The sequence below is a fragment of the Anastrepha obliqua genome, chromosome 1 (assembly GCF_027943255.1).
Source record: "Anastrepha obliqua isolate idAnaObli1 chromosome 1, idAnaObli1_1.0, whole genome shotgun sequence".
NCBI classification, from domain to species: Eukaryota; Metazoa; Arthropoda; class Insecta; order Diptera; family Tephritidae; genus Anastrepha; species Anastrepha obliqua.
Genome location: NC_072892.1, coordinates 101,878,848 through 102,023,026, shown reverse-complemented (window position 1 = coordinate 102,023,026; position 144,179 = coordinate 101,878,848). Strand labels below are relative to the sequence as shown.

The 144,179-nt window shown below is 38.1% G+C and overlaps 1 protein-coding gene and 2 pseudogenes across 1 annotated transcript; 2 read left to right on the top strand and 1 right to left on the bottom strand.

Annotated features, from left to right (window-relative positions):
* Window positions 1-61,720: 61,720 nt before the first annotated feature.
* Window positions 61,721-61,904, top strand: LOC129236535 (U2 spliceosomal RNA; annotated as a pseudogene).
* Window positions 61,905-62,492: 588 nt separating this feature from the next.
* On the top strand, window positions 62,493-62,667 carry LOC129236588 (U2 spliceosomal RNA; annotated as a pseudogene).
* An 18,345-nt stretch (window positions 62,668-81,012) lies between these two features.
* Window positions 81,013-138,375, bottom strand: LOC129236291 (homeobox protein slou). The gene is made up of 4 exons (XM_054870591.1): window positions 136,807-138,375; window positions 129,220-129,472; window positions 84,678-84,961; window positions 81,013-81,885 (listed from the first exon to the last, which is right to left on the bottom strand). The coding sequence occupies exons 1-4, from the start codon at window positions 138,373-138,375 to the stop codon at window positions 81,667-81,669; spliced, it is 2,325 nt and encodes a 774-aa protein (XP_054726566.1). The 3' UTR covers window positions 81,013-81,666.
* Window positions 138,376-144,179: the final 5,804 nt, after the last annotated feature.

Below are 144,179 nucleotides of genomic sequence, written 5' to 3'. Positions count from 1 at the left end.
AGTAGTTGCGTTGATTGGTGTTTGTTTATACGCAAAATTGTCGGTTGATAAATCACACAGTGCGCAAAAAGGCGGTAGTGGTAGCAAATATACTGTCGATAGGTGGAAATCCGCATGAGTTAAGAAGAAAACGCATTGAGCTAAGAAAATAATGTGGCGCTGTTAAATGATTTCTCAATAATCAATTAGCGCGAAAGGTCGCTATTTTTGAATGCACTTCTTGTGGCTTCCTTATGCGATATGTGAATGGTTTGGTGCTTCTTTACTATTCAGCTGGTCCCGAATTCGATGCGAACATTGGAAATCGAGCAATGAGTACTAGAAAAATATTTTTTTGTATGACAGAGCATATTTGTATATGAGTATGTAGATGGTGATTAATTTAGAGGTATCGGATTTTAAATTGAAATAAAATAACTTCAAATTGATTGGACAATTTTTATTACTTTTGTGCATAACTATTCATGAAATTTACGTTTCTAAGTTAATCCTTTTCAAATGTTGGCCGCAACTGCGCCGTAATTCGACCATCCGTAACCCTCAATTTTGCATGACTCGCGACTCACTGGGGGACTTCGGTCGGTATCTCGTGAATAACTTTAGTTATGTTGGCTTTCAATGCCTCAATTGAAGCTGGTTTATCCACAAAGAATTTAGATTTTACATACCCCCTCAAATAAATGTCCAAAGGTGTTATACCACACGATCTTGGTGGCCACTCCACTGGTCTGAGACGAGAGATAAATCGCTCACCGAAACGACAACGCAGTAAATTCATTGTTTCACGGGCTGTATGGCAAGTAGCGTCGTCTTGTTGGAATCAGTGCCGTGTTGTTGCCGAGATAACGGGCTTCAATTTCGGACATCACGGCATCAAAAAGTCGTTTATCATTGCGCGATAGCGTTCGCCATTCACTATTACATTGGCGCCAGCCTCGTCTTTGAAGAAATATGGGCCGATGATTCCTTCAGTCCATAGGCCGCACCAACCGCTTATTTTCAATGAATGTAATGGCTGTTCGTGAATGGCTGCGGGTTGCTCTTCAACGCAAATTCGGCAATTTGACTTATTAATTCTTCAATAGCTAAAAATGGGTCTCATCGCTGGACACTAAAAGTTGGCCTGAGCGCGGGATGAACAGTTTTCACAGAGCGTCGATTCTTGTAATAAAATTATACGATTTGTAAACGTTGTTGAGGCGTCAGTCTATCCATGATGAAATGTCAATGAATATAAAAAAAATATATATATACATATATAGTTTTACAGTAGTCACGCGTGATTTGTTAATAAATGTATTGTGAAAAATACCTCGAATATGATCACCGTTTACTTATACTACTGTGGGCAAAAAGAATTTGGTTGTAAAATGAAAAATCTTTATTTATTCTTGTAAATCAATTTCATCCCCTTCAAAATAATCCCCTCTCGATGAAATACACTTATGCCAACGATTATTCCAATCCCCGAAACATGCCGAATAGTCCATTTCCGGTATAGCCATCAGCACCTTCTTCGATTCAGCTTTTATCTCCTCAATCGACTCGAAACGCGTTCCCCGGAGTAGTCTCTTGAGTTTTGGGAATAGCCAGAAGTCACACGGAGCCAAATTAGGCGAATACGGTGGTTGCGGAACGATATGCGTGGAATTTTTGGGGAAATGGTCACGAAGAACGAGTGCAGTGTGAGACGGTGCATTATCGTGATGCAAAAACCAATAGTTGTTGGCCCATAATTCTGGTCTTTTCAGACGAATTACTTCACGTAAACGACGCATAACGCTCAAATAATATTCCTTATTAACAGTTTGGCCAGGTGGAAGGAATTCATAGTGCACCACACCACGAAAATCGAAAAAAACTGTCATCATGACCTTTATTTTTGAAGGACTTTGACGTGCTCTTTTCGGTCTGACCTCGCCTTTAGCACGATATTCGCTTGATTGGTCGGTTGTTTTAGGGTCGTAAGCATAAATCCAAGTCTCATCTCCCGTAATGATGCATTTGAGCTTGTCCTGATAGTCTGAAAGCATTGTTTCACACACATCAACGCGACGACTTTTTTCCAAGAAATTGAGAGTTTTCGGTACCAAACGAGATTTGACTTTTCGTAGGCCCAAATGGTCTTTCAAAATGGTTTTCACAGATCCTTCTGATATTCCGATCATATCAGTAAGGTCTTTAACAGTCAACAGACGATTTTTGAGCACTAAATCCTTCACTTTATTGACGTGTTGGTCATCTGTTGACGTCGATGGTCGTCCGGAGCGCTCCAAGTCATCAACACGTTCTCGACCCTCTTTGAAGTCTTTGTACCACTTATAAACATTTTTCTGCGACATGGTTGAATCACCAAATGCCTTCTGCAACATGCTAAACGTTTCCGCAGCCGAAATTTCATTCCGCAAACAAAATTTGATGGCACTTCTCTGCTCAATCAAATCAGACATTGTAAAAATCGAAAAATGCACTCTTAGTCGTTTGGTAAACACAAGCGTAAATATATTACTGATAATGACATTCACATGAAAGTTGGCCCAGATGTTATTAACAGTACTGCCAACTCATGAAAAAAATAACTAGAGCGAAATTTTAATCCCGCGAAGTTTGACAAATAAATTCATCTTACTTTTTGCCCGTAGTAGTATATAATAAGTAAAAAATATATATATATGAAGCGTCTTCCAAAACACGCGCCTAGATGTAGTCTTAAATTATAAAAAAATGTTTTTAAAAAATAAAACCTGTAAAAATATAAATTCTTTTTTTCAGGTTTCACTATTTTTTTTCCAAATAAGGCTTGTAAAAAATTCCATGCCAAAAATTACATGAATTAAATATCCACTGTGAGGATGGATAGGTCGTTTACAGGTAAAATCCGCCAAACAGTCGGTTCATGAGTGTTTAGTTGTGGAAAACGTCGAGATATCGATGTTGAAGGCAGTTCAGCAGCACTTTGCGCACTAGCAGCAATAATCTCAATCGGCAATACTGGAAAAAGCGGTTTCTGTCATTGGGTGTTTTTTCTATTTGCAAGATTTTGTGTGAAACATCTTCTATCTCCAATTTTACAACTTCCCTTTCTCTTTTATGCCTTCCATCGTTTAAAAACTCAAATTTCCGTTCATATTCCCAAGCTCTTAGTTAAATATTCTCATGCATTTCGGCACAGATGAGTGGCTACTCATATTACCAGAATATCGTTCGCGTCACGCTTTGGTTAATTTTATTAAGCATAGCACAAAAATGCAACAGGGAAGAAAAAGCGTTACAAATTAGTTGAAATAATAAGTAAAGGCGGCGGCACCTTTAAGTCCTTTTAAGCGCCACGCCACGCATAGCTTATAAATAACTGGAGTGATAGTGAAATGCTACGAGTAGCATCGATAATCACACTTACCCTCTGGCAAATGTATGACAGGAAATCTGTGTGGCATCATTATGGTTTAATATTTTTCATATGGAAACATGAAATTAATTTGTTGGCTTCTTCAACAACATTTCCCATCTAATGTTCCTGTCACCTGATACACCTCCGGGATGGCAAAAAGATTGGAGATGATGCAATGCAAATGCGGGCAGGATATATTTGCTGAGTAAAAGATTTGTGGCATTGGAGGACAAATTAAGTAAAGAAATAGTGAAAATTAAGATAATTATATTGAAAAATGCCGATAGTCTTAGCTACGAGGGCCGTTCGTAATGAAATGTAATTATCTGTTCAGTCCATAAGTTCGTGCGTCTTTTAAAGGTGGATTTAAAATTAACAAAAAAGATGTTTAAAGTATTTATTAATCAATAATATATTTTCCTTCATTATTTACAATGTCTTCCCAACGTTTAGGCAAATTTTTAATTCCCTGCTCAAAAAGTTGTTTGTCCTTGGAGCCAAAATACGCTTTGATATCCCTTTTTATAGCTTCTTTTGAGGTGTAGTTCTTATTACTCATATGGGATTGAAGTCCATGGATAAGGTGATAATCACAAGGTGCAATATCCGGAGAGTATGGTGGATGCGGCATTAGTTCCCATTCGAGCTCGTTCAGCTTGCCTAATGTTTGCCTTGCCGTATGTTTGTCTATGCGGAACCCATTTTCCCAGCTTTGAAACCTTTCCCAACTGAACCAGGTGCCTGTGAACTGTTCCTTGCGATGAATTTAACCTCTGAGCTATCATATCGACTGTCAAATTTGGTTCAGCTCCCACGAGCTCGAGCAAGGCGTCGGAGTTAAAGACTTCAGGACGACCAGCGCGCGGGGCATCCTCCACGTCGCAGTTACCACTTCGGAATTTTGAAAACCACTTTTGCACAGTCCTTACACTCACTGTATCCTCTCCGTGAACAGTGTTTATTTCTGCAGCCGCAGTTATTGCATCTTTACCACTTTTATAAAAAAATTACAAAATATGCCTCGCGTTCGAAGATTCCAATTTATTTTTTAACAACACGTGCTTTTATCCGCGATTAGAATCACTTGTTGAATGCACAATATATCGAAGAAAAATATAAAGAGTTCCGTTATATTCCGCGTATAATTTTTTCTATGCAAAAATTGTACAAAAGTGAAATTATGGGTAAATCACGCATGAACTTATGGACTGATCTGATATATTAGATATAAAAGTGGTCCTAGTACACTGCCTTGCGGTACTCCAGCTGCCATTAGTATCATATCGGAATATTCGTCTTCATATCTTATCTAAAATTTGCGATCACTTATGTAGCTCTTCGAAAGTTCATCGTAGTTTTGTGGAAAGAATCGTTTGAGCTTATGCAAACGTCCTTTATGTCAAACTTTATCAAAGGCTTTTGCAATGTCCAGGTATACAGCTACACAATATTTTTTGTCATTCATATTGTTAAGTATTTTGTTGACAACCCTGTGGATTTGTTGGACTGTTGAGTGTTGCCGTATTAATCCGAGTTGATGGCTTGGTATCACTTTTTTTGCTGTCAAAATTGGTTCTAGTCAATCGTACAATATATTTTCAAACACTTTTGAAAGTATTGGCAATAAGCTGATGGGCCGATATGAGGCAGTTTTGGTGGTATCTTTTCCTGGTTTGGGTATGGCGGTAATTTGAGTAATTTTACAAAGTCGTGAGAAGTATTTAGTCTCTAGCATGCGATTAAATATATATATATGCATATACATAGATATTCTAGGTTGAAAAGAAAAGAATTTCCATACGCGTATTTTGTTGTATTTTTGAAGTCGGAAACACTTGGAAAAAAATCCTAAATTTAAAACGTCTCAACCAAATTTTATTTGCCTTCATTTATTTGTGTTAAACCTATTAAGAAATAAACTTGGTCTTGAAGGGCCCTGCTCATTTAACTGGCAGCAATTTTCATTAATAAAATTTCAACGCTATTATTGATTAGTTTCTTAATCATGCATACAAAATTGAAGAGTTCCATGCACCGTTTTTTTATTCATTTTTTTTTTCGTTTTGCCTTTACAGTCGTCAATATTCTCTTTCAGATCAGCAAAAAAAAAAAACCCAAAGCAACTCAAAGTTGTCCCTATACTAATGCGCTTTTAATTCTTCAATTATCGTTGGGTCAGCGCGAATAAAAGAATCGTTAAAAAATGCGAAAATAATGCAAAACAACAACTAAAATTAGCAGCGTAAATGCTTCAATTACTCAGGCCACAATGTCCTGGGCAAATGTTCAGCGAGATTCGTAATGAAATATTAGGAAAACTTTCTCAAAAGTTCAACTCTCGCAATGCGCCCACATACTGCTTGTCGCCTATTTCCAGTTGTACTACTCCTGCCCCCTTTAACTAGAATCAATTTGTTGCTACTGTTGGCCTGCAATTGTCCTTTAGCATTTCCAGCACATGAGTACAGTTATACAATTTATACAATATTTATACAGTTATGTGGAAATTAATATGGACAGTAAGAAGTGGGTATTTGCCGAAAGTAAATCTATAAAATTTTACTCCTTAAAAAACTATAATAAATCAATAAATTAAAATTAAAATTATAAAGCAAAAGGCGTCGTTTTCAATAATAATAATTAAAATTGCATGAGTTTTTGGTATCGCGGCAAAAACTAGGCGCTTAACTAGAAGCGCATCTGCAATAGGAGCTGTGGCTATTAAATAACGACGCTGACTCTTTCATTAAACTTTTTTTGTCTTCATATTTGCATATTATCTTCCCTACTATGCTTGTTCTATCCCTATAACTCTTCACGTGAAACATCCATTGTTTGAAACAGAGCTGGATGTCTTCCTCTGGCAGCTTCTGACGCGTGCCACTTTCATTTGAAGGCTTTACTTGTAAACTTAATATTTTTTGCAGATTTCTGCACGAGAAATACATAAAAGCAAGTTCCGACAAATAAGACGGTTGGGATATTAAGTATACTTGGCTATGTCTACTTGACAGACGTAGTGGAATGAACCTGCGCATTTTCTTGTTTTTCACAATTAGGGTCGATTTTTCCTCATCGCAAAAGTGGTAGTGTTGGCTTGTAATTTAAATTTAGAAATACTTAACCGATGATCACATTGAACTGGATGACTGATTTCATCGCTATTGCCTTCCATGTTTGAAGTGGAAAGACCAACTAGGCATGAATTAGGTCTTTAAAGTAGCTAAGAATTTCATATTTCTGTAGCTAACCGAAAATCAAAATCGAACCACAAATATTTTGTTTTTATAAATAGATACTAAATTTCTGCACAAACTCATTCGTTTTTCTTTCCTCACAGTGTGATTCAGTGCCATTGCCGATGTTAGTTGATGGCCAACATTCATTCGACAACAAATGTTAATCATAGTTGAAAGACAACGAAGTTTACTCTTCTCTTGTAAAGCATGCACGGCTATATACTATGTGCCTTTCGAGCACAGAGCCACTAAGTACAGAATGCAGAGGTGTGGCTAGCCAACATCAGACCGTTGACCGACTCTCAGCAATTTTGAAGAAATCAGCTTATTAGCTGGCGTAACCAGAGTCATGATAGCAAAATTGTTTTGGTTATAAACGAAAAAAGACAACACACCCATTACTCATGTGGCTTCGCTGATAGATTGGACGATTGTGTAAGTACGCGTGAAATGAGAGGGCAGCTTTCTGTTGCTGAGTTCCCGGAAACGTTGCAGCCGAAGTTACTCTCATAATTCTGGTTTGGATGGCCAAATCTGATAATCTGTCATCTTTACACAGAGCAAGGTAACAGATACACGCGAGAAAATGCCATAAGCATTAAAACTCATTCGACTGAATCGTTGCTGGTGCTCTGCGTTTGGTTTCTGTTTTTTTCTAGAAAATAAAACGGGGCTACAATGAAAGATGCCAAAAGTTTAATTTATTGATAAAAGTAGTAATTTTAGTCAGTAGTCAGTATGTACATACATATGAATTAAATATATATTATTCTTTATTATTGTTATTTTCAATGGGCGATTGGTCAAAATAGTGAGGAAATAAATTTTGAACTATGAATGATACGGATATGAAATCGAAAATCTTAAGTAAAGAATACGAGATATGCCACAAAAAACGACGTAGGTTTGTTTTGAGTGTATTTGGTAGAGTTGACTTCCGGTAAACACACCATTTTTTTTTACCTAAACGACATACTGGTCTAAGTTTTACCCCAATTCCTAAACTTTTTTCCAAAACCAGAGTTAAAGTTTTTTTTACTCTATTTTTTATAAGTATTTAGATAAAATAAATTTAGAATGAATTATTTAATTTAATTTATTCAAATATATCAGATAATATAATAACAAACTTGGATTTTATTCACATAAAGAAAATTCTTTTTCAAAAATAGGCGTTGCGTTCTAGAGAAAAAATATATCGGAAAACTATCTTGGATTTCAGAAACCTATGTAAACTAAAAATAAAGTAGTAAGAATACGAAAAAATTGCAAATTCGTAAGAATTAGTTAGTGAATTAGCTGCATATAATTTTTGTAGTGGTATCAACTATTTTTTTGTATAAAATTAATTAAAATTAAAAAATTATTAAATATATAGTCAAAACTTATCAATATGCGGTGCATACTTTCCTTTGACGCCAACAGTATGTCCGTACTTATATAATATTTTGCATAGTTTTGTCAAAGGTGAATTTTTATCTCATTTAACTCCATTTCTATAAGGAGTGATTTTCTTTTAGAGCACTAATAGCAATATGGTCTAGAAGTCGGCCTCTAAAAGCAAAGGAGGTTGAAAAATTCTTATCTGATTTGGATGATGAAGTAATTGAATTTCATGACAATGATAGTGTCCTAGACTTGTCAATACATGGTGTACACTTTCTTTTGATGTTGTAATATAAGAAAAAAAAATACCGCATTACACACTGGGTCAGGCCCCAATTTCTTAGCGATACACGTATACAAGATGGGAATTACAAACATTGAGAGCTGCAGATTTTACAATGCACTAGAAGAGGGGGAAACTCTAGCACACCTTCTATGTTCTTGCCTGCATTAGCTAGAACCCGAATGAAATTTTTAGGAGTTCTACAATATGAGAGGATAGAATGTCTTTCGGGGTAGGAGCTTCAGAGCTTACTTAGATTTACAAAAGACGCAGGCTTATTACAAGAATCCTACTACAAGCAACGTAAGGGTCAAGCTGCATCTGGTATCACTAAGAACCAATAGGTAGATGTGATGGCTTTCAGCTAGCGTGGGTAAATTTGGCCTAATCACTTTTTTAGATCTGCATCAATACTTAGGCCTTATTGCATGAATTCGAAAAGTAAAATCAGCGTTGCTAAAATTCGGCTACTTTATATTTGCAGATGTAAAAAAAACTAGAACCCGTCAAATATTTTGTGGGGTGACTCTCACGGCAGTGTGACTACCGGAAGTTAAGATACGATCCATTTCGCCTATAGTTCATTTGAAAGGTCATACTTTGGGTTTTTGACAATAACTTAGTTTCTGTTAAGGGGTTACATGGGTTTCGTTGGTTCAAAAAATCGATTTTTTTTTTTTTTTTTTTTTTTGCGTATTAATTTCTACAACATCTCAGGAATATTATCCTAAATTTTCAAGTCGATCCGAATAATAAATTCGAAGATACAACCTTTGGAATTTGTGCGCTCCAAGCCACTTTTATTGATACTCAAAACTTTAGACGCGTTTTTCTCGGGACCGTGTTTTGAAAATCGGTTGTCAAATGTTCTCGAAAACTACTCAGCTGATCTTGATGAAATTTTACACAGGTCTTCGAAATACAATTTACTCATGCTTGAAAGAAGGATTTTTTTTTTTCAATTACAACTATTTAAAAAAAAACAAAATGTCAAGCAAATTTGACCGAAATTTTCCTTTTTTTGGAAAAATGTCTGCCAAAATTCCAATTTTTACTTTATTTTTCTCTCCTTCGTTCAAGCACGAGTTTATGGTCTTAACTAAAACATTTATTTTTGTTTTTTCATTTTTGATAAGCCTGTCAGGAGTTATGCTGACAACGCGGACGCACCTTTTTTTCGAGGGGTCACCGGAAATGACGTCACAATGGAGGAGTTTTAATTTTTTTTTTAATTTCAGAAATTATTCTTTAAATATGTATCTATAAGACAGGAAAAAGTTTGGATTAAATAAATAATTTTTTACATAGAAAAAAAAATATTGAAAATAGGTAGGCCTTTTTTTCCCGACGAAACCCACGATTTTTTGAAAACTCTCAAATATGCCCTGTATTCGTGTTCATCACAAATATTCCTTTTGGAAATATTTGATCCGATTCATTTGATAGAGATAAAGTTGAAATCTTTCAGGTCGCAGTGCTAAATGCCCTCATAATAATAATATACAGAATAAATAAAAACTCTTGCAATAGCAAACTCTTCTTCTTTTAATTACATAGGTGAGGGTCTTAATTTGTTGGACTCTTCATGTGCATATTTGTTTCTGTATTCGATGCCATTACCTTTCGCTTATGAGTACAATGAACTACAAAAGCAAACATGCCTCTATCTTTAATGCATTGCAGTTAGGTGCGCTCTCGCTGTTTGTTCACAGACACATTCGCTCAGATGCTTTGCACAACACTAGCAGATTATGTAGCGGATTTTTATGAGAGTGCCAATCCAATGAACTGTTGTAGGAGTTCAGTGAAAGCTAACTTACATGACTTCTCCTCTCTGCTGATACAAGCTTTGTGTGTCCAAGTTGTGGTTTAGTATTTCTCGGGAGGCTTATTTTGTTTTTACCTACTTTCACATAGAATTGGGACTTTCTTTATCCCGTCCCTATTAGTATTCACAAAACTGTTGGTATATGCACATATGTATGTATATGTGTATATTTTTCTGTGTCGCCAAGTGGCCATCGTACATGGACGCTCGGTTGAATTTACTTACAGCCAAAGTTTATGCCAAACAGCAAATTGTTTAATTTCCATTAAACTAAAAAAAAAAAGAATACAAAAAACCTAACAAAAACTTTTGTTTTTAATTTCTCGCATACATTATCCTTTTTACAACTTACAACGTACACACACTCAAGTGCAACACTTTTAATTTTCATCCAACTCATTTACAAGGAGTTTATGCCTTTTATATGCGTACACTCAATTAAAAATGAAGTGTACAGATGGATTGTTTTTTTTTTTTTCAATTTTCAACACCCACGTTAGGATTTTTAATTTCTTCTCAAAAACACACACAAATCACTATGTTCGTAAAAGTCTGTGTGAGAATACATGTGTCTATATGCATCTGTGTGGGTGAGTTTAATTTTTTCCTTACATGCGTATAAACTTGTTCTATAACCCGACGCTTGAACGACTGGCCGGTTGTGTAAAGTTAAAAGAGCCTTAAGGGATTAAGTTGTGGGAGAAAATGTGTTGAAAATCACTCGCCGGGATAACAAAAAAAAAAAAAAAATTAACAAAATAAAATAAAAAATAAATTAAGTACATGTTCTCAGACATACTTTCGAGTTTGTAGTATACTATAGAAGTGAAAGCAAGCGCACACAACAACACTTAACGATCACTGAGCCATGATGACCGCTGAACTCACGCACGCAAACTGTTGAATTGAGTTGAAAGCCTATTATCTTCGAATGCGTCTGGATTTTTGCACTTAAAGTTACTTTTTGGTTAATTTTAAAAAGGTAACTTTATTAGTTGCCGTGGCTGCCCTGTCCTTGCCCGTTTCCGTGGCTGAGAAGCTTCGTTCATGAATTTTCAATGTGCCGCTAAAATGCTTACGTATCTTCTTTTTGTACATTTTAAATGCCATACTGTGAGTGGATTACGGATTACTACTACCCCCAATTTGAGGTCAATTTAGTGATTCAAAACTGTGCAATAGAAATACTTCTTAAAATCTCACAAATTTCGAGTTGTTTACGACCGACCGAAAAATCTTTAAATTAGCTTAGACTTAAATGCTTCAAATTTAATTCAAGGACTTTGCCACATAAGTTAAGTGATAAAATACAGCTCGTACAAGATTTGAACCCAAATGCCATTTTTGCTGATTGGATTTATTATTTTGCTTTATTGAAAAAAGTAGTCAAAAATCAGACTGATTGAGTGGACAATTAAACTCCTACCGATTGCCATATTCAAAAAATAAATGCCATGAAATTATCTGCCAGTTTATAATAATATAAATTCATTTTAAAAATATTTCTGTTTTGTATTATCATTTCAAGTTCACGAGCTTTTAAAAAAACATCCGATAATTTTCTCTCTTCTGGACTTTACTACATGGTGTCCTGCTGCTGTTTCTCAACTGTTAAGTAATTACTTAACTTCCTTAGCCAATAGATTTAATAAAGGGGGTACTTCTTAACTAATAGTTTGAAAATTCCGTGCAAAAAAAAAAAAATTATTTGTTTGGGGTAAACATTTCTTATTTTTGGACATAGTCTCGTTTTAGGCTTATACACTTCGACCAACGCTGTTCTAGTTTGTTGATCCCTTCCGAATAAAAATATTTGTCCAAGTCTCAAAAATAGCCATTCGTTTCTGCGATCACCTCCTCGAGTCAATAAAATCTTTGCCCGCCAATCCTTTTTTCCAATTGGGGACCTAATAGTAGTCCGAGCGAGCCAAGTCTGGAGAATAGGGTGGATATGAAACGAGATGGAAGCCTATTTCTATTAATTTTGCGAGCACAACTGCTGAGACGTGAGCTGGTGATGAGGAAGGAAAATCCCTCGACTTCCTCGATTCAAACGAATGCCAAACACAAAGAAATAGACCGATATGGCTGAAACTCAAGAATGATGGAAATAAGATTGCGCCCATCAGAGAGTGCGTGACGTCACATTAGCAGAGGTGTACAGTGTTGCCAACCATTTGCTCTTCGCAATAAATTTAGTGATTTTTTATACCCAAAATGCGAAAATTTTGAAGTTTGGTGTTTCTTTTTTTTTTAATTTAAACCTACCAAATCTGTAAGTTAAAAAAACTGTATTATTGAACAAAATAATGTTAAAAAGGTCACCCCGAGAAGAATTTAGTGCTAATGAAAATTTGTTGATTCTTATAAAATTTGATATTTTGAAAGTGCAAATCTAATATCTTGATTCTTTTAAAGTTATGCAAAAATATTAAATCTTCTTCTCTCAACTTTTCTTAAAATTGAAAACCTTTTTAAACATTTTAAAAAGCGTTTGAACTTACTGAATGTGAATTAACACCGTAGAGGGGTAATTGTTTCTTCCGATCCTCAATCCTTAGTGGGAGGTACAGCATCAAGAGGTGTATGCGTAGTAAAAATAAGCAAAAAAAAAAAAAAACAGAAAATACTGAGGAAACCATAACGACATTTTTTTTACCTTATCTTGTTACATAACCCCAAATATAGCAAAAAAGTCGTTCTCGTAACAAAAGAGTTTCTCTTAAAAAAAAACTCATAATTTAACCATAACACATTTATTTAAAAAAACTCACATTTTAAATACAATTTTTCACACATACAAAGTTTTTAAAGTAATTCAATAAACATTTCGTATTTTATTTTCCTTAAATGGGCACTTTAGTGCGTTTTTATATCCAAAGCTAGGCAACACTGCAGTAGCGAGAGAGAGATTTGACTGCTGGAAGAAGAAGAATATCAACAAAAACCGCAATCGGCGGTAATGTGACCAGATGTTGAAAAAAATAAGGCTAAATAAAACTGCGTGAATTATTTAACTAATTATTAAAAAATGTACATTTTACAAAATTATAAACATTATATTTTAATTACAACAGGCTAGAAAAATGTCATGCAGAAAGAACTAAAAATCCGATACTAAATAACAAAAAAAACATGCTTAATGAAGTTACGAAAATGGTAATCTGACCATACTGGTCACCAATTGTGCTAATATGACGTCCCTAATTTTTAAATTCGCTGAGAGCAAAGTAACGGTACAACGATAGGCGCCATCTCATTATTATTTCCATTATGGCTGAAATTTGGTGTGTGTTCCTCCAAGAAATGCTACTAGCTAAACATAACCTCGATACGCGCCAGTAGTGCCATCTCTCTGACTTTGCACACACTTTGCAAACGACCCTCATAAGCCTGTGGTATCTTTAGCCTCACTGCGTTGCTGCCTACTTATAAGTACACATAATTTTGTGCATCCATACATACATATAAATATTACCATCTTTCAGTGCCCAAGTGTACATACGTATGTATGTACATATGTACATAATCGTATATTCTTATTAGATTATGGCATTTTTTTGTATTACTACCCTACCCAACACGCTCGTGTTGGCACAATTGTTGTTGAAGTTCTTGAAAATGTCAAATTTACTTTTCATAATTTATGTCACTGATCGGCTCCCTCTTTCCACTTAATGCACTCATACAAATGTACTTATGTTTGTTGTTATATTATAGTATCACTGTGTATGCCTCTCTTCAGCTTCTGCAACGGCACCCTATCCACTTTGAGCGTTGACATTTTTCGTTCGTTTGCGCTATTGATGCTGTCATTGATGTTTGCTTTATTTTTTTTCAGTATTTTTTTCTCCGTGTTAATTTCTCTGACTCTCATTGTATTGCACGTTCAGCTTGTTTGTTTGTTCATTGTTCTCGTGTATTATTTTTAAATTAACTAAATCTGTCAACTGAGAGGCAATTTTCGGACCGTGGTCGGGTAGTTGTGCAAGTAAATTGACCCGTGCTGCTTGGCTAGTTTGGCATGTGCTCTGTTGTTTTCAAGTGCTGCGATGCTCAAGGGACTTCAGTATTTGACATTAGGCTGCTAATTTTGAAACGTACATATATATTAATATTTGTCGAAGTAGTTTTTAAGTGTTATGAATACCTTTTGATGACGATCTCGTGAAGTGAACTAAAAAATATAATATAATTTGAAGGCAAGCAACTGGAATGAGTGACCTGGCAGATGTATAGTTGACTTATGATCCAACATCAGGATTAGGGTATGTTAGATGCGTTGCTCTCAAAAATTGTTCACAGAGGACCATTCTAGTGCGCAGGACGAATTTTCTTAGTCTTATCACTTATAATTAACTGAGTAGGTATTTGGTTAAGTTTCTTCCCCAATTTGTGTTGTACAACTTGATGTTTTCGTACAAATGGAGAGTTTTTATGACCAAATTTTTCCAGGTAGAAATGCACTCAGTGGTTTGTCTTTGCCTGCTGATGGCAACCGCTTTTGAAAACCCTTTTCTATAATATATTAGGTGTTCTGTTTTTCTGATGAAAATATTGAAAGTATTGCCCATCGCTGGCTACTACTTTTTTCCATCTTTCTGGTAGATCTCGTATACCGTCGCGGTAAAACTGTTCATCTTTTGGGGCTATCCACGAATCAAGCCATTTTTTGATGTCTTCATATGAATGGAACTGCTGGTCAGCTAGACCATGTGTCATTGATCGAAACAGTTGATAATCGGACGGCGCAATATCTGGAGAATATGGCGGGTGGGGTAGGATTTCTCATTTCAGTGTTTCCAGGTAGTTTTTAACGGGTTTGGCAACATGAGGCCGAGCGTTGTCATACTGTAGAATCACTTTTTCATGCCTCTCCCCGTATTGCGGCCGTTTCACGCGCAGTGCTCGGCTCAATCGCATCAATTGTAGTCGATACCGATCCCCAGTGATGGTTTCGCTTGGTTTTAACAGTTCATAATAAAAAACACCAACTTGGTCCCACCAAATACATAGCATAACCTTCGCAGCGTGAATATTCTGCCGAGGTGACGACGTAGAAGCATTACCATTTTTCATCACCCGTCACGATGCGATGAAAAAAACCTTTCCGCCTTCGAAGGTTTTTGGCGACGAAACCAATCTCGGCACTTTGTTTCACTTAAAGCAGTACGTTATGTTAGAATCGACTAGCACACGCTGCTGGCGGCATCTATTGACAAACAGCGGGTACATAGTTGCGCACCTAATATTATTCCATGGTTGAAGACCCGCGGTTGAAGACTCTCTGGATATCTTTTTTTCTGGAATGACTCTCATGAGTCATGCCAAATCTGTGCAGATATTTTCTAAATACCTCGTGCCCTGAAGGAATTGTGGTAGATGGTAGTTTGTTTCCTCGTGGTTCGTTGAAAGGAAGGGTATTAGTGTCCGTCTGCCCTTGCGTATATATTTATTCATATTCATTGCATCATCCCAGATCAGTGCCGCATACAAAAAGATCTACCGTCAACACAACTACGACGGCGGTTCAATAAGTACTCGTGTTTGATGACAGAGGGTGTCCCTGATGGAAGTTGGTGATATCATCGTGTGCTGCTATCTATCAAATGACTGCAAAACAAATATCAGACTGATTGATAGATTAGTTTGGATTTGACGGCTATTCGAGTGAAACGTTCGCTAAGGTTTCGTGGGACGAGGAGCGATCAGGACGCCCGGCAGACGTGATTACCGAGAAAATCATTTTCGCTGATCGACGAACGAAAGTGCGCGAAACGGCAATTCATATTTTATGTGATAAGTTGGCGATAAAAAATTGTCGGGCCGTTGGGTGCCGCGATTGCTCACAAGCAAAAACAAGCGGAAGCGGCTGTTAATTTTGAAGCAGTGTTGGGAGTAATTTAAGCGAGATCCGAAGAAATTTTTGCGTGGAGTTGTCACCGTTAATAAAACCGGGACTCATCATTACTCACCAGAAACTAAGCAACAATCAAAACAATGGATCTCTCCTGGTGAATCTGAAGTAGGCGAAGAAAGTCCCATCGGCCAGAAAGGTCATGGCAACAATTTTTGAGATGCGAACGGCGTCTTCCTCATAGATTTTTTAGAAAAAGGAAGAACGATACTGCAGTGAGTTATTGGACCGCTTTAACAAAAAATTGAAGAAGACAAGATAACGCACCAGCACATTCATCCGGAGTTGTCGCCGACAAACTGCAATTATGAATTTCTGCCGCACCCTCCGTATTCACCTGATCTGGCTCCCTGCGACTTTTTCTTGGGGGAAAAATTTAGTTCAAACGAGGAAGTTATCGCCGAGACACAGGCGTATTTTATAAAGTTCCACAATTACTTTTTTTTGGAGGGGTTAAAGAAATGGCCGAAACGTTGGAAAGAATTTTTTTTTGGAAAAAATGGTGTCTTAATTTCTAACACGGGTATCTTTTATTATGCTATGACTAAGGCCCGACTCCTTCTTTGCAGCGTATTCTAGGTGCGTTGTAAAGTTAGGACCACTATCAGTCAACACCCCTTGATAGTTACAGGCCCAACTTTTACCTTCGTTTCGATTCTACTGCCTTCTTGCTGCTTATTAGAACCACTTCAGTTTCCATAGACGTCAACCAAATTTGATCCTACTTATTGATTCGTTGACGATCATCTCAATTTCTTGGATGTGTTTTGCCACTATTAACACCGAGATATCATGCACGAATATAATGACTTTCGTTCTAGGAGGCATATCTATGCCGTCGTTCATAAGGTTCCATAGTAGTGGACCTAGAACTGATTCTTTGGGGAACCCCTGCTGTTACATTGTACTTCTCAATGTCATTGTCGGTTCTAAACCTCATTTTACGTTCCAAAAAATAGTTCCCAAATATTCTGATAATATAACTACTTCTATTAGGGCTTCTAGTATATGCTGCCGGTTAGCTGAATTAAAGGTGGTTTTAACGTCCAGAGTTACCACAGCGCAGTATTCTGTTTTCACGCCCAGCTATCTCTTGTCCTCACTGGGGAAATTTGTTGCACATTTTTTACATTGCGGGGCGTGATTCTTGTGATTTATTACATTTTTCATATTCTTCGTTCGTCGAGGGTTGGCCACAGAGAACTCAGTACCTTACAAGTGTCTAGATTAGTCCACCTCCGGTTTGTAACTGCCCTAGACTTTTGCTTATCTTGCGAAAACAGGGCAAAATAACTTGAATGATTCGACTCGATTTCCCAAGCGCTATCTCCTTTCCAATAATAAATAAATATATAATTGGCGTATATACTTCTGTTAGGTGTTTGGCCGAGCTCCTCCTCCTATCCGTGGCGTGCGTCTTGAAGTTGTTCCACAAATGGAGCATTCTACAGTTTTAAGCCAATTCCGAATGGCAGATATTTTTTATGAGGAGCTTTTTACATTCGGAGGTTTTGGCTTTGCCTGCCGAGGGGCGACCGCTGTTAGAAACAAATTTTTCTATCATTTTGCTGTTTTGTGCACAGAGATTCGAGCCTAAACACTCCCGAAGGGTAGTTACGCACTAGGCCATTTGGATACGGTGGCCTTTACTTATTTCCAATAGCCACTACTTATTGACGCTATCCTCTCTAAGTAGTAGTCTGTTAGTCAAAAATGTTGCCACCTTCAATGGCCGTCAAACATCTCGTCCAAAACACGGCTTTGCCATGTTGTGCACCTTTTAATCAGAATTTTTAGGAAAATTACCGGGTATGCAGTTTTATAGCGCTTAAATTTTAGTCTAGCAAAAAGCAAGTTGGAAGTGGCTACAAAATACCACTGAATTTTGACAATTTTTTTGCTGACTGCGATAGCCATTTTCCTCCATATAAAAGAATTGTCGAACGTAATGAACGCATTGCTTTCATAATATATTGAGTAGTTTTGACTTTAGGATAGTTCCACTAAATATTAATACTGCAGATCAGCTGCTAAATTATATTTCGTTCTTTTGTATGTAGCGAACTCTTTCAATTTAATTCAACCTTTTCACCAGAGTTCGGTATTTGCCAATGAGGTTGACAAGTACCAGGAAAACTGTATTATTTATTGGGCTTTCATCAATTTTAAGTACATAACAGGTGCCATGAATTGTGGTGCAACGAACTGGAAAATAACTTAAGCAACTTTTGGAAAACCTTTCGATACTGATTTACTTTTTAACACGCAGACAAACATTTCGCACCGCTACACCTTTGGCCCACATTCATCACTACATACAAGCGGGTGTGCATGTTTATATATTTATCAAAGCGACTATCTCGCCGCATAGTCAATTTAGTCGATGTTACCCCTTCAAAGCGCACTTGACACGCCTTTGATAGTCTCATGGCTTGGTTAAGAGGTGTACATACCACATACACACATACATACATACTTACAAGCAAATATCCACTTGAAAACTAGCCCGAATTTCATTTGGAAAACGCAATTCAATTTTAAACTAACAACTTAATCCTTTATTCAATTTGAAACCCATTAAAAGGACATTGCTTATCCTTTTAAGTGAATGCAAACAGATTTTAATGTAAATAAGAAAACGAGATCGATTTTGGATTGGAATAAATTCAACGCGCACTTTTGTGTAAGCGCCACAGCGGAAGGGAAAAGGAGATATGGAGAGGGTGAAGGCGAAGGCGAAGATGAAGAGGAAGAGAAGCGAGCCGGATGTTTGGCTAGCAAAAGAATTTGAACGTAGAAAACTCGAAGAATCTGAAACCGCACTCAAGTGCATATCTGTGTGAATGTGTGTCAGTATGTGTGAATAAGTGTGTTTGTGTGAGTGTTATGGCGTATGTTGGTAAGGGCACGAATGTGCTAGATAACAGAGCGGTCACATGTGGAAAGACACCTGTGTTCACAATAGTAGCAGCGCAACATTTCCAAATTTTTTGAGTTACATACTTTATATTATTTCATTTAGCTAAACAAAGGGCACGCATGTGTCTAATTGGTCCGGAGCCTTTCTGTGGACTTACAGTAACGAATTCTGCAGAGAAGAAATTCGTTTAACACTAACGAAATTCTATCTGTCAGCGACAAGCGAAATAATTTCTAACGCCCGGCAGAGGAATTTCTGATGAGCTACTTTCGCTCTGCAGAGTAGACTTACGACTTTTAACTGGCTACTTTACCGGCCACTGTAGCCGGAGGCCATCATCAGTCGATTCTGTGAAGTGGACACTGAAAATTCAGAGAGCATTCTTTGTGGCTGTCCTGCATTAACCACCTTGGTGGTTAGGTTAGGTTTTTGTGGCAGTCGGCTTAGAGTAGCCAACTCACTTGGACCATGTGGGTGCATTGTGGTACGACTGTGCAACACGTAAACCTTACTGCTTATATACCATGGAACCATTTAGACTCTCACATACAGCGTATGATAGTTCCGTAAGAGAGTTAAAAAGGTATTTTCCTAACAACCTTGCTCTACTCTAAGGCTCTAAGCTAAGGCTGGACAATTACAAAGAAAGTGTTCTACTATTCCTTCCTCTTCCTCGTCTCTACCGCTTCTGCAGTATTCATAAGAAAATATTCCTAGCATAGAAGAGTGCCTACCTAGAAGCCAATAACCGGTGATACAAGCCACGAAGCCACGACCCTCGAGATGTTCTCTCTGGAGAGGTTGAGCAATTCTCCAAGCTTGTGGCCAAATTAGCCTGGTTGTAACACAAGTATTTTCTTTTCTCCATGACCTACTGGTCTCCTGGTGAATATTATGTTTTATACTTAATTTGCAAGTTGGCATAGGAATTCCAATATTGCCTCTGTTTTCAAGCAGTGGAAGAACCGGAACCCATATAAGGCTGCCTTTGAATACGGTGCAAATATCATTTAGAACTGACGGGTATTCCTGAGCAACCTTCGATCTTAGTATAACTGTCTTGATGGCCTTAAAAAGCCTTAAAATAAAAGCCTTAAAATGAATAGCCCGCTATTTCGGTAGATGCCACTTTTGAAGCTGTCATTTTCTGATATTTGACAAGTAGAAACTACGCCATTAATAAAAAAGGAACGATACACGCTTAAACAACGCATTGAAATTTTTAAAATTCACTATAAAAATGGTGGAAATTTGGCAGAGAAGGTTCGCAAAATTCGAACATTTTTGGACCGCAATACAGAAATTGGACCTTGTCGGACCGTAATACAGAAATTGGTGAAAAAATGCGAGCTGTTGTGACAACTTAGTGATGTGAAGAATAAAAACCGTGCACGTCGCACAAGAACAGTCAAAAGTATTGCTTTAGTAGCCGAAGGTGTTGAAGAAAACCCAGATTTGTCCATTTCTCGTCGTTCTTTTGAATTAGGCATTCGACAAACGTCATTACACCGTATTTTGCATAAAGATTTGGGTCTCAAGGCTTATAAAGTCCAGTTAATACAAGAACTCACGCCGGCCGATCATCAACAACGTCGTGTCTTTGCATGAAAATGATCCGGAATTCCATCGAAAAATCATCTTGAGTGATGAGGCACATTTCCACCTCGGTGGCTTCGTCAACAAGCAAAATTGTCGGACCTGGGGCTCAGAATATCCAAGAGTTATTGTTGAAAAGTCTCTCTATCCTAAACCTGTGAGTGTTTGTTGCGGTTTATGGTCCGGCGGAGTCATTGGATCGTACTTTTTCGAAAATGAAGCTGGAGCAATAGTTACGATGAATGGATCGCACTATCGAGAGATGATTAACGATTTTTTATGGCTGGAATTGGATGGTATTGATGTAGACAACGTAGGTCCCTCCATTTAATCTAACGTTGCAAACTTTATTCTCATCAAAATTTCAAACTTTTCATTTAGAAGTTTTAGAAATATTTGGAACATGTAGGTGTAGGGCCCATTCAATTTTGGTATAGTAGGGAGCAAGTAGGAAGTTTCTCGAAAATCAATCGATTTTTAACAATTTTTATTTGCTGGCTTTTTGCAGCATTTGGGGGCATTTATTATATGGAAGAAAATCCATAGTACCTTAAAAAAAAAACTAAATATTATCTACATTTTTTTTTTTAATTATGGACCTAGTTGGAAATTTTAAATTTCATGATTTTTGTTGTAGTATAAACTACACTTTTACACAAATAAAAAAAAAATTAATTTGCAAAAAATAATAGAAATAATAAAATAATAAATGTTGGGCAAACGAGCCTGGCTTTTTTTCGTCCTGTTTGAAGATCCCTTTTATAAGGTTATATCCAAAAATCGATTGAAAATTTTATTTTAAGAAGTTACCTGGAAGCTCAAGTCGTTTACTATAATAGAAATATGTTACATTCACGTTCAAAAGCGAAAAAGCCAGGGTGTCCAATAGAGGATTAAAATAAAAATTAAGTAAACAGTCAAAGCTTTGCAAACTGCTCTAGCTTTCTGATTGTTTTGTGCAAACATGAAAAATTAACGTTTTCGGGACTAGATCACCTATTTCCTATACCCAGTACTATTTGACGCTATCCTTTCTAAGGTATAGTAGTAATTTATAACATTTTTTGGAATTAGTCCTCATTGACTTAGTTAAAATGATTGCAGCCTGGCTCTCTAGAAGGTTGATGTATTTTGAATGGGCTAGAACCATCACTATTCCCATCATGTCAATTGCATGGATCTTGTCATGAATAGAAAGATAGACGGAATTGATTTGAGGTTTGCATTTCGACCTCGTCGTCGTTTGTGCCCTCCACTCATAACAATAACTCATCCAAACCTAGTTCCCTAATTTAACTTAAGATTGAGCTGGGTTGGGCTGCTCGTATGTGTCTTTCAACTGGCTGCAATTGACCGAGATGTCTCAACCTTCTCCGCGCTATAGCGTCTTATTCTAGAAGAAATTGTATTGGAGTCCCCAAAAAAACAAGAGTCAGTGAACCATATCCCAATCCTGTGCGGATATCTCCGCAATCTGCAATGACCCTTGAGAATTCCGGTTAGTATTCTCAGTTCATTCTTAGGGTTTTCTAATCCACTTTTGACTTTGGTTCCAGTTAACTTTCCTTACCCCATTGCAAGCAGCAGATTATTGAGCACTTTCTCTGTAAATGTCTGGGTTTGGCAGCTAGACGTTTAAGGTCATTTGGTGCTGCTTTTTTCGACAGCCAGAGGCAGTGCGCCAACCTAAATCACACCAACATTCTCCATTACATTAACAGGTCTGGCTGGCTGTTGGTTGTCTCACAATGGTATCAAAACGGCGCTTTAGAGCTACTTAGGGAGTGCCAGAGTGGTACTTCAACCTACCTAGTCTCCCTTAGCCTAAACTCTTCATTGCTAAGCTTCTTCTTGATGGTGTGTTGTCCCATAGCAAGGAAGGGCTCGGGTCTTATTGGTAACGAGGTCGTAGCCTCTCTAGCCACGCAGCGTCCGATACTTCGTTCTTAGTTATACCCCTGCATTCTGGAACCCAAATGAGCCGGATGCGATTATGCGTTCCTAACAAGTTTAGTTTCTCGATACATTCAAGGACCAGTGAAGACTTAACGTCACATGATGATAGTGCCTTGAGTGTCGCCTTGAAGGGCACTTTTTCTAAAGATTCTCCTCTAAATGGATATCTGTGCATAGACATATGGCATACACCTCCGCTTGGAAGATGTTTTTCTTGTAAACCATAATAAGTTAGCTTTTTTTTTAAGTTAAATAAATAAAAAAAAATAAAATAAATAATTGACGCGCACACTTCTGTTAGGTGTTCGGCCGAGCTCCTCTTCTTATTTGTGACGTGCGTCTTGATGTTACTCCACAAATGGAGAGACCTACAATTTTAAGCGGACTCCGAACGGTGAACGGTGTTTTTATAAGGAGCTTTTCATGGCAGAAATAGACTCGGAGGTTTGCCATTACCTGCCAAGCAACGACCGCTATGAGGAAAAACGTTTTCTATTATTTTGCTAAGGTGGCCGCCAATATTTTTAAGAGTTAGAGGTTGCAAAATGTCGCGCTGCTGTTATTCTGAGCACAGGTGTATGTATAGGTACTTGTGTAGGTATTGGATATAAATATATACTTCACGTCTATGTATATATACTGTCTTGCTCTCTCACCTTGAGTCCATGAATATTTGAATTTGCTGCCAATTGACATTTGCAACCGCATTTAGGATGCACGCAAATCAAATATCGAATTGCTAATACCAACATAAACCAACAACAACAACAATAATAAACACAAACCACACACCCATTCCCTTGAAAAAGTATTCGTAAAAAGTATGTATGTGTGTATGTTTGTAAAAGTATGTTCGCATGACTTGAGTGTGTGGCTACTCTTGCATATTTCATTCCTCTGACGCAAATTCGTTCCTATATGAAATTGGTGAGATTTCAAGAATTCCAATTGAACTGTACTCCTAAAAAACCTAAGTCCTTCGCCAAATGAGAAGCGAAAAGTGAGAAGATTTAAAAAAAAAATTAACATAATACCTCAACTTGTGCGAGTTCTCGCACCTCTTACTCCTTCAATGTTGCCTCATAAATACTTTTGCTTAACTTTTAGTTTGGGTTGAATGCCTGCAAGCAAGATGTGATTTTTTATTTATTCCATTTAATTCCTTGTGAGTGAATTTTTTCTACAGTTTATTTTTTAATTTTTGTTCTCTTTGGTGCGATTGCCCACCTCTCCGCTTACTCTTGCTCGCTTTGTGCCGCTTGAGGTCTTAAGTAGAGTTTGGGAAATTTGGCATGTGCACACGTATAATTTACCCTCGGTACGCTCATGCACAGGCATACTTATGTATACCTATGTATTCACATACACACATACAAATATTGTACCATTTAAAAGCGAAATGTGAAAGAAACTTAGCAGCACTTTTTCTTGGTATGCATTGTTTTTGTTAGACTTTTTTTCATTTCTCGCCTAATAAAGTTGTTCTTTTATTACTGCGTGTTATGTTTTACTTTTTGTTTTAATAGAATGTTGTTGTATTGTAGTTTACATGCAACAATATGCAAGCCCAAACCAATTTAAAGAAAACAGAATCAAAAGAATAGAAAGCATCAAGTTTAGCGGCAAATGAGGAGGTAGGTTTTGACATTCGTTTGTGGAGTTACCGTTAAATTTATAAGACAGGTGGTAATCGGAAGTTGATTCATACAGCATCTGGTAGCTCTATGATCCGTCATCTCCTGCTAGCATCAACGTTATCAACCTAGTCAAGTGATTGTAAGTGACGTCTACGACTACATCTACGTCTTGCCGCTCAGTTTATCATAATTTTTATTGATTACTCTACTGCCAAAATCCACAAGAATGGAGAAGTGTTACCAGTTCACTATGCTTATTTTTCACATTTCTAGTAGATGGGTTCTTAAAATCAATAAAAGAGTTAATATGGAAAACGAACGTAAAAGGCCAGTCAAAAATAACGCCTAGATCACGAATTTCGTTGATTGTGGCAAGAGCTAAGTTTAGGAAAGGGGTCTCGTGGACCAGGAAAACGTCATGTGATAACATTTACCGGCATTAAGATATAGCGTGTTTTACAGAGCTGGAGATTGTGTGAAAAAGTTTCAAATCGTTTGCAAAAAGTAGAATACTTGAAACAACAACCATCACCATTAATGAAATGCATATACAAGAAATCATCAAGAATGCAAGTATTCTCAATTTGAATTTTTTTTATAGCTTCCAAAAAATTTTAAACCTGTCTATATGACAATAAGTAATTTGTTTTACAGTTATTTGAAAAGTTAAGTGATTCTGTGAGGCCATTGCTCTTCGGGGTCATTTGGGAATATGCAATTCTTTTTTAAACATTTTACTGTGATAATTCAGATAAGTACATAAATTTATTTTATATTTCATTACAAACGGTCAGTTGGTGATTTTTGCTGAATTTTTCTTCAGCAGGAAGATCCTTCATCGTCGAATTTGTGTGCCTCAGAAGTCTTTGGTATATACAGGGTGGACTTACTAATGTTAAGCTCAAATAACTTCAAATAACTTTATTTTTTGACATATTTATTTTTCTCTTTTTGTAGGTTATAATTGAATTGTTGGAAATTTATTATGGAGCCCTACAGTACAACACAACGCGTTAAAATTATCGAGTTTTTCTATTCTTACACAATTAGCCACACAAATTGATTTTTTAAATAGTGTCCTGATGTTGGATGAAGCGCATTTCCATTGAAATGGTTATGTCAACAAACAAAACTGTAGATAGTGGGGCTTTGAAAATCCAAGGGCAACACACCAACATCAGTTGCACTCATATAAATGTACTGTTTGGTGCTGTGTTATGGCCACTAGAGTTATCGGTCCATATTTCTTCGAAAATGAGGATGAAACGCCGGAATTGGTTTCAGGAGCTTCTTACAGAACATTGATTGAAACTTTTTGCGGCCAATGGCGGAGCAGTATCCTAATTTGTGGTTTCAACAAGATGGACCAACTGCGCATACTGCTAGGCAGTAGTCTTTAGTCATTAGTAGGTCTTATTTGGCCCACCCTGTATCATTACTGTTCTAAGTATCTGTGACTGGACACGTTGCAGTATGTTCAAATTGGATTTAGAAGCTGTGCCCCAAACTTCTACATCATACTTCCAAATTGGTGCGATTGTCGTTTTGTAGATTAAGGTTTTATTTTACAGCGAGAGCTTTGTCTGAGGTCCTAGCAGCCGGTACAGTTGCCGAAAGTAATTTTTAATTTAATTTTGTTTTTTTAATTTCATTATATCTGGAGACAGTGCCGGTAAATCAGCGGTGTAAATGAGATACAGAGTGGGTTCTAATACACTATCTTGGAGAATTCCTGCCTTCATAGGTTCAATGCATGAAAAGGCGTCATTATATTTAACATGAATTTTTTTGTCGTTGATGTAACATTTTAGCATTAGAAAGTAGTCATTTGGCAACCAAGATTGGAGTTTGTGCCGTAATCCTGGGGGCTACACTTTGTCGAGATGTACAGCCACACATACTTGTTTTTCGTTGAAATCACTATTTATTTTGTGAGTGCCTCTGTGCACCTGTTGGATTGTTGAATGTTTTCGTCTAAATTCGAACTGATGTTGATTAATCAGATTCATTCTTGTTATGATAGGCTGTGTGCGGTCAAAGAGTAGCTTCTCAAATATTTTTGATGTTGCCAGCAGCAGAATTATCGGTCAGTGCGACGCACAGTGCGGCCGATTCCCAAAAAGCTGGCCAAAAGTCGAAAAAAAAAGTTTCTAGATAGAGTTTTTTGTCTTTGGGTTGGCTACAGTAATGCCTTGAGTAGTGAAAACCGTTCATAGCAACGTCCTGTACCCTAAGTATCCTCGGTATTTTCAGTCGCAACGTGGCCTTCGTTTGAGCATCGTATTACTGTCGATGAATAGTGAAAGTTGTACACATTTGAAAGATTTTGTAATGGAGTAAATTGAACAAAACCAAATGGAATCATCTTCGGAAGGTTAGTAAAATACGAGAAATCTTTAGTACATATCAATACCTCGACACAAAATTTTTAGCTGCAGCAATACGTAGATACATTTTTTGCAATTTTTTTTTATAAAATTTGAGTTTTCAAACTGTATAGTAATATATTACAACGCCGTCATATGCTGCTTTGAAACCTATTAAAGGTTACTCAAAAAAGTAATGGTTACTGAATAAAACAAGATTCAGCTGCTACCACTTGCTACCTTGCGACCCCGAAAACATATACATTTACATGCATCCTGATTATGTTCTTGAATATACGCTATTTCACGTGAGGGGGTGGCCAATAGGGGTGGAAGGGGGTGGATTTTCAAAATTTTAAGATCAAATTCGTAATCAGCGACCCCGACAACCCCCGAGTAAGAAATTTTGAATCAATTACTTAATTTTTTGAGTTTTGGCCAGGTTTTCGGGAATCGGCCGCACTGTGCGACGATGCTATTTGACAGGTATAACAGGAAAACCGAGTTAAAGCCAAGATTTTCAAGGAAGCTTTTTCTGCAAGACTGTGCCAAATGTTTTCGAAAGACCGGTGTTACGGTATCCACTTGAGATCTGTTCTTAAACTCAAAGACACAAAACTGAGAAAAAAACAGTTACATATCATCCACCAACAAACCCATGCTGACAAGGGCCAATTAATCGATTGGAGTTTCAAAGTCTGGAACAGCTCATTAATTATATATAGTATATATTAGGCCGGGTCGATTTGTGGGGAGGCAAAAAAATCGCCCATTGCTCTGTGAAAATCATATTCTAGGGATCAAAATAAGAAACTTTGCCGAAGGAACCATACCGCTAAAACGAATTCTGATGTCCCCCAATTTGGGTCGAACTTTTTAGTTTCTTTTCTCATGTAAAGGCCAAAAATGGTGATATTTTGAAATGATTGTATGGGGAACCCCCCAAGGGAGTTCCAGGGGGTGTGCCACTGGCATGGGTGGATCGGCCGTCCAAAGTTAGTGGGGGTCGGTCATACATTTGGACTCGATTGGAGCACTCTAAATGGGTCAAAGTGGGATTTTTCGTTCGACCCAAATTGGGGGACATCAGAATTCGTTTTAGAGGTATGGTTCCTTCGGCAAAGTTTCTTATTTTAATCCCTAGAATACGATTTTCACAGTCGTACTTGTAGGCCTGCGCAAGTAGATAGTGAAATATTAAAGATATAGCTCAGTGGTAAACAATGTGAGTGATTACAGTTTTTAAGTAAAAAATAAGGTATCCCATTAATATCTCTTTTCAAAGAAGATTGTAAAGAGAAAATACCATTAATAATATTTTGTTCAGTTAACGACTATTACCCAAAGTCTAAAATTTTTGGTGCATCAACACAAAAATCATAGTTGATGTTTTTTGAGTCAACAACAAAATTGGATTTGAAATAGTCAGCAAAATTATTTACTGATTTATTTTTTTATTTTTCTACTTTCTAACTTTTATCCCACTTCCCTTGGGGTCAGCTCTCCTAGTACGTAATCTCCAGATTCTTCAATCCTAGATCGCTTCGTTCTTATATTACTTTCTGTTTGCTTAATCGCCTGACTTCTTCAGCGCCGCGGCGGTGTTTAACACGATTTTGTCATATCTGATTCAGGATTCGTCTGGACATGCCCATGCCACCGAAGACGAGGTTTTTGTATTTTTTGCTTAATCGGTACGAATTTAAGACTTCCACGAATGAATCGATTAGACACTTTATCCATCATTATAACCGAGGCCGACCATATCAACATTTTCATTTATGCCGTTTGAAGATTTCTTTCGCTGGAATTTTTTATAGGCCAGCATTCGGCTCCATGTTGAATATAATAATATATAATATAGTTTTTGAGGAGCTGTATTTTAATCTCGAAGTCTATGTTTACAAACGGAAGCAGTACGTGTGGAAATCGGAAATTAGTCCCATAATTGTTGGGAAGTCAATGCATGCGTAGAAGGTAACAATTTGGTGTTAACTTTCGAGTCGTGGCATCCTGGCTAAATATCTTCCGCCACTTCGACTGCGAAAACGTTGGTGGGCTGATTGGTTGAGGTGATGATTCACCAAGAATCTAATTAGCGCTTCCGCACCATTTTGTTGCCACATCCTCGCTACCAACAAGTTATCCGATTATCTCTTCACGACTATATTCAGTCTGTGCGATTGAGAAACTTTATAAGGTTGTTTACATCTACACCGGCTAGCTCTTCGAGGTCTTCAAAACGCAGTTTGCCAAGGGTTGACTTCCATAGGGCAGGGCATTCACAGAGGAAGTGGAAAATAGTTTCCGTTTTACACGGTTAAGTACAATTATGGCAGTATATACTACAAGGATATCCAATTTGGCTGCCTGCTCTCCTATAGACGTTGTTTTTTTCAATGTTCCGATGTCTCGGGACCCAGATTAAGGTAACTTTATGGTTTACACTCAAGGTGGTAAGGTTATTTCTGTTCAGTTTAGACGTGTCTGTAACTGAATAAATTACCTGGATTGCAGGTTGGCTATACAAAAGAATAGCGACATTGCATTTAAAAGAATGAAAATATATACCGGTCCCAACATCACAATCCATTTTGTAGTGTCCAAGTCGTTTAGTAAAAGTATTTGGAAAGAGAGTGCCCCAATTCCTATTGAGTGTCACCGTGGAGACGATGTAATCAGTCCTCCCCGAGGTGAACTTAGTTTGTCGCAACAGGAGACTGGTATAACCCTACGTTTTTTCCGTCCAGCGACCCGCTTCATTTAACTACCTAACATATGTCAACGAATTATGGGAATTATCTAATTGCGCCGGCCGTTATTTCACAGGCTGATCTTTGTATTCTGCCATGTGATTTGGTATTATCATTTCTTCCAAGAGCTTTCCACTAAACTACCAATCGGTACGTTAAAATTGGTCGTATAACCGCCTTATACAGCCATAAATTATACTTGAAAACCCCATCTATATCCAAGCATACGTTTGCAGACATACAAAACTATTTCCGGTTTTCTTACCCGTTCTTCTTGTTCAGTTTCAAGCTAAGTGTAGAGTTCAAGATTACTCCTAAGTACTTTGCGCTGGATGAAATTGTGAGAGTTTGTCCATAAATTATTCTCCTTTTTAATTGGCGCGATAACCACTAATGCGATTTTTTAACAAAGCGCGCTAGTCATTTCTTTCTCATGCTAACCAGCCCCAATTGGACACACCAAGCGAAACCAAGTCCTTGTTCACCTGATCTTTCCAACGCAGAGGAGACCTTCCACTTCCTCTGCTTCTCTCAGCTGGTATCCATCGCATACTTACAGAGCTGGAGCGTTTGTATCCATTCGGACGAGATGACCCGGCTCACATAGTAGCTGCGTTATCTTTATTTGCTGCACTATGCTTTTATTTGTCGTAAAGCTCATACAGCTCTTTGTTCCATCGCTTGAGATATTCGCCGTCACGAACGTGCAAAGGTCCAAAAATCTTCCGAAGAATCTTTAGAATCTTTCTCTCAAACACTTCAAGGGACGCTTTATCGGATGTTGTCATCATCCACTCTTCTTCGCCATACGTTAGGACGAGCATGATGAGAGCCTTGTAAAGTGTTAGTTTTGTTCGTCGAGAGAGGACTTTACTACACAATTGCCTACTTAGTCCAAAGTAGCACTTATCGGCAAGAGAGATTCTATGTTGGGTTTCCAAGCTGACATCGTTATTGGTTCCTAAATAAATGAAGTCTTTTACAACATCGAAATCATAACTGTCAACAGTGACGTGGGTGCCGATACGCGAGTGCGCCGGCTATTTGTTTGATTACAGGATGTACTTCGTTTTGTCCTCGTTTACCACCAGACCCATTCGTTTTGGCTCTTTATCCAGTTTGGAAAAGGCAGAACTAACAGCAACTATGTTTTTCTTGTCTTGCCCCGCCTTGAATGGCAGTGATGTCAGCCTTTATTCTCACGAGGCCATCAACCAACTGAGCAGAGGCACCTTCCCCATTAAGAGACCGGACATTCCAGGTGCATGCCATCAAATCGTAGTCCTTAGTTCGTTTGCAGGGACTGCCATCCGTGCAGGAAGTTTTCAACCGAGGCTTTGTTCGTGTTTTCATTGAGGGGAAATTTTTGCGTTCTTGGCCCCAAACCCAGCGCACAACCAGCTATCCTGGGATGCTTTGCCTTCTCACGTTGGCTCACTCCCAAACGGGTGTTGGGAAGCTACTCAGAGGATATTTGGCTAATCAGGGAAGTTGAGAGCTGCTGTAGAATGTGTAGAAGAATCGTCCTGGCCACTCCCAAGTGAATGGAGATCAGTGCTTATTTCTACATATGAATCCATCCTCCATTCATTAGTGGCAGGGTAAACGGAGACGTAATCACCGACTTTATTGTGCCTCAGCCAAAGCAGCCATCCAAATGCATTTGCCTACTTCGTCCAAAACAGCACTTGTTGGCAAGAGAGATTCTCCTGTGGACTTCAATGGTTGGTTTTTGAGGGAAACTAAAATTATTGAAAAATATTGATCTGTGTTTGTAATATTTTTAAAAACACACCAACACAGTCCATACTCACCATTTACAAATTAAACGGTAAAATAAAGTTCGTATGTCATACCCGTTATTCGTAAATAAAAAATCATCTCATACTGAAACTTTATTCTTTGTTCCATATTAAAATCATTTATTCACAAAAAAAAATGTATACCCTCAACCTTGTGTCAATAAATTTGCCAACAGCCTAAAAACTATCTGTTGACTGGTGGAACCAATTCTACTATCCTGTACTTAATATTCCTGTTATTCCCATTCGTTTTGCCTTTTTTATACCAACAAATTTGCAACTGTGCATTTGCTCATTTGCCAATTAAAACTTTATTATATGCCAATATGAACGATTCGAAATGGCAATAAAAGTTTCGCACCCAAATGACGGACCAAATTTTTTACGCTTGATAGCGAAAACAACGTTATCGATGTGTATAAATGGCGAGAAGACAAAAACAAATTTTCATGGTTACAACCTTCATTGCAAAAGTCGGCCCATACCTCACCATTGCGCTGTTGCGCATTATCTAAACAGTATAATTATCGGCGGCGATAATCGATGAAGCAGTAACAGGGATGGGATGCGATAAAACCGGGATGTACTTCTTTATGTGTGCAACCCTCTACCAGCATATAAGCACACATACATACATTTGCGTGTTTGCGATGAATATTTGTTGTTGCGAAATTTTCGATATTTGCTACAATCGCTGCGAATGATCTTTGTTGCTGGCGCTTATAGTCTAGGCCCCCTGATGCGCTGGCTGGTTACTAGGCGCTGCTTTAAACAATAGCATTAACTGCGTACTTCTGAAGTTTGGGTGATGTCGCATTTGAAAGTTGCAACTACAGTGAGCCAGTCAGATGCCATTATTAATAATATTTTTTTTTAATTTTTCGCTGAAAATCTAATAAGATTTATTTGGGAGGTTCTTACGAAAGAAAGAATTCAATGCTTCAACTTGCTACTTGTATGGCTACTGTTCGGAAATAATTACTTACTTATTTGGCCTGATCAAGGATCACAACCCGTTACTGGATTAAGGCTGGCTGTATCAAGTCTTACCAGGTGTCCCTGCTTTGCGCGCGTCTTCTTCGATTTTTTACACCAAGCGATTATAGGGTTCCTTCAACTTGGTCCTTCATCCAACATCAACACACCACACCACAAATAGGAGGTGGAGCTCGCCCAAGCACCTAACAAAAGTGTACACGTCAATTGTTTATTTATTTATTTTATTAGATCGGCGTTGTCGATCAGGTCTTTTCAGTCGAATAGCCTCATTCACGCAATGTAGCTGGGCAATGCAGAGTATCTTGTTGACCGTGGCGTTTTTTCGAATATTTCCCAGTGCACCATATCCTCCCAGTCCTACCAAACACATATAATGATCTTCTTTTGGTAAAGATCCGCTTTGCTCTCGGCTTTGGCGTATTTCCTGGAGCCACCCACTCCTATCTTTGCTTCATGATGTATAGGCACCATTTCTTATGTCCGGTGACGATTCGGCGCAAAAATCGTTGTTTATGACCGCGTGTTGTTCGATAGCCGGGCGAGATGCTGAGAAACAATTTGAAGGCGATTTTCTGAGTTTTTTTCGTTGAGCTCGTGAGGCAGTCAGGCTCCCAATTTTTCGGTAAATCCCATTGAATGAAGGTGACTGAGAATTGTTCATCTTTTCTGTTAGTTCACGACTGGTTTGGCGACCGTTTTCCTTCAAAAGTGATGTCCGACGTTCTTCATCGAATTTAGAAGGCCTTCCACTGCGGGACGTGCACCCGACGTCAAAATCGCCGTTTTTGAACTTTGCAACCATTTCCGTGCTGTAGGTACGCCTATGACACCTTCTCCATACACGTCCATACACGTCGCAAATGTAAAGTAGAGCAAAAGTCGAATATGTGGAATTAAAAAAATTAAATACCTCAAAAATATAATACAATTAACATAGTTTTGTAGAGCAGAAGGAGTTCTATCGAATGAATACTTACCCTTTGACAAACAGCAACCAAATCGTTGTAAAATAAAAGAAAATATAAAAACCCTATGAGCTTATTCCTCAACCCAATATTTGAAAAATTCTGTGTCGAAGCGCATTTGATCCTTGCACTGTAACCTTGTGACCCATTTATTTTATTGCTCGTACTGTAGACGGAATTAAAGCATCATCACGCAATCGATATGTCCTAATCAGCTCTATGGTTGCTTTCTTAATATATTTGGCAACAACAAGTAGCGTCTAGGGCAGTTCACAAAAATAGTTTTTCGATTCCGAGAAGAACAGATTCCTAAAAGAGAAAGCGTATAAAAAGTATTCTTATGTTTCATAACTTCCAGTTGATCAGCCGATCGGTTCTAAGCCATGCAGGAATTATTTGTGTACCGGCACCTAGTAGAACCCAAGGATGATAGGTTTCAACGTTTGGCCATCCGCAGCAAAATTGTGAGACTATCTTTAGCTGCCACGCCATAGGGAATTCGGCAGCCGAATTTAACATTTTGAACCACTGTATCAAAGCTAGCATTAGAGCAACGCCGCGATAAAACTCACCGAGCACCAATTTTTTGCGTGTTTTTGTTTGAAAATCGCTAATACTGCTTTGTCGCTGCTGGTCGGTTAATTGGTTGGTGGCAGCGATGTCATTAATGATGCGCTCGCCGCTAGAGATTTTGACGCGCCAGTTGTTAGGGATGTACCGGCAATTATTTGTCAATTTCCATGGTGTAGAACTCGAAATGGGCTTATGACCCAAGTTTGCTTTGTTCATTGCTTTTTTTAATGCTAGCGGGCATGTTGTGGGGGTGCAAATGTTCGGCGAGAGGCATGCATGCAGAGATAGGTATGTATGTATATGTAATAAGGAGTTAGTAACGTGCGTCATTTATGGGTGCGTTGCCAGGTGATTAACGAAATTTTCGTGTTGACGAACAATCGAAAGGATTTGTTGCCAACCGTAAGTGATACAACACATGCACATACACACACACGCACTCAAGCAACTAAATTCATTCTATCGTTTGGGAATTTTGCAGGTGCAAGTATGATACTTAAATAATGCAATAATGCTTTGGGCTTTGAATGGGTAAAATTTGCAGAAGCTGTGCGCTTTTGATTTTGACTGTCTGTTTTGCGATTAGTGTCAATTTTTTCAGTGCTGCTCATTTCCTTTTTCAAATGTCACTCTTTGGCTCTGTCACAGCAGATGAATATAATAAAGGTATTATTATATATAAATACAGTGCAAGCTCACTGAATTATGACCGACGAATTGGCTGGCGGTTTGTCGGTTTAAGCGTACGTTTTTTTTCAAATGCACTTTTAAATGTTTAAAAGCACTAATAAGTATTTTTTAGAATTTTAAAGTAAATAATTAAAACAAAAATATCGAGGAACTATTTGTCCAACATATTTGGAGTTTTGTGAGTGAAAATTACTTTATTTTATGCTTTGTTCTAGGAAATATTTTAAAACTCAAATCTACTTGCTTGTTTGCTTTAAAGTTTTGTATTTTAGAAAGGGTTAACAATTCGGAATTGGTTAAAAACAAAAAATGAACAGCTGCGTTAATGAAATACAAAAAATTCAGTTAATACAGGATCCGGCTCTCGAAGTGTAACCAATTAAAAAGCCCATAAATTTAGTTTGGAAAATTACTAGCATTCAATTCAAAGTCAAAAATGTGTGAGAATAATACAAAATTAAGAATCAATTTACTTTTGCTCGATATGACCACCTTATGTGTCGACTATGGCCTTGGGACGGTCCAGAAACGAATCACAAGCAGCCCGAATGTGACCTGCAGGTTTTGTTGCCCACTCGCAGACAATGGCTTTGTTCAACGTTTCGAGACTGGTGAATCTTTTAGTTCGGTCCTTGCTCTCCAAAATGGCCCAAAGAGAATAATTCATCGGATTCGCGTCTGGTGAATTTTAAAGCCATTCTGTGGACGTTATGAAGTTTGGAACACTGTTTTTTAGCCATTCTTAGTTCACTCGAGCTTTGTGAGACGGTGCCGAGTCCTGTTGAAACGTCCATATTCTGCCACCAAAATATTTCTCTGCCCACGGCTTCAAAGCAATGCTTTCCCGATAATACTTCGCATTTACGTTGACGCCAGGCTCGATAAAAACGTTTGAAGAGCGCCCATCTGCGGTAACAGCGGCCAAAACCATTACCTGTGGCGGGTGCCGCCTTCTGGTGGCCAATCAATGACTCAAATTCTCGTATGAACGGTCGGTTAAATGAACCCTATCGTTTTGGAAGTTTACGAATTGCTCAATTTGAAAAATTTTTTCGTAAGAAGACTCAGTGCTCGGAAATTTACCGCTTTCGGCCAAGCGAAGTAACTCCTTCGCTCTCTCAAGTCTGACTTGCTGCTGTTTTGGTGTAAGATCGTGCGCGTTTTGGATCTTGTAAGGCTTGATTATTTTTCAGTAAGTGGCGGATGCTACGGTCAGATATTTTCAGTTCTTTCGCCATTTGATTGGCACTTCGTCCGGGGATTTCGCTCAAGTCGCTTCTTCACGTTTTGAACCATTTCAAGTCTTGTGATGATCACCTCCATTACGTTTCGCGATGCTACCAGAAGCATTGTAACCAGTAATGGTGCGATAAACAAAAACTGCTACCGCGCGATTGCAAACAATATCTAGACTGTCATTTAGCCAGCTAACAGACAGCTGATGCGCGAGCGGTCTGAAGTTGGTTACACTTCGAGTGCCGCACCCTGTATAAAAGTAAGCAATTGAAATTACCAGAGTCTTGAAATGGATTGTAGTTAAGGCACATTGAAGAAATAGTAACAACAGAATAGCTGAATTGATTTTTTTTTTTTTCTATTTATTTATCTGTAAAGTGTCAAATTGTGTTTCAATTATTCTAAATTTTATATTTTGTATTTATAAATTTGAACATTCTTGGAGCCACACGCAAAAACAAAAACACATTGTTCCTGTTATTTTCGCTCTGCTTCTACTGCCTCTTCAATATACCTTGGTAATAGTAAACATGGCTAAAACCATCGACTGGTAGAAAACTCTGATGCAAAATTCCTATTCAAGTAAACTAAAAAGCCGCCGGAACACTAAAACCACCTAAGCAAGGTAAGACCTTTTTCATAATTCATGAAGCCTTTCAGGAGCGAAATGTAGCAAGTGGAACAACTTTGATTAAAATTCCGGATTGTTTTGTTAAAGTCCATCAAAAAAAGCTAAAATTTATTGACCCTTTATGTAAAAAGAGACGATATAGTCCTGGTTAAATAGGACATACGACATTATCTGTTGAAGAGTAATTTTTATTAAAACTTGTAATTAAAAAAAAAAAACATTTATATAATTTTCATTATACAGAAATTTGCTTTCACTTTTCTGTTCTCAGTGTGGTGTATTTTGTCATTCATGCCATTGTGTATGAAATAGCACATAATTCAAAGGGTTGTCTATGTCATGAAGAGGCGTCTTGTGGGACTCAAATATTGACAATGTAGTGAGCTCTGGCTACGAAAAGTCGATTGCATCGCCCTACATCGCGAATAACTAACGGAAACGGTGTCTCCTTCCTCATTTCGCAAGAAAAATGCCCAAGTATGCCACCAAGTCATAACCCAGCTTCGTCCAGCTTTTTTGAATTCCATTAGTTTCAAAGCTTGTTTCAAAGCAAGCTTGCTTGTCATAGCCGCTGAGAAAATCCTCGATCTGTTACTTTAGCAGTACCAACCCTTTCCCGCTGGAAAGTCAATATCATATAGGGTGGGCCATGTCAAATTTGCTTTTTGAATCGGCTATAAAAAAAACTAATCAATATTTTTTCAAACTCTTTTTTTTTATTTTGAAGATTGAACATTGTCATTTATGAATGAAAAATAATATCGTTGAAATGACTGCCACGACGGGCTTTACAGTAGGCCATTCGATCAGCCCAATTTTTAAGCACATTTTCGATTGTTTGGGCTCCAATTTTATGAATGGCAATTTCGTTTTCGTGTTTTAAGGCATCAATCGTCTCTGGATGGTTCGCATAGCATTTGTCCTTAACGACTCCCCACAAAAAATAGTCCAACGGGCTTAAATCACAGCTCAGAGGCGGCTAATTGATATCGAAATTTCGGCTGATTATTCGGTTTTCAAAAACGGTAAAGTTCGAGTATAACTTTGGCAGTGGGACAAGTTGCACCATCCTGTTGAAACCAAATGTCGTCCATGTCATCCTCTTCAATTTTTGGAAACAACTCGTTGAGCATGTCACGGTAACGCTCGCCATTTACTGTAACCGCGGCTACTCGCTCATTTTCGAAAAAAAATGGCCTGATGATCCCGCCAGACGAAAACCCGCACCAAACAGTGACTCGTTGTGGATGCATTTGCTTCTCTACAGTAACGTGTGGATTTTCTGAGCCCCAAATCCGACAATTTTGCTTATTGACGTAGCCACCGATGTGAAAATGAGCTTCATCAGAAAAGATGATTTTTTTTTTCAATTTCTCACAGTTTGAGTAGAAGAGTCACCACTTTGGAAATAGGTTTGTAATATTTTCCAATTTTGTTCAAGCGTATAGCGTCCCATTTCGTAAATGTCAAACCTTTCAGTAAATTATGAACACATTTGACATGTCATTTGTGTTACCATTCGGTGGTTCAAAAAGCAAACGCTATATGGCTCACCCTGTATATCCGCGAAATAAATCGGAACGAATCGCTTTACCCTTGAGAAACATTGGGAAATATTGCAAAGTGAAGGGTTTGCCGAATGGGTTTGTCCGTGACTACATTCGGAATTCACAGAGAGAACGTCGGTTCGAATCTCGGGGAAAACACCAAAATTAAAAAAACATTTTTCTAATAGCGGTCGCTCCTCGGCAGGCAATGGCAAACCTCCGAGTGTATTTCTGCCATGAAAAAATCTCCTCATAAAAAATATCTGCCGTTCGGAGTCGGCTTGAAACTGTAGGTCCCTCCACAAATAAGAGGAGGAGGTCGGCCAAACACCCAAAAAGGGTATACGCGCCAACTATATATATATATATAAAGTTTTTTAGCCCAAATAGTGAATGTATTGAAAAAAAGTCGAAATCATCTTTACTGACCATGCGAATGTTTATCTCGGAGACTATGCAAAACTGCAGGAATAAGGGATCAAAAACCGCATACGGTCGTCGAGAAGCCAATGCTCACGCCAGGCCAGGCAGCCACTTGAATGGTAATACATATCGAAAAAAATTATTGGTGTTCCTTTTTAAAGAGAAATCACCTTAGGAACCGACCCTTAAATTTCCGCACATTCGTAAACTCTGAAACGATCCATGTTAAAATGGAAAACTATCAATATTATCAGGCCACTCATTTCTATTCGTAAATTCGGTTGCTGTTCCGTAGACAGAGAGTTTTAATTTGATGTTTGCACTTTGTGCCCTCTACTCATCACAATACCTCATCCAAACCCAGTTCCCTTATTAAACTTATGATAGAGCTGGGTTGAGTTAAGCGCATATGCTTTTCTTTTCGCTGTAATTAACTGAGATGCATCAAATTTCTCCGCTCAATAGCGATGACCTCAAGAATAAGGAGAGTCTCTGGGGATTGGTCGTAAAAACGACAAGAGTCAGTGGACCATATCCCAAATCTGTGCAGAGGACCGCGCAATCTGCAATGACCTGTGAGAATGCGTGAATGAGTATTCTCAGTTCCGGTAAAGATATCGCCTCGCGTAACCCCATAGTTTGGACCCAGCTAGCCTCCCTTAGTCGTAGCTCTTCATTCCTTGTCTCATAGCAAGAAAGTTATCGAATCCTATTAATAACGAGGTCGCAGCCTCTCTAGCTAATGCATCTTCCCTGTTATACCCTTGTGTCCGTTGTAATTACAATAGGATAAGTTAACCAATTCTTCTTCCTCTTATTGCTTGGCGCGATAACCGCTTGAGCGATTTTGAGCCAGTTGAACAACGTGCGACAGTCGTTTATTCCTCGTGGTAATTCGCGGCAGTTGGACAAAGCAAATGAAGCCAAATGCTTCTCCACCTGATTATTCCAGCACAGTGGAGGCCTTCTTTCTCTGCTAGCACCAGCTGGTATCGCTCTGAAAACTTCCAGAGCTGAAGTCTTGTAAGCCAAAGTTGTCATTCGGCCGACATGATCTAGCCAGCGGAGTCGCTGGGTCTTTTTTAATCAATTGATTGATACAAATATTGAAAGGTTGCTTTCACATTGTTTATGACACTGATGTATAGTAGTAATGTAATCTTGGGTGAGCTTAACCTATAGATACTCAGGACCATATCAAGGGTCAAGCTTATATTTGCATGCTGGGTGGTGCACCAAGCTATACATCTGAGAAGAGCATAAATGCGGCGAGTTCATTGAATATGGATGGATAACGTTAGTGTGAGATGCTTTGAAAATTGGGCTTATCGAAAAGCAATGCACGAGAGTCTACCACTCCTAAAGCCGCAATATCGATTTTGAAATAAAATGTCAGAGAAGTGCAGAATAATAACATAACTTTTTTTGTGTTTTTTTTTTGGCGGTGAGGTTGTAAACGTCGTTACTACGTGTATAATGATTCCACTAAAAACATCCCGCACCAGGACTGCTTTCGATTTGCTTCAAACTACAGGTCCAAGACGGCGTCTTAAGAAGGATACTTACTTACTCTCCCGCGTCCAGGGTGGCCTGTTTTGAAAAACGTATGCTTAATGCTCTTCAGTATAAGATTCCCTTTCACACCTCTTTTTTTTTAGGATAATATCCTCCACGAAATTTCCGACGGCATGCCATATTTCTTCACTTTTCATCATTTTTTCAATTATTTCTTCAAGTGTAAGTAAGTCAATAGCTCGCTACAGAGCTTTTCTCTCTGAAGAGAGCTGTTCTCTTTGAAGAAGGTGTGCTCCGCTTCGTCATACTCAGTACCATATATGCAGTTTGGTAGGTTCACGTTTCCCATTCACCACAAATACCTGCGAAAACACCAATGTTCAGACAAAAACTGTGTGAGGTAATAGTTAATCTCACCGTGATTTCTTTCTACCCACTGTTTTAAATCGGGTATTAGTCTCGCTGTCCATCTAATGTACTGCTCAGAGTTCCATATTGCTTGCCAAAGTTTGACCATTTGAATTCTAATATCTTTGGAGTTGAACCAAAGTAAATGATAATAAATTCCATCGAAATCATGGCAATATCAATTAAGATATAAAAGGAAATATAGACCGGCAAGGAAACATACAAATTATAATAAAAGGTGGCGCAAAATTAATCACCCTAGCGGAAGATTTAAAGTTTTTGCAAATGACATCGTACGTCAATCATATTTGACACTTGTGTAAGAGATAGCTGCAGTAGACAAACAGATAATCGATGGAGCGCGTGAAGGTTAAAATAAACACATACGAAATTTAATAGTAGCAAAATTGGATATTTTGGAAAGTTGGATTGATATGATTGGTATACAGGGTCTGGTATTCGAAGTATAACTAATTAAAAAGCCCGTAAATTTAGTTTGGAAAGTCACTTTTATTCAATTCAAAGTCAAAAATGTGTGAAAATAACACAAAATTAAGAGTCAATTTACTTCTGCTCGATATGAGCACCTTTTGCCTTCACTATAACCTTGAGACGGTCCAGAAACGAATCGTAAGCTGCCCGAATGTAAGTTGAAGGTATTTTGGCCAACTCGCGGACAATGGCTTTTTTCAGCGCCTCGAGACTGGCGAATCTTTTAGCTCTAAAATGGGCTAAAGAGAAGAATCCATTGGATTCGCGTCTGGTAAATTAGAAATCCATTGTGTGGATAATATAAAGTTTGGAACGTTCTTTTTTAGCCATTCTTGTTTCACTCCAGCTTTGTGAGATGGTGCGGAGTTCTGTTGAAACGTCTATGGTCTGCAGCCGAAATATTTGTCTTTCCCGATAATATTTCGCATTCTCCTTGACGACAGACTCGATAAAAACGATTGGAGAGCACCCTTCTGCGGTTATAGCGGCCCAAACTATTACCTGTGGCGGGTTCCGCATCCATGGACAATCGATGACTCAAATTCTCGTATGAACGGTCGGTCAAATAAACCCTATCGTTTTGGAAGTTTACGAAATGCTCAATTTGAAAAATTTTCTCGTTAGAAAACACATTGTTCGGAAATTGACCGCTTTCGGCCAAGCGAAGTAACTCCTTCGCTCTCTCAAGTTTGACTTGTTGCTGCTTTGGTGTAAGATCGTGCACCTCTTGTAGGGTTTGACTTTGAGATCATTTTTCAGTATGTGGCGGATGCTACGGTCAGATATTTTCAGTTCTTTCGCCATTTGATTGGTACTTCATCGGGGATTTTACCCAAGTCGCTTCTTCACGTTTTGAACCATTTCACGTGACGTTGCAGTCTTTTGATGACCACGATGCTACAAGTATCATTGTAATGAGTAATAGTGCGATAAACAAAAACTTTATTTACTTGAAGGTGCTCGAGCATGCGCTTGGCTCCCGCCAAATATTTCTTTTTTCGCGTTTACTCTCGGCAAATTGTTTCCGCGCGCTGATAAACAATACTTTGGACTGTCATGTAACCCACTTATAAACAGCTGAAGCCCGTGCACAAGCTGCGCGGGCGGTTTGAAGTTGGTAACCCTTCGAGTGCCGCACCCTGTATTATGGATTTTAAATTAATATTATGCTTCAAAAAAAAACTTTAATTTATTTGCCATTTTTTAGTTTAACGCAACTACTTAAATTTTTATGAATATGGAATTTAAAATCCAGGTTTTCAGTTTCCAACTTCAGTCATAATTCTATGGCTAGCACTGTATGTGTGTAGGTACAGATTGTGTAGCATGAACACTTATCCTTGTAATTGCCAGTAAGAATTAAAATTAATATCCTGCTGTTGGCGCACTATTTCAAAACTCACCCACTTGACTATTTGCAATTATTCTTAACTCGTATACCATTTGTATTTTGCACCCCACAGGTTACACGCTAGCACACACACACAGAGGAGTTGTTCAAGTCAGGTCACCACCACCAACATTGTATGTCTTTGTCACTCACCTAAGCCAAACTTGCACTCTAATCTCAAAGTTTTGCTTCTACAGCAGCGACTCCTTACACTCATTATCATTTGTTGCGAGACATGGGCAATTTGCAAAAGTGCAGACGCTTTACCTGCCCGCTGCTACACTTCACTTTATGCCGCCTGTTAATCCTGCAGCCAATGCTAGCCTATTTGCCTGCTTGCTTATTTTCACCGCATGATTATTTCAAGACAATTTGTGTAGTGCCGTCCTCCACAACGTTACCTTTATTCTGCACACACACAAATATATACTTACTAAGTGACTGTAGTAATGGCGGCAAATGGTGTTTGTATTCCCCAAAGGATGTACCAACTAATGGCATATATTTGTTTGTGAATTGCTTGCGCCTAAGAGGAAGTGCCGAGTTTTTCCTGAGCATAGCTCGTGTGCTTTTTGAAAAAGGATAAGAAAACACATCCTGCTGTCGGCTGCTGGTAAATGGTGTATGGTATTGGATTTTGGTAAGTCTACAGTGTAGCGCAATCGCTTTTGCCCATTTACTATTCGCACTTGTAATTATCCTTTTCGGGAAACGTAATTTTCAGTAGACTATTAATTTTGGCTAAGATTGCAAATGTAAACAGGTCGTTAAATGTTTTATTTGTATAAATTTGGTTGTCTGTTTTTATGTGTGTTTTATGTGTACGAGTATTGAGCTTTCTAGGTACTGAGAAATTTGTAAGTTTAAAAAATTTGTAAATTCTGTTCCAAGTTCATCGATTGGGGAGAAAGGACTGGCATGAATTCAATGATTTTGCTATTTGGCAATTATATAGAAATGAATATAGGCCCTACACGTCTCTTAACGCCTTACCGCCCGCTAATGTTTTGAGAGCCCGGTGACTATAAGACCGGTGATTTTAGGCCTAAAATTATTTTGGGAAATCTTTGATACTTTTTTTTTTAATTAATATATATTTGAATATTTGAATTTTTCCAAAAATTGGTATTTCAATTAATGGATATGTTGTCCAATAACTATGTAATGTAGCTTTTTCCACATGACTCATTAAAATTATTGGGTATGGGAATAAGTTTCCGTCCTCGTAAAAGAGATATCGCTGCTGATGCTATTTTTTGTATTCGCCCTAAAAATATACTAGTGATTTGAAGGTGTATATGTGAGGTCTCGATCGCAGTAGTTGACATTCGTTTCGCGCAAAGATCCTTTTTTATCTTACGTCAAAAATGTCTACGTTCGTCCCGAAAAAACAGCATTCGCGAGAAGTCATCCTTTACCTTTTAAAGAAAAGTGCAACTGAAACGTGTCGTACATTGATCAATATTTACGACAATCAAGCTCCATCAAATACAACACGTAAAGAGTGATTTCGACGCTTCCAAAGCGACAATTTCGACGTGAATGATAGAGATCGCGAAGGGGCACCGAACAAATTCGAAGATATTCAACTACAACAATTATTGGATGAAGACGCATGTCGAATCCTTGATGATATGTCTAAAGAGTGGGATGTTGGCAAATCAGCCGTCGATAAACGTTTGCATGCGATGGGAATGGTCCATAAAGCAGGTAACTGGGTGCCATATCAATTGAAGGAGGATGCTTCTTGAACGGCAGAAAAGAAAAGTTTTCTGCATCGCATCGTCACTGGCTATGAAAAATGGTAACCCTAAGCATCGAAGCTGTTGGAGCCTGCCAGGTGAACCGACAGCAAAAACAAATATGCATGCTTTAAAGGTTATGTTGTGCATCTGGTGGGATCAGCAGCGTGTCACCTATTACGAACTCCTTAAAGCATCTAAAACCATCACTGTCGATCGTTACCGACTGCAGCTAATACGTTAGAATAGAGTTCTCAAAGAAAAGCGGCCCGAATGGGACGGTAGACATGAAAAATTGATTTTGCTGCACGAGAACGCCAGGCCGTACGTTGCTAAATCGGTCCAGAAATATTTAGAGGGACTGAATTGGTAAATCTAGCCCCACTCGCCATATTCCTCAGACATTGCAACTTCGGATTACCATCTGCTCCGATCAATGCAGTCAGCACTTATTGAAAAGCGGTTTACTTCTTACGAGAGCATCGTAAACTGGCTCAATGAAAGGATCAAGTCAAAAGAACTCAAATTTTTCGTCAGAGGAATCCGTATGCTGCCTCAAGGGTGGAGTAAAGTTGTAGCTTCCAATGGCACATACTTCACTTAATATCATGTATTCTTAAATTGTTTAAATAATTCGGCTTTGGCTAAGAAAGGACCGATACTTAATCCCATACCCAATATAATACCAAAAAATCGCTTAATTTCAGGAATAATAACATCAGCCCACTTCGATGTGTTTTTCTCAAAAAGAAAAATCTCCAACAATTAATTATTTCAGCAATGTTTTCCAAGTTTCCGTGATTTTTAATCATTCCTGGTTCGTCCTAATGTATGGCGCAGAATCGTGGACGGTGACAACATCCGATGAAGCGACGCTTGGAGTGTTTGAGAGAAAGATTCTGCGTAAGATTTTTTGACCTTTGCACGTTGGCAACGGCGAATATCGCAGGCGATGGAACGATGAGCTCTATGAGCTTTACGACGACATGGACATAGCGCAACGAATAAAGATTCAGCGGCTACGTTGGCTGGGTCATGTCATCCGAACGGATACAAATACTCCGGGTCTGAAAGTATTTGATGCGGTACCAGCTGGTGGTCATGTAGAGTGTTAGTTTTGTTCGTCGAGAGAGGACTTTACTGGATTTCAAGGCTGACATTGTTATCGGTGTTAATGCTGGTTCCTTAATAAACGAAGTCTTTTACAATCTCGAAATTATAACTGTCTACAGTGACGTGGGTGCCGATATGCGAGTGTCGATTTTTTTTTAATTTTCTACTCTTAAAAGTTCCTATTCTTTATTTCTTCAACTATAATAAAGTGTGCCCCAGACAAAGCAATTTGCATTGGTCGAAGCGGTCCACCCCACGGCAGGCTATGGTAAACCTCCGAGTGTATTTCTCCTCATATAAAACCATTTGCGTTCGGAGTCAGCTTAAAACTGTAGGTCCCTCCATTTATGGAATATAACAGAAGTGTACGCGCTATTTATTTATTTTTTAGTTTTTATTTTTTAATGACAGTAGCAACTCAAACTTAGCCCCGTCTCCCATTTACTTCCTTTCCTCTTTTATCCTTTTATTGATATGCTCCGTGGGCCCCTGCGTGGGCAACCATATGACTTAATGACAGTCAGAAGGAGTGAGAATTGGTTTAGTTTCCTAATTTTTGAATTGATCTTTCATTTTTCTGTATCATCGCATGTTTTCCTTATAGTCCTCAGTGATGATTTTAATTAATTTATATAATAATAACTTTCTGCCCCCGCACTCAGCATTAATTTCGTAGCAGAGGCATTTAAATTCAGATTCGGCTTAGGATACTTTCAGAATGGGACCATTTGCTCATCATCTCGATATTTGTTGTTATAAACTCACAAGAGTTCACAAATCTTACGCAGAAGTTTGCTCTCGAACACTTCGAAAGTCGCCTCCTCCGATGTAGTCATTGTCCAATAATTCCAAACTGCATCTCCTCTTACTCCTTTTGCTACTGGTGGAGTTTGTTCTCATAAAAATTATAAAGCATTCGATTTATGGCCTACTGATATATGTACAATTTCGAAATGAAATGGTTGAAAGAAAATCAAGATTTAATGCGAATAAAGCTTTGAAGCCGTATCAAGAATAAAAACCACTGACCTGAAGAAAAAATGTTTGTAAGTTTTGCATTTTTCAATTAAGGTTATTATTGACCTAAAAAAAATGTTGGTAAGTTTCGGAATTTTTCAATAAAGGAGTACTGCTGCCCTTCATTGAAAAGTGGCAAAACTTACCAACACTTTTTTCGGGCTTACATTAAACTTCTTTGTACCTGAAGTTCTACAATCGGTCATTCTACAATAGTTTCTGCTTTTCTTTCTAAAATGCAACGGCAAACCTTTCTTTGATAACACCCTTTATTACCCAGAGAGTTCTTCACTGTGAGCATTCGATTGTAACCAACTTATTTGTCTTCATCTTTGCATAGCCACTTAACATACCCAGCTCAACTTTCTCTCCCCAATATGTTCTATCCGCAAGTAACCCCATGCCACATCACTTGACTCCAACTGTTTTTTTGTTCCTCCTGTTTCTTCTAAGTTGCGGATTCGGATGCCACAAAAGAGTGTATTAATTGCGAATTCGCGGTTGTGTTGGCGCTCTTCCAGACAAACAGTCGGCGAGTATTTGGGTTTATTACTTGTTCACAAAGCTCTGCTATTATTCTGTTTACAATTCCTTGTTTTCCCCGTTATGCTGGCTCTTACAAGTTAGTAGCATAGACAGGGGGGATTGTGGGAGGGGCGTGAAGGATGAATAAAGTTTCATTTTAATTGCTTCACATTCTTTAAGCCAAATAGTATAATTTGTTTAGACTTTCGGTAATTGTGTTGGTGGCTTTATGGCTGTTAGACAAAATGGTCATTAAAGTTCACACAAAATTACAAGGACAAGTGAAATAAAGCAATGTGTTTTTGATTTATTCGTTAATTGTAAGAGGTAAATAAGTTGACTCTGATTGCTTTAGAATTCACTTTGCCATAGATATATTTACTCGTATATAATTCATATATATAAAAAGCATGAGATCAGAGAGAGTCCAGGAACTCATAGGAAATAAAATTCATTTTGGTATTGCAATATAGAGTGAGCTTTGGGTTCTGAACCAAACGATTTTTCTATTCGTTTAGTATTTAATTTACCAGGAAATTGTTTTGACATACTAAACTATTCACGTTACTTTCACTTCTTCTTCTTAATTGGCGCGATAACCGCTTACGCGAGTTTGGTCGAGTTTAACAGAGCATGCCAGTCGTTTCTTTCTCGTGCTAACCGGCGCCAATTGGACACACCAAGTGAAGTCAACTCCTTCTCCACCTGGTCTTTTGCAACGCAAAGGAGGCCTTCCTCTTCCTCTACTACCACCAGCTGGGACCGCATCGAATACTTTCAGAGCCGGAGCGTTTGTATCCATTCGGACAACATGACCCAGCCAACGTAGCCGCTGGATCTTTTTCGCATATGTCTATGCCGTTGTAAAGCTCATAAAGCTCATCGTTCCATCGTCTGAGATATTCGCCGTTGCCAACGTGCAAAGGTCCAAAACTCTTACGCAGAATCTTTCTCTCAAACACTCCAAGCGTCGCTTCATCGGATGTTGTCATCGCCCACGCTTCTGCGCCATACGTTGGGACGCGTATGATGAGAGCCTTATAAAGTGTTACTTTTGTTCGTTGGGAGAGAACTTTACTACTCATTTGCCTACTTAGTAGCCAAAGTAGCACTTGTTGACAAGAGAGCTTCTACGTTCCATTTCCAGGCTGACATTATTATCGGTGTTAATGCTGGTTCCTAAATAAACGAAGTCTTTTACAATCACGAAATCATAAGTGTCAGCAGCGACGGTGCCGATATGCCAGCTCGCCGACTGTTTGTTTGATGATAGGAGGTACTTCGTTTTGTCCTCGTTCACAACCAGACCCATTCGCTTTGCCTCTTTATCCAGGTTGGAGAAGACAGAACTAACAGCGCGGTTGTTAAGGCCGATGATGTCAATACTCGTATCATCGGCATACGCCAACAATTGTACGCTCTTGTTAAAAATTGTGCCTGAGCGATTAAGTTCTTCGGCTCGTACGATCCTCTCCAACATCAGGTTAAAGAAGTCACACGACAGCTAGTCACACTGTCTGAAACCTCGTTTGGTATCAAACGTCTCGGAGAGGCCCTTCCCAATTCTGACGGTGCTGCTGGTGTTGACCACGTCATTTTATTTCATCGTTATTTTCACTCCTTTAACTAAAATCATCGTTTCGTATTGAATTTGGAGAGCCTTTCAAAATTATTTCATTAACTTCAATTACTAAATCTGTGGATAAACTGGAGGTTGAAGACGACCTTATCAAGTTTATCAGAATACTTAACGACTGAAGGGTGGCATCTCTCTCCGCCGGCAGGTGCGTAGGTGTACTCTCCAAGGCGGCGTTCTCTCACTATTTCTCTGGGTTGCCGTTGTGAACGACTTGCTGGAGGAGCTGGTGAGAAGGGGCCACAGGGTGATTGCCTACGCGAACGAACGCTTATTGTCGGAGGAAAGTTTGAAGATATCTGAATGTAGTTGCTAGGTGGGCAGCGGATTACAGAGTATTCTGCAAGGAGCTCCCCATCAGACTCAAGTTCAGCTTACCGGGCCACTGCAATGTATTTGAAGCAAAGGTAGCGGGAATTAAAGTAGTATCTGAATGGCTGCTCATTTGTGTAATAACTATAATGTGCGAGACAGATGAGCTGGATAAATAAGAGAAATGCGAGGTAGTTACGCAGCAAACGATTGGAATCCCATTACCTACCTGCGGTCTGCTACTGGAGAGATGTATTTCGTGTCAACTCAGCGGGCGCTGGGTAAGTACACAAACCTGTAAGGTCCCGAAATCTTTCCGGCCACGAGTGGATCGGAGGCGCTCGAGAGATCTCCTGCGGTTAACAGAATCTCAGCTCTCGAATTTCGTGGGTGCCCGTACAGGACATTGGCTGCGTGGAATGCATGCTGAGAGACTTGAAGAAGATACGCAATACCATTAACCAAAAACAAAGGACTTAGGGTTTAAAGGACTTCAGACTTTCACTTGATTTCATTCAAGTTATATAGTTTGGTAGGTAGAAGTGGCAATTGGTATTTAAACCAACTACCTTAGATCGTTGCCGATCCATGTGAAACCTTCTATTCCTTTTTAAAGCATTTTGTCTTAATCCCATTGATCTGGCTGACACGTATATCTTTAAGGTTATCGGTATAATTCACCGATTGAGTAGCGTCTTTGTGCGCCTAAAGCCCAATTCTGTCCAAATTCTTTTTGTAGACATACATGTCAGGCATGTCCAACACCTAAATCACCTCATTGATTAGTTGCGGCAAGCCGAGCAGCAGTGTTACTTGCATTCTGTTTACCTACCAAGTCTAGAGGAGGTAAGAAGAAAAGAGTATTCAGAGTGTGGTTCTACGAGCGCCATACATATAAGCGAAATACGCTGAACCCTCCGAAACCTATTTCTAATCGTAGTCTTGTCGAGAACCATCCATTTAACTAATATACATACAGGGTTGGCCATATTAAACTGACCCATGTGATTATTAAAAAAATATGGAAAAAGAAACATTTTTTTGTGTTTCATTGTGAAAAACATTTAATTTAGTTCAAGGAGATTCGTTTACATCACTTTTTGAATATGATATCGCGCAAGTGGTCGCCCTTAGCACGTATTTGGATATGTACATATAATCCTGTAAAGGAGGATAGGTGTAATAACGGTCCTATACAGCCAGTGAGTGCTTCCGATGAACTTTTTGCATGAAAATAGAGCTACAAAAGCTTTTCCTAACCTGTCCTGTACATACCTACATTTATGTCCTAAGTTTGTTTCTTTTCGAGAATTTCATCTAAATATTTGGCGCTATCTCTTACTTCTAGTCGTACACCGTTTAATGTTGGCTCCACAATTGTGGAATTTTATATTTCTTCGATAACAGCAATAATTCTGTTTTCTAAGGGTTCACACCCAAGTTCAAAATTATATAGACTACCTATATCTGTTCTGCGGAAGTTTTTTGGACCTTTGCACGTTGGCCACGGCAAATATCGCAGGCGATGGAACAATGAGCTGGGTAAATGAAGAAGAGAAATGTAGCTTCCCTTGGAGTGTCCAACTGGCACGAGAGAGAAACGACTGCCACGCCTTGTTAAACTTGGCCAAAATCCCGTAAGCGGTTATGATGCCAATCAAGAGAAGCGAGATATATCTGTTTATCTAAAAGTTTTATACAAATTCTAATTAAAATGTTGGAAATTTGATGAATCTTTCTAAATTTCGTACACAGTTAGGGAGTTTTATTCACATGGTTTTTGTTAAAGAATGATATATTTTTATAAATTTATTTTTAAATCTTTATTGAAAATTAGTTAAAATTAAATTTAAAAAATTAAGTTCCAAAATTTATAAACACAAGATATAAATATATATATATATAAATTACGCCTATAACTTATGACCATAAATTAACCTTTTTTTATATTAAATTTTTTGGGCAAAATGACGTTTATCGATTACCTTTTATTTCCGCTAAAAAATTTCACAGTTTCAGTTCAATTACCTCGCCTTTTTTTGTTTGAAAACCTGTCGCATTTGGTCGTGTGCACATGAAATCCGTCACAAATGCATCAAAATTAAACTTCCAAGCAACAACGCCACCAACTTACTACACCAGGTATTCTCAATCTTTTTTGCACTGAAAAACTCTTTACCGAGTAAATTTGTTTGGCGATGCCCTGCTAAAAGTAAATGCCGACATCTGAGTTTTGTAAGGTCAACCATTGGGAATACATCCTTCATTTACTATTGAAGAAAAGTTTAAAGACCGTAGAGTTTTTATTGTTATAATCTATTGGAAAATGTTGCCCCACAATCAATGGGAAGGACGATATTGCTTTTCTGTGCATAATTTCTTAATTCGGATGAACAGTTTTGTAACAACTACTATTTTCTATTGTTCTTCTATTCGATTTCTATTCCTCCTATTTCCTTCTTCCAACTGATTTGTTATCTCTTATGCTCTTATTACAAGATGCTGAATTTGTTAGCTTCCTATCATAAGATGTAGAACCATCCCCCATAGCACGCCTCTTCGACTAATCAAATAGGAGATGATGGTTTGGTCGATTGGAACGGTTTTTAATCCAGTCTTGTGGATAAAATTCTTTGAAAATATTCAATAGAATTAGTACTTAATATCAATGAGTGTTTGAGTAATATCCTGAGCAGTTTTTCCTTGCAAAAATACTTTAAAAAGGAAAACCGTCTTATTTCCTTGTTTATCTTCTATGAACTTCAGCCTACAATAAAATATTTTCCCGACTGCCGCAATGTCTTTCAGGCTGAACTGATGACAATAATAAAAAACCGTGGCACTCGTACAGTGTCCAGATACCTGGAGATGATGTCCACATTTTCACTGATGGCTTGACGGCGATAAAATCCCTCCCAAAGCAGTCGACAGCCTCCAAGATAGCCATGAAATACCGCACATCTCGTAACGGTACAGCTGAGTCATGCGTCCCAAAGGTAAGATGCGTTCCTAGCCATTGTGACATTGAGGGTAACTGTAGCTGAACTAGCGAGACTCGGCACCAAATTGACTGATAAGTACACAGACAATGATATATACAACTTACTACTATATACGGGCCGCGACAAGGTTTCTCCGTTATCCTCTGCCATGCGCCAACCACGCGGGTGATGTCGATTTAGTCTCTTCTTAACACGTGCCCGAGCCAACTCCATTTTCTTTTGAGGATTTTCAGGCACATTGGTGTCTGGTTACAACCATTCCATTTTTAATATTTTGCGGAGACAACGATTGGCGAAAACCTGCAGCGTTTGGAGGTCAGAGGCTACACGGTTCCAGCTTTCGCAACCGTTCATAGAAGCGGAGTTCACGTTGGAGTTAAATAGTAAGACAAGATTGGCCAAACTCTTGTGGGTATAGTCGTCACATCGACACCAGAACCGGAAAGATAGGCTGATAACCTGCTAATCTTAAATATAATCTTATCAACGAAAACACAACAGATAAATTAAACCCAATCACACAAGCCTACCTTAACAGTTTTATAAACTACTTATTTTTGAGGAAATTGTAAAGCAGCGTAAGATGGCGTAATGAAACCACTTGCAAAATCGCCTGACAATGATGGCCAACTCCCAATGCTAATCGCACAGAAAACTTGCTAAGCCAAAGTGAGCATTGTCTTAGTCATAACCGGGGCACTGCCTAATAGGTAGACATGCCCAGAGGATGGGCCTTGCAAACACATGACTTCTGCAGATGGTTTTTATATGAGGAAGAGACGATATCGCACCTGCTGTGTCATTGTGCTGCTCTGTTCAGATGCAGATTTACCATTTTAGGCAGGCAATTTTTTAATGCATTGGCAGCTCTCACTGCTGTGGAAGTCAAGGATCGTCTAAAACTTTTAAAAAGTACACACTGGTTTTTGAAGCTCCTCACGCGGGGTCACAATGGACTATGATCCTATGTGCGTCCAATAGTGGACAACCGCTTTAACCTAACCTAAACTATGTTTGTTGTAATTACTATCTTACAACACAATTTCTAAATTTTACACCAGACATCTTTTCATTTACACATGCCTTGCTTTTACTTCCTCGCCGCCAGGTGTGCGCTAAGTTTGGGAACCCCTGTACTACACTAAAACAATTCATTTGAGCTTTCTAACAGAGTTTTGCTGGCTTGTCACTTGGTAAGCTGCAATTCGCAGTTAATTTCCCGCAAGCGTAACGAAATGAGGCACAAAACGTGCCACATGCAAAGCGAGCGGGGGAATGCCAAACGGACACACTCTGTTGACTATGGTTGTCGGGTTGCAAGCAATCTAACTAGGCTGTTTGCGTTTTATTTGGTGAGAAAACATTTACGCACTAATTTCGTTGCATAAAGTTTGCATTACCAGTACAAGTACTTGCACACAAACACATCTACCCACACACACACTCACACAGGCACACAAATAGTATTCAATGCACATTATAGTATTTGATGATTGTTTGGTATGGCCATGAGTGAGTGTGTGGGTGCGTGTGTGTGTGTTTGGTTGGCCGTGCTATTATCCCAATGTAACCAGTTGAATTGGCAACACTCCTACAATTCGATGCGCTTGCGGCTTTAATTGTATGTAGCGCGCGGGGGTGACGACGTTGGCTGTTTGCCACAGCAGCAAATAGCGCACGCGTCCCGCCACGTGCATCAATTACGCGGTTAACTGCATTCAAATTGAGTTGTTTGGACCGCCACAGCCGCAGCTGCCCTCGGCTAATAGCCTGCATAGCTGATAAACAACCCACTTTGTTGTTGCTAATGCTTATTGGATACCAAATATGTATGTAAGTAGTGATTTGCATGTGTGTGTTGTTGATGTTGTTGTTATTCGAGTATTTAGCCTGCTGCTCAATAACAATGTAAATCAGTAACACGTTAATTGTGAAAACACTTTGGTTATTGTGTGACGGCTGGTTTATTCCATTAGTGCACAAAATGGCGTCGAACACTTTAACAGTAGGCGGACTCCACAGCAATGGGCTGGCGCTTAGGTACATATGCATGTAAATATGTACACACGCATATTTTTACGATTTTAGAGGATTACTTATAATGAAATTCATAAAACTATTGGCACCTAGAAATGCCACAGCTGAAGCAATTACACTGGGTTACAGTGAAAACCCGTTGGAATCTATTCAGTTCCTGAGTAGAACCGCTCGGCTGACGTCCTAGTGCGTTATGGACTCTACGAAGGCACGCCGTTCCAAACCTCATATATAATATTAGATACTTGGTGATAAGATATCCCTTCGTAGGGTCCGTAACACATTCAGATGCCAGCGTATTCCTCATTGGTAAACGTCGCCATATCCACAAGCAGAGATCAAAATCCAGTTCACGAGTCAAGTCAGAAGAATGAAATTCAGATGAAATTACTAAACGTAAGTGAAACTCACTTGGCCACTCCTTACGCAGCTCAAAGAGCGATATCACCAGAAATGCAGTTGAGTGGAACCCGCAAGGCAGTCGCCGCAGAGGAAGACCGTCAGAGGCGGATTATAGATGGAGAAGACGAATAAAACTTGGAATGAAATTAAATTACTGGCTCAAAATCGGGACCAGTGGAAACAATTTGTTGAGGCCCTTTGGTCCATATAGGAATAAAAGGATCAAATATATATAAGCTTTTACAGATATTTTCCAACATACAGGCGTATCTCAGACTAAAGAAAAAAAAGGACTATTAAAGTGAAGCATGCACCCAAACTAACGCGTATGGAATACTGAAGGTGCGCCTTTTGAAAACCGTTACTTTATTTTACGCGATTTTGACAAAGCTGACGTCCAGCGCCATATTAATACAAGACAAATAAGCAAAGCAAACGAAAGGAGAAGAAATTACGTGTTTTTAAAAACTCAGTGAATGGCTTAGAAATATTGTGATTTGTGAGATTTAAACTAAACAAACTAATGAAAACGAAGTGCCGCGTACTGAATTGTGAAAGCACAAATTATAAGAATACTTCCAAATGCAGTTTTTCTCCGTTCTTATGCGTATGTGTCTGTGTGTTTGGTTCTTGTTGTTATTGTTGCAACATAAACATACCCCATACTTGTACGAGAAATGCTGCTGGAGTGACAGTCCTTTGCCGGATATAAATCCGTGCCTTTCCGGTAACGTAGTACCAACTGCAGTGAGAACGGTATTTCTATTGCTTTCGCTACTGTTCGCCTTCAAAAATAATTATCTTTTCTTTTTGTTTGTGTGTTCTCGGGGCATGATGTTGCAGTGAATTCGGAAGTCACTATATTATATTCTATCGCATGCAGGAAAAAATGTCCTCCCGGCCTTTTCAAATATTTATGTTATGCTAGGTACTAAGCATAACGAGTTTAAAAAGAGGTTCAAAAGGTGCAAAATCCCCAACAACTAATCAGATAGGTTCATAATGATGACCCAACGAAACACTGAATCCAAAATCATTATACAGGATAGCAAATCTGAGGCCTTTCCCATGCAGACTGGCGTAAGGCAAAGCGACATAATCTCACCAGCAATTCTTAACGTAACCTTTGAAAGTCAGGCCTATTTTTTGTACGCTAACGATACGATACGGCGGCCGCCATAGCCGAATGGGTTGGTGCGCGACTACCATTCGGAATTCAGAGAGAGAACGTTGGTTCGAGTCTCGGTGAAAACACCAAAATTAAGAAAAACATTTTTCTAATAGCGGCCGCCCCTCGGCAGGCAATGGCAAACCTCCGAGTGTATTTCTGCCATGAAAAAGCTCCTCATAAAAATATCTGCCGTTCGGAGTCGGCTTGAAACTGTAGGTCCCTCCATTTGTGGAACAGCATCAAGGCGCACACCACAAATAGGAGGTGGAGCTCGGCCAAACACCCGAAAAGCGTGTACGCGTCAATTATATATATATATATATATATATTAGGCCGGGGCGATTTGTGGGGAGGCAAAAAAATCGCCCATTGCTCTGTGAAAGTCATATTCTAGGGATCAAAATAATACGAATTCTGATGGCCCCCAATTTGGGTCGAACTTTTTAGTTTCTTTTCTCATGTAAAGGCCAAAAATGGTGATATTTCGAAATGATTGTTTGGGGAACCCCCCAGGGGAGTTCCAGGACGTGTGCCATTGGCATGGGTGGATCGGCCGTCCAAAGTTAGTGGGGGTCGGTCATACATTTGGACTCGATTGGAGCACTCTAAATTGGTCAAAATGGGATTTTTCGTTCGACCCAAATTGGGGGACATCAGAATTCGTTTTAGAGGTATGGTTCCTTCGGCAAAGTTTCTTATTTTGATCCCTAGAATACGATTTTCACAGAGCAATGAGCGATTTTTAAATCGACCTGCCCAAATATATCTATAACGATACATTCGGGTTAGTTTCACCCCAATTCATAAACTTTTTCCGAAAACAGAGTTAAACCTTTTATTTACACTTGTTTCTGGAAGTATTTAGAAAAATAAATTTAAAATGAATTATTTAATTTAATTTATTTGAAGGTTTCAGATAATATATTTTCTACACATAAATAAATATTTTTAACAAAAATAGGCTTTGCGTTTTAGAGAAACAGAATTTATGGCAGAACATTTTTTATCATATTTGGATGATGAAATAATTGATTTTGGTAATGATGATAGTGTCCTAGACTTGTTAATATATGGTCCACACTTTCTTTTGCGTTGACTGTATATGTCAAAAAAGTAAGCGAGCTACACACTGGGGTAAATTTCACCCAATCACTTTTTAAGATCTGCGTAAATTCGGTGCACACGAACTACTGAGGACTTACTGCATGAATTCGAAAAGTAAAATCGACGTTGATAAAATACAGCTAACGGCATATTTCTAGATCAAAACTTATCAAACATTTTGTGTGGTGAGTGTAAGTTAATGTTGTGATGTAGAGGAGGCGATGATCAATTATAATTATATGCATATGCCGAAAATAATGAGATAGTAACTAAAAATAAAAGTATTAATGTTGAAATTAATGCAGCGGCATATTGGCTAAATATTATATATAGCCCAAAGACTAAATATATATCCCAAAGAAAAGTACTGAAAACGAAGGCATACACCAACAAAGCAAGGGAAAGGCCAAGATGGATAGATGAAGTAAAAGATATGGAAAAAACAAAACGGAACGAGCAGTATGGAGACGTACCTTTTAGCGGGTCACAGCTTAAAATAAGCTGTAGCGCCAAACGATGATGATCAAATTGGGTTTGGAATCAATGCTTCGATGTTTTTTTGCACAAAAACTGATTTTGGACTACGTTCACGGAATTCGTCGCTGAGCGAACAGCGATTATGAGAAAATTCGTTGCATTCGTTGCATTGGATGTCTTTGTATTCCTTTATAATATTTTATATATTATTAGATAATATTATTAAGAAGAACTAAAGTATTGTTAATAAAAAAGTCATCGCTCTGCTCATATTATCGTTCCTAATCGGAGCATAGGACGTAAACAAAGGCTATCCAAAGAATTCTTGCTGCCGCTATTTGTCTGTTTTCTTCCGGTGGAAGAGCTCTAATTTAGGATGTTTGTACTCGTATGGCCATAGTTTACGCTTGCTTCCTTGTGGGTCTCATTGAAAAGCTATTTTGGCAACATTGTCGTCCTCTCTACGGAGTGTACGATCGATCAATCGAGCTCCGTTTTCGTCTTTTAATCTCAAAATTGATTGGGCAGCTATTAGTGAGTGAAAGAAGGTAGTATAGGAGACTGTTTATGACCAAAACATGCGGCATAAAAGATGGTGCTTGCTCGCCATATAATAGTTTCAGTTCATCGATGTTTGCTTGCCTTGTTAATTCACATCAAAAATTGTGAAAAATAGTCGCGCGAAGATATTCACATTTTAATTAATTTTTTTAGTTTTCAAAGCCATTATGAACAACACTAATATGATCCATACATCAAAACGCCCTGAGTTCGTATATGGTAAAATATATCAAACTTTCCAATGGAAACGTGAGGTGGCGCCTGACGAGACTAGAATTTTCCAAGGCCAGAAATAAAAATAGTGAACCTCATAGAGGCATTGTTTATGAATTTCGTATCAAGGCTTCTCCGAATATCTTCTTCTGCTATGGATATAAACTAAATACAGTGTAACCTCTCCTAACGGACACCTCCCTTTAATTAATACTTTTTGTACACTTAACAAATCTCATGTGTCTTTGCCCGCCACTATCAAAAACGCACTTGAAATGCCTCGGAGCCTCACAGTTTGAGGGCTGGGATTATATCTCAAAAATGGATCTTCTAGCGTTGGTTAGATTTGCTAAAAGAGCTGACATCCTACGTGATGTATACTTTAAATCTTAATAGAAGTCAGGCTCCAACTGGTATCGCTAGAGATCAAAAGGTTTATGCGTGGCTTAATGTCAGCCGGTTTAACCTAACCTAAACTAATTCTTATGCATCGCCAGAAGTTACCCTCTTTTGGGTGGACACCTCCCTTGGACGGACAGAAGCTGACAGGCACTGAGTGTCCGCCCAAGGTAGATTTCCCTGTATTCCCTCAAATAATCGACTAAATATTAGACCTTTTATTCTCGCAAATGCCACAGACAAAGGCATAAATTGCTGCGTATTAAGAATTCGTTGTAAATGATGCCATTGCAAGACGTATTTCATTCAGTTGCAGGACATTTTGCGTTTTCTCCATTTTAGTGCTGCAGAGGAAAATCCTAATCGACCATAAAAACATCAAATTTCATGCGACAGACGATTCGTTAAAAAATTTTATTGCTTCCAATTTAAAATATTAATAGCTGCAAAACACCAGCAACATATTTTCGCGAACAAAAACAACGTAAACATCCACACGCATATGCAACATTTCTATGTATGTGCGTGCATGTGTATGTGCAACAAAACAAAATATGTCACATATGAGTCGCACTAAGGACCTGCTGGCAGTTTTCAATATTACATGAGCACAAATTGTAATTTAATCCACAGATGTCACCATTACGAGATCATTGCGCGCCGCAATGGTTGGCAGTGGCAGTGGTGCTGGTGGCGGGGCGAGATGCTTATGACTTGACGGTGTCAGCAGTGGTGTCTGTGCGAAGGTAGATAACATGACGCACCAAGCAAGTGCAGCAGCACCATTCATGCCCACACACCAACACACGCCCAAAACACACATTGGCAACAACCAAAGGCGACACGTGCCTGTGGTTGCTGCAGCATTGTTGTTGTATGCCGCTAATCTTAATTCACGGCGGCAGCCCTCCACTCTTTTGCACCACAAGTGTCAAGTTGAAAAATTGCATTAAAGTCACATGAACAACAATCAAAATGTAATTCAACGGATTCATAAGGACTCATAAGGACAACAAACATAAGTGTTGCGCAGCAGGCGGTTCGGTGGCAGCAAACTGGTTCCTTTTATTTATAGCGATCAGCAGCAATACAAAGCAAGCTAAATAGTAGTGTAGTAGCAGTGAGCTTCCACCCCGAAAACTACGTGACGCACATGTGCTCGATATTCCACAGCTATGCAGCAACGCAAACGCAATTTTCTTGTTGGTAGTCCCTGGTGACATTTTAGCGCTCAAATGCGTGCAAAGCGGCCGCTCTACTATTTTCAACTTTCGCTGGAGTATTTTATTCTAAACGCTGGCGCATCATCAAAGCGAAATATCTTAAACGTTGTTTTTTTATTATTTTTGCTGCAACTAACAAAAGAATACTTTGTTGTTCGTTCTGCGGCTTATTTTTTGCACGCTTTCCCGCATTTCCGCATTTCCGAATTTCGTAGGCGAGCTGGGAAATCTGCCATAAAGAAGTATACTCACACTAACACTAATACTGACGCTGGCACTGCGAATGACAATCCACAATTCTAGTGCAAATGTGCTGGAGTATCAACAAAAATGAAATGTGAAGTTGGCTTTGGAACGTCGTTAGACTGGCGACACACGACCTAAAAAGGACTCTTGGGACGGTGTTTATGTCAACTGAGCGGCCATAATTCACATAATTCAAATGTGCGCAATGGCGTAGCATATCAACGGGCGCATCAAGTGGTACATACTCGCAGCCAAACATCCAATTATTTATATACACTTTATTTCGATACTCGTTGCATCTGCTGAGAGGTGGGTGGAAATTAAAATTTAATTGTTATTGAAGTGGTAAATATGACTGACTGGCTGACTGACGCTTGACTAGAGTTTTTGTTCTTGCATATCATTCACTTTATTATTATTATGCGTATATTGCTGTCACATTTGTCAACATTTGTTGACATTTCGAATATGACAAATAAAATTTGGGATAAAAGGGGACTGTTTAACGCTTGAGTAGGTTGATTTTCCATTATATATGTAAACAAGTGCTTGAGATTTGTGGGTTGATGAAAGGGTGCTCCCTGCTTTAAAATGTGATGCAAATTAACTTTCACATTATTCGCTAAACTCGTTCAATACACTAAAATATCTATAGATGCTGTGTTTATTAGATTATTATACACTTTTTCGAAGGCGAAAGCGGCTCACTTCAATAACCTTTACTATGCCCTGGCAACCTTATGAGTGGTGTAATCGCTTGTCTGGCGAGGCACGAACGAGGGGCTCATCTTACGCCAGCTAACATGCAGAAATTATAGTTGGATAGGCCATGCTCTTAGATTGGAATCTTCAGGTAAGCAGTAATATACTGGTGATTTGAAGGTGTATATGTGAGGTCTCGATCGCAGCAGTTTCGCGTAAAGATCCTTTTTTATCTGACGTCAAAAATGTCTACGTTCGTCCCGAAAAAACAGCATTCGCGAGAAGTCATGCTTTACCTTTTAAAGAAAAGTGCAGCTGAAACGCGTCTTACATTGATCAATATTTACGATGATCAAGCTTCATCAAATACAACATGTAAAGAGTGATTTTGACGCTTCCAAAGTGGCAATTTCGACGTGAGTGATAAAGATCGCGAAGGGGAATTGAAAATATTCGAAGATACTCAACTACTGAAAACGCATGTCGAACCCTTGATGATATGTCTAAACAGTTGGATGTTGACAGATCAACCGTCGATAAACGTTTGGACGCGATGGGAATCGCCCAGAAAACAGATAACTGAGTGCCACATCAATTGAAGGGTAGGGATATCGAGAGACGTTTGGTGACGTGTGAGATACTTCTTGAACGGTAGAAAAGAAAAGTTTTCTGCATCATATCGTTTCTGGAGATGAAAAATTGATCTATTGTGATAACCCCAAACATCGAAAAATGTTGGAGGCTACCAAGAGAACCAGGCCCATCAGCAGCGAAAAAAATATTCATGCTTTAAAGATTATGTTGTGCATCTGGTGGGATCAGAAGGGTGTCATCTATTATGAACTCCCTAAACCATCTGAAACCATCAGCGGCGATCGTTACCGACTGCAGCTAATGCGTTTAAATCGAGCTCTCAAAGAGAAGCAGCCGTAATAGAACGGAAGACATGACAAACTGATTTTGCTGCATGACAACGCCAGGCCACACGGTCCAGAAATGTTTAGAAGGACTGAGTTGGGAAATCTTGCCATACCCGCCGTATTCCACAGACATCGCACCTTCGGATTACCATCTGCTCCGGAGTACTACCTGCTCACTTCTTACGAGATCATCGCAAACTGACTCAATGAATGACAGAAGTCAAAAGAACTCGAATTTTCCGTCAGAGGAATCCGTATGTTGCCTGAAAGATGGAGTAAAGTTGTGGCTTCCAATGGCACATACCTCACATAATATCATTTGTATAATTGCTTAAATAAATAAAGCACGGGAGCTTATTCCCAACCCAATACATCAACGTTATTTTCAATTATTGTATAGTTTCTGGGAAATAAGAAAATATGTTGCTGTATGTAGACTTCAAGCCTTCACTTGATAAGTACATATATAGATATTTATTACTCTAAGTTAGTATATGTGTTGTTATTATAAAATACGAGGTGTGCTCAAAAAGTATCGCAAATTTTGTGTTTTTTCAAAAATTATTAATTTATTCATTAAATCTATTTTGTCCCCATGAGATATTATGCACTAGTGCCAACATTTTTTCCAATCTTCGAAGCACTTCAAAAAATCATTTTTTGAAGTGAAAACTTCTATAGAATCGTTGGGAGTGATTTGAGGAAAAGTGAAACGAAAAAGCGACCTTCTTGTCTACGAAGCGTTATATTATATGTTGATATAAAAGTAGCGACGAACTAAATAAAAATAACTTTCATTTTTTCTTGTGATTCGAACCAAGGATTTTGGATCGGAAGCTCACATTGCTAGTCGCTCGGCTACCGCGCCATGTTGTCGTCGCTGGCCTAAAAGTTATTTAGTTACGAAGCGTTATATTATATGTTGATATAAATAATTTTTGTGAGCGTGTAATTCTCAAAAGTTTTATTAGGTTTATTATTTAAAATGTATTGACTAGGTAGTGTGGTTATCAGCTTAACATCTGATAGATCCTCCATCGGAGGACAACAAATGTTAAACTGATTTTTGGAAATGGGCGGAGTGTGTTAGGGGCTTGCTCCTTCTCTGCCACGGGTTGACCCGGTATTGCAGTACCGCCGGGATTTCGGCTTTGAATAAATACAAGAAAAAATATACTAATACATTTAGCTTTGGTGGGAAGAGCCATAAATTTTTATATGAATACATGTAGACGAAAATGGAATTTTTTTTTGAAATTTGCATTGTAGGACATTTCTGATTATTTATTGAAAACAGTTTTTTGGCTTTTCTATTTTTGGTTTAGATACTGAAAGTCAGTTTAAGTGAATCGGTATAAATATTTCGTACATTAATTTTTGAAGTGAAAACTTCTTTAGAATCGTTGGGAGTGATTTGGGAAAAAGTGAAACGAATTACAACATATAAACGTAGCGACGAACTAAATAACTTTTAGGCCAGCACCGACAGTATGGCGCGATAGCCGAGCGGCTAGCAATGTGAGCTTCCGATCCAAAATTCTTGGTTCGAATCACAATAAAAAAAAAAAATTTTTTTTTTTTTGAAATTTGCATTGTAGGACATTTCTGATGATTTATTGAAAACAGTTTTTTGGCTTTTCTATTTTTGGTTTAGATACTGAAAGTCAGTTTAAGTGAATCGGTATAAATATTTCGTACATTAATTTTTTTTTGTGAGCGTGTAATTCTCAAAAGGTTTATTAGGTTTATTATTTAAAATGTATTGACTAGGTAGTGTGGTTATCAGCTTAACATCTGATAGATCCTCCATCGGAGGACAACAAATGTTAAACTAATTTTTGGAAATGGGCGGGGCTTGCTCTCCACCTCTGCCACGGGTTGACCCGGTATTGCAGTACCGCCGGGATTTCAGCCTTGAATAAATACAAGAAGAAATATACTAATACATTTAGCTTTGGTGGGAAGAGACATAAATTTTTATATGAATACAAGTAGACGAAAATGGAAGAAATTTATAAGTCTGTTTCTTCGGTCCGTTTGGGTATTTTTTTTGACAACATCGAAACCAAAGCATTTGTATCATATTTTATCTATCATAAGCCACTCGTATCATTTGTTGAAATTGAAAACATTGAGGATGAATAATGATAAAATGAAGAAAATAAAATATGAACTTTATAGCAATATTATAATGAACCTATAATTATCTTGCTCCTAATGCTGCTTTCGTCTTATTCTCTCTCAGTTTGTTTTACGGAAGGTTTCACTTCTATCAAGTCTAACCGTTAGACTGGTATTTTTTTTTTTTTCTTGTTCAGCTTCTCCTTCGATGCCGTCTTTATCTAGTCAATCGTAGCGTAGCATCGTCCTTTCATGGGTCTCTTCAATTTCGGAAACAAGAAAAAGTCACAGGGGGCCAGATCTGGGGAATACGGTGGCTGTGGCACCATTAGTGTGTTGTTTTTGGCCAAAAAGTCGCGCACAAGCAACGATGTGTGAGCAGAGGCGTTATCGTGATGCAAGAGCCAATTTTGTTTTTCCACAAATCCGGGCGTTTCTGGCGGATTGCTTTGCGCAAATTGCGCATAACTTGCAGGTAATATTCCTTATTGACCGTTTTACCCTTTAGCAAGAACGCACGATGCACAACGCCCCTGCAATCGAAGAAAACGGTAAGCAAAACTTTTACATTCCACCGGAGTTGGCGCGCCTTTTTCGGTCTTGGTTCGTGCGGCAGCTTCTATTGAGATAATTGAGCTTTGGTTTCCACGTCATAACTATAAACCCACGATTCGTCACCAGTTATGACCCTCTGGAGCAAATTTGGGTCGTCGCGGACAGAGTCCAACATCTTATTAGCAATATACATGCGATGCTGCCCAAATCATTGAAAAAAATCGAATGGCACGAGCCAATCGATATGTCTAGGTCCTCAGCAACTTCTCTAACGGTGATTCAACGATTGGCCAATACCATTTTCTTCACTTCATCAATTTGTTCGTCTGTTGTTGAAGTGCTCGGGCGTCCGGTCTATTGAGAACATTTTGTACCACCGATAAACGTTGCTTTGGTCCAAAGTAGCTTCTCCGTATGACACAGTCAACATTCGGAATGCATCCGCGCACTTAATTTCGTTTGTCACCCAAAATTTGATACAGATTCTTTGATCCATCTTTTTGAATAGGTAAAAATCGAAGACGAGCCGAACACGTGCAAGCAAAGCAGCTGTCAACAAATAACTGAACATTCAAAATGGCCGAACTCGTCGGCATGAGTGAGAGACACGAGTACCAACATATCGCCACAAAAAAATCGAAATTCGAATATACGTAACCTGCGAAAATTCAAAATTCGCTATACTTTTTGAACACACTTCGTATATTATTGAAGTAAAAAGCAAAATTTTATATTGTAAAATAAAAGGAATATTTATCAATAAATAGTAAAGTTATAGAAATAATATTGAAGGTCATTGAAACATTCTTTTTGCTTTCTAATATTCAACCAACACGTTCTCTCTTAAGCAGGGGCTCAGTACAAATTGTCCTGCTGCGAAGTATTGTTACTAACCACGAGCCTTCTGCGATGCAAAGCCCGACTAAAGATTGATGAACAGTTCCTGTACGAGCAATGTTGCATGATCATTCTATGTCAACTGAGTGTGCCCATGATCGTTCTAACGACCTCTTCGGACGTTGACTCTATGAATCTCTCTCTTAAGTACACATTTTGCATCTCAGTTGTATGAGCAGCGAGAACAATTTATATTCACGAGTATACGATTCAAGATCCTTCCGAAGGTTTCGAGAGCAAAATAAGCCAAGATCTCATGGTAGATGTTTTTTTTATGGCAGACAGAGATGGTTTTTCATCACGCACATAAGTGAAAGTTCGCTGTGGTTTGCATTGTTTTAAAGAGTGAATGCTATTATAAATTACTGTTTCAGGTTGGGAGTGGCCTTCGTGGAGAGAGTTACGCATTTTCGAGATTATAATGATTCTTACGCCACATTCACCTCTATCAGCTTTGCCGCTATGCGGGGACCACCTCATTTCGCTAACTCCTAGAATACAGATGTTATATTTTTGCATCTGCGTCTCGAGTTGAGCTTACCTAGATGAATCCCTTGGTGCTCTTATGTTCCATTGTGCTATTCGTGTCCTAATGTGTGCGCTCCTGTTGGTCAACAAAGCGGAGATTGTATATGCGAGACCACTTGTATTGGTTGCTATGTTGAATGTTCTAACAAAGTAGGTGATTAGCCTAGCGAAAAGCCTCTCGGCTGCGGTGGCCATTAACGAAAAGCCACTTTAGAGCCCTTCAAAATTTTCTGAAATATATTTGCATAAAAAAATGTTGGTATATCACATAGACAATTTTTATTTTATATGTTAATTACGAGGTGTGCCTTTTATATGTCGGGATTAGAGAACAAAAACAAATTTTAATCATCGAAAATCACTTTATTGTTTTTCAAAATATTCTCTATGAAGATCTATACACTTTTGCATACCGAAGCACTTTTGCCACTCTGAATGAGGTACCTCCAAAACATGCATTCTGAATGCCGCAACCGCTTCTTCAGGTGTCGAAAAACGTTGACCTCTCAGTGTGTTTCTTACGTACGGGAATAAAAAGAAGTCATTCGGTGCCAAGTCAGTACTATACGGCGGATGACCCATTAATTCGATGTTTTGGGTGCTCAAAAATGCAGTGTTTGAGCCGATGTGTGAGAGCTCGCATTGTCCTGGTGAAGAGTGATCCGTCTTTGGCGATTGGTTTTCCTAATTTCTTGGAAGACAACTGGCAAACAAATGGTTGTGTACCACTCAGAATTTACTGTTCTGCGTTGTTCTAGTGGTACGGTTGCGACATATCCAGTTTTTCCGAAAAACAGGCGACCATTTGCTTGGAAGTGCTTCCTGCGCGAACAACTTTTGTTGCATTTGGCTCATCTTGAAACACCCATACAGTCGACTGCTGTTTACTTTCGGGTTCATACGCATAAATCCATGATTCATCACCTGTCACGATGTCATAGACGTGTTTCGAAGCCCCACGATCATATTTTTTGAGCATTTCCTTCGACCAATCGACACGAGCCTGTTTTTGAGCGATTGACAAATTGTGTGGGATCCAACGCGAACAAATCTTTTTGACAGTCAAATGTTTATGCAATATTGAATGTGTGCTGGTCCCACTAATGCCTAAGATTGTCTCAATCTCACGATAGGTCACATGACGATCTTGCAATATCAGTTCGCGCACAGCATCAATGGTTTTCGGAACAACAACTGATTTTGGACGACCTTCACGAAATTCGTCTTGGAGTGAACTACGACCACGATTGAATTCACCATACCATCGATAAACACTGGTCCTTGATGGAGCTTCATCGCCAAAAAATGAATTAAGTTCATCCATGATATGTTGCTGCGTTAATCCACGTCGAAAGTTGTAAAAAATAATCGCACGAAAATGTTCACGATTTAATTCCATTTTTGGACCGAGATGAATCTTTTAAGTTACTGTAAACAACACAAATAGCGCTGGTATTTCAAAACGTTCTGAGTACGTAAAAGCCAAAAAATGTCAAACTTTGCGATATAGGTGTCAGTTGCCAGATTGCAACACCAGGGTTGCCAAATCCCGACATATACAAGGCACCCCTCGTAAGCCCCTTATTTTTATGTTGCGCCATCTTATCATAACACTATACTTTAGTCGAAAAAATAGCTGATAAAGAGAATTTGATTTTGGTAAGTTAGAAAATTCTTTTCAAAAGTTCTCAACCAAACATTCCTCATTTCCATTCCACTCGTTTCAAGGTTTTAAGCACATGCGACTTAAGTCGTTTCGCCTGTAATCGACATCAATAAAAATTAAATGAAGTATGTAAAACAAATCGCCTTCACATGCGCTATCTCACACTAGCAATTAGATTCCATTTCAACTGAATCAGCTTAGAACTTTACGAAATAATTATTTTGCCAACTTATGCGACACCCCCCTTCACTCCCTCAATCTGGCACACACAACTTCCTTCAGCTAAGTAAATAAATACATAAGTCTGGCATTATCAGTTCAAAGTGGGCGAGCAGTCGAAAATTGTCGCCGCTGCTTATGCAATCCAAATTCAATTAAACAAACACAATAACTTCCGATAAATCCCAGCGATAACTACGAAACTAAATACGCTCATAAAATCGCATGCTACCAAATACAACAACAACAGCAACGGCTGCACAATTACTACAGCGGAAGCTAAAGCCACTGCTCAATCGAGAACGAACGTCAATTTAGCCAAATGCCAGTGGAGTTGAGCAGAGAGCTTCGAGAAAAGTCAATGGTGCAGATGATGAAGGAAAGCGTTCACACATACATTTACACTAGTGCTGTACCCTATTTGTGTTTGTGTCGCAAGAATACCCACACGCACACACACTAGCTTACTTAGCGCTTAGCATTGCACGTACTTGTGTTCGTTTGTATGTCATTCAGCGAGTTTGTCGCTTGCGACGAATGTGTAATCTCCAGCAATTCAAGCGAGCTAAAATGTTTACCCTCCGCTCCGCCATGCCACTACATACCCTACGCTGATGCCTCGTAAAAAATGCAAAATAAAAATAAGCGTGAATCCGGTAGTAACCCTCGCATAAACAACTTAATTGTGTTGCAGATGCGGCCATGGAGTCAGGATAGTGGAATGATTTAAGGAAGAAAGAAAGTGAGGAGGTGTGTTGATGGCGTTTACGGCAATGGGCATAAATAAGATACTCGTCGCTGGGTACTTGACGGCTAAATTGGAAAGCAATTGTCTTGGATATGGGATTAGTCCTTTTTGCGCTTGAAAACACTCTCTCCAACCTCTCCTTCACCCCCTCTCTTAAATTTATCGCTCTGTGCACTATTCGTCGATTTTATTGTTGTTGTGTGGAGTATCATAAATAATGTGATTGCTGTAGAGATGAGCGAGTAATACAGGCAATTACTGTTGAATGGTGGGAGTAAGAATGACTAAAAAATAGAAAAACACTTTTTTTCAACAAAAAAGTTAAAATAAAGTTCAAATCCATCAGTAGTATAAAAAGTGTTTCTGATGAATTTCTCTTAAAGTCTGTGCATTGATATATAGTAGCAGGGGTGTCATTGACTCACAGTGCGTTGCCATTTTCCACAACAGGTTGAGATTAACCCGGTATTGAACTATTAATTTGTTAGAAATAATTGTTTAAGCAAAATCCGAAATATATTTATGCTTCAATTCCTTTCCGTCTCTAGATATGCAGCACGTTGCATTTTTGTTTATGATTTCATTTGCCGAGCAGATCGCTGCAACTCTCAAATGACTTATGAATTGCTAAATCGTATGGCATCAAGCTTTTCCAATAAAAGCGACTCATCGAGGCGCAGGGCTCAATAAATTTATTTAAAACATTTACATTGATTTTTCCATAAAGCACCAACACAATTTCAATTTTGGGAGAGACAATTAATATAGAGTGGGCCATGTAAAATTTGCTTTTTGAATCGGCTATAAAAAAAAACTAATCAATATTCTTTCAAACTTTTTTTTTATTTTGAAGATTGAACACTGTCATTTATGAATGAAAAATAATATTGTTCAAATCACTGCCACGACTGGCTTTACAGTAGGCTATTCGATCAACCCAATTTTTAAGCACATTTTCGATTGTTTGGGCTCCAATTTCATGAATGGCAACTTCGATCTCGTGTTTTAAAGCATCAATCGTCTCTGGATGGTTCGCATAGCATTTGTCCTTAACGGCTCCCCACAATAATAGTCCAACGGGCTTAAATCACAGCTCCGAGACGGTCAATTGATATCGGAATTTCGGCTGATTATTCGGTTTTCAAAACGGTACCGCACCAAACAGTGACTCGTTGTGGATGGATTTGCTTCTCAACAGTAACGTGTGGATTTTTTGAGCCCCAAATCCGACAATTTTGCTTATTGACGTAGCCACCGATGTGAAAATCAGAAAAGAAGAAGAAGACTCACCACTTTGGAAATAGGTTTTCAATATTTCCCAATTTTGTTCAAGCGTATAGCGTCCCATTTCGTAAATGTCAAACCTTTAAGTAAATTATGAACACTATGATTATGATTGACATGTCATTTGTGTTACCATTCTCAAAAAAATAGGTGGTTCAAAAAGCAAATGCTATATGGCCCACCCTGTACTTTTAAGATATTTATTATAACAGGTCTCTACTTATCCATGACAGAACGACCCATACAAAAGATGTGCTTCGCACCATACCCTTTTTTTTGTTTTTTTTTTTGTTTTTTTTTTTTTGTTTTTTTTTTTTATCTGAAGGGGGAATCTTACATAGATACCGTCAATATATGTAGATGGCATGCACGATTCATACTGATCGCTAAGGGTGCACCTCATTCGGGACCACGCACAGTCCGTATTACTACTAAACTGGACTTGCGAAACAGTACACCTACGTACTAAACCCTAACTCCGACCTCTGTAGCTTTAGTTTGCCCTGCGGTACCGCCTTTTAAGCATTGCATCGCAGGGCCAAGCTAGCCATTATGGCTCTTCACTTATATCTCTCTCTCCGTCTACCCTTCATTATTTCTTTGTCTTCTTTCTTTACTGCGTTCCCATTCCTTTTTTCGCAGTTCCTGTAACGCATTTGCGGACCATTCTCTCATCTTGGCCCACACCAACTTCGACCGCAGCATGTGATCTACAGTGTTGCCTGGGGTTATTTTTTCTTTTATGATTTCTTCAATGCACATTATTTCAGATGCGTATCTCGGGCAGGAGAAGAACACATGTTCCACGTTCCACCGTTGCCGCAGAGCGAGCAGTCAGCTGCGTCCTCGTGGCCGAGTCTTTGGAGATACTCTCTATAGCATCCATGCCCCGTCGGGAACTGTGTGAGGTAGTAATCTGTGTCACCATTTCCTCTCTCAACCCAAGCCTGTACGCTTCTGATAAGCTTATGCGTCCATCTCCCTTTTGTCGCTAGGTCCCAGCGATTTTGCCACTCAGTTATGCTCCCCAGTCTTTCTTCTTTACGCTCTTCCGCCGTTAATCTCCTGTTTAGGCTTTTGGCTTTGTCGTACACTCTACCCAGTTCAGAGGCCATTATATCTGGTGGCATGATACCCGATATGACACATACTGCTTCAAACGACACTGTCCTGAAAGCACAGGCAACTCTAAGGGAAATAAGTCTAAAAACTATTTCCGCCTTCTTCGCGTATGTTTTTTGTATCAGGGCTTTACCCCATATGGGTGCTGCATACATGAGTGTAGACTGGGTAACTTTAGCCAGGAGCGCTCTTCTACTCTGAGTGGGACCACCGATGTTGGCTATGATTCTTGACAGTGCCGCCGACACCATGGCTGCCTTTCCGCATGCTTTTTTAATGTGCTCCTTGAAGCTTAGTCGAGCATCGATCATTACACCCAAATATGTTAGTGCCGCTTGTGTTGTGACGTTAAACCCATTAATGTTTAGTGTGGTCGTTTCTAACTTTTTTCTACTCGTAATGAGAACTGCTTCTGTTTTTTGTCCTGCTAGCTGTAGTTTAACCGCCGTTAGCCATTGTTTGACCTTCGTTGTGGCCTCGCTGCAGATACTCTGAATCTGAGGGATTGTTTTGGCGACTATGGTTAACGCAATGTCGTCTGCGTATCCTATTATTTGCACTTCCCTCGGCATTGGGAGTTGCAGTACCCCATCATATAGTACATTCCATAGGATCGGGCCCAGCACAGATCCCTGCGGTACTCCGCCCGTCACTGCATATCTCTTAGGGCCTTCATCTGTATTGTACAGAAGTACTCTTTCCGACAGATAACTGTTTATAACCCGTACTAAGTATGCTGGGGTTTTTTTCCTTCAAGAGCCTTTATAATATGTGGCCAGTATGCCGAGGTGAAGGCATTCTTGACATCCAGAGTGACAACTGCACAGTATTCTTTATCACCATGCATCCACCTGTCACCCTCAATAGTCTTACTTGCAATGTTTGTCACCCTCCTGACGGCATCGATGGTTGAACGACCTTTTCGGAAACCAAACTGATGTTCGGATAGTTCAGCTGGCGCTTTCTCCAGGTGCTGTTGCAGGTGCGTGCAGATTAGTTTCTACAAGATTTTACCCATAGTATCTATCATGCAGAGTGGCCGATAAGAACTTGGGTCACCCGCTGGCTTATTTGGTTTCTGAAGTAGGACCAGTTGTTGTTTCTTCCATACTTTCGGAAACGTGCCTTCATTTATACACTTGGTGAAGTGTTCTGCAAATGGCTTTGTGCTGCGCCTGTTAGCGATCTTCAGCGCCTTGTTCGGAATGCCGTCAGGTCCTGGAGCCTTAGCATTGCCGAATCTTTCCGTTGCCAAAATCACCTCTGCTTCACTGATTGTGACACTATTTTCTGCTGCGTGGCACTGGGTCTGGCTTGGCTGCATGTCTTGCTTTGGAAAGAGTGTCTGTACAATCTTTTCTAAAAGAATGGGGCAAGTTGGCGCCTGTCCTCTACCTCCTTTGACCTTGGCCATAACGAGTTTGTAGCCATCACCCCACGGGTTTTTGTCCACATTCTGGCACAGTTCTTTAAAGCTAGCTGCCTTGCTGCTTTTAATGGCTTTCTTTAATTGTTTCCGCTTCTTTTTATAGTTCTCGCGGAGCCTGTAGTGTTCTGCCAACCCATAGCTCCTTTGGGAAAGGCGCCTTGCTTTTCTGCATTCGCTTCTTAGGGTGCTGATCTCCTCGTTCCACCAGTATACAGGCTTTCTGGGAGCGCTCTGTATTCTCCTGCTCATAGCGGCATCGCAAGCTCTGCTAACATATTTTAGTAGCAGTTCCGCCTGTAGTTCCACATCGTTAGTGCTAGTTGGGTTCTTTTCTAGCATGATTTGGAACATTTCTTCATCAAGTGTCTCCACCCTCCAACCCTTATTCTGTTTTTTCTGTACGGCTTCTTTTCCATGCGAAAAGTCCACCGTAATGGCAAGGTGGTCACTGCCTGTGTAAAAATCATTCACTTGCCAGCTTGCTGATCGTACTAGAGCCCTGCTGGCGTAGGTGATGTCGATTGTTGATGCACGACCATTCACTTCGAAGGTGTTTTTTCCCCCAGTGTTTAGCAGAACCGCATCAAGCAGTGAGAATGCCTTAATCAAGGCATCTCCCCTTTTATTGGTATATCTGCTACCCCATTCCAAGGCCCACGCATTGAAATCACCCGCAATCACGTTTGGTGTGGTACCACGAGCGTTTTGCACAAGTTCATCCAGTAAGTTTTCGAATTCTGCTTGCGTCAGTTTCGGTGGCGCGTAGCAACTGTAGAACCATACCCATACCCTTCAAAGGTCCTATCGGTCGGGCGATTTCGATAACAAGACTTAAATCAGATCTAAACGGGGCGTAGTAATTCTGTTACACTCAGAAACCGAACCAGGATTTGCTTTAAGGACTTATATTCATATTTTTTACGAAGAGTCAATCTTTTCACTTTTCTTCTCTAGTGATGCCAGTATCTTAGGTAGTATCAGTACTCCGCCGCTGTATTCATTGTCGAAGTATTCTGTGTAAAATGTTTAGAGTCTATTTAACTGGATGCAGTTGTACAATCGAACTCGTGCAACCTCTTCGAGCTATGGTTTTTATGAAGAAGTCTTTGAGAGTTGCATAGGTAGGGTTGTGAGGTTGTTTTCATACTCAAGATAGACAAAAGCTCATACGTGTACTCTAAGATTTCCAACCAGTCTTTCACTCTTCTTGCTATCGACCCTTGAAAGGCTGATTGACCTGCATATAAGTAGTGAAATTTCTCGGTGTCGTTTGTCGTTCACCCAACATGCTTGCTATAAAACCAGATCCGTAGGTTCCGCCCTGCATATATATATAATTGGCGCTTACACCCTTTTTGGGTATTTGGCCGAGCTCGTCCTCCTACTTGTGGTGTGCGTACTGATGTTGTTTCACAAATGGAGGGACCTAAACTTTTAAACCGACTCCGAACGGCAGATATTTTTTATGAGGAGCTTTTCTCATAGCACATATGCATTGCGTGCCAAGGGGCGAACGCTATTACAAAAAATATTTTCTTCATTTTGGTGTATCATGGAGATTCGAACCACCGTACTACAAATTCCGAATGGCAGTAACACACCAACCCATTTGGCTACGGCGGACGCCCTCCAGTCGGTAGTTAAATATATAGAGGAGTACCTATATCAGAAAGAGTTCTAAGTGGACGCGTTCCTCGACATTGAGATCACAAGTCTCTGATTGGACCGAAACCTGACTTTTGTGACGAAACCTGGCCAAAGCAGAGAGAAGTTTATGTCAACTTGTAAATATATTTCTAAAATATCTTATAACTACAGTTAGTCTAATATACTGCCATAATTTATAGTTTCTAAATCACGAATTCTTTTCTAAGAAACTGCATTTTATGGACTTAGAATATTTTTACCACCCCCATTAGTTATAAACGCTTCACATCTTTGCGTCATACTTTGTGTTAATTTTTGCGTGGAGGTATTCAACTAATTTGTGGAGGTTATGGGCTCCAAGTCAGCCAAATTTGCCTTGATAACTTATTCACCATCCATATTTGTTTTCCTTTGAGTTTGTGCTTAACTCTTGCCCAAACATTTTCAATAGGGTTGTCATCAGGTGACTGTGAAGGGCAATCCAACATTTCAATTCCATTTTGCTGTTTCTACTCTACACACCTTCTCTTGATCTCTGTGATTTTTGTATTTTTTTTTAAATTGAAGGTTGACTAGTTCTTCCAAATATCTGTGCAGCTGGCAGTAGTAAGGCTTTCTGGTAAATTTTATTCATAAAAACTGCATTCAAATCCTTTTTCGCAGAAACAGCCCCAAACATGAACCTGGATGCTTAACAGTTCGTTGAAATTGCCCAGTATAGGCAGTACACCAGGGTTCACTCAAAAGGATGCATCCGAGAATATTACGTTTATCCAATTCCGTTCTGATTTTGCCTTAGCCAATGTATGTAAGTCTTTTTTCAATGTGTGATAATGAAAGTAATGGTTTTTTCAACGTTATTCAGAAATTGAGGTCTAAGACACATAAACGTCTTCGAATCGTGTCTTTGGATACCATAGCACACTTTTTTCTTAAAACTCCTTCAGCTTCACGCATCGATAAGTTCCACTTTGTCACACAAAAACCATTGGTCTTCTGATATTGCTTGGGAGAGGTTTATTTTTTTAGGATTTTTTGTTTTGGGATCAAACTTTATGGAAGATGGACTACCAGCTCGCTCACGAATAATATGAGTAATAATAAAAAAGTGTGGATTATGAATGTGCTGTGGAAGCAGGGCAACTCGCAAATAACTTAGAGAGGAAATTGCATGCCGTGAGAACATAGCATTGGGTCAGTATGCTCTTTTTTGCACAGCGATTTACCCTTCACCCGTATTGTATTTACGAGTCTAACGGAAAAGCTCTCTCCAACAGTGGAGAGGAACTCAGAAATAAATCACAAGCGAAAACCTCTAACGTTTTGTAGTAGCGAATAACTGAGTTGCATTAAAATAAGTTGGCGTATGCCGATGAAATCGATATTAACTCTTTTAGACCTGCTTTTTTCCAACTGGATAAAGAAGCAAAGCAAATTGGTCTGATGGTGAACCAGGACAAAACGAAGTACCTCCTACCATCAAACAAACAGTCGATGCACTCGCATATCGGCACCAACGTAATTGTTGACAGTTATGCTTTTGAGGTGGTAAAAAACTTTGTTTATTTGGGAATCAGCATTAACACAGATAACAATGTCAGCCTGGAAATCCAACGAAGAATCTCTCTTGCCAAAAAGTGCTACTTTGGACTAAGTAGGCAAATGCGTAGTAAAGTCCTCTCTCGACGAACAAAATTAACTCTCTACAAGACTCTCATCATGCCCGTCCTAACGTATGGGGCAGAAGCTTGGACGATGTCAATATACGATGAGGCGTGCCTTGGAGTGTTTGAGAGAAAGATTCTGCGGAAGATTTTTGGAGCTTTACACTTTGGCAACGGCGAATATCGCAGGCGATGAACAATGAATAAAGATCCAGCGGCTACGTTGGCTGGGTCATGTCATCCGAATGGAAATAAATGCTCCGGCTCTGAAAGTATTCGATGCGGTACCAGCTGAAGGAAGCAGAGGAAGAGGAGAGATCAGGTGAAAAGGACTTGGCTTCACTTGGTGTGTCAAATTGGCGCCGGTTAGCACGAGATAGAAACAACTGGCGCGCTTAGTTAAACTAGCCCAAAATCGCGTAAGCAGTTAACGCAACAACCAAAAAGAAGTTTAAAATAAGTTTCTGGCTGATATTACAATAAGTTTCTTCTCATGTTCAGGTATTATTCCAAAAGTGAAATGTGTGATTTCTAAATCTATGAGTAACCTGTGTGGCAAGTAAAGCCACGAAAGCTCGAGAAAAGCTCGATTCACCACTTAATGAAATGTAAGATTTTCATGAATAATTAAATCGGATACATTAACACTTCCAACTGAGGCACATGCATACATATATTTTTTGATTTAGCACCCATCATTCCATATATTTAGGTATACCAAAGTGTGTACTTGTACACGAAATGGTTGTGTTTATGTCGTACCTATGAGTACTTAGTGAAATTCCGTCGAGCCAGCAAATAGGATTTGTATAACTAATTGCAAAGTGCTTAAGTAAAAGATTAAAACAAATGAAAAATACGAAATTAATGAATTATTTAAATGGACACGGGGCCACACATACCTACATATGTATATGAATGTGTGCATCGCAAATACGATACACTATGTTTACATGTAGGTGTGGTTTTGAAAGCAACAACTCACCAATCAGTATTTATCTACTTACTGTAGTGTAGTGTAGTGCGGATGTATGTGCGTGTAAGTACCCCAGCTGACAACCGCGCCAAACACAGCCGCATACACCCACTCACTTACATACATTAGCATTACTTATATTAATATGTAAATAAATTTCGCAAAGAGAAAATTCAATTTTCGGCAATTGGCGAGTAGATGTAAATACCTGGCCAAAGTGCTGATGTCGCTGTTGTTGTTGCTGCTGTTATGAGTTATTGCATTTAAGATTATTGCTGTTGCTTTGTTGAGACTCAACGATCGATGGGATTTTCATTCTTTTCTACTCTGTTCTAGCGCCTGAGTTACAATTTGCGGTGATTTCCCACTTCCTTCTATTCAACTATTTGCTTTGTTGTTGCTTTTGTTTTTCCGTTTGAGTATGCTGATAATAATCATCAGTACCGCTCCATTCAGTTATCCAGTCGAATTTGAGCTAAAAAACAGAGTTCAGACTTTGATGAGATTTCTGAAATAGATATGCGGATTTGAGTTCCCCAACTACAGTGGCGGTAACATCAGCGGCAATAAAGATTTCCATTTCCAAAATACTCCACTGCATTCACATTTCGACGAATTTCGATTTTGATTGTGTATTGCAGTCAAATTGATGCACTGATGCGACTGGCGTCGGATTTTCAACACCTCTTACAATAACTTTTTTTGTTATTACTTGTGGTTGTTGTTGCTGCTGCTGGTTTTTATTTGTTATCTGTTTGATGGATTTCCATACAATCCGACTGTCAGTGACAGCGCCAGTTGACAATTGGAAGCAACTTTCATGCAGGCAGTCGATGCCGCGTGGCTCTATTTTTTTCTGTTTATATATCTTTTCATGTGTAAACACACACCACACGCACAAACGTGGCGGCAGAGAACGTCATGTGGTGGTAGATATTTACATAATAAAATCGCAATAAAAGCTAAGTTGTGTGAAGCAGAAAAAACTGAAAACAAACCAAGTGGCATTACCTCTGAGCCTTCGCACTCGTTTCGGTGATTTATTCACATATATGTATGTATGTATACACACACACACACAGACACACTCTCACCTATTCCCATACACATCTTCATCAGTTGCAGTTGAGCACTTTTGTCCTTGCGCTGCTCGCCCTGTGACCGTGGTGGCTGTGGCTGCGGATGCGGCTGCAACATAAATCGGATTAAAGAATTCCGTTCACTTTCACATAATTGAATGTATTTGTTGTGACAATGAGGAGCAAATTTAAAATTTTTCACTTGACTTATTTTTGTTGTCATACAATTTGCACACTTCACCGTCATTGTTACTATTTGCCTGACGGGATTGTATCTACGAGCATCTACATATGTGTATATATATATGAAAGGACTTTGAAAAGGACAGAGAAAGGGTAAGCTTTAGTCATATAAAAATGACCAAGCGTACATATAAATACTATTCAGGCTTAAATTGCCGCTTTCATTTACTTTGTGCTCAGCCCTGCCGTCTACTTCTTCCTTAGCATGACAGTCCTGGATGAGCCATTGCTTCCGCAACTATCTTTCTGCAGATTTCTCGATGAGCTACCAAGCACCACCAATTTTGCACATTCATCTGTTTGAGGTCGTCTATAACATCATCCACGCATCCTTTCTTTGGCCTGCCCTTAGTTCGCTTCCCATATGGTTGTTTTATGAAGGCTCGTTTTGAGCTCTTTGTTCTGACATTCTTTCTACGTATCCAACCGAGCGTATTCGTTGGACTTTCATGTATTTTATGATGTTTTGCCCTTGAAAGAAAGTCTTAAGTTCAGAGTTGTATCTAATACGATATGTGACATCTTCCAGCTTGATTCGATCATATATTTTTGCTTTCAAAGGTTGCTATTTGGTTCACGTAAGTCATATTCATCGTCCAGACTTCACAGGATTTCGAGCCTGGTCACTACCGAATGGTAGTCAGACATCAAACTATTCGCTTATGGCGGTCGGTGATCTCGCATTACAAGATGCTCCCAACAGTTGCTCCTCCTTAACTTTCGAAAGTGCAGGTGAGATTGATATCAATTATTTATTTATTTATTTATTTATTTGTTCTTTTTTTATTCATTTCTTTATTTTCCGTCAAAAAGCTAATAAACTACAAAGATTTTTACTCACTAAAACGATAACTTAGAATTGAAGTGCAGAAAGCACTAAAATAAAACGCACATATTTTGTCATCGTGGGTTTAATTTTTGAATAAAGGCTTAGTTCCAAAATTTTAATAAATAATGCATTGTTCAAAAACCTCATACACAGAATGAGTACATTCAAAATTCAATAACTTAGAAAACACATTTTTGGACAAAAGGAAAATCAAGTGAAATATAATTCGAAATCCCATAATTCGAACTCAGGGTCTCGAGGTAATTAAAAAAATTAAAACGAAGGATTCTCTCAGGAATAAGAAATTGGATTGCTAGCAGTAATGGGGAGCAATCGATTACATCACTTACCAAACCTTCCACAAAAGACAAGAAATGAATAGTTCTTCTGCTTTCGAGGGACTCAAGGTTAACCAAGAGGAGGCAGGAATTGTACGCAGGGATAGAAGTGGAGAAATTTAGGGAAGAAAGGGAATATTTAAGGAAAACCTTTGAAAAACGCACAATTATATCAGTAGCAAATTTGTGATAAAGTCTCCAGATGAATGCAGCAAATTCAAGCTTTGGACGAACAAAAGATGTACAGAGTAATTTCAGAGTGTAGGGATCTGTGAAATTAGAACTATTTCGATGAACAAAGTTCAACGCAGCATATGATTTTGATATGATAAAGTTGATGTGGTTGCTGAATAAAAATGAAGTATCGAAGATTACACCAAGGTCTTTGAAAACGTCAGCGGACTGAAAAGGAGTACCAGAGATACTGTACGACGTTCGTGTTTCGTTACGTAGTTAGAAAGTTAGGAAGCGAAACATAATAACACTTATTGATATTGCGATGTAGGTTAGACCGACAACACGATAAATACAATTTATTGATCTCTAATTGAAACCTAGAAGCATCTTCAGAACTCTTAATCGAAGAGAAAACTTTATGGTTGTCCGTGTAAAGTATCTAGAAAACGAAAAACAGCTGCCAATGTCATTAGCAAACAGAACACAGAGTAAAGCTCCTAAGATACTTTCCTGAGATACACCAGAAGTTGCTTTAAAGGGGATAGCAGAAACGCCCTCGATTGAGTCACGCAGCATCTATTACCTAAATAGGAATTCAGCCCATTCTTTCAGCCACAGTTAGAATAATTCGCTGGAATATCACAACCAATAGAACAATGAGCTTTAATGCGACATATACACAGATTAGATGCAAACATCCCAGGTCTGAAAGTATTCCATGCATTACCAGCTGGTGGTAGCAGAGGAAGAGTAAGACTTCTTTTGCGTTGGATAGAACAGTTCGGGAAATACTTGACTTCACTTGGTGCGCCCAACTGACGCCGGTTAACACGAGAAAGAAACTACCACCGGATTTTGTTAAACTTGGTCAAAATCGTTTAAGCGGTTATCGCACAATCATGAAGAGAAAAAGAGGTTTTGATGAGAATTCCTAAAAGAATATTCATCGGCAAGTGTTGGATTAATACCAAGTGCAAACTAAGTCCCGACTCTTGAACAGATGCACAGCAATTGAATAGAATAATTGAAGGTTTACACTGCGACCAAAGGCATATTATGCAATCTACTCATCACAAAAGCTCATCCAAATAAAATTCACTATGTAAACCTAAGGTGAAGCTGGGTTGGTTGTGCCTTTCTTCTAACCGTCCAGGTCGAGATGTCTATTCCTTCTTCTCGCTATGAGGGTTGATCGCAATAAATGACAATAATCGATGGACTATATTCAGAGCCTACATAGTAGGGCGGGTCGATTTAAAAATCGCTCATTGCTCTGTGAAAATCGTATTCTAGGGATCAAAATAAGAAACTTTGCCGAAGGAACCATACCTCTAAAACGAATTCTGATATCCCCCAATTTGGGTTGAACGTAAAATCCCACTTTGACCCATTTAGAGTGCTCCAATCGAGTCCAAATGTATTACCGACCCCCACTAACTTTGGACGGCCGACCCACCCATGGCAGTGGCACACCCCCTGGAACTTCTCTGGGGGGTTCCCCATACAATCCTTTCAAAATATCACCATTTTTGGCCTTTACATGAGAAAAGAAACTAAAAAGTTCGACCCAAATTGGGGGACATCAGAATTCGTTTTAGAGGTATGGTTCCTTCGGCAAAGTTTCTTATTTTGATCCCTAAAATATGATTTTCACAGAGCAATAGGCGATTTTTTTGCCTCCCCACAAATCGACCCGGCCTACTTCATAGAGGAATAAAATTTTGTGTTTGTTGCAGAGTCTATTTGTGAAATAGCCCTGTTTGTGTTTTATGCCAGACATCTTTGGACTGGAATTATTTAATTTTTATTTATACACTTACACTTATTACGACCGGGGTGCACAGGTCCTTCTCCCGTCCTCAAACTAAAAAACTATGAAAAACATGCTTCAGTTATTTATTATTTTAAAATACGTAGTTCTTTGAACTTTGGTAAATCCGAATTATTTTTAAATTTTCATCCACCTTAACCACTTTATGGCTTACAACTTCCACTGAGGTCAACTTTTGCTAGTGTAAAGCGACACAAACACAACCTTTCTATTAAGTCTTAAATTTATCGTCCCGTGAACACTACCGGAGTTTCCTTTGAATGAATAAATGAATGAAATTGAGGTTTGCACTTCAGCCTCATGGTCTTTTGTGCGCTCTATTCATCACAGCACCTCATCCAAAGCTTGTTCCCTTATTAAACTTAAGATAGAAATGGATTAGGTTGAGCGGATGTGCCTTTTTTCTCGCTGCAATTGGCTAAGATGTCTCAACATTTTCCGCGCTATAACATCATATTCAAGAAGAAAGTGTGTTGGAGTCCCCGAAATGATGGGAGTCAGTGAACTATACCCCAATGTCAAACAGAAGACTGCGCAATCTGCAGTGAGCTGTGAGAATGCCTGTGGGTATCCTCAGTTATGTAGCAGCTTCCCAAAAGTAAATAAAACTCCAATGTAATTTATACGGCATTTTTACATATTTTATCTTTAATTTTGTTATCATAATTTTGATTTTCTTTGGCTTAGTTTTAAAATAATTGCAGTCAGTAAATTAATATTTTTCATTTTTGGCATAATTTGTTTGGCAAGCCTTAGAATAGAAAGCAGAGTCTCTCACTAAGTGATAATAATTAACATTAGATTTTACATATCTACATAAATACAGCATAATTACTTACAATTACATACATACATATATGTACATATATTCACTTATACATATTTATATATATACATCTTCAATTATTGTGCACACTTATCCATAGAATCAATTAACTAGGATACCAGAAACTTCAAATATTCACTTTATGACCTAAGTTAAAATATCAAATCAAGCATGAAAACAAATTCCCAACATATTCGAATATTTACAATTGCAACGTTCAAGTAGGTATGCTTGTGTGTGCATGCATTTAATTGACAGCACCGTTAAGCCTTAAGGTGCAGTTTCACAAAAATTTCTGAACCTAGCAAGATCAGCACACATCTACACACTTACACAAGGTGGCACAAAATTAATCATCCGATGAGGTTTTTAAATACCTTTTTTATTAAATAAAAAAATTATTTCGAGAGATGGGAATCTTTATTTTACGCGCTCCGTTGCTTATCTGTTTGTCTGTCTGCAGCTGAGTATTTCACAGATGCTAAATATGTTTGACCCATTTGCACAAATTATAAATCTTCCGATAGGATGATTAATTTTGCGCCACCCTGTACCACAAATTTTTCCCAGAAATCACATTTTAGTCAGCATTCTTCTTCCGTGCTTCTCCTCTCCTTTATGCCTGCTTTCTTCATTATTTGTTCAGCATTCCGTCGGTACCCGTTTTACTCGTATGTTCTTCACGTTTTTGATACTTTCGCATTTCTAATATTTGCAACAATCGCTGTTGCATCTTGCAATTTTATGAGTGCGAATGACTAAGATGATGTGCGCCAAGTGGATGGAAGTAGGGTCCATAGGGTGGATAGGGCACGGCATGTGTGTAAAGCAGACTGCTGGCATAGGCGCCTGGTCCGAAACCTGCCCCACCCGGTGGTGGTGGAATCGTCGGACTGTTCACATCCATGCCTGGGTTTTGTTTCTTCCATTTGGTGCGTCGATTTTGAAACCAGATTTTAACCTGAAAGTGAAGCGAGTGATTTAGATTAGAAGTTTGAAATGTGTGTAAAGGTTTTGAAGTTTTAAAGGTGATTATATCTGTTGGTTAACTAAGGTGGGTGACTAGTTAACCACGGTGCAAAATAAGAAGATAAAATCCTCAACTTTTTTTTTGATATTTTAATACGCTAATGTAAAGCTACTCAAATCCATTGAAAACGAACGATCTGGCGAACAGTAAATTTGTATACGAGTAGATCTGCGTAATAGAGCGTTGATAACACAGATACACATAAAATGTATACCATAAACAAATGTTGTGGCGTGCTGAATCCGAATTTCTCACTTTCAATTTAGCAATAGAAATAACTGAGGGATATCAGATATAAATGATTAGGTGTTTCACAAAGTGTCTTTTTATATTATGTCTTAATATTTGCAAAGGTTAAATAAATGTTTAGAGACTTGAGACCACAACCAACTATATTTTAGCTGTGTGTAAATTCATTGCATGAGTGGTACTGTATTTTAGGAAGCCCCTAAAACCCAGTTTCAGCCGTTTGAAATATACGAACAAGCAGTAGTTGGCAAAATGAAGTTGTCATCGAGCAAAAGCAAAAAATTGCATAGCAAGGATTGCAGGAATATGTGAGACCGGCGCTATGAGCACAATTCTAACAGCGGTAATAGAAAGACGTCTGAACTGGTCCCCAATCAAATTACGAGTAGTGGTAAAAAACGTATCCAAAAGATCTGCACAAAGACTGAGGATGACTGGACAATTCTCAAAAATGCTTTTTGGTCACAGTAACGTACAGGAAATAAACGGAAGGACAGATTACGTTATTTCTCTAGTAAACTTTGGCAAGAGACTTGATTTTATAATATAACAGAATGGCTGGCAGAAGGGCTTAGAATCCGATCGCCAAGTTTACGATTTCTTTACAGATGGATCGAACATGACGGAAGGAGTAGGAGCGGCTAACTTCTGTCCGCAGTTTGATCTCCAACAGTCTTTCAAACCTCCTAATTACTGCAGTATATTTCAAGCTAAGATCTATGCTGTAACCGAAACACCTAAGTTAGCGTTGGAATTTACTCCGCTCGACACTCGCCCAAACATCTTCATCGATAGTCAAGCTGCTGTTAAGGCAATAATGGCTGTAATGACTAGCTCGGAATGCGTACAACACTGTAGATCCAAATTGGATGAGCACTGCAAGAATAGACTAGTTACAATTTATTGGGTACCAGATCAAAACGGAATAGAGGGAAATGCGAAAGTTGACGAGTTTGCTAAGGTAGGCGGCTCCCGCTTGCCTAAGTTGAATACGTCGGACAAATATCACTCTCACCATCAGTTTTCAAGTCGGCACTAGACGAGGCACTAATTCTGGAAGCCTCTGCCTCCTTGAGGATTGCAAAAATAATGCTATGAACATGCAACACGGAAATAACCAACTTTTTTTTATCACTCGCAAGGAACGAGTGTAAAATATTGGTTTGAGTACTGACGGGGCATTGTCTCACTCCATATCACACAGCTAAAATGCGATTGGTCCAGAACGACGCGTGTAACTTATGCGAAGAAGAATCGGGGACGTTAGAACAACTCCTTTGTCATTGCTTTGCTTTAAGCAGAACTCGTTACAACTGCCTGGGATTGGTATACTTTTTAACTCTGCAGGATAATGCTGACAAAAGTTTAAGTTGTTTATTAAAACTCGCCTGTGTTGAATACGACTCCCGCAACATTGGTAACACTATGGATCCTTGAGTTCTATTCAGATCAGCCAGATATACCTAACCTAACCCTGCGTGGAATATAATTCACTAGCGTCTAAAATTCATTCATACAGGACCGGCACGGGCATCAGCTGTCTGTTAAATGGCTAAATGACAGTCCAGAGTATTGTTTACAAGCGCGCGGAAGCATTTTGTCGAGAATAAACGTGAAAGAAGAAAACCATGTATTTCAAAACTTATAGTGTAATTGCATTATATTTGGCTGGAAAATTACAACCAGTGATTGTTCGTGAGCTTGAGCGCCTTAAAGTAAATAAAGTTGTTGTTTATCGCACCATTACTCGTTGCATTGATACTGGTAGCATCGCGAAACGTCAGGGAGGTGGTCATCAAAAGACTGCAACGTCACGTGAAATGGTTCAAAAAATGAAAAAGCGACTTGAGCGAAATCCCCGACAAAGTGTCAATCAAATGGCGAAAGCACTGAAAATATCTGACCGTAGTATCCGCCGCATACTGAAAAATGATCTCAAAGTCAAGCCTTACAAGATCCAAAATGCGCATGATCTTACACCAAAACAGCGGCAAGTCAGACTTGAGAGAGTGAAGGAATTGCTTCGCTTGCCCGAAAGAGGTTAATTTCTGAACACTGAGTTTTCTAACGAGCCAATTTTGCAAATTGAGCAATTCAGAAACTCCCAAAACGATAGGGTTCATTTGACCGACCGTTCATACTTTGTTTCATATCTCAACTGAGGAACATTACTGGATAGCCAAACTGTTTCTCATGTTAACTTTCTTTTACAAAATAACTGACTTTCGAGGCATCTTAAAATACTTAGTACTTGAACAACTTGTTTTTGGGTATAAATCCTTGAATCTACAGGTACATGACTTGACTTAAAGGCTTTATCTTGTGGGGGTTAACAATTTTTTGGCTCAAATTCTGAAAGGTAATCATCGCAACTATATACCAGTACTTATATAAATAATACATATAAAGATATATTAATCTTCTTTTCACTTCTTTCCTTTTTTGCTTTCGCATACTCTGTTTTTTGTACCCACCTGCGTTTCGGTGAGGCTGAGACTCAGCGCTAAATTAAGACGTTCGCAAACGCTCAAATAACGCGTCGTCTTGAATTTATTCTCCAACGATACCAGCTGTTCATAGGTGAAGGCGGTACGTGCACGCCTTGGCTTAGAGCCGCCGCCACTACCACCTTGTGATTTGCCATCGCCATTACGACTGCCACCCTTCTTTGAATCCGTCTCGCTGGCGTGGTCATCAATGTCACTACTCATGCCATCATCACACATATCATCCTGATCCATGTCATTGAGGTCGTGAGCTGTAAAATACAAACAGAAGACAAAAACAAAATAAGATATACTGTAGCGTAAAATGAGTATTTCATAAAAAAAGGACACAGCAAATGTAAAATGAATAAAAGGGAAAATAAGTGGAAAAGATTTAAAACGGCCTAAAAATCGCTGCAAATCGTATAAACGAGAGAATTAACATTTTGAAAGGCATTTAGCATTTGAAACCATCAATCATTCACGCCACCTAACGCCCACTCCAGGCCTTTGGCACTGTTGCAATACAAACTTTTGCCGGGGGTGGCGGAGATGTACGTTTGTCTGCTAACGGCCATTTTCCTGGCCGGCCCTTGGTGGCGCAGCGTTTGATGAAGGTAAAATGCCGCAATTCGAAATAGTCATTTGATGAAATCAATCACCGACGCATTGCTCAATGACAACAATAACATAAAAGTGTACCGACAGCAAAAACAAAAACAAAAACCAAGAAAACAGTCTCAATGCTGGTAAAACAAATGGAAGTGAGAGCAACAGCTTCAGCATTACAGAATTAATTGGAAAAGCCAATACAAGCAATCGCACAGCTACACGCACACGCGCACACCTCCATACGTATTTAGTTAGTGCATGGGTGTTTGCGTGTTTTTGTATAAACACTCGCATATGAGCAAGTGAAGTGCTATTCTGCTATCTGTTGCTACATAAGGACATCCATGTTTATTTAGGTGTAATTCCAAGGGTGTGGGTGTTTGTAGCAGTGCGCATCCATAACAGTTACTTTCCGAAATCATTCGCAATACCAGAATGTGCCAATCAAAATTCAATTAAAATGCTCATCCGCTCCCACACCTCGCTCACTGCTCTTAGCAGCATGTTTGCATGTGTGACTTGTGTGTGTGCATGTACATACATGTGTATGTATGTATGCATGTATGTACAGTGTGTTCGAATGCAATGTTTGACATGCTTTCAAATGTTACTGTTTTTGTTCATTTATTGAAAAAATATACAATAGTTTACATTTTCATAAAAATACCCACACTAGTAAAGAGCTACCACTAAATATTTTAACCTTGGTAAACCTCTTACCGAAAAGCGCAAAGTGCTTCAAAAAGTGATGATATGATGAAGTTTGCATATGACCTTTGAAAATTTATGAGTGCCATACTTTGAATGCACTTAATCGGGTAGAGAAACACTGGAAATTGACATTTAGGAAGTCGAGCCAAGAACCACTGAGAGATTTGGTAACTCATAAAACACTTAGGCTAAACAGTCCACTTTATTTAACGCTCTGGAAGGTGAAAGTGTAGATAGTCAAGGAGGAAAGGAAAGAAGCAACAGTAGGAAAAGATAGGTAGATAGACCTGTGAGAATTTTCCAGATTATTTGGTAGATCTGAAAATATCCTCTAGTTTGAGAGAACGAATGTTACTCGTTCGCAAGACATCCAAACCATTTGCGAGAACACTCCCAGAGAAAATGTACAGCGCTTTTCGTCTCCTTTAATCAAGATAGACAAATCGGCTCCTCAATGATTCCATTGGTGGTGATATGTATGGATTGTGTAATGTAATAATGCCGACCATCAATCGAACGTGTTTTCTTCCAAGTTTTAGAAGAAAGTTCGAAAATTTCTGTTCCGGTTTATCACAAAACCGGCTGGACCATCGCTCTTATTGAAAATTCCATGGATTCCAAGGAATTTCATTCCTTTGAACACCATAGTGCCCTGGAACCCATATTAGTACAAGCTTATTCTGTCTTGCTTAAGTTTCTTCTTGAATTAAGCTTCTTCTTACATTCTTGAACAACCTTTGAGGTTCGCTTTGCGTTCTCCGGAACATTTAGTGCAGCCTGACTGAAAGATTCATTCCAATCTGTTTCCGTAGAGAAATGCTTAGTGAGAATAAAATACCAGGCTTCAACATAAAATCCTAGAATACATCGAGGAAATGAGTGATTTTATTTAAAATAATAAGAAGTTTCCGGGAAAATCTATAAAATGGAATTCGAAATTTTCAGACAACTTTTTGACGCATTTGAACAAGCCCTGAGATCTTTGTGAGCTCAATCCAAGATTAATCCCACTCCAGCTAATAGACGATAATGCAACGCTTCGTCGGACAGTAGTTGAGAGTGAAGTTCTACCAAAAAGCGAAATTATTTCGTTGCATAATTTATCTCCTTGCGACTATTATCTCTTCTCGAAGCTGCATTTGAGGATGAAAGGAAAAAAGCGTCATTATTCGATTGAAGTCGTCAAGCCGTTCTGAGCACCATCCATAACAGCATTCTTATCATCAACATAATAAATTCCTTTTGTACCGAATGGTACAGAGCTAAAAAATGCACAGATCACTTGTTCGATGACCTGCGAAAGCGAGCAAAATTGTATAGCGATGCACAGGGTCCAAAATAAGCGCTGAAAGTGTATGAATTTGTAAAAAATGGGATTTGGTTTCAGAGTAAGAGAGTATCTAGTGTAAATTATAGTTTCAAACATTTCAAAAAAATTACGAAATATTGAAATAGTAACATCAAAATTCCTAACTCTTAATCACTTTTTTAGTATTTTTTTATGAAACAATTTGGAGCACTTTCAGTTTTATTATATCTGCAATATGGTACAGTTTGGAAGCAGAAATTTAGATTCTTTCTTTCAGGTTCCCCTATTTTTATCCATAATGGGGTGCTTAAAAATTATATGTGAAAAGTTACAATGAAATATTCACTGCTGTGCTGATGAACTGGTTTGACTGGAGCTCCTGGAGACAGTTTCATCGCAAAACGAGAGGATTGGCGTTCTCTTGAGAACCTGTGGTCTACTCTTGAAAAAATTATCCTCGCGTCAACTCAGTGACCGCTGAGTTAGTGTGCAAATGTGTAAAGTCACGAAATCCTTCTGACAACTGGTAGATCGGGGCGCTCGAAGGAGCTTCTAAGGCTAACAAAGCCTCAGCTCTTGAATTTGGTAGGTATTCTTACTGCACATTATCCGTTAGGTGTGAGACTTGGGATTGCTTCAAGTCATTTCTGCAGAAACTGTCTGGAGGATAAGGTGGAATTATCTCAGCACCTTGTTCTCAGTCTCAATCTTGTTCTCAGCCGACCTACTCTCGTTGAGCAAATATTTAGACATCAACGCTTTAACTTTTTTGCTACACCTGCGTAATATTGGTGAAATTCTCCAGCAGCTTGAAGCGGTTAATACGAACGTAATTAGCCACTACTGGTCGTCTTCTTTTAATCCGAAACCTTTTACCACCTACTTGGTTCTTTTCCTTCTGTTTTTTCCTCCCGCAAGGCTGTAAGCAAGATGATATCAGAAGAACGGCGGATTTGATTTCTTTCTTTGGCTCGGATTGGGGATTGGCAAAATGAGTTGTTTATTAGCACTACATTTTAATTTGAAGACCGTGCCGGCATATTTTTGTGAAAATTAATTTTAATAAGAAGAAAATAAATAAATATCCTATAAACTGTGTTTTGAAACGCGAATGGACTATTTATTCTAGTCCCGAATCATGCCGTTGGGGTTGTAAGCAATTATGTGGAGAGTTGTCCATCTATCCATACGAATAATTCATATATCTGATAATGTACCCATATCCCTCTTCGGCCATTTTGCGAATAATCACGGCAAGTTCTATTGGCTCCTGTATATATTCAGATATTTTATTTTTGCATGCACTTGCCTATGAAGGCCTACGTCAGGGCGTTGCACTGCATGCTGGAAAATCATGGCTGGAGATAAAGGAGTTAGCTAAAAATCGAACTTGGTTCAGATTTTTCACTATGGGCCTATGCTCCCCAGGAGTTAGAAGGAAATGATGATGATGATGCACTTGCATTTATGAAAAACAAAATGCATTAAACCCATTAAACGATTTTATTTAAATTTTTCAAACCAATCGTCGGCTATGATCCGAAAATAAGTTACTTCTGTCAAAGTGAATTCAGGCTTAGCAAATATCATCTGACTTTGACAGTCTGAATAACAAAACCAAAAACAAAACTCATGTGAATTTTGTTTTTGTATTATTGCTACAATTCACATTTATTCAAGGTGTTGGCACTAGACCAACAACAATATTTTGTACAAAGTATTGGCAAAGTGGAAAAAAATAATAAAATCGCCTTGTTTCATTCTGGGTTGACAGCCACATGTACACTGAAAGAAAAAACCCCAAATCAGCTGATTCACCTACACCACCTTTAATAGATTCGCCTTGTATTGCTACGGGTATCACCTTGAATATATTCGCCTTGGCTGTGAGCGAAAAACTATAAAGTTGAATGTCCAACAAATTTCTAAGAAATCTTATTAAAATTTTAAAGTTACTTTATCGATTTGCGATTTTGTTAGCATAAGCACTATTCTCCTGTTTTTCTTTATTATTTATTTATTGATGTAAAAATTAATCAAAAAAAAAAAACAAATTGTCTAAAAAAAAAAACAAACAGACTAATACAGATGTTTTAGAAAACAACATAATAATCTTAAACCATAAGAAAAAAATATAACAAAAAAAAACTATTTTTAAAGTAATTAAGAATTTGAATGAAAGAGTGTTTAGAAGAGGCAAAATGAGTCCCAAAAATTTGTAAATAGTATTGAATTCAATTTTGAGCTCTTATGACGGGTGTATTTCTTGCATACAGACTTCTGCAGAGAAACAAATCTAAATTACGAAGCGCTTTAGATAAGGTATTAAGTTAAACTTGATCCAGAAGGGAGGGGCAATCCACAACACCTTGAATAATATTGGGTAGTCGAAAAAGTCTTTTCGTATTTTGTCAATAGATGTCGTTGGAGTGATCTATCTCCAGTGCTACCAATCACATTGTGTCATATCATATGGTGTTAGAAAGGTGACATTTTAAGCTTCATTTAACCAAAAAAAAATTAAATTCGGAGAAGTTAAAAAAAAGTAATAGCTGTTCAAAAATGAGTAAAAATAATGAACAAATTCGCTATATTTTGAAATTTTTCTATAAAAAAGGGAAGAATGCCACGCAAGTCACCAATAAAATTTGTGAAGTTTACGGAGACGATGCTGTATCAGTTCGTGTAGCACAACAATGGTTCGCTTGCTTGTGTTCTGGAAATTTCGATGTGAAAGATGCGCCTCGCTCCGGTCGAACTATCGTTGAAGAAGTCGATGAAATTATGGAAAAGATTGACCAGGACCGTCACATCGCCAAGGCCCTAAACATTCATAATCAAACGGTTTTGAACCATTTAAAAAGGGCTGGTTACAAAAAGAAGCTCAATGTTTGGGTACCACATGAATTGTCTGTGAAAAATTTAATGGACCTAATTAACATCTGCGATTCTTTGCTGAAACGAAATCAAATCGAATCATTTCTGAAGCGAATGGTAACAGAAGACGAAAAGTGGATCAAATACGACAATAATGTGCGAAAAAGATCATGGTGGAAGGGTGGTGAAGCTCAACAAATGGTCGCAAAGCCAGGATTAACGCCTCGAAAGGTTATGCTGTATGTTTGGTGGGATTGGAAAGGAATCATCCACTATGAGCTGATCCAGCCTGCTCGAACGATTGATTCTATACTTTGCTGTCAACAACTGATGAGATTGAAGCAAGCAATCGAAAAAAAACGGCCAGAACTGATCAGCAGAAACGGCGTCGTCTTCCATCAGGACAATGCTAGGCCACACACATCTTTGATGACTCGGCAAAAACTGGGAGAGCTTGGCTGTGAAGTTTTGATGCATCCACCATTTGTTTCGGTCAATGCAGAACTCCCTTAATGGAGTAAAGTTGGCTTCAAGAGAAGCCTGTGAAAATTACTTGTCGCAGTTTTTCGCCGAGAAACCACAAAAGTTTTATACTGATGGATTAATGTCTCTAGAAAAAAAATGGCAAAAGGTGGTCGAACAAAATGGTACATATTTGGTTTAATAAAGTTCATTATAAATATAAAAAAATGAATTGAAGTTTGATTAGAAATACGAAAAGACTTTTTCGACTACCCAATATCACAGACGAAAAATAAAGGCGAAAAAGGTCGCCTGGACTGCAGGGATATCAAATTGAGGCCATGGGGTAATGAAAACGAAGGGAATCTAGAGCAAAGCCAATGAGAACTTAATAGGTATATTAATTTCTTTACATTTTTAAAAAGCGTTTGCCCCCGATTTGTATTGCTTGTATTGAATATAAACCATAATTCTTTTCAATGAATTAATAAAAAAAATTAGCATTGCCACATTTGATCGATTTTTGTTTAAGTTTTTAAAACGTGTTTACTCACGATTTATACGGTTTTTATTGGAATAAAAACTCTATTTCTTTTATTTTCTTAACAAAAAAGCAAAAAAAAATATTATTGCAAGCACGGCCAAAATAGCTGTACGATTTTCAGTGACACTCACTGTATGTAGACACATACAGGGTTGGCCATATTAAACTGACCCATGTGATTATTAAAAAAATATGGAAAAAAAAAATTTTTTTGTGTTTCATTGTGAAAAACATTTAATTTAGTTCAAGGAGATTCGTTTACATCACTTTTTGAATATGATATCGCGCAAGTGGTCGCCCTTAGCTCGTATAGCGTAATGTGCCCGTTTTTCGGCGTTTTCCATAGTTTTGGCCAGCGTCTCGGCCGATATGGCGGCTATTTCCCGTCGGATATTGGCCTTAAGTGCGCCTAGTGTCTTTGGCTTGTTGACGTAAATCTTAGATTTCAAATAGCCCCAAAGAAAAAAGTCCGGTGGCGTCAAATCCGGTGATCGTGGCGGCCAGTCAAAATCGCCGCTTTTTGATATCAAACGGCCAGGGAACAAAGTCTTCAATAAGTTGACGGTGGCTCGTGCTGTGTGTGGTGGTGCGCCATCTTGCTGAAACCAGAAGTGCTCCATACCATTTTCACGAACAATCGGCATCACAAAATAGGTTATCATGGCCCGATAACGCTCTTGATTGACGGTCAATGGTTGGTGTTGACCATTTTCAAAGAAGAACGGCTCAATGACCATATCAGCGCAAATGCCACACCAGACTGTAACTTTTTGGTCGTGAAGAGGTACCTCTTCAATAATTTGAGGGTTTTCAGTGGCGTAGAAACGGCAATTTTGCTTATTTACGGTTCCGTTCAAGGAGAAATGGGCCTCATCACTCATAATGATTTGATGCCAAAAATCCTCATCAGTTTGGGCCATTCGGACGACAAAATTGGCATATTCCAAGCGACGAGGCTTGTCGGCCGGCAACAGTTGTTGATTTAGTTGTATTTTGTACGGGAATATCCCCAAATCCAAATGAATGATACGTCGTAGAGTGGTCCGAGGGATGTCCAACTGAGCAGAACGACGATTACCTGACGTTCGCGGCGATGACTCGATACTGGCTCGTACGGCCGCGATATTTTCGTTAGATCGTCTTGGCCGCTTTTTATTTGGACGTCGGGTATTAGCCACAGTGCTGGAAGACAAAAATCTTTTGTGCATTTGCTTGATTGCGCTCTTTGACGGCGCACTTTTCACTTTATTTTTTTTTCTCCACGCACGTTGCGTTTTTACAATCGAGAAGGAATTTTGAATGTACAGCTGAACAATTTCAGCGCGTTCTATTGGGGTGTACTGTTTCATGGTATAAATCTCCTTCGACTGACGCTTCCAACGCGGTATGTCATTAGCTGATCTGAAATTACAGTAAAAAGTTATAGGGTTACTCAATGGGTCAGTTTAATATGGCCAACCCTGTATGCATGTGTGTTTATGGATGAGTGGGTGTTGCCGTTTGCTCATCAAGTGTATTTGAGCACTTCCGTTTGCGTGTCTTTCAATTAATCACAAATCATTGATACTTTCGTAACAAAATTTATTGCCAATCAGGGTTGCTAACTGTTCGCTTTACACGCGCGCGTGCGTGTGTGTGTATGTGATTAACAAATATCGTAGTCTCCGTGCTTTGCGCAATATTGTGCAATATGCCAGTATTACGTATTGTTTACAAACAAAAGCACTAAATTGATAACAAATTTCTTCACATGCACACATACGTCGATATTTATCCAACTCAAACATGTGCAGGCATTATTATAATTAATTTCTTATTTAGCTTGCAAGAGGCAAAAAGGTAATTACATTTGCTCGTCTAATAACTCAGAAGAGATAGAGGCACTTGCCCACCGTAATATGAGAAAATTATTTGCAATTAATATGAAAATGTATCAGATTCTTAAGTATAATTGCAATAAGCTGAATATACCAGTAATTACATACATACATTGCTTTGTATTTGTGTTTTGAATCGATTGCGCCAATAAAGGGGGTGATTATTGATTAAGAAAAGCGAATAACTTGCAACAATTTGTAGATCCAAAAGCCGAAATTTTAAGTAGGACTGGAACAAGGAATGATTGATGATGATTCAATCTGCGCACTAAAACAGATGTTGCAATGCAATTGAAATTTGAAAAAATGTAACTGTGCCAAGCCTACTCTTGGGTAAATAAGTACGTGTATATCTATAACGACTTGATAAAATTTAGTATACCTTTTGCTATCCACCTCATTCATTTACTTCTATTTACAGAGTGAATCTTAGAGGCCACCTAGTAAGTCGAGTGTAGGTCAAGAAATTGAATAATTGAATAAACTTAATTAAAGATTGAAAAACTTACTCTATAAGGAGTATTTGTATGCTGTATGCAGTGTCTTTTTTTTTTGGGTCATACGGTATTTGGAAAGTGAAAGCGCTTTCCCCCTGAACAACTTCTGCGGAGTAAAATTAATTACTGTACGCTTCAACTGCGTTGAGAAATATTGCAAACTTATTTCCAAAATCAAGGTTATGTAGCCCAAACCGTGCATTTATTGAAAAGAAGTCAATATCATTTTTTCTGACGGTGCGCATTTTCATCGCGGCAACTACACTCGTGGCCACGCAAAGCTTATGACTTCGCTTTTTCACTTTTTTCCCATTTACTGCGGTTTAACTTACCAAATCTTTCTAAAAATGAAAACATTTACAAAATAGAAAATAATGCTTCATAAATGAACATTTTCTGAGCAAAAATTATTAATTTTTAACTATGAAGATAATTTTCCCGTTATACGAACATACGAATTTTTATTATGTATTCAAATTTTTTCAATATCTGAGTAAGTTTTGCGTTTGTTTTTGATATAAAAAACTGTTAAAAATTTTGATACTATAAGTGCTCTAATACAGTCTACATTAGGGCGGGTCGATTTAAAAATCGCTCATTGCTCTGTAAAAATCGCTCATTGCCCATACAATCATTTCAAAATATCACCATTTTTGGTCTTTACATGAAAAAAGAAACTAAAAAGTTCAACCCAAATTGGGGAGCATCAGAATTCGTTTTATAGGTATGGTTCCTTCGGCAAAGTTTCTTATTTTGATCCCTAGACTATGATTTTCACAGAGCAATGGGCGATTTTTTTGCCTCCCCACAAATCGACCCGGCCTAGTTTACATATCGCACCCTAAATACAAAAGGGTCACAACTCAAAATGTACTTCTGCTCAAATATGAACGAGGCTTTATCAATAAAACGGTCCGCGGATGACATATGGCAAAAATAAATTTTTTGTTTTTTGGTAGGGCTGTTACAAGCTTACATGGCAAATTTCAGCGTGATATGTCACATAATTTGTTTATGATATGTCAGAAGAAAATAATCGCCTTTTTTCTTGTAACTTCAAGATATATTTCGTTCTGTTTTTGGCTGCGTAATAGTCCCACTCAAGGGCTACGACGCCAATGCTAACTCAAGTTAGTGTTGTTCGAAACTTTCCCGTAAACGCAACCAAACTAAAATGAGTGTGAAGTAGGCGAATCGTTTTGAGGCACGCATTCGAAAGGGCCGAAATTATCTTAAGCCGCGGCTGCAAAAGTGATTAAAAAAATCAAAAAAAGTTTGTTGTGATGTGGAATCAGCGGTATAATGAGCACAAAAATGTTGATGACTTTCCCGAGCGCGGCTTGAAGCAAGTGACGACTAAAAAGCGCGATAAAGTGATCGTCCAACTTTTTAAGCGGGACCCTTCTTTGCGACTACGCCAAGCATGCACAATTCTTGCTAAAGAGGGAATAAGATGTGAGTATCAACACCATCGAATGACGACTGAAGGTGACGACTGAGACGCACATATCCTACCGTCTCACATCATCAAAACCACTGCTCTCAGAAACACACATTGAGAAACAACAAAACAAGAAAATGGCGTCACAGTAATGGACTGGCCGTCCCAGTACCCACACGCCAACCCCATTGAAAATGTGTGGGGAATTAAGAACACGCATCTTTCCGGAAAGCCAGTCCACGATTTAAAGTATACCGAGAAGTTGGTAGGCTATACTCGGCCACAATGTAGACTACACGGCTTATTGAGTGATTGCAACTCGTAGTTTTGTACGGTAGCCACCCTTTTTCCCGAATCCTATTTCCCGAAATCCTTTTTCCCGAAAACCGGTTGGCCGACAGATGTTTGTCCCGAATCTAATTCCCCGACAGCATCATCCAGACTTATATTCAGCTTTTAAAGAATTCCAAAAAGAACAGGCGGATGTCGAAATTATGATAGCTGAACTTAGTTTGGGGCGATCTGTAAAGCGGCACCAAAAAACAAAAAATGGATAGAAGTCCAAAATCGCTTGCGGTCCATTGTTTTACAATACGAAGAATACAAAATTTTTGGCACTGAATTAGATTCAGAAAAAATATCTGTCGGGATACTGGTTGTCGTGACACGAGTTGTCGGGAAAAGAGACGGGAATCGTTTTGTATATACTTTAAAGCAAGAAAAAAAGTAAATATATATCTTTTATACAAGTACTTATTGAATAATCGGGGTTCTTTCTGACACAGACTGAAACATTATGACCCGGACAGATATTGAAATGACGATGTTTTCAAGAATTTCGTTTTGAATTTCCTGTTCCCATATTTTGTTAAGCACTTTTTTCAGTTTTGCCTTAAAGTTTGGTCTGTGTTGAGCCACTTGATACTCAATCGAGTTAAAGTCGAAAGAATTTCCTGATCATACCATGCATCATTCTGAAGTCTGCAAGCATTTTTGCACTTGTAAGAAAAGATGTCGCCATTTTGGATAACACTTTCTTAACCACAAATTTCCTTATTTGTTTATCGTTTATTAAATGTACATAGTATGAAAATTTACCGGTTTAGCCCGGTGACATGGTGCGGAGTCGTCCTGGAAGATGACCTCAGATGTATGCCCATATTGTTCTTCTACGACGGGAACGATAAAATTGCAAACAACTTCTCCATACTTTTGGGGAGTTGATCATTCCAGCGATAAGGAGTAAAGGACACCCCTTATAGAAACAAAAGCAAGCCCAAACCATTTGGCTTTCAGGATGCTTAACCGTTCTGGTCACACAGTTTTCTTTAAAGTGTTCCCTCGACCGACATACGGTAAATGGCCTTTGTAGAGCAAATTAAATCTGCATTCATCCGACTACACTACTGTTTTCCACTAACCGTTTTACAATAAAAGGCGCATCCACCAATTATACAAATATATGTACATATATAAGTATACTGGTATGGACTAAAAGAATCAAATAATGTAGTTTGCAAACTAATGGCTTAATTATTATTTTCTGAAACATTTACTTCCAGTCTTCTTATTTATAATTTATACCCCAATTGTAGAGATCTTTGATTTCTACTATCATTCCTCCCTAATAAACAATTCTGATTAAGAAAACTCTGATTTAAAATCCAAAAGCTAGTGATAACAGATTTTTTGTTCCTTCGCTTTCTTTTTTTAAGGCAGCAACCCGAGTTTATTGCCTTTTATTTCTTTTTTAAACTGTTAGTGTGTTTAAAACATGATTTCAGGCTGTTGGAACCTAGTCGCATTGTTTTTTAGCTCGATGAGAACTGCCGATATCAATAACTATGGTTTGACAGCTGAGATTGGCAAACTGTGTCGAGGGCACAAAGGGCAACAACAAGCTTCGTCCATTCGCTTTTGTTGGATGCCAGCCACTTTAGTTCATTTGAACTTTTGTTTGTCCTTGCATTTCCGTTTCTAAGGTTCTTCTTCGGGTTAGTGACGGTCGGCCTCTGCGTTGGCTACCTGGCGGGTTCCAATCAATCGCATTATGGGTGATATCGTTCGGATATCTTCTTAAAATGTGTCTAAGCCACCCCCATACCTTTTGAGTATTTCCATTAGCATTGTAGTTTGGTTCATAGCAGCCCATAAGTTTTGCTTGGATATGGTGTTGGGCCAGAAGATGCTAAGTACTGTACGGAGGTAACGGTTCACAATTACATGTAAGCGCTGCAAGTGGGAGGCCGCATAACTCCAAGTTTCATAGCCGTGTAATGGGGTGAATTTGAAATTTATTTAATATTTAAGTTTAATATTTTAATTTTGGCGTTACGAGTGATCATAGAGGATTTCCAGACATCTTTAAGAGAGCCAAAAGCCTGTTTCGCTTTGCTTATGCGATTGGTAATATCTTCTTCTGAACCTTCGCTTGAAGATATAAAGCTACCCAAGTAGCAAAATGAGCTAACTTTTTCAAACTCAGTACCGTCGATGTTAAATTTGTGTGTACGCAGTACCTTTCTTTTACCGATATTTATTTCGAGGCATGTTTCTTTTACTAGCGTTAGTTTTCTCGACATATCATTAAAGGTGTGTGTCATAAGGTGTATGCCGTCGGCATAATCGAGATCTTTGAGGCGTCTATTCAGTTCCCATGTGATGCCATATGTTTCGTGCGTTGCTTTGCTCATAACACAGTCTAGCACAATGCTAAAAAGGAGTGGTGACAACATGCAGTCTTGTCGAATGACAGTCGCGAGTTTGTTGGATTACTCAGCTCTTTTTTATGCCTCGCACGGCAATTTACGTTAGAGTACAGAGCTGTTATGAACTTAATAAGCTTAGCTTGGACTGCTTACAGTACTACAGATTGAAAGTTGAAAGTCGACGATTAGACAGAGAGGGATTTGCCACTCTACAGATTGCTCAACTGTTGACGTGGCCGACGCATTATCGGCCTGGTCGTATTTATTGGACTCATTGAACCATATAATTTGTAACCTAGTAAAAGATATATGCCGAATATCATATTCAAAAAATAAATGCCGCGATATATGACCGAAAACTGTGGTGAGGTTTTTCATCGTAATTTGAAACGTTATTATTTTCTCTCCATTTCATTTAACCCGTCTTACTTAGCATTAATTTTTAAATACCTCAAAAACTTTATTAAATAAAAATGGCACTTGTACTCTATATTGGTTGCTTGGCCGATCTCCTTCGCCAGAAAACTTAATTGGAACCTTCTAAAACACGTAAATTTGAAAGTAATAAAAAACCATCACAAACCCCTTTAAAGTAAATTGCCCTCAAAAATTAGTCTCTTCTAAGACCGCTAATCCACCTAACAAGCGCGACAACGGTAATACATAATTACTTAGTAGACTGATCGGCAACTCACTTACCTATGAAAAAGAAATGCAAAATTTTGGCCGTAAACTTTTCGTGTTAACAAATTAACTACACGACAAAACAATTTAAAATGCCAAAACAAACTGACAATCTGACATGAAGCGCCCAAAGGCGTCTTGTAACCCTTTGCTACCCCAAGGCGACAGCTAAGCCACTTTACATTGCGCATCCAAGCATACAGCATAGACAGGAAGGCAGGCAGGCGTTCAGGTTTTATATGAACTATACAGCGAAAATTGGATTGACGCAAATCAACTCATTCGTGGCAAATCGGGAAAAGGCTCAGCGACAAAGCGGCTGAGCAGTAGTACTGCGACACCGTCGTTAGGGGAAAAGAAAGGCGAAGAAAATCTGTCAACCCTAATCAAAGTGTGACCAAATAGACTGCTTTGAGCCTGATAGACTTTACGTGCCAAAGCGATTTTTGCGAGGTGTGAGCTGGTGCGTGTGTTTGTGTGTGTATAACCTTGCATTTTATTCTTCTATTTCCATACCTATAATAGTAATTTGTATGTATGTTTCCGCATATACATTTGTAAAAGCCCTTCCAGCCGCAAAAGCGTACCACCAATACAATTTTCCGCTGCCGTTCGAAAATACTCCACTCAATCTGGAATGCATGAACAAATCTGGTAATTGGCCAACATCATTGGCCGTGTTTGCATGTAATTAGGTTAGGTGTAGGTGTGGGTATCGGCAGCAGCGCCTAAAAGTAGGCAAACACACACATACAAACACACGCCCATTTACTTTACATTAGTGTAGTGAAAGCAAAGCGCTTTTCACCTCATCTCAGCGCGCTGCTCCAGCTGAAGTCCAACAGACAACATACGAAAATACTCACGTCCGTGCAAACATTGCTCGAGTGCATGCTGCAATAATAATAACAGCAACAACAACTACAGAAACATGATATGCACTTACACTTGTATGCTGACATGGCCTTATATGCATACATAAGTGTGTGCGCTATACAAACAGACATAACATCGCGGTAATTAATCAGAAAATTAACATCAACGCTTCATTTAATATTTAAGGTTTGTTGACGGACACGACGGCGGCAACTGCAACAGCAACAGCAGCAACAATCGCAACAGCAATAGGATCTACTACAACTACTCGCATAAAGGTGGCATCGCTGCTGCAGCGCTTTCTGCACGTGGGTCGTGGAGCAAAGAGGAAGCGCAGCGGTGGTTGCATTTTCCTGAAAATGTTGGTTTGTTTTATCAGTATTTGACGGTTGTGGCGAATAAGCTGCCGTCATACCTAGACGTACTGACTCAACATACACATACACAAATGCAAGTCCAACATAATGGCGACCGCAAAGCAAACAAGCTGCATAAATAGATTTTCTTTTATGATGGCTGTCTGACTCGCATACTCGTCGATAGATAAGCAGTATTGTTGAAGTACAGTTGATGGGGATTTCAGCAGGCGCAGTAGGGCAGTAATATTCGTAAGTGGCGAGCTTTTGTGGCAAATGGTTAGCAGGTAAAAATAAGCAAGCGCAAAACTGAACAGTAAAATTGCCGTATTGCCATTTTTATTTCTTGGTACTTCATTGCAAACATTTCTAAATAAAAATGGCTGCATTTTGTTTATGAAAAAAAAAAATAATGTATTCACTGAGCAGTGAGCACTGAGTCAAAGTCTTTTGTTTGAACTCTAGCCACAGAAAGGCTTGCGTGTTCAGTTGAGGTTGCTCAAATTTAAATGCGTGTTTTTCAAATTTATTTCACACATAAATATAATTTTTTTTGTTTTTTTTGTCGGACCCAACTAGCCAGTGCATCATCCAGACAACAAAAAGTCCATTATACGGCACTCGGATTCTCTTTTTAATTTTCTTTAAATCTACCCTACCTCCAAATAAAACTGAGTAGATCTCGAATTGCCAAGGAGATCGCTTCTTAGCATCAGTGCCAAAGACCTCAAACCCGATTCGTCGGTCGGACTTAACAGGTAGCATCAGTTTTGTCCATCTTCAGCCTCTCGCAGCCTGCCAAGCTCGCTTGTGGCTTAGAGTAACCCGTTTGCTCACCGCTCTGGGCCAAAGAAGTTGGCCTCAGTTTATTATCCGCGACATCTACGTCTCCCGGTATCCATGTCAGCATCAGGATATTATATCTACCGACATAGTTCAGCCTGGCTTTACAGGACTCAACTAACGATGAAGTAGTTGGAGGGCTGTCACTGCAAACCCATACAGATCTGCCTCTCCATCTGTTTTGCACAACAAAGTTCATTGCTTCTTGACACAAATGGGTATATTCCAAGAGCAAAGTGTAGTTTTGTCCCGCTGGATACCGCTAAGACACCAGAGCCGGAACCATCCTTGGTTCTGAAGCCATCCGTGAAAATGCAAAAACAGTGTTTGGCGGGGTCATTTTCAGAGTTTGATCACAATTGAGCCTCTGGCAGCAACACACTGTATTTCTTTTCAAGTACGACTCCTGAATGCATGGAATCAAGGCGCATAGGAGAGACTTTTTGGATCGAAGTCCATGCCTTCTCTGTTGTCCAATGCCGGACAGGAGCCGTACCAATTTACATTGTGTTTTAACCTGCAGACGGCCTTTAAGAGCTCTTCTTGGATGAAAGCAACAAGTGGTGGTAGACTAACCAAAGCATCTTATGCCGAGCGTGAAGTAGTCGGAAAAGCTCCAGTGCAACAGGTGGCCACAGTGCGTTGTAATCTCCATATAGTCCTCCTGACTCTCACGAGAGAGAGTCTAATCATCCAGACCACTGATGCATAGGTGGAAATAGGTCTTATCATATCTGTGGAAATCCAGCCAAAGACACCTTTGCCCTTGCAGGAGGTTGTCAGTGCCTTGGATGTCTTTGTTTCAACGTGTGACTTCCAAAGGAGTTTACTATGATTTTGCACAAATGGTTTTGAGCTGTTTTATGGTCGATCTTTAGCTCCTGGGCGATGCTACGACTACTAACAGGCCGATCAACTTCGAATATTTATGTGACTTTATCGATATTTAAGATATTTCATTTAGCATAATAATGCCTGTAAACCAAAAATGCACGTAATTAGCTGTTATTTTCACAATTTCAGCGGGCTGGCTTGCATTTGCGACTTTATCAAAGAAAAACTGTAAAATGTTCCGAGTTTTCTCTTTGTTGACTTCCATTGTTAACACCCTGCAACTCACAACTTCAAAAATTGTTTGATCGATACTTTACGAGATATCGATCACCACAGCCATCTACCGAGAAAATAATGGATTTCTGTTTCCCCGAACTAATATTTTCATTGAGCAACTAAGTTGTCTAATCTCGATACACACAACGTCCAAGTAAGCTGTTATAGACGCACTCAAGCTTCAAATATTGGTATTGAAGGAAATTTTTCATCATTAGTATAAGCCTACTTTCGAATTCTTCTTTGATGTTTATACGGTGCATCGTGGATTCCTAGTTTCGGTCATGCATGTTCCCATTATTGGGGCACAGAATTTGAGTGCACCATCAAAGAGCAAGGTCCGCCATTAAATACTTTTGATCTTTTCACTTAAAATCAGCTCAAAAAACGCCAGTTCACATAAATCCCACACTAACTCCTTTCGCTCCTTTTAACCAAGCGCTTCCTATTTGAATTTATTACTAATTTTGTAATAATAAAAAAAATATTCCAATCCCAAATTTGCATAAAAATTTTCCTAATTCTTCCATCTGAAACATTGGGTACCAAATTTAGTCTGGGTTTGTGTGCGACCCCTATCGAACTTTTCAAATTTTAATTAGTATATTTGCTACAGAAATGCCAAACGTTGCTACCCAATTAATTTTTCACCGAAATAAACTCATTTACACGCATCAAACAACATTTTGATGACGTCCGTGCCGAACATTTTATACATCTCTCCCACCCGTTGAGGAGAACCGGCAGCAGCATAATCAGGCCAGAATTGCGTAAACTAAGCACGTACGAGTATATATGAATTGAAGGTGAGTGGATGTATTGTTGTTGGGCGTACTGCCATTGCAATTGCCTTAAAATGCACTCCACATTCACTTGAATCAGTTAATCGCTTTGGTAGTCAGCCATTAAACGCAAAATTAATTAAATGTGGTTTAAAATCACTCACTAATCAATTAATTGGGTATTTGGATTTTATTGCCATACACAAAGCCACCCTGCCATGGATTGCTCAAACAACGAATTAGATTTGTCTTCAGTGAAAGTCGGGGTAAATAGAAAGTGGGAGTCGATTTGGTTAAGCATTCAGTCCACGAATGCAATGGTGTCCGAATTAGAGTTCTCATATTCAGCTCGGAAATGGGGTTCCGAATCAACTTTGAATCAAAAATCTTAGCTATCAGTGTGGCAGTTGGTGTCGTAAAGCGTGTTGACTAACATGTGCCCATCCATATCCTTTACCGAATAAAACTTGCGCTAAGAACTTTGTGGCTATAAAAGAAGTCGTAGGAGTGTTGGGTTCTGAGACACAAGGTTACAGAAAATTATTAAAGAAGAGCCTACCGAGCTTGCCAAACAAGGATTTTATTTTAATAGCCCAGTCGACCGTAGACGATTGTGTTTTATAATACCGGTTGTATTTCTGCCATGAAAAATCTCCTCATAAGATCCTTTGAGAGTCGTCTTAAAATTGTAGATCCCTCCATTTGTGGAACAATATTAATCTAACAGAAGTGTACGCGCCAACTATTTTTTTAAATTTTATTTTTTGATGGTAAACTCATCTGTAGTGATTTTATTTTGATTTGTATGGTCCATTGTTATATGTTGGCGCATGCTTAAGAGCTTTTAGTGTTCGTCTTCTTGCATGGCAGTTGCGTTCACGTCGCTTCGTAGTATAGTCTTGTCATTGTGATATGCTTTGGTTTTTACATTTGTAATGCCAAAACAAAATTTAATATTATCCGAAAAGATTTCAACTATTTCAAGTAATTTGTTCCGATTTGTTTCTGTATTGGCGTATATTTTTAGGCAGTCCATATATAAACAATGGGTTATTTTGTTGTTGACTGTATTTTTGAGTCTGTATCCATAGGAACTTTGTTGAAGAAGCATGGTAAGTGGATTGGATGCGATGCTAAACAGTAGTGGGCTTAGGGAATACCCTTGATAGATTCTGCGATTTATAGCTATTGGGTTGGAGTGTATGATGTTATAGCTATTTTTTACTGTAAACTTCCTCATTCAATCCAAAGCTTCATCATTTCCTTGATGCAGCTGATAATTGCCACGTTAATTTTTAAAATTTCCGAAGATTGTAGAAGCCAGGTTTGTGGAATGAAATTATTTTAATTTATTTATTTTGTTTTATTTAGTTTTATTTTATTTATTTAGTTTTATTTTATTTTATTTTGTTTTCTTTTATTCTGCCTTATTTTGTTTTATTTATTTTACTTTATTGAATTTTTTCTCGGAATTTATTTTATTTTGCACATTGTATTTTATATAAATCTTTTTATTTATTTCATTTTATTTTGGTTAATTTTTTTCGTTTAACTTTATTTTATTTAGTTTTAGCTCGTTTTATTTTTATTTTATTTTTATATCTTAAATTTATTTTATTTTATTGTAGTCTCTTTATTTTTTTTTAACTTATATCGTTTTATTTTATTTTATTTCATTCAGTCTTATTTTACTTTATTTTTATTTATTTCATTTTATTTTACTTTTTATATATTTTTTTATATTTATTTCGTTTTATTTTAATTTTTATATATTTTTTTATATTTATTTTGATTTATTTCATTGTGACTTATATTATTTGATTTTTATATATTTTATGTTTTTTCAATTTTTTTTTAAATTCGTTTCATTTTATTTGGGTTTATTTTATTCTGTCCTTTTTTATCTTTTTATGTACAATATCATTTTATTTAGTTTAAGCTCATTTAGTTTTTATTTTATTTTTATATCTTAAATTTATTTTATTTTATTGTAGTTCTTTATTTTTTTTTAACTTATATCATTTTATTTTGTTTGATTTCATTCAGTCTTATTTTACTTTATTTTTATTTATTTCATTTTATTTTACTTTTTATATATTTTTTTGTCTTTTAATTTTATTTTCATTTTTATATATTTTTTTATATTTATTTTGTTTTATTTATTGTGACTTATATTATTTTATTTTTATATATTTTATGTTGATTCAAATTTTTTTTAAATTCGGTTCATTTTATTTGGGTTTATTTTATTCTGTCCTTTTTTTATTTTTTTATACATCATTTTATTTAGTTTTAGTTCTTTTTATTTCATGTTATTTTTATATATTTAAATTTATTTTGTTTTACTGCTCTTTTCTATATATTTTTTTAATATATTTCATTTTGTTTTGTTTTATTTTATTCTGTCTCATTTCATTTTTTTTAGTTTTATTAATTTTTAATTTATTTAATTTTATTTTGTTTTATTTTATTTTTATCTTTTATATATTTTTTTAAATTCATTTCATTTTATATAGTAATGTTTTATTCTGTCTTATTTTATTTTGTTATATTTTATTTAAGTTTTTTTATTTTACTTTATTTAAGTTTTATTTTATTTTATTTAGTTTCAGTTCCTTTTATTTTATTGTACTTTTTTATATATATTTTTCAATTTATTTCATTTTATTACATTTTATATTGGTTGGTTGGTTGGTTTAAGGGTGACCCCGCATCGGAGTGCCACATAGGTCCGTTGTGTTGCCCTAGAGCTTATTACATTTTATGTTAACTTGTTTTTATTAAATTTTATTTTACTTAAGTTTAGTTCATTTTAGTTTACTTAATTTGTTTATATTTTTGATTACATTTTATTTTATTGAATTTTGTATGTCCTTTTAATTTATTTCATTATTTTTATTATTCCGCCTCATTTAAAATTATTATTATGTTTCTTTCTTTATTTTATTCTGTCTCGTTTTGCATGATTTTTTTTTTGTATTTTAATTTACCCTGTTTTTTTAATTTATTTAATTTTATTTTGTTTGATTTTAGTTTGTCTTATTTTATTTTATTATACAATATTTAATGTTAACTTTTTTGTAATTTAATGTTTTTATTATATTTCATTTTTATAATTTAAACTTATTTCATTTTATTTGGTTTTATTTTATTCTGTTTTATTTTATTTTATAAGATTACATTTTATTTACATTTTTTTAATTTTATTTTATTTAATAAGTTTCATCTCATTTTATTTTATTGTACTTTTTATATATAATATATTTTTTTAATTTATTTCATTTTGAATTTATTTAATTTTTCTAATTATTCTGCCTTATTTTAAATTAATATTTTTATATTACCTTTTTTATTCTATCTCATTTGCTTTATTTTATTTTTTTTTTTGTATTTTTTATATTTTTTAAATATATTTCATTTTATTTTTTAGTTACTCTGTCCTATTTTATTTTATTATCTTTAATTTTAATTAATTACATTTTTTTATTTAATAGTTTTAATTTAATTCGTTTTACTTTATTTTATTTTTTTAATTTAAATTTATTTAATTTTTTTTATTTTATTGTGGTCTTTTTTATTTGATTTCATCTGTATTAGTTAACATAAATCTGTATAGATAAACAAAAATGCCCACTGATTGAGTTAAATTATTTAATATCTTAATTACGCATACATACTCATCATCTTTTGAAAGCATAAATTAAAATGTTTGCATGTAATATTAAGTCAAATACATTAATTTGCGCTTCCATTAAATTAAGCAAAGCTATTAGTGCCATCATAGTGGTTATTGTCACACATACACACACGCACAATTCCAATGCAATTTTAATGTTACACAAATTATGTTTGAGCTTTGTTAAATTTGCCACTTTATAAAATGGCCATAATTATAATAACAATTTAATGTGTACGCACACAATTTTAATGTACTGTAATTACATGAAAAGTGCTCGAACTTCAAAACGCTTACACATATGCCATCGTACTCATACAAAGCGTACGCACACAACTTTATGAGTCGAAGCAACTCATAAAATGGGAGTTTATGGAAGTGCGTGGATGTGTGGACATTTGCCTATGTATATGTATGCGTGTTTATGGTAAATTCTGCCACGTTCAGGAGAACCATGAACATACATGCATACTGTAAATGTATGTGGAGCAAAGCCAACATAGTTACGTACGTAAGTGTGTGAGTGAAGCACTTAAATGTGCTTGTAAACTTTTGTGATTGTGCATCCTTGTATGTAAGACTGTGTGTCGATAAGCGAACTCGAGTTCAGTGTGAGTCACTGGAGTGCTCCATCATCATTTAAATTATTGGATACTGATAAACCAACACAGATGTGCAAACAAACTTGGCTCGGCATACAAGCGTATGGACATAAGCATTTATGCGTACACACCAATACATATGAAAAACATAAAAGCCCAGCATAACAGCCAAGCGATGCGACACTCCGTGCACAAGTAATATAAACAAACGCACATTTTAAGTCATAAACTTAATTATGAAATCAGAGTGTTAATTACCAGTACCATCATATAATTCAAAGCAAAACATAAACAGAAGCATCACACACACACACACGCACAGATTTTATCGTTTACAAAAAGCAAACAAACAACAATCAGGCAAAAGTTGCTGAAGTTAACTGCCTGCTTGGGGAGGTGGTTCACAGCATGCCTGACGAAGGAAGAAATTTGTTGGTGGTTACAAAGTTGCTCCGCGCAGCATCAGTCAACAGAGAAGGCAGAGAGTAGCATGGAGAACATCGGCAATGTGATACCTTCTCACGTTTGCTCTATTATTATGGGTTGCATTGTCGTAATAATTATAATCGTATTCACTCGTTACCGCAATGCTACCCCTACATACGCAGTCAGAACCATTTTCATAATAACGAGCATTTCGTCTGTTCGTTGCCCTATGGGAGCATTTCTCCTCTCATTGCGGCATAATCATAAAATTATAATGGCAAAATGAAAGAGTACTTCGTTTAAGGGCAACTGCATACACAAACAGGTACGTATGTATGTATGTAGGAATGTAATTGTATTTATAATGATTATAATAAACTTGATACTTTGCATAAATGCGCACTTAAAAGCTTGGTGAATGCCCAGAATGTGATATGCAAATTAACGTGCAAAAGCGAATGGCTTTTTTTTCAGAAGCAATACTCAGTAATTAGTGCTGCAGGTAAGCGTATATACAAGGTGGCGCAAAATTAATCATCCAATTTTGTTCATGAATAAATTTTTTAGTAAATTAAAAAAAAAAAGTTTTTTAACTAATGGAAATCTTGGTTTTAACCTTTATGCGCTCCATTGCTTTCTGTTTGTATACTGCAGCTCTTTAGTTCACAAGTGTCAAATATGTTTGCGGTACGACGCCATTTGTAAAAATTGTAATTCATCCGATAGTGTGATTAATTTTGCGTCACCTTGTATATGCATATCGTTAGTATTTACAGTATTACGTAACTTAAACTATTTTTTTCTACGACTAAAAATTAGCTTTCCATCTTTTTTCTGTTCCATCCATTTGAATGATTTTCATTCTACAATTTTATGTGGTATTGAGAACTTGCTTCCCAATAGAGATATCGTAGTTTCGAATGTAAATAAAAACAATAAAATTTAATTAATGGGCAAGAGATTTATTCCAGGTATATTGCACGCGATACTTTGATGGCGCTTTTGTGTTTAAAGTAAGCTCAGTGGTAGCGATCAATTCTTTATAGGTCACTTTCCACCACTCATTCACGCATATCATCCGGAATTTTCACGACTTGATGCTCGAAAATATTATTGAACACCTCTCCGTAAAAATTTGCAGGCTATTGGCAAGCTGTCAATCGATACACTACCCCAATATTAGAACATCCATCTATTCGCTGAGGGTTACAACGAATGACTTTTAACCAAAGATTTTGGTCGGTTAAAACTGTGAGTCAGTTTCTCTGACAAACTTCCTGAAGAATACCCGGAATAAAACTTCCAGCCCTATTTTGAACAGAGGTATAGAATGTAGTATTTTACCTGTAGGAATAGAGCAATTGTGTATGTACATTGAAAGTAAAGGTAATGAGCAAATATACAAAAGACATGACTGCCTTTCTGTTGAAGAATTCTGGCTCCGATTGGGTCTTATACTTCTACTATTCCAAATGCTTATTGTAGAGATTCTAATGAATCGTTTGACCTTCTCTGGCGTTAAGCCCGCACTTGCTAATGTTTGAGAAGCTTCAAGACACTTCACCCATATGCTCAATTTTTCTTAAATGGATGAATTCCCTCTGGCTTAGCAGTGTTTCATATATGGAAATTCCGTATATTAAATGTTTCGCCGTATATTCTCATGACCTCAGCATCTTCTTTTTATTTTGAACTTTTTTCAAGTAGTTCAAAACTCTTTGGATATAACTGCTTGGTTCACTAGCACCTTTGAATATCTAACTACCGACTGGTATTCAACTTTTTTCTACGATTTCATTGACCTCTTCTGTAATTGCTCAACAAGTTGGGGTTTCAGTTTAACACCGACATTTTCAGAATGAAACTTAATAGACCAGGAATCTGCTGTTCTTCTAGACACATTTAAATATAACAAAGTTAAAGCAACATATTAGTATACAACCAAAAATATCCTAGTTTCAGTGCATTTTTCATGTAATGCATTTTAATATGAGGGTTGCCTTTTGCGCCCACTAATGAAAATATAGCAAAATAATGATGAAAATGGCTTTATTGCTTTTCAAAATACAATTCTAAGGATAAGGACAAATAATCAAAATTCATCCTTTACGATAAAATACTCTTCTTGGATGCCAATACATTTCTGCAGTGGTTCCAACCAATTCTCAAAGCTCCTTTGACACTTAGAAATGGATACCTCCACACCGAGCTGTTATAAAGACCTCGACAGCGGTGAAAAGCCTTGACCTTGCATTTTATTTGTAATGTTTGTGAACAAAGCGAAATACCTAGATAGCAAATCAGCGCTGTAAAGCGAATGACTCATTAATTCGGTCTCTTGAGTGCTCGAAAACTCCTTTGCGTGAACCGATACGTGAGAGCTCGCATTGTCTTAGTGAAGGATGATTCGACTTTGGCGGTTGGTTTCCCTTAACTCTACGAAAACTCTTGTCAAACAAATGGTTGTGTACGTCTCAAAAAATTTTTGTAAATTTCTCTAGTGGTACAGTTGCGACATGATCAGATTTTCCGAAAAAAAACAGACGACCAATTGCTTTGAGGTACGAAAAACGTTTGGGCCACGAACAACTTTTGTTGGCTTAAGCTCGTCTTGAAACACTCACACTGTCGATTGCTGTTTTGTTTCCAGCTCATATACATAGATCGAAGATGATCCTCCTGTTACGATATCATAGATATGCTTTGAAATAACTCGAATGAATTTCTTCAACATTTCTTTACACCAATCCACACGAGTTCTGTTGTGGGCAATTGTCAAATTATGTAGTATGCAACAATAACAAATCTGTTTGACGACCAAATATCCACGAAATATTGAATGTATTGAATATACAGGCGAATGTTGAAAATCTCATGGACTCATCACGTCTCCAACAGTGAAGTTCTTAGCCGAATAAACCGGAGTAGGCAGCTTCTCACGGCGGTGAAGCGAAGGAAGGCAGCTTACTTGAGGCATATTATACGAAATCGTAATTACAAAATGTTGCAACTCCTCTTGAAAGGTAAAACAGGAAGAAGATGAAGTATTAGAGGAAAGCAAATATCATTGTTGCTTAATAATAGACACAGGACAGGCATAGAAAACTTCACAGAGTTGGGGAATGTGGCAAGAGACTGAGAAGTTTGGAAGGAAATCACAAATAGTATTTTTTAGAAACTTTAAATTGTAAATTGCAATTGAATTGTAATAAAACTTGAATTGCACAATTGCTTACATTCGAAAGCGAATATGCAAATAAAGAAGAAGATTGCATGTATGCTAGTCTTATTAACCTAGGGACGTCTCCATCTCGTGATACGTCACATGACGATCATTTCTTATCAATTGACGCACAACATCGATTGTTTCTGGCACAACAACCGTTTTTGGAGGCCCTACACGACATTTCTCTTGCAAGGATCGACGGCCCTGTTCGAACTCGTTGTACAGTGGCTAAGAGCGATGCTTCAGCACCGACAAAAGTCGATAAATGCAAGTTGATAAATGCACTTCTTTCTCCATAATCCACATAATAAATCGTAATAAATAATCTTGAGAAAATTTTCAATTTGGGCGAGATTCATTTTTCAACTCACTGCAAAACGAACAAATAAAGCTTGTAAGTGGAAACGTTATAAACAAGTTTATGCTAATAAGTAGCAAGCTTTCAATGAATATTTCTGTAGCTCATCACACGTAGTATTGCAAAGTCGCAGAGTATACCACCTTGATCCCGGAACAACCGCCAGTGGCCGCTCTAAGTCGTCTGATGTGATTTCCGCTTTTTTTGTTAGGTTGATTGTAATGGTTTGAGTTTGCGCGGTGTTGCTGCAAAATTAGTCGCAAAGGACCTGAATTTCATTTAGAAAAGGGAACGAGTTGATATCGCCCAAGGCATAGTTTCCAAGGATGAATCCGAATTCCCAACATTTATCAAGCCTGTCACTACTGGATACTGTATTGGTATTGTATACACGAATTTTCGCCAGAAGGTCAGACAGGTAATAAGGACTATTATTTGGGCCTTATGAGACGAGTACGTGGAGCATATCGCCAAAAAAGGAGAGAGTTTGTGGGAAAACAACTCATGGATTCTGCACCGTCGCACAGTGCCATCATTATCCGTGAGGTTTTAACCACAAACACAATGAATACCACCCAACAGCCATCGAATTCACTCGATTTTTTCTGTTTGTTCGAGTCATAAAACCACAAAGGAGAATGCATTTTTACACCCGAAAGCAAATAATAGAAAAATTGAGAACGGCTGTGATGGTTATACCAAAAATAGAGTTTCAGATATGTTTAGAGAACTGGATCAATGCTGAGATAAGCGCATTGCAGTTGATGTCGTAGTACTTTGAAGGCGATAGTATCACTTTTGAGGAATAAACTTATATTTTGAATTTTCTATGCATGTTTCCGAAACTTTTTTATCAAGGTATTTTTTGTTTAAGAAAAAAATTTTTTTTTTATAAATCTGCAAAATATGAATTTTCAAATGCATAGCGCATTAGGATTTCAGAAGCTTTCTTACATCAACTTGAGAAAACAGGAATAAAAGTAATGCACCTCGACGAAAACCTCGTTTGGCTTCAAAACAAGCACAATTTTTATGAGAAGATGATCGTGCTAATCGTGACTCATATGCAAAACCGCACGAGTTTCGCTCTTAAACTAAAGATATATAGATGACGTCATAAAGGTAACTCTTTGTGTCCCCAAAAGCGGCTTTAAAGTCGACGCGACCATGTGCTTAATATTAGGCTGTTTATGCGATGATCTGACAACTCTTGTTGGGGGCCATAAAACTTGTTTTTCTCAAAATTCCTCCTATTCCGTAAATCAGCTCAGTTCACACACAACATTATTTAAAAAGTAAAAGGCAACCAAGCAAATTGTTCATAATTTAGGCAATTTTATGGGATGCTAAATTTTGATTAGGCGTCTTCCGCCACAAATACCATGAAGAGTGTGCCCATTTCATAACAACTTTTTACTGCAACCGAACTGCTGGCGAATGAGCCAGCAAACTGAATACGAGATAAGTGGCGAAAAAAAGCAGCAACCCAGCATGGCGTGGAGGGCAACTAAGTAAATTGAGTGCAAAATAGACGACGAAACTTTGCAGCCATTTTACATTTTCTCCAACCACCCAAATACATTACTCGTACAATGGCGACTTGGCGTCACCAGTATAGCGGCAGTGAGTGCTTGAGTGACTGACTGTCGCTCGCCAACCCACCAGTGCTAGGGCTTCAGTATAGATTAGCAACCAAGCAACCACCCACAATTAAATGGTTGCCTGACTTTGGGGATGAAATGCATGGGAAGCAAAAAGAAAAACAAGAAGTAATAATTGGATAGAGGCAAAAATGGAATAAACGTAGGGAAGTTGAGTGAGGCGGGCCACTGTGGTAGTGGAGGCTGGTTAGTCTATAGTTTTCTTTTACATGAAGGAAGGTTGGGGGTGGGTGGATTATTCACCATGAAAGTAATTATATTTAGTACATAAGGGCTTTACCAGTATTGTTTTCATGTTTCTGGCGACCTTTTGGGAATAGTTTCGCCTCCAACATTGTGCGCGATCATTTATTTTAACAAGTCCCCGTTGTCATGCGACAAATAAATCGAATCACCCCAATTATGTAACTGCATACATAAATATGTATGAAATTACACCTGAAATGTGACAGTCACCTGTATGCATATGAAAGTAGCATCCTCCATGTGTGAGTGTATACATATGTATAAATGCAAATATACGTGCGTGTGTTTGTATGTATATTCATAAAACCGCATAATCGTAATCTGCAGCATAATAAATGGGCGCATGCAGTGCGCATGTCATGAACTCTACACCAACATACATTCATAAACGCAAACACTTGCACACACACACATCTACCATCTTACGAGAGCTCATATACATATACACACGCTTGCTTAAATACTCAACTGCCAACTGCAAAGGCCGATTGCCGCTGCTGAGGTGAGCTGCTACTGGAGCCTGTGCATTGCACCAGTTAAATATACAAACACGCCAGAGGACTAACGAACAATGCCATTTATGTGTGATAGCAGACAGCAGACAGCAGTGGCAATAAAAGCATCAACAACAAAAACAATAGCAACAACATCTGGTAACCAATATCAGCCTCATTAAAACAACAACCGCAGTGACACTCGCAAAAGCGAATACAAAACTCTCATTGAGTCACTTAATAAATGTGCGGTAATTAAGTACCTTGCTAATTAATGAGACCACTTGCTATACTAACGGCAACAAAGCGTTAGCCAACAACAACAACGACAATGAGGGCATCAGCGCCATCAGCAGCAGCTATAGCAATAATAACAGCGCTTGCAAAACAATAACATCTACAACTGCCCAACCAGAAAGATACACAGAAACTCACCCACACCCACTCGCTTCCCCTTGAAAGCAATAATGCGCCATAGTGGAAGTTGTGTCACTGTGTGAGTGAGTCAATGGCTGAGTTTCTCAGAGGGGCATGAGTGGATGAGCGCCGGTGGGGTATTTGAAGTTTACTGTATTTGCTGTTGTTGCTTCGGCATCCGCCGCCATTATTAGCAGAAGCAGGAGCAGCAGCAAGCAATCTACTGGATGGCCTCAGGGTTATTCTTGCTATGAAAGCGTTCCACCATAATTATCATTACCAGTGTATATGTACGCGCATAGTATCGACATTGACAATGGCAACAATATTGTTGATCTGCACAGTGTTCCGTTTCCATTCAACAAGTGCGGCATGTGACCGTTTTCCGCTGCTTTAATGGCAATTTATTGAGGCATGCTACTGGCATGCGATTCGCAATCGTCTAACCAATAGTGAATCAAAAGAAACTGAGACGCTTACTCAATCTTCTTTGCATGCAAATATCTTTCGAATTAAAGAAGTTAAAGAAATTAAAATGAAAAAAAGGTAAAAGTTTCACATTTTTTGTTAGTTGAAATAATTTTTTGTTAATTGATATAATTTTTTGTTATTACTATTTATACAGTGTAAGATAGACGGAGTTCTGACTTATCGTGTGGCATCTCAAAAATACTTTGGCCTCCGTACGACAGAAACAGGAGGCTTAAAGTGCTGGAGATCCCCCGCCGTTCATTTTCGAAACTCATTGCGGTGTTCGCCGATCGATGGGTGATCGGAGCACATGGGGAGAAGCTTATATTCCGTACAACCGCTATTGCAGAAGCTGTGGGGATCGGACAGGGAAAGGAACTATTGAACATTTTCTTTGCGAATATCCGAGTCTGGGCGCCTAGGTGCTTGAGCCTCCTTAGTGTGCCCTTTGGGGATAGCCTGAGGAAGTTCTCCAGCCAAGATTCCTTTTCTTTTCCACTACACCAACAGCACTAGGATGACTGTAGATGGTTTTTCTTCCTTTAAGTTGTGGAATTTTTCGAAGGTAGTGGTCTACATTATGGTATCAAAACGGCACTCTTGTGCTACTTGTAGTGTACCCATGGTACTCTTTCCATCTAACCTAACTACAAGCCATTTATAAAGGGTCTTGAAAGCTCGAACGCCTTTATTAGCACTATTCCATTCTGACAGCTGTCACTGTTCAATGGCGTCTCTTTTGACAGATATTAGGAAAATTTCTGTAGCTTACTAAAATGAGTTCAATTTCGCCCGAAAACTGTAGGAGAAATAAAACAACATAAGAAATATCTGAGTAGGGCTATCATGGATGCATCCGCTACAATAAGTATCTGTATATCGCAATCCATTGACAGTAGACGTATTCCCCGCTGACCGACACCGACGATGTGAACAAAACCCACTGGCGCAAGAGATCAGAAAGTGCAAGTGGAGGTCGCTCGGCCATACACTACGCAAGAGGGCACAGAGATCATCAGGCAAGCACCAGACTGTAATCCGCAGGGACAACGGAACCAAGGGACACCTAGGGGCTCATATCAGCGTTGCATGGAAAGTAAAATAAAAGCTGTGAACAAAAACCTGTTCCCACGACAGTCAATTTTAAGTAACCGGAACGACCCGGATTTATATCCGGCTAAGGAATTTTTATCCAGCTACATCAACAACCACATCAAAAACCTGACATGCCAGTAAGCAGGGAACCGAACGGAGTGGAGAAATGTTGATTTGTTCCTATGCGCCGCAATGAATCTCGAGGAACTGTGATGATGATGATTTCCAGCTGATGATGATTTTCAAGGAAGAGTAGTTCGGTGACACCAGCACACTGCAAAGGGCATACAACGGGTGGTGCGTACGTGCTATAGTATTCCTTCTGAAATATCTATAAACTTTTTTATTCCGGGCTCTTTTGGATGATCATCCAAAATTTTGCGAAACAGAATTTTCGTGGATCCAACATTTGCTGAGTGTATTTTAATAATTTTCAGGCTGGTCAGTTTTTGTGTTTTGTTTGAGATTTCTAGTCAGCAAATCAATCTGTAAACTTTGCAAAGCTGGATCTTTAACTGATGACACAAATTTTGAAAAAAATTGAGTTTGAAATGCCTTAAAGCACAGTTTTTATGTATTTTTGAAAATTTTCACCAGCTAAATCTGACGTGCTGATATTTTTTTAAGATAGCTGATTTAAAGCTTGAGCTTTGCATTTTACCATTGGGTAGCTTTATTTCAAACAACAAGCCAAATTAGCGATAAGAGTGGAGAACCGTAGCTGTGGAAAATATGGTACATTACTGATGATGAGAGTAGAAGGTGTAAAAACACCAGTGGACGTGCGTCCATCCATTTGATGCACCTGTAGATCTGCAGGTCTTTGAAAATGTTGCTGGAAATGCATTTGCCGCTAACGGAGTACAATATCCAGATACTCATAGAGAAAGGTGTATCTACGGCAGCCTCAATCGAGTATTTCTTACGTGATTTTGCGTGATTCCTGCGTCAAATAAAAAATAAAGACTTGAGTGGCTTTTAGTTTTATTTTTTTGGGTTTCATGGGAAGCCAAATTTAGAAAAGAAGAAAAATTATCCTGCTGGTAACACAGACAGCTTGAATTCGGTGTAGTGTTACCCGAATTTTACAAATATACAATTTAAAATAAGTTCTTTAAAACTAACACATGGACTGAAAAGTCCCGTAGCTAACACATAGATGGCACTAGTTTTGTTGCACTTACCTCTTTATCGGTTAGTACTAACCTTAGAGAGACGGCTGTTAAAATTTCATGAGGAATTGAATATTCACTAGTTCGAGAATTTTTGTGCTAAGAGTGACGCTACTTTTGATATTTCCAAAACAATGGATCAAAACGAATTTTATGCTTTAATTTTACACAAACTCTTGATAGGACAAAATACCGTTCACGCGAAGCAATGCCTTGAAAAGTGTTATGGGGACTCCACTCCTCCACTCCATCAGAAACAACAATTAAACGATGGTTTGCTGACTTCAAACGTGTTGACTTCACAAAATCGTTTTGAATGATCGAAAAGTGCAATTGCGTGAGTTGGCTGACTTCGAAAAGATATCACAATAAGGTGTTGGTTTTACATTGCATGAGCATTTTACTGTGAGAGAGCTCTGTTCACTGTAGACCAAATACAGCAACGTGTTGATGACTCTGAAATTCCTTGAATTGAACTTCGAATCACTCCTACATCCATCATATTTGCCAGGTTTGGCTCTCAGCGACTACTAGCTGCTGTTCGCAGACTTAAAAAATGCTCTCCGGTACAAACTTTCGCTCGTATGAAGAAGTTATCGCTGAAACTGAGGCCTATTTTGAGGCAACAGGTAAATCGTTCTACAAAAGTGGCATTGAAATGTTAGAGCGGCGCTGAAATGATTGCGTTGTTCTTGACGGAAATTACGTCGATGAATAAAGTGAATTTTAACAAAATAAAAAGTGTTTTCTTTGTTTGGCCCGGAACTTTTCAGCCCATGTGTTAAGTTTTCGCTCGCTATAATAGGTATAATATAATGTGTTTACAATATTTTCGTTGGCCTATTGTTGATACCGTGAATAATGATCCCCACATAGCCAATAAAGAAAATGTTACCAGCCAAGTTCCAATTAAGAATAAGATCGCTCGATTTAACACTTTTGAACTATTTAATTGCATGCGAATACACCAAAATGGCTACAAATAACCATTCGACGTAAACTTGCCGATGTAAAGTCTCAATTGCGCCCAAAAGGAAACGAAAATTTCACCAAAAGAATCGACATTAGGAAGTGTGTACTCATGGGAGACTTGAAAAGTGTCATTTATCATACATAAATTGTAGAACCTTTACTACATATGTATAAGGTGGCGCAAAATTAATCACCCTATTGGAAAATTTATACTTTGTGAAAATGGAGTTGTATGTCAATCACATTTCCTACTTCTGCACTATACACACAGATGAGCAATAGAGCGCGTAAAGGTCAAAAGATTTCCATTTCTCAAAAAAAGTTTTTTATTTACTAAAAAGTTATTTTAAAACAAAGTTCAATAAATAATTTTACGTTGGCATTCATCTCAATGTTAGACCAGTCAACTTATTTGCCGAATTTTTCGCCTGCGTTGATTAATCTTGCGCCACCTGCGGCAATAAACAGATAATCGATTCCCATTTAAAATACGTGCATAATTTGAAGTTAGGAAAAGGGCTCGAATCAGAAAGATCTACAGATATGAAAAAAGCTTTAAATTACAGTTAACACAGCTTTCAGAAAAATGTGTATATTTACAACAGCTATTTACGCTCCTTTATTACGAGTAATTTGAATTTATTTAGTTTTCGTGGGATTTGTTTTTGTGATTTTCGTGCTATTTATATGCATATTTTCATCTCACAATTTTTACACATTTCCAAAAATATTTTTCTAGTGTGCTGTACTTTGCGGTCTGAAGTCGTCAAACGCACTTGTTTTTTACTAATTTTGAAGAACACTTATGTTTTTATACAAATTATTAAAAAAAATTGACTAATGAAGTTTTTTTATCTTCAGCCCATTATTCCCCACTATGCGCCACAGCTGTAATAGCTGATTTTGCGATAGCGACAAAAATGCCTGCAGCAATGCCATCAAACAACCGTGCGCTCCTGTACATCACCAACTGTGTGTATACTACACAAAACCAACTCCCCGTATGTAGGTACTTGTGACGTCATCTCGTTCCACTGCTCACGTAATTTTGCTGCTTGTTGTACTTATATTAGCAGTTATTTCAAGTGGTAAGTTAACGACCGTCGAGTCGAGTCCAGTTGAGTGGCTGCCAGTAGGAAAAACCAATAATTCCTTTGGCTGGTGGATACCGACAGACAGATTGCGGGTAAAACAACATATGTACATACATATGTACATGCGTAGTAGGCGACAGTCATTCAGCCATTGATGGAGTTAATTGTGTTTTATTAACACAAACATCACGATAACGTGTTGATGATGATGAACGCCATTGTGTTTATAATGTGTGTAGTTAGTAAATTTGCGAGTTTCATGTATGTGTGGTGTGTTCTTGGGCATGCACCTATGCGTATACGTAACTTATGATGAGTGGGCTATGCATGGGCATGCATGTATATGTTTATGTATAGCGCGTTATTAGTGCAATTCCTCGTTTAATGTGGGCATATTGGTTAGGTGAACGTATTTAAAAACAAAAACAAAAAATATTTTTAGCGCGGATTGCGGATTTTAGTCTTTTTGAAAATATAAAAATACTTTATTTTCTATAAGGAACTTAATTGAAACAATACATGACTACGATTCGGGAGCACGTAGGTTCGAATCGCCGTGCACGAAACAGCCAAATGATAAAAGAAGATAATAGTGGTCACCGCTCGGAAGTCAATCGCAAATCTCCGAGTGTATTTCTGTCATGAAAAAGCTCCTCATAGAAAACAATTTGCCCCTCAGAGTCAGCTTAAAACGTTATGAAAAACATTAGTACGCACGCTACAAATATAAGGGAGAGCTGGATCAAACACCTAACAGAATGCGTAAAAGTTTTTTGCATTTGAATGTTCCCTTGTGCTGCCATCCTTAATCCTGTATTAAGATTTCGTAATATAATATTTTCGGTAAAGAGTAATTTGTATTTAATTTTGATTTCCCAATTTGCTAAGATTTTCAATAGTGGACATAGGTGACTTCTAAGAAGAAAATAGGAGTGTTATGTCACACTGTCTTCATTTTTCTTGAAATCGAAAAATTATCACATTTACAAACAGTTTTGCTTAATCGAGACTACTGGAAAAAATTTGGAAAAGTTAAGACAGCTGAGTGCATAGATAGAGGTCTACCTTGAAATGAGGTTTGCACTTCAACCTCATGGGCTTTTGTGCGCTGTACTTACTGCAGCTCCATTAATAAACCCAAGATAGAGCTGGGTTCGGCGGAGCGTATGTGTCTTTCTTGCGGCCATATATGGCTCTACCTTAGGAATAGTAGAAAACTAATGCACAAATACTGATGTTGCCAGCATTAAACTCTAGGAACACAATCAGATTCTGAGGTCACCGCAAATCATTTTTGGTTGTAATATTTTTGAACAAAATTTAATAAATTCTTTGGAAAATCAAATCCCTGCTTTCTTATTGTTATTTTGAGAGCCTTACCAAACTCTTTTAAGAAGCTACCGTTGTAAGTGTTTTGACCGAGGTCATCTATAGGAAGGCACAGTTATCATCCGTATTGTACCACAGAAGAGGGATGATAGATGAGTTGTTTTAAGTGAGGATGTGAAGAAGTGGATAGAAAGGTATAAAACCAGTTTCAGAAGTTGGGCGTATGCGTAATATAAGTACACATACTTATATAATTTGTATGGAACGACTATTCCGGCATACATTTTATTGAAATAACAAAAACCTCATAAATCAGGGTTTCAAACTTCGTACGAAAATCACAAAAATTTAACAAATTTCAAATAGCTTTCAGCAAAATTATATACTTCAGCATTTAGATAGTTTAACACCGTATTACTCTAAACTTCGTACAGATCTATCTATCCGCATACTGGAGTTTGAAGGTCGCGCCAAAGCAATCTTACCAAGTAGGGAGGATTGAAACGATGGGGAAGTCTGTATCTATACTCTTCACCTCTGTCTTCACTGAAGGTCCCAAAATGTAATTGGGTGTCGGAGCAGGGGTTTCGTCGTCTATTTCCTTAAATCTGCCGAATCGTGCTAGCGTTTTCCATGCAGAAGTCTTTGCGATCCTGCAGGAATGCAGGAGCGAGGAAAAATTAACATTTTCTCCGATAGCCAAGCTGCGATCAAAGCACTGACGACGTCATGGTGCAGACCCAAACTGGTTAACTCTTGTAAGGAGGAGATTAACTCTATGGAGTGTGCAGGTAACATTTCTCTGATCTGGGTTTCAGGTCATAGTAACATAGAGGCAAATGAAATATCTTATGCGCTTGCGAGGCAAGAGTCGACCGCATTGGTCTCAGAGGACTCCTACCCCGTCATCGGGGTCCCACTAAAAAAAAAAATAAATAATTGGCGCGTACACTTCTGTTAGGTGCTTGGCCGAGCTCCTCCTCCTATTTGTGGTGTGCGTCTTGATGTTGTTCCACAAATGGAGGGACCTACAGTTTCAAGCCGACTCCGAACGGCAGATATTTTTATGAGGAGCTTTTTCATGGCAGAAATACACTCGGAGGTTTGCCATTGCCTGCCGAGGGGCGACCGCTATTAGAAAAATGTTTTCATTAATTTTGCTTTTACCGAGATTCGAACCAACGACCTCCCTGTGAATTCCGAATGGTAATCACGCACCAACCCATTCGGCTCCGGCGGCCGCCCGGGGGTCCCACTAACTGTTGTTAAAAGGGAATTGTACAACTTTTTCTCAGAAAAGCGCAGAAGAGATGGTGCTCCGCATTCGAAAACTTTTTGGCCCCAGTACAATAGATGCAGCGCACAGATAATTTTAGTGATTTCACGCCATTCAATTTCCAAACATCTGCCGTTCGGAGGCGGCACACAACTGTAGTCCTCTCCATTACATTTCACGAAATGGAATCGAATCCCATATTATAAATAGGAAGGAGAGCTGTAGAAAAAAAACATCGAGCACCAATTTCTTTCATTTTCACAAAGGACGATACACGACTTTCTGAAATAATCGAAAATCGATTTGAAAAACCTCTTTATCTTTTTGCATATACCTCTCACACTGTAGTACAGACACACAATTTCTCCCTCAACATTTCCTTTCTGCCATTTTCTAATCAGACTATCAATCAGCTTTAAAAAAAATAATTAAAATTAAAATCGAAATCAAAATCAAATTCAAAATCAGAATCTTTCAAATATCCTGCAATGTGTGGGAACTAGAAGTGTTTTCCATTCATAAATGATTTGTGTTTTGCTTTCTTTTTAATACTCCAATACCAGAGTAATCTAAAATCGTCAAAACATGAAACAAATTTCCAATTAAAATATCAATCAAACAAAAATTCACTAGAGCATGACTGAGTCACATGAGATGAGGTGGGCAGATTTTGCAAATTCAATATGAGTACATACATATGCACACACAGCCATACGTTTATGCTTGTGTGCATTAAGGTGTGTCATTCTTTATGTAGCAAAAACAAGTTGATTTGCTTTTTTATTTCTATTAAACAGGTTTGGCTCGACACAGGACCTTTAAAAATCGATTTTGTTTTTAAATAACTTATCTTGGAAAAATTGAATGTTCCAAAATGTTTTGGATAAAATAAAATAAAATTATAAAAAAATTAAATGATCATAAAATTAGAGTTTTTAAGGGACTGTTAAATGTTTTCCTAAATATAATGAGAAAAAATGTATTTTGATTTTTTTTTAAATCAGCGGAAACGTTCAAAATAAAGAGGTTTTTAAAGGTATTTTGAACACCGTTAAAGGTTTTTAGAACAATAAAATTATACTTAAAATAAAAGTTATATATATAAAAAAAAAATAAATACTTTCAAAAAACATAGAGACAAAAGCGATTGGACATGTTCTAAGAATGGAAGACACGCGTGCTCAAAAACGAATAATGCATAGACGACTAATGGAATACATAGAAGAAGACCTATGAGCGCTGCAAATAACCAACTGAAAAAATTTAGCAAGAGACAGAGAGGCCTGGAGGAATATTGTAGAGAAGGCTAAAACCCAGCGCGGGTTGTAACGCTAAATGACAATGAGGATGATGATGATATCGAAGGGAAATAAGGTGGCGCAAAATTAATCATCCAATATAGTTTTTAATTCAAATGCGCGAAACTACTCATCATGCAGTTTTTAATGACTTCTTAATTATTTAAAAAAAAACATGATTTTGAATCATTGATTTGTACACTGCAGTTGTTTAGGCCACAAGTGTCAAATATATCTGACGTACGTTGCCATTTGCTAACATTATAAATATTCCAAAAAAGTATTCGTCTAAACGTTTGATTTAACGAATCGCATATATTTACATGTTTCCGCGCGCTATGCAAATTTTGCCTATTAGCTGGCTTAGGGGTATTCACATCGAGCTCGTTGCTTCATTACTTGGATGTTCTACGCGCATTTTTGTTTTTGTACATCCAGCGAAAGCGCCTAAACGTGAAATAAAGAAGTGCCGCTGCTTCAAGTTCCGTAAACTAATCAATAAATGACAAAATAATAATCAACTGTTCGATAATTAGCTTATAATGGTCAGGCACGCAGTTTAAGTTTAAAATATGAAAAAGTGAAGGAAAAAAGTAAATAAGTATGCACTTTTTGTAGTAAAAATTCTGAAGAATTGAATAGACATCTGTTCTTGTTAGGTGAATTAGACTTCTTGTCTTATCTGGCGAATTTTATTAATTAAAAAATATAATTAACATGTACAAAATTATTTGTCTTCAATTAAAGTAAATTGTTTGATGCGCTTTTTATTAATTGGTTAATAATTTGTTTGCTTCTCGCCTTATTTCGGCATTTTAAGATTTTTTTTTTAATTATATTTGCATGCAATGATATCACTACAATCGGCACATGACCGCCACAGCCGTATAGGTTGGTGCGTGACTACCATTTGGAGGACGTAGGTTCGAACCTCCGTGCGCGAATCACCAAACTGGAGAAAAAGTTTTTTTCTATTAGCGGTCCCCCTCGGTAGGCAATGGCAATCCTCCGAGTGTATTTCTGCCATGAAAATGCTCTTCATAAAAAATATGTTGCATTCGGAGTCGGCTTAAAATTGTAGTTCTCTTCATTTGTGGTATGGAAAAATTAAAAAAAAGATCAAATTTAATATATTTGTTGGAAAATCCGTAAACATTTGATACTCATACACCTTAATAATCGTCCCCTATGTACAGCTTGGCGGCCAAGCATGTGAGTATATGCATGCACATATGTACATATCCATTACAAATTTTAATTTATCACCAAAACGAAAATTTTGAGTACTCTTACATTTGTCTAAAAAAATGCTTTCAAAAAGGTGAGTGCGCAAAAATATATAACTCTTTCACAGAAAAATTTCAAATATGGAAGCAAGTTTTGATTTCAACATATTCAGCAAAGCAACGAAAAACTTGAATATACATACATATATATATATATATATATATATCCATATGTATATACGCAAAATTAAGAGTAAGCTGTGAAGTACTCATTCGTATAGTTGATACGTAACTGTGAGGAGAATCTGAATGCATAGGCAAATCAAAACATGCCATAAACCAACAATCTGTTTCACAAACGTAGTCAATACACCAGCAACTCAACACAGGAGTATATTTCATTCATGGCCGTTGCATAAAAACAAGGGTGTGGAAAACCCTTCCAAAAAATGAAATAGTAAAAAAGCAAACATTCTTGCAACATTAAAAGGGAATTAAAACAAAAACAACAGTCAAAGTCAAATAAAAAAACACCCTGGAGACGAGGCCCCATTGATGTTGGAAACGAATTCTTTCTATTGCTCAGCAGAAAAAAAAACGATAACTAAAATTTGCTACAAATAAAATGCCTTGACGACTGCTGGCCAGAGATGAGAATACCTCTAGAGATATTTTATTTCACTTTTCTATATTCTTGCCACTCTTTGATTTATTTAGAAATATCATTTGATTAAAATCCGAATTGAGTTTATTATTTGCCCTCTATTTTGAAATACGATTTTGTGATTTCAATGATCACTGACATATATATTTACATATAGGCACACTTTAATTGTTTTTCATTTCATAATTTCATCATATATAGGGAAAATATATATTCTCTACCCAGAAGTCTTGTTTGCCTCCATACTACACATACACATACGACAAAAATGTCATAGATAGAAAAGCAATGGAAGTACTTAAAACCAGCAAAATGCCCAAAAAATGATATCCCATGCTTTTTAAAAACCAAAAAATTTAATAGTTTTTGTAAGGGCTCTGGAACCCGCCAAAGTAAGAATACGACATTTTTCTCTACTTAGTTGGTTTTACAATAATAACAACGTACAAGCGTCGCATTTTACAAATCTAAGTGAACTGAAGTAAGTGAAACGAACCAAAAGTTATCCAAATTAAATTAAAATTCTGTTTTTTCCTAAATTGTCGTTTTTTTCTAAGCCATTCCTGTATTGCGACAAACCAAACATTAGATGTTTTTCTAAATCAGTCCAGGCCTTCTCATTTTTTTTATTTTTATTTTTATGTATACATATTTTTACTTATGTACAGGCTGTTTTTTTTAGAGGCTGGGTTTTCAAGTTGGCACTACTTTTTTCGTAGATGGTCTTTTTGACAGCTGTCACTTAATTTATGCTCAGTTTGGTTTGCCATTTCATAATGAATAGACTTATAATTGAACAACATTTGCAAATCGTGCAAATTTATTACGAAAATAATGGTTCGGTTCGCGCGACGCATCATAAGAAAATTTTGTTCAGCGATGAAGCTCACTTTTGGTTGAATGGGTATGTCAATAAGCAAAATTGTCGCATTTGGAGTGAACATAATCCACAAGCCATTGCTGAGACGCCGATACATCCTCAAAAAGTCACTGTTTGGTGTGCTCTATGGGCAGAGGGAATCATTGGTCCATATTTCTTTAAAAATGAAGCCGGCCATAATGTTACAGTCAATGGAGAGCGCTATAGAGCCATGATTAATGACTTTTTCGTGCCTGAATTGGACGATGTTGATGTGGACGACCTTTGGTTCCAACAAGACGGCGCTACATGCCATACAGCCAACGCAACAATCGATTTATTGAAGGAAACTTTTGGTAAGCGCATTATCTCGCGTCGTGGACCTGTGGCGTGGCCTCCAAGGTCGTGCGATATAACACCGCTGGACTATTTCTTGTGGGGCTATGTGAAGTCGCTTGTCTACGCAGATAAGCCCGAGACGATTGACGTCTTGGAAGAGAATATTCGGCGCATTATTGCTGACATACGGCCCCAATTGCTGCAAAAAGTGGTCGAAAATTGGGCCTCTCGGCTAGAATTTATTCGAGCCAGCCGCGGCGGCCACTTGCTCGAAATCATTTTTAAAACATAATGGCAAACCCTTATCTTTATAATAAAGCTAAATTCTTGGCCATAACATTAAATTATATACGTTTTATTTCATCTTGAAAACCTAACCTCTAAAAAAACACCCTATATATACGAAAAAAGATGTGAAACATTTACATCAAATCATCATCATTTTCCGCTCAATAAACAGATTCCCTCATAAAAGGGTTTTCTGGAGATTTTAATAGCGATATATGATAGTTTCAATGGGATTGAGTTAGTCCCTGCCTAGTTGTAATGAAAAATGACGGTTTGACGATTTTAGAAATATGTTGGAGCTGTATTGGTAATTGTTGATATTACAGCCAACTTTAGTTCAATTTTGCTTCAACTAGCAGAGGCAAGGCCCACTCTGGAGACATTTTGACCTAAGGAACATCTAACAATTTGTTGGGCTTTCTGTATTTTACTGGCCCGCATTGGGGATACGGGAACTAATTATTTTATTAAATTGGCAGCATCTTTTTATGCTGTTCTTCTAACCACAACTTCAGCAGCAGCCGTAAACTCTTCAGGGTTCTCTGTGATAAGAAACTCTTGAAGTTTTCTTTTTTAACGTTTGGGTGCCACTCAACAAAATTCTTTACTGGTCGCTGTTATTGCTCTTGCTACACTCGTTGATGGCAACAAGCAACGGATTTAGAAGTCTCAACTGGGTTTCAAGCCATGTTTTTTGTGGAGCAAGAAACCTTGGTAGGCAGTTTCCCGTTTTGTTTTTGGTTTTTTACTCAAATGCCATATTTAAAAAGTGTCTGGTTTCTTCATATTGTAAACCTCTATAGAAAATGAAAAAATATTCTTATATATGTACATGAATGACGCAGCACATTTAATTGTATTCTGATAGAAGTATATACATATATATCGAGTGCTTTTTAAGAGCTTGAGAACTTAAAATGATAATATCAAACAGAAATTTTGTTGGAAAAAAATTTTTTTATTATAATCTGGAAGATAATTTCATGGCAACTAATTTTTGAATATAACATTCGGCATATGCCCGCTGCTACGAGTTTCATTGTCCCTTCCGTCAGTCCAGCTTTTCACTATTTTTTCCACCTTCCACGAGAGTCGGTTCTACATTACCGGAACGACCCGGATTTATATTCGACTGTTCCTCCAGCAGAATTTCACGTATATGTATAGAGAATATTTATGCTGCTATAATAACAACAACTACTACGTTTTCGAATCAATCTAAATAATAAATCTAAATGTGCCCAATCAGCAAATATGCGACGCAAAGGATGGCCATTTGGCTGCAGTTCTTACATGAGCAGTATTTTATAGGCATGTAAGCCAAGATTCTTACGTAGTTGAAGGACGAAGGTCAACAAGTTGAGAACGATAACGAATCGACTTTTTGGCGCTTTCGACAACTCTTCGCTCTATGAACTTCGCGAGCAGATATTTTTTTGTTTTAAGTAAATTTGCATAATTCGTTTCGCGTTATCGAGCGTTAAATGGTTCATGATGGTTTGTCAAACCTTTGATCTCAACACAGTCTGCCATTATCAGCTGTCAAACCACAATTATGGATATTTCTCATGCAGCTAAAAAAACACCCGATATGTGTATAAGAAAATAAAAAAGGAATTAATTAATTATAAAAAATTAAGCTTGCAACATGGGGATAAGTTTTTGAATCTCTATTTAAAAAAATTACTTTGTAAGCAACTAATATTATAAAGGCCTTTTAAAATTCAAATTGAGATGACACAAAAAACCACAAAATGAATTTTAATGAATTTAGAGAAAGCACTAAGACCCACATGCGAGAAAAAAAAATGTATTGAATGGAAACAAGTCCTCGTTTGACGTTAATGTTCCTATAATCTGCGTTGCCAGTGACAAATTTGTAATGGCATTAAAGTGGGGAGATATAAGAAGAGCCGAAATGCATGGGTACCAGGGCGGGTCGATTTAAAAATCGCTCATTGCTCTGTGAAAATCGTATTCTAGGGATCAAAATAAGAAACTTTGCCGAAGGAACCATACCTCTAAAACGAATTCTGATGTCCCCCAATTTGGGTCGAACTTTTGGGTAGGGGCAAATTTTGAAAAATCCCACTTTGACCCATTTAGAGTGCTCCAATCGAGTCCAAATGTATGACCGACCCCCACTAACTTTGGACGGCCGATCCACCCATGCCAGTGGCACACCGCCTGGAACTCCCCTGGGGGGTTCCTCATACAATCATTTCAAAATATCACCATTTTTGATCTTTACATGAAAAAATCAGCTAAATGGCTATGTTTTTTCTTTATTTTTACCAAGATTTGTAAAATTCTACAATGTGCTTCGTGGCATGGGTTGAACTAAGAAGTAAGGTTGTTATGGTATTATTTCACCTCATGCACTAGTGAATGAAGATTTAAGCATTTTCAAGTAATTTATCCTATTGTGCTTAATCGTATGGCTCTACACTTTTCAAATAAGAGCGCGCAATATGAAAGCCATTTTTTAATATTCCCAAGACTGATACTTTTGGTTTTGTTGGAAAAGCCGATGTCCAATGTCAAAAGTCAATGAGAATCCATGGACTACGCCTCATGAAGATCACCTATCTTAACACTTTGGATACTTTCGTTCACTGCAGGAATTCTTGTTGCACTATTGGTATATAACTCGAAAAGCCAAAAGCAAGAAACTCAAGGACATAAAATCAAATCAAGTTTGACTGCCTATTCAGGCTGCCGGGGTGTTATTATCACCCTATCTGTTAAATATTCTCTTAAAACCGTTCTTTTATTCAAAGCTATTTTGCTTGTCAATGAGAATGTGAATGCTGCAGTTTATCTATTGTGAAAATTTGGATGAAAAATAATATTATATTTTGCATAGTGGCAACTTGGTGCAAATTTGTGTCCTTTTTGGACTATCTTTGATCTAAAACTCCACTTAATTTCACAGAGAGCAATATTTATTATTATTGTAAACTAAAATTGAAGATATCAATTTCGAGAATATTTATTTTTGGCAGAAAGCTAAGAGCTTTGCGTTAATGGGAATAAGTTTTGGAAACGTTCAACCAGTGAAAGGCAATAGACACGCGTCCTGAAGAAAACATCTCTAGCTTTGTTTCAAAGAGTCATATGAAGAGTTGTAGAGATAGAGGAGTGGTGTATATTAAAGGATATAATAAGTAAATATGTGAAAGTAAACTACGTTTAATAATCGTGTCATCAGTGATCGTAATGCTCTCAATTGCCCACTTTGGAGCTGAAGTTCAACCTGGTCTGACTTTAAGAATAATTTTCTATAATAAATTTCTTATAAAAAATATTCGGTGAGCCACTAGAGTGAATGATCGACACATTGATGTAAAGAAATTGGTAAACAGAACGCGCTACAGTGGGATTCAATGCAATACAATACATAAATACCAAGGCAAATTATACAGGCGGTAGCTGTACTTAACAATTTATTTTAATATTTCACTTTTTGGAAGGCAATTCAGTACCTAGAAATGTGCACATAGAAGAGTAATGAAAAAAATCGAGGCATCATTCGTGGAAACTAACTCCTCTTGGTGTTTAGGATACTTTTAACCTTTTTGATTTCTTTCAGATGCTTTTCGAACCACTTTCTTTTTTTCCTGAATAAATTACATTTGCATGTTAAACTCACCCGACATATCTTCACTGTGCTCGTCGTCGTGCATTTCATCATCTCGATCGGCATTACTGCTGCTTGAGCCCCAACCACGACCGCCATAATGTCCGGATGGACCATTTCGGCCAGTGAATTTGTTTGGATCCAAGATATTTTCCACTGAGAACGCTAACCGTTTTGTGGCTTCCTTTTCCGTTGACGCATTCGTCGCCGACGATGTTGTTGAGGCAGAGGTTGGTACCGATCTCGTCAGATCAACAGGACAAGCCTATGAGGATGAAAGAAATTAAAATGAAATTAGAAACACCATCTGGATATTAAAATAAATTTCTTATTTTGTTTTTGCAAGATATTCATTTACTTAGTGTTAAATGGGCTTTAAGTACTTAGTTAAAAGAGCAAAACCAAAGTAAACGAGTTCAACTGAATGCAATTGTTGTGAAAATTTAATCAGTTAACGATTTAACGCTTTTGATACTCCATTCGGCACAGAGTTGTATCAGAAAGCTTTTGGTAAATAAACCCGTTAAAAGCTTTCAACTCAAACTCTTCTGTGAAGAAACTCAATATTTAAATTTTAATTAAAAATTATCAAAAGGAAAATCAAATCTGTATACATATCTGTTCGATAAAGTGATGCAGAAACGCATCGAGAAGTGGATAATGTTATTTTTTTTTTAAACCTGGAACTTACACAAAATATTAAAAAAAGCTTGGTTATTATTCTGAGACTCCTAATTATCGATTGGCACCAGATACCCATGTTTTGCTCAATTGGTCGGTCAAAAGTGGTCGATAGGGTCAGCGCAAGTGGTGACAAATATTGTGTGGTATTTGACTTATGCTGAGTGAAGTTGCAAGAACATTCATAATCACATTCTTAAATATTTGAATGTCAAGAAGGAGTCGTCTGCTTATTGGGCCACTCTCGTATTTCACCCCATGTGATTTTCTGAATGTGAAGCTGCGGATCCTTAGCTCGATACACAATTATTATTTATTTAATAAAAAAAATATATTTTAAAATCGTTCTTAATCGGCTAACGAGGATTAGTCGCCGATTCTACCTCTCAGCCACTTGTACTCGCTGACTGTAAGCAATTCTTAAATGAAATGGAGACTCAGGTATCCGACCTCCTTATTCACAATAAAGCGCGATGGCTTTCCAGAGCTAAGGTATTGAAACGTTTTGTTTGTGCATCAATGAAGTAAATATATCCCTGAACGAATAAAGGCAGTAAATCACCCTGAATTAGAGAACAAATGGTTGCAAAAATTTTATTTTATGGTGGATATCAAAGCGAAATTAAATGAGCTGAATCTAAAACTGCAAAAAAGGGTGAATCCATCCTATGTTTTGGTAGAAGAATTGGTTTATTTTGAAGAAAAATTAATTCTTTTTCAGAAGAAGTTTAGAGCGATACATTACTTCATTATCAATTTCTAAAGGAATATCGCGATAAGACCAATGCAACTGTTCATACAAATTACTATTACACAGTTATAAAAAAACAAAGTTCAATTTGCTGACAGATTTGAGCAATTCAAACTCAACAAAATCACCCTAGCATTCATTGTAAATCCTCTCAATACAAATAGTAGCGAAATTCACATCGAGTCATTTGGAATTGATACCGGATCTCTAGGAATACAGTTGATCGGTTTAAAAAGTAAAGCTTTGTGCAGTGGGAAATTTACAGAGTTAAAAAGTTAGAAGAGTTGGAGGTCCAATTAAATATGTACGTACATACGCAACAAAAGTGGACTGCTTTAAAGAAATGCCGCGAGTTGGGGCACGTACATGTATTCGACGCATAGAATAGTCTTCCAGATTGCTGCAGTGAGGTGAAGAAGTTGGCATTGGACTTAACTCCCTTCTTTTTCTCTTGCATGAATATAATTGATCGTAATGTAAGAAGCCAACAAACAAATGACAATTAAGAGTTGTGACTGAAACTTAAAACAACTTTCTAAAACCATGCAAAGCCAACGCATCCATTGAATTTGTTTGCTCAATTGTTTATTATTCAAGTAGAAGTTAGTGTTCTAAGTACATTCTTCATTCTTTTAATTTTTTACTTAAATAATAAGTAATTATCTAATAATGCCATATATATATTATCGAATTTATCGAAAAACTTTACTTATGCGATTATTATTTATTGTTGGCAAAAAACCAAATTGCGAGGCTCGTTAAAACAAGAACAAATAATTATAAAGGGTTTTCCAATAAGAGGTGTTATCGTTTCGTGTATCGCCGACTTGTTGAAAATAAACGTTGTCCATATCAATACCATCCAACTCCGGCCATGAAAAATCGTTAATCATCTCTCGATAGCACAATCCATTCAGCGTAACTGTTGCTCCAGCTTTATTTTCGAAAAGTAAGATCCAATGACTCCGCCGGACCATAAACCGCGCTAAACAGCCACACGTTGTGGATAGAGAGGCTTTTCAACAATAACTCCTGGATCCCCAGGTCCGACAATTTTACTTGATGACGAAGCCACCGAGGTGGAAATGGGTCTCATCACTCAAGATGATTTTTCGATGGAATTCCGGATCATTTTCATGCAAAGACACGACGTTGATGATGATCGGCCGGCGTGAGCTCTGGACTTTATAAGCCTTAAGACCCAAATCTTTATGCAAAATACGGTGTAATGACGTTTGTCGAATGCCTAATTTCAAAGAACGACAAAGAATGGACAAACCTGGGTTTTCTTCAACACATTCGGCTACTAAAGCAATACTTTTGGCTGTTCTTATGTGACGTGCACGGTTCTTATTCTTCACATCACTAAGTTGTCACAACAGCTCGAATTTTTTCACCAATTTCTGTATTGCGGTCTAACAAGGTGCTTCACGATGACCCAAAAATATTCGAGTTTTACGAACCGTCTTTGGGGTTTGGGTGAACCGGGCTATTCAAAATAAACCTGTTCTTGGAAAACCCTTTATTAGATTTTAAGAAGGAGTTATTGACTATAAAGAAAACTTAATCATATTAAGAAGAAACCATGTTTGTCCTTATTTAGGAAAAATTTTTTCTTAAGCGGTATCATACAAATTCAACTGAAATTTCCAGCATTTTTTCAATACTTTTTATATTTAATTAGTCTTAACCTTAGACTAACAATTTATTTATAATTTCATATGACGTGAAATATGGATAAAAAGCCGTGTGTTAGAACAATTTTTACATGAATTCTCTGTTAGAAATTTGAGTGAGCTTCCTCTCCAATAAGTAATTTGTGCGATTTGATTGTGTTCTGCAAAAAATTGGATGGATCCAAAAAAATAAATCGCTTCCATGATGGATCTTAAGAGCACTTTTCCATAAAGGAACTGCACCCGGAATTTTACTATCAATATTTTATTATCATTGGATGTTTAATGTCCACAGTGGACATCGAGCCCGCAACCAACTGAATGCTTGGCAGATAGGCCTGTATAGAGGGCTCTCTCTTTTTAAAGAACGAACTTTTTATATATAATTTTTCTGGAAAATTGCTTGATTCGATATACTTTTCCAACATTAGTAACATTTTTAGTGGTATGATTTGTACTGCTGTCGGAATATTAGTTTCAAACAAAGAGCTTCGAATCACCTTTGTGTTAAACCTGGTCGCAGTTTTATCGAAACGCACCAATTGATTCAAGAATCAGTGGTGCAAACACCATGGATGACTAAAGGTTAGGCCGTCCATAGAGTGGATTGTGAACAGAAATCATCGAAAAACTGCATGATCTCAGTAAAAATAATAGGGAAAACCAGTGTATGGCTCATTAGGCCGGGTCAGTTACCATATAAAAAACAAAGCGGGAAAAGTTCATCCCTGTATTTAAGGCTACATAGGAGGCAAAACGCTATAACGATCAGTTATCGATTTTATGTAAAAGTAATGAAAAACTGAATTTTTTGGGTTTTATGGGCTAAACAGCTGACTTGTCTTTACTTTACATTGCTCACCGTAGAGTGATGAAAAGGACTGGGTATTTTATCAAGTTGTGCACAGAACGCCAAAAAGCTTTCAATTTGATAAAAATCTTGGTTATTTGTAAAGTTTTAGTTCATGTGCCAAGTGATTGGGTGTCAGAATGGGCTGTTACTATATTTAAATAATCATATATGTATGTATGTATTTGAGGCTTTCAGAAAATATCATAAGGTTTCAAACGCATCGCATATGGCGTAGAAAATTAAGAGCATGGCAAGTTTTTATAAAGCCAAAAAAGAATACGTTTTCGTGAAATGCACCGTAAATTTTACAATTTTAGTTAAGATGCGGCCGCCGTAGAAGAATGAGCTGGTGCGTGACTATCATTCGGAATTAACCAAAATTAAGACAAGCATAGCGGTCGCCCCTCGGCAAGCAATGGCAAACCTCCGAGTGTATTTCTGCCATGAAAAAGCTCCTCATAAAAATATCTGCTGTTCGGAGTCGGCTTGACACTGTAGGTCCCATTTGTGGAACAACATCAAGACGCACAGCATAAATAGGAGGAGCTCGCCAATTATATATATATATATATATATATATAGTTTAGATGCATAAAATAATATATCTATCTGGTAATTTTAGCTGCATGAGAACTATCAATATCGACAAGTATGGTTTGACAGTTGAGAATGGCAAACTGTGTTGACATTTCTGTTCAGTAAGGCTTGGCAAATCATCATGGATCGTTTAACGTCAGACTAACTCTTCCAAATTGTGGAAATTTACTTTGAAAAACAAAACAAAATTGAAATGAGGACGGAGCTGTCATTGCGGTGAATAGCGAGCGCTATCGAGCCATGCTGACTGAATTTTTGTTTCTAAAAATTAATCAACTAAAAATCGACTACAATTTGGTTCCAACAAGATGGTGCAACTTGCCGTACAGCGCGCTCAACAATCGATTTACAACTCTGGATAGCTGGTACAACTATGTGGACATGACTTCGGATCACCAAAATGGCATAAGAACGAAATATGGAACTACTCAAGGCTAGAATAATGGCATACGGCTTTTGAAAATGGAATAAAAAATAACTAAATTATAATATAATAAACCATTTTGTCGGTTTTTAGAAGTACTAAAAAAATTACTTTTTATGTTGCTGAGAAACTCTCTCAACTATCTAATCAAAGTGAAATTATTAATCTTGATGTGGTATTTGACACTAGATTCTATTTTCAAATACATTCAAGTTACTTCATTGCAAAGTCATATTCTGTGATTGCTTTTATGTGACGATTTTGGTTCAGACCGACCAAAAAGCATGTACTCTACAGCTGTTATAGAGGATGATGATTACATTGGAGGTATTTTTCCAAAAGGGGTTTTTTGACAGTCCACGCGTGACTACTGTCAAACTAAATACGAAATTGCCATATTTAGGTGGAAGAGCAACCCGAAGCCATTCAAAAACATTTATTGAAAACAATCGTTTGGTGCGGTCTATGGGCTGGCGGAATTATCGGCCATCGGCCCTTATTTCTTCAAAGAGCAGGTTGGCCCTAATGTAACAGTGAATAGCTAACGCTATTGCACCATGATAAACAACTTTTTTATGCTTGAAATTGATGCCCGTGATTTGCACTACATTTGGTTTCTACTTGCCATACAGTCCGTGAAATAATGAATTTACTGCGCCCTCGTTTCGGTGAGTAATTTATCTCTCGTCTCGAACCAATGGATTGGCCACCAAGATCGTGTGATATCACACCTTTGGACTTGTATTTATGGGGTAATTTAAAGTCTAAATGCTTTACGGATAAACCCGATTCGATTGAGATATTGGAAGCCAACATTACTAAAGTTATTCGCGAGATACCGACCGAAGTCCTCCAGCGAATTGTGGGTCATTCAAAATTGCTGTTTACGGATGGCGAAGTTACGGCGCAGTTGCGGCCAACATTTGAAAGGGATTACCTTTAAAAAATAAATGCCATGAATGGTTCTACACAAAAATAATAATGATTGTCATAGAGAGGCCTAAGACCATAATAAGCTTGTCATATTAGTAGGCTTGAATGTATTCAGAAAGTCTTTGTCCATTATGTTTTGCTTTCTTTGCATTTGACTGCTCCAATTCCAATCTATAAAAGTCGGTGCTTGCTCATTAACTTCATTTCTATATAGTAGGACTATTCTATTCTCCCTCAATATTGTTTTTTATTTGATAAGTAGAGCAATTGACTCCCCATCGCTACTCGAGAAAGATAATTTCAAAGTCCATTCAAAAACATCCATTGAAAACAATCGTTTGGTGCGGCCTATCGAGAAAGATAATTTCAAAGTTCTTCAGCGAAGCTTACGAAATTATGATATTTTCAGGGGGATGGGTAGAACTAATTATGCTTCCAATTCTTCGATTTGGCCTAGATTTTTTTACCACAAATTAATAATTGAATTGAAGTTACTAACTGATTTGTTTAACCAGGTTCTAAGTTTTCTCGAATGTTTTTCTTTGTAAACTGTAAGAAATGCTGCATTTTCTTTATTAAAATGAAATAAGTAAAGTGTAAGTTTAATTAATTTTTGATTGGGTTGTTTAGTATTAATCTGCTTTTCAGAGGCTGTGAGAAATATTGCATTTATAGATTATTCATAAAAAAAATACAGAGTTGGACTTTTGCAACTTTTTTTCGAGCCAGTCTTGAATCCATCCAGCTAGTGGAGCTGTTTCTTTATATTTGTATACAAAATTAACAATAAATGATGATAACAAATATTCAAAAACCATCATCGAAATGGAAGTGGGAGTTGTTCAAATAACTTTGTGTCGCATTTTGCCTGAATCGTCAGGATTTCACAAAGTCTTTAAAAGGTTTATGCCTCACAATCTGAAAGGCAACCAAACATTTAGCGAATTAAGTACTGTAAAGTCATCATTCAATGTGCGCGTAGGAACTCAAACTTTTTGAAAACAATCTCTACATACTTTGGATTTGGATCGTTACTTCGGTTTGGTGTTTTGGATATGAGTCCGAATTGAGGCCACCAGAGGAAAGTAATGCTAAAGCCGTGTGGAGAAGTAAGATTGAATAGTATACTCATTTATTATTTCGATTCTTAGGAAGTTTTGTATAAGAACTTGTTCTGGTCCCTTTTGTATTTCATTGGTCAGGAGTTGGGCATGAACTTTGCTGCTTGATTCACCGCATTTACTACTGAAGCCACGAACTATTGAAGCCGTTCAGACCGCTGTTACCACCATCATAAATAACAGCAATCGAAGCAAAAGCCGAATATGTTGAATAAATAAAAAATATTCATGACTAAATATTCACTGGTAGTAAAAAGCTCACTTTTTGTGGAATATGTAAATACAACTTTCAAATTTAATATTTTTTCATCTCCATTAATCCGACATTCCTTAGAATTTAAAAATAAATGTAGTGAATTATTTCTTGAAATCATTTAAGGGTCTCATAGAAAAATCTGTGCGCTCAAAAGCGTATTGCTGGTTGCAACAAAAAAAGTATTTTCTTAAAAAGTCAGATATTTTCCTCGCATAGATCGCATCGTTTTTAAAAACACACAAATATGAAAACACTTCGAATTGCTGTTTTATTTGGGTTACACATTCGAGTATCTCACAAAACTCACCGTTGGCGTGTCGTGCGATCCATCGTTGCTATCCTCATCGTTGCCATCCACATTTAATTCCTCGCTGGTATCACTTCTCGCATAATTTGCCGCCGCAATTTGGCGTGAAGTAGCCGCAGCTGCTGCTGCTGCTGCCGCCAACCCACCCAATTGTATTCGAAATCCATAATCACTAAGATCCGGGCGCTGGTTCGATGATGGTAAGCACAAGCCGGTTGCTGCAGCAGCCATAGAGGCAGCAGCAGCGGCGGTGGAGGTGCTCGACGCAGTTACAGCTGAGCCCAATGTCACGGTAGAACGAGCGGCCACAGCCTGTGCGGCGACCAACTTAATCCTTTCCAGATCCATATCATGTGGCGCCGTAAGTGTTGACGAGGGACTACAGCTGGCCAATTGGGTGGCATGTGGAAGGGTATGAGGAGCGCTGAGCAACATTGATGAGGGTGGCGTTGACAGTAAATGCTGTTGTTGGGGCGAAAATGCGACATTGGCATTAGACGCAGAGGAGGACGACGAGGAAGTAAAAGACGAGTGTGCGGAATGTTGTTGCTGGTGCTGATGTTGATGCTGATGTTGTGGCTGCACCGGTGACAGCAGTTGTGGCGTTGTTTGCGGCTGTTCGGAATGCGGTTGAAATGGTGACGTGGGTGGCGAAAGTGGTGAACTGGCGGGTGATGAGAGACGTTGATGCGAATTTAGAGATTGTGTTGGTGGCGGCGGCAAGCCAGCCATTGTGGACAACGGTGGACGCAGCGGATGAAGGTCTGTTAATGGATGGTGGGAATGCGAATGCGGATGATTAGTTGGCTGTTGTTGATGAAGATGATGATGCGGATGTTGATGGAGATTATGATGATGTTGATGTTGGGCAGCAGCGGCCGCAAGGAACTGTGGATTTTTTAAGAGATGTGGATGTTGTTGTAGCAGTGCGGCATGCGGGTGGGGCAAAGGCTCGGGCCGCGGCAGCTGGCAAGTGGTGTCGTTGAATTCGAGTAGATTGTGATGGAGCGGGCTGGAGAAAGTGGCTGGTGGTGAAAGCGAGTGACCATTGTCGCTATTGCTGCTATTACTGCTATTGCCGTGCCTGTGGGTAGAGATGCCATTAGCATTAGCATTGTTGTTGCTAACACTATTGCTGTTGTTGTTGTTGCACTTTATCGCATCCTCCTGTTCAGCTGAGCCGCTGGCAGCTGCCGTTGGACTGAGGTGATTCACCACTTTGAGCTCTGTCATCTGCTTAAGCCGTTCGAGAGAAAAGCGCAGACTGTCGCCACTGGAGTGAGGCGACTTACCGGCGGTAGTTAGTGTACCGCTATTGTTGCCGGTAGCAGCAGCGGTCGCAGCTGCTATAGATTGTTGGCTTATAATGAATTTCGGTATCTTTGGTGTTAGCGAGGCGCTAGACGTTGTAGATGTTGGCGTGGCAGCACCGTCGGCATTACTGCACGCCACCTCCGGTGAGGTGTTCGATTTGGGCGAATCGGGATTCGAGTTGGGGCTTAGCTGACCGCCGACGGCATTCGCTGGCAAAACATTGGCGCTTTTCGCTGGCGACTGGAGCATCACCATTTTGCTGGAGAGATTCGGAAACACTTTAAACACACTAAGTTATTAAATATTCTTTGGTTTTAATTTTTCTTTAGTATTCCAGTTTAGTTTTTCAATATTTGTCCACTTATTAGTCACGTACCACAATACGTCGCGACCCGTGCGGCTACTCAGTTCTTTTTTACTATGCTGGAGTACAGATGCACATTGACTTCGCGGCTATACCTTACACTACGCGTTCGCTTGTTGTAATGGCGCACGTTAGCGCTGAGCAAACACTTTTATTCGCTGCAACCGACACTGGACCACTGTACGATGTGACAGGAGACAACGGTCAGCGGTACGCGTACACCGAATGCAGACACGGAAGTGTTTAGCGATTTATGAGCGACGACCGATCGACCTTTGGCTTCCGTCCGCTTGACAGCGTTTAAGTACTTGTAACTCTGATGGCAGCCAATGGACTGTTACTGATTTGGCGTCGCCTCCGTATACGCAGTGCGTAAGTACGAGGCGGGGTGGTGGACGCAGCTGACTTGCTCTGAGTCAGCCGTTTGCTAAGCACCCCACTCGCACACCAATGCGCATTCACACTCACTCGTCGTCGCCATCGGAAAGACAGTACCGCATAGAACAAATGTCTCACGATATATGCAAGGGTTGCAGGCACTCTGATGCTCTAAGAGTTGTGCTAGCCGGTTATACTCTCACTCGGGTTTTGTTGTGCGACGTTAATCCAATTGAGTTACACAGTAGCCGACTATCTGGCTAACTATCGGTCTGCGACAAATGAACTGCTACTGAATGGATGCTGAGCGGTACTGCCGCACTCAGCCAGGCGCTCATTCCGGCATCGGCGCTAATGTCTGACAACAGTGGTGGTGGTTGGGTCGCCCGGCACTGCGGTGGTGATTCTTGCCACATGTGCACGCCCAATTGAGAAACATCTGTTGCCGCGCGCTCGCATTTTTGTTGAGTGAGATTTTGAGTGGGTTTTCTTAGGCAATTGCAGGAAGTGGCTCCGCCCCTTTCGGCTAATGAGAATGAGCTAACTTTTTTACGTTATTTTTTATGGATTATTTCCATGTATAATTTTGTGCGTACGAGCATATACATCCTTGTACATGTGTCTGTGTGTGTGGATGCGCTCACTGTTAGCCGCCATATGCGGCATCTTTTGACACACCATAACTACGTTCGGTACTTAAGTTTAAAGGATCAGTATCACAATCTAATGATTTAATTTGTTTTCCCCTCGTTAGCAAATGTAATGGTGTGTTCCGAGGCGACTTTTCATTTTTCGTATGCACTACCTCGCACACCATTGCGCCTAGTAGAGACAGTCCACGTCACATAAAAAATTGACTTCACTCCCTCAGTCGCCCCTACACCACCCACAAAGTTTAGTCTATGCGAGAGATGGAGAGTCTATGAAGATTTTTGTAGGGGAGTCGCCACATATGAGTGCCTATCACCCTTCTCCTCCACTCCCTGCCGGTTAGTGTTGCCTCGTCTCGATTCCTGCCCATTCGACGCGACCTCCCCGCGCCGCAGGTTTAGTCTGCCTCGCCAATTGAGGGATGTGAGTAATTGTCAAATTATTTAGCGAAAAATTTGTTTGTTTAAACGCTTGGTTGCACGGCAAATGGATTTCTGGGTTTTGTTTTAAAGCATTTGCCGAGTTGGCTCCGATTTTGTACTTCGTTTTTCTTTTTGTTACTGTTGTTGTTCGTTTTAGTAAGTCTTTAGTTCGTTTTCATTGACTTGTTTTTAGCTACGCATACAAAGTTGGCCAACAGATGCACAGGCATGCGTGTGTGCGTGGTGTGTTATGTGTGTGTGTGTGTCTCCCGTTGTCTACTTATGCTATTGTATTTTGCTCTTAATATCTTTTATTTCATGTTGCTTCGTCGTAGTACGTTAAATAGGTGGCTGGGTTGGCTGGTTGGCTGACTGGCGGACGGCCTTTCAGTTTTTGATGCTTGAATGCGAGTTTCTTTGTAGTGTTGCCAATTTCCGTTGAACGTAATTTAATTGCCAAATAGCTACATAAATGTCTCATATACAAATATACAAACGCATACACGCACGTATGCACATATGTTAATTGGGTAACGTTTGCGACGCCTAATTAATTAAAATTCACCATGCATTACCATGTAAATTCTCTTACAATTACACAAAAACACATACACACGTACTTGTGTGCACACATACACATCCACATAGAACTGCATGCATCAAAATTTGTATAATTAAGGGGGTTGACATGGCATCAAGTCATGTAAGATTTCAACGATTCGCCTCATTTTTTCAGTTCATGGCTGCTTAATACTAAATGTTAGGATATTCGTGTATTTTGCAGCTTTGCATTTGAATTTTCAGATTTTAGCTAAACTCTGAGTTTTAAAATATATCATTAAAATTAAAATAGAAAAAAAATCAGGAAATTTTAAGATAATACAATAAATCAAACAATTAAATGAATAAAAAAAAAATTGGAAATTTTACGATTTATAATACATGAAAAGATTAAATGAAAATTTGTATTTTTAATTGGGCTTAAATAAAAATCTTTTTGTTTTTTTTTTTTATTTGAAAATTGGAAAAGTAATGAATTTCAATCACAATGAATTAAAAAGCATTAGCGACTAGGTCATCAGCTTAAGAATAAATAAAAATGTAATTCGATGCTCATCATCTCTATTGCACAATAAAAACAATTATGTGAGTTTCTTCAAATTGTGTTTCCTCAAAGTTTTATATTCTTCTTGATTGGCGCGATAACCGTCGTTTCTTCCTCGTGCTAACCGGCGCCAGTGAAGCCAAGTACTTTTCTACCTGATATGTCCCTCTTCCTCTACTACCACTAGCTGGTATCGCATCGAAAACTTTCAGAGCCGGAGCGACTAAGTTCTGCACTCGCACGATCCTTTCCAGCATCTGGTGAAAGAAGTCAAACGACAGCGACTCGCCCTGTCTGAAACCTAGTTTGGTATCAAATGGCTCGGAGAGCTCGTTCCGTATTCTGACGGCATTGCAGGTATTGAACAACGCCAACTTGCATTAGTTTTAGTATTAGTTTTATGAGGATACCAAATTCATATATCGCGGCATACAGATAACTCCTTTTCGTACTGTCGAATTCAGCTTTGAAATCGACGAAAAGGTGGAGTGTGTCGATTTTCCTTTTATGGGTATTTTCCAAGACTTCACGTATTGTGAATATCTGGTCGATAGTGGACTTTCCCGGTCTAAAACCACACTGATAAGATCCAATCAGTTGGTTGACGGTGGGCTTCAGCCTTTCACACAATACGCTCGATAGAACCTTATAGGCGATATTTAGAAGACTAATCCCGCGATAATTGATACAAATTGCAGGATCACCCTTCCTTTGGATTGGGCAGAGCATACTTAAATTCCAGCCGGCAGGAATGCTTTCATCCGACCATATTTTGAATAGAAGCTGATGCATGCACATTGCCCGCTCCTCGTCGACTTATTTGAATAGCTCAGTCGGCAGTTCGTCAGCTCCCGCGGCTTTGTTATCAATTTTAATATTCCGCAAAAAAGTCTACATGTATTATTCCCTTTTTATGTTGCTAATTGGAAAGCTAAGTGTGCACGTAATGCCTCAATTGGCCGAGCACTTAGTGAATTAAATAAGGTCTCGAGTTCTATAACAAATTATTTAGCCTTAACGAAATATAAATTTAATACAACTTTGAACTCTTATTTTTAATCTTTTACTTTCCAATTCTTTTTTTAGTTCGGAATTTTAAGTGCTTTAAGTAATAAACATTTAATTTGCCTATAGTATCAAAGAAAGTCGAATATTCAAAGACTAAATTTATGTATAAATAAATGAATAAATACTGGTTAGGGAAAGTATACGAAACGAGTACTTGCTGTCAGGTCATACGATTCGTGTATGAATTACAGAGCCCAAATTCATACAAAAAAATATAGCTCCCCAAAAATTTGAGAAGCTTTGAATATTTATTATTTATTTTTTGATTTCTATAAAAACATAGTTCATTCTGCAATAAATGCCATATTAATCCAGGTTTTTGTAATCCAGGAAATTTGTATAATTTTGACAAATTTTGTTGCAAATTTCGAGATTTCAATTTAATCAAAATTTAAAAAAAAAAATGTTGAGCATGTAGTTTTATAGACCATTTAGTTTGGTTTTACAAAGTGTAAGTTTAAATTTTACAGAAAATTTAGTTGATTTTTTATAATTTTCCCCACATCAACGAATTTTTTTATATTAGCTCCAGGAAAAAGAAATCCATTATTTTCTCAGTAGATGGCTGTGGTAATCGATATCTCGTAAAGTATCGATCCAACAATTTAAAGTTTACAATTTAAAAGTGACATTTCACCTAATATATTTTACTGTTTTTTTGTTTGTTCCTTTCAGTTGTGAGTTAAAGGGTGTTAAGAATAGAAGTCAATAAAGAGAAAATGCGGTAGATTTTACAGTTTTTCTTTGATGAAGGCGGAAATGCAAGCGTGGCGGCTGAAATTGTGAATGTAGCAGCTAATTACGAGCAATTTTGGTTTCGTCGATTCCGTTCAGGCATTTTTGATGTTAGAGAAAATGTCGATAATGTCGAAAATGTCGATAAAATCACAGAAATAATCAAAGTTCACGGGCATGATAGTAGTAGTTTAATCAGAGGCTAAAGATCAACCATAAAACAGTTTTTAAACCAATTTTGCAAAAATAATAAATTCTTTCTTCGACCATAGCTCAAATGAAGAAAATTCTTGAATCGCCTCTGCAAAAATCTCACCGTTTCAATAATTTTCACAATTTTTATGCCGTGTAATTTTCACTGCGGCCGCCGTAGCCGAATGGGTTGATGCGTGATTACCATTCGGAATTCAGAGAGAGAACGTTGGTTCGAATCTCGATGAAACCAAAATTAATAAAAACATTTTTCTAATAGCGGTCGCCCCTCGGCAGGCAATGGCAAACCTCCGAGTGTATTTCTGCCATGAAAAAGCTCCTCATAAAAATATCTGACGTTCGGAGTCGACTTGAAACTGTAGGTCCCTCCATTTGTGGAATCATCAAGACGCACACCACAAATAGGAGGAGGAGCTCGGCCAAACACTCAAAAAGGGTGTACGCGCCAATTATAAATAAATAAATTTTCTTTGACTTAATTTATGGCGGCCGCCGAATGGGTTGGTGCGTCACTACCATTCCGAAAACGTAGCTCGAATATCCGTGCATGAAACACCAAAATGAAGAAAAAGTTTTTTCTAATAGCAGTCACCCCTCATCAGGCAATGGCAAAGCTCCGGATGTAACTCTGGCCTGAAAAAGCTCTTCATAGAAAATATCTGTCATTTGGAGTTGGGTTAAAACTGTAGGTCCCTCTTATTTGTGGAACAGCATCAAAACGCATACCACAAATAATACTAACAGAAGAGTACGCGTCAATTATTTGTTTATTTTTTAAATTTAAGTAAATGGTTGTGGCACCATAAAGTTCCATAAACACTTTCAATAGAAACCTGGATGGTAGGGTTTTTTTAGAAATCATTTTGAAGCAACTGCTGAAACGAGTATATTAGTTGCCCATTTGTGGGCGTATGGAAATCAATAAGTAAAAGTATACTTCATGTCATGGAGATTTAATTAAAATCAATCAAATCTTTTAACTAGTACGATTATTGTATAAATTAATTTTTTTCAAATTCACTTCAGTTCTGTAACATCTTTCAAAATTGCCTATGAAAGTTTCAGTTCAAAATTAATTCTAAAACAATTGCCGTTTGCCTAGTATTCGGTAGATAATTTGAAA

Bases quoted from the DNA above. Each gene is read 5' to 3' on its own strand.
- LOC129236291 (XM_054870591.1), bottom strand. From the start codon at position 138,375: ATGGTGATGCTCCAGTCGCCAGCGAAAAGCGCCAATGTTTTGCCAGCG. The intron at 129,473-136,806 runs GTGAGTTTTGTG...TCATCCTCATAG, and splicing joins GATCGCACGACACGCCAACG to GCTTGTCCTGTTGATCTGAC. The intron at 84,962-129,219 runs GTGAGTTTAACA...TGTATTTTACAG, and splicing joins GCACAGTGAAGATATGTCGG to CTCACGACCTCAATGACATG.